At 39.8% G+C, this 133,757-nt stretch overlaps 37 protein-coding genes across 37 annotated transcripts; 21 read left to right on the top strand and 16 right to left on the bottom strand.

The window, feature by feature from the left end:
- Positions 1-626: 626 nt before the first annotated feature.
- Positions 627-791, bottom strand: BO72DRAFT_384799 (uncharacterized protein; the record flags this gene model as incomplete). Its single annotated transcript, XM_040941562.1, has 1 exon — positions 627-791. A coding segment is annotated over one exon (165 nt), but the record flags the coding sequence as incomplete, so codon positions are not given.
- Positions 792-22,323: 21,532 nt separating this feature from the next.
- BO72DRAFT_470898 (putative MFS monocarboxylate transporter) lies at positions 22,324-23,802 on the bottom strand (the record flags this gene model as incomplete). The annotated part of the gene is made up of 2 exons (XM_040947062.1): positions 22,324-23,723; positions 23,760-23,802. The coding sequence occupies 2 exons, from the start codon at positions 23,800-23,802 to the stop codon at positions 22,324-22,326; spliced, it is 1,443 nt and encodes a 480-aa protein (XP_040798404.1).
- An 806-nt stretch (positions 23,803-24,608) lies between these two features.
- Positions 24,609-27,605, bottom strand: orlA (putative alpha,alpha-trehalose-phosphate synthase subunit Tps2; the record flags this gene model as incomplete). Its single annotated transcript, XM_040948825.1, has 3 exons — positions 24,609-24,778; positions 24,852-27,096; positions 27,183-27,605. 3 exons carry the CDS (start codon positions 27,603-27,605, stop codon positions 24,609-24,611), a joined length of 2,838 nt encoding a protein of 945 aa, XP_040798403.1.
- A 1,181-nt stretch (positions 27,606-28,786) lies between these two features.
- Positions 28,787-29,740, top strand: BO72DRAFT_205610 (uncharacterized protein). Its single transcript, XM_040939617.1, has one exon. The coding sequence runs from the start codon at positions 28,968-28,970 to the stop codon at positions 29,451-29,453; it is 486 nt and encodes a 161-aa protein (XP_040798402.1). The 5' UTR covers positions 28,787-28,967; the 3' UTR covers positions 29,454-29,740.
- Positions 29,741-30,039: 299 nt separating this feature from the next.
- On the top strand, positions 30,040-31,880 carry BO72DRAFT_205588 (uncharacterized protein). The gene has a single exon (XM_040939616.1). The coding sequence runs from the start codon at positions 30,109-30,111 to the stop codon at positions 31,681-31,683; it is 1,575 nt and encodes a 524-aa protein (XP_040798401.1). The 5' UTR covers positions 30,040-30,108; the 3' UTR covers positions 31,684-31,880.
- Positions 31,881-32,144: 264 nt separating this feature from the next.
- On the bottom strand, positions 32,145-37,703 carry pld3 (phospholipase D; the record flags this gene model as incomplete). The annotated part of the gene is made up of 2 exons (XM_040948824.1): positions 32,145-32,214; positions 32,281-37,703. The coding sequence occupies 2 exons, from the start codon at positions 37,701-37,703 to the stop codon at positions 32,145-32,147; spliced, it is 5,493 nt and encodes a 1,830-aa protein (XP_040798400.1).
- Positions 37,704-38,680: 977 nt separating this feature from the next.
- Positions 38,681-40,148, top strand: BO72DRAFT_450778 (uncharacterized protein). The gene is made up of 2 exons (XM_040945334.1): positions 38,681-39,266; positions 39,323-40,148. The coding sequence occupies exons 1-2, from the start codon at positions 38,861-38,863 to the stop codon at positions 40,039-40,041; spliced, it is 1,125 nt and encodes a 374-aa protein (XP_040798399.1). The 5' UTR covers positions 38,681-38,860; the 3' UTR covers positions 40,042-40,148.
- Positions 40,149-40,607: 459 nt separating this feature from the next.
- On the bottom strand, positions 40,608-45,455 carry chl1 (DNA helicase; the record flags this gene model as incomplete). Its single annotated transcript, XM_040946517.1, has 16 exons — positions 40,608-40,826; positions 40,991-41,189; positions 41,349-41,451; positions 41,694-41,706; positions 41,759-41,775; positions 41,834-42,485; positions 42,570-42,740; positions 42,807-43,472; positions 43,525-44,157; positions 44,211-44,380; positions 44,439-44,529; positions 44,682-44,686; positions 44,748-44,968; positions 45,065-45,104; positions 45,204-45,215; positions 45,449-45,455. 16 exons carry the CDS (start codon positions 45,453-45,455, stop codon positions 40,608-40,610), a joined length of 3,219 nt encoding a protein of 1,072 aa, XP_040798398.1.
- Positions 45,456-48,528: 3,073 nt separating this feature from the next.
- On the top strand, positions 48,529-51,069 carry BO72DRAFT_470892 (putative chitin synthase activator (Chs3); the record flags this gene model as incomplete). Its single annotated transcript, XM_040947061.1, has 4 exons — positions 48,529-48,641; positions 48,750-49,485; positions 49,548-49,667; positions 49,726-51,069. The coding sequence occupies 4 exons, from the start codon at positions 48,529-48,531 to the stop codon at positions 51,067-51,069; spliced, it is 2,313 nt and encodes a 770-aa protein (XP_040798397.1).
- A 904-nt stretch (positions 51,070-51,973) lies between these two features.
- BO72DRAFT_410443 (putative TBP interacting domain protein) lies at positions 51,974-53,049 on the top strand. The gene is made up of 3 exons (XM_040942432.1): positions 51,974-52,094; positions 52,163-52,225; positions 52,302-53,049. Exons 1-3 carry the CDS (start codon positions 51,989-51,991, stop codon positions 52,814-52,816), a joined length of 684 nt encoding a protein of 227 aa, XP_040798396.1. The 5' UTR covers positions 51,974-51,988; the 3' UTR covers positions 52,817-53,049.
- An 877-nt stretch (positions 53,050-53,926) lies between these two features.
- On the top strand, positions 53,927-55,813 carry BO72DRAFT_384820 (putative spindle poison sensitivity protein Scp3; the record flags this gene model as incomplete). The annotated part of the gene is made up of 3 exons (XM_040941564.1): positions 53,927-54,041; positions 54,242-54,363; positions 54,449-55,813. The coding sequence occupies 3 exons, from the start codon at positions 53,927-53,929 to the stop codon at positions 55,811-55,813; spliced, it is 1,602 nt and encodes a 533-aa protein (XP_040798395.1).
- A 160-nt stretch (positions 55,814-55,973) lies between these two features.
- On the top strand, positions 55,974-56,521 carry BO72DRAFT_204822 (uncharacterized protein). Its single transcript, XM_040939615.1, has one exon. The coding sequence runs from the start codon at positions 56,135-56,137 to the stop codon at positions 56,447-56,449; it is 315 nt and encodes a 104-aa protein (XP_040798394.1). The 5' UTR covers positions 55,974-56,134; the 3' UTR covers positions 56,450-56,521.
- A 223-nt stretch (positions 56,522-56,744) lies between these two features.
- Positions 56,745-60,072, bottom strand: BO72DRAFT_450769 (putative RSC complex subunit (RSC1)). The gene is made up of 4 exons (XM_040945333.1): positions 59,773-60,072; positions 59,500-59,662; positions 58,060-59,400; positions 56,745-57,983 (listed from the first exon to the last, which is right to left on the bottom strand). The coding sequence occupies exons 1-4, from the start codon at positions 59,946-59,948 to the stop codon at positions 56,985-56,987; spliced, it is 2,679 nt and encodes an 892-aa protein (XP_040798393.1). The 5' UTR covers positions 59,949-60,072; the 3' UTR covers positions 56,745-56,984.
- A 280-nt stretch (positions 60,073-60,352) lies between these two features.
- BO72DRAFT_204770 (ubiquitin-specific protease OTU1) lies at positions 60,353-62,044 on the top strand. Its single transcript, XM_040939614.1, has one exon. It carries the CDS (start codon positions 60,848-60,850, stop codon positions 61,844-61,846), a length of 999 nt encoding a protein of 332 aa, XP_040798392.1. The 5' UTR covers positions 60,353-60,847; the 3' UTR covers positions 61,847-62,044.
- BO72DRAFT_450767 (serine/threonine protein kinase CDC7) lies at positions 62,015-64,160 on the bottom strand. Its single transcript, XM_040945332.1, has 4 exons — positions 63,693-64,160; positions 63,151-63,610; positions 63,007-63,067; positions 62,015-62,942 (listed from the first exon to the last, which is right to left on the bottom strand). The coding sequence occupies exons 1-4, from the start codon at positions 63,961-63,963 to the stop codon at positions 62,244-62,246; spliced, it is 1,491 nt and encodes a 496-aa protein (XP_040798391.1). The 5' UTR covers positions 63,964-64,160; the 3' UTR covers positions 62,015-62,243.
- Positions 64,161-64,667: 507 nt separating this feature from the next.
- Positions 64,668-68,565, top strand: BO72DRAFT_384833 (condensin subunit YCS4; the record flags this gene model as incomplete). Its single annotated transcript, XM_040941566.1, has 6 exons — positions 64,668-64,903; positions 64,997-65,508; positions 65,559-65,682; positions 65,734-65,875; positions 65,939-68,317; positions 68,392-68,565. 6 exons carry the CDS (start codon positions 64,668-64,670, stop codon positions 68,563-68,565), a joined length of 3,567 nt encoding a protein of 1,188 aa, XP_040798390.1.
- Positions 68,566-68,889: 324 nt separating this feature from the next.
- Positions 68,890-71,168, bottom strand: BO72DRAFT_450764 (putative oxysterol binding protein (Orp8)). The gene is made up of 6 exons (XM_040945331.1): positions 70,714-71,168; positions 70,577-70,653; positions 70,457-70,496; positions 70,331-70,400; positions 70,207-70,266; positions 68,890-70,145 (listed from the first exon to the last, which is right to left on the bottom strand). Exons 1-6 carry the CDS (start codon positions 70,794-70,796, stop codon positions 69,195-69,197), a joined length of 1,281 nt encoding a protein of 426 aa, XP_040798389.1. The 5' UTR covers positions 70,797-71,168; the 3' UTR covers positions 68,890-69,194.
- Positions 71,169-71,353: 185 nt separating this feature from the next.
- BO72DRAFT_435327 (ubiquitin C-terminal hydrolase 37) lies at positions 71,354-73,254 on the bottom strand. Its single transcript, XM_040943280.1, has 7 exons — positions 73,127-73,254; positions 72,743-73,066; positions 72,597-72,691; positions 72,439-72,538; positions 72,193-72,374; positions 71,959-72,134; positions 71,354-71,907 (listed from the first exon to the last, which is right to left on the bottom strand). Exons 2-7 carry the CDS (start codon positions 72,872-72,874, stop codon positions 71,381-71,383), a joined length of 1,212 nt encoding a protein of 403 aa, XP_040798388.1. The 5' UTR covers positions 72,875-73,066; positions 73,127-73,254; the 3' UTR covers positions 71,354-71,380.
- Positions 73,255-73,430: 176 nt separating this feature from the next.
- BO72DRAFT_450762 (putative nuclear envelope pore membrane protein) lies at positions 73,431-77,861 on the top strand. Its single transcript, XM_040945330.1, has 5 exons — positions 73,431-73,727; positions 73,797-74,270; positions 74,326-74,474; positions 74,528-77,509; positions 77,564-77,861. The coding sequence occupies exons 2-5, from the start codon at positions 73,827-73,829 to the stop codon at positions 77,763-77,765; spliced, it is 3,777 nt and encodes a 1,258-aa protein (XP_040798387.1). The 5' UTR covers positions 73,431-73,727; positions 73,797-73,826; the 3' UTR covers positions 77,766-77,861.
- Positions 77,486-81,506, bottom strand: BO72DRAFT_410419 (rRNA-processing protein UTP22). Its single transcript, XM_040942431.1, has one exon. It carries the CDS (start codon positions 81,326-81,328, stop codon positions 77,957-77,959), a length of 3,372 nt encoding a protein of 1,123 aa, XP_040798386.1. The 5' UTR covers positions 81,329-81,506; the 3' UTR covers positions 77,486-77,956.
- A 494-nt stretch (positions 81,507-82,000) lies between these two features.
- On the top strand, positions 82,001-84,325 carry BO72DRAFT_488255 (cystathionine gamma-synthase; the record flags this gene model as incomplete). Its single annotated transcript, XM_040948035.1, has 5 exons — positions 82,001-82,237; positions 82,343-83,750; positions 83,842-84,025; positions 84,086-84,128; positions 84,200-84,325. The coding sequence occupies exons 1-5, from the start codon at positions 82,193-82,195 to the stop codon at positions 84,323-84,325; spliced, it is 1,806 nt and encodes a 601-aa protein (XP_040798385.1). The 5' UTR covers positions 82,001-82,192.
- Positions 84,326-85,287: 962 nt separating this feature from the next.
- Positions 85,288-86,379, top strand: BO72DRAFT_450759 (mitochondrial 54S ribosomal protein mL58). The gene has a single exon (XM_040945329.1). The coding sequence runs from the start codon at positions 85,544-85,546 to the stop codon at positions 86,147-86,149; it is 606 nt and encodes a 201-aa protein (XP_040798384.1). The 5' UTR covers positions 85,288-85,543; the 3' UTR covers positions 86,150-86,379.
- A 182-nt stretch (positions 86,380-86,561) lies between these two features.
- On the top strand, positions 86,562-88,628 carry BO72DRAFT_450757 (M20 family dipeptidase). The gene is made up of 5 exons (XM_040945328.1): positions 86,562-86,787; positions 86,969-87,000; positions 87,059-87,126; positions 87,194-88,311; positions 88,372-88,628. The coding sequence occupies exons 1-5, from the start codon at positions 86,756-86,758 to the stop codon at positions 88,553-88,555; spliced, it is 1,434 nt and encodes a 477-aa protein (XP_040798383.1). The 5' UTR covers positions 86,562-86,755; the 3' UTR covers positions 88,556-88,628.
- Positions 88,629-89,825: 1,197 nt separating this feature from the next.
- BO72DRAFT_470879 (DNA repair protein SMC6) lies at positions 89,826-96,183 on the top strand (the record flags this gene model as incomplete). The annotated part of the gene is made up of 15 exons (XM_040947060.1): positions 89,826-89,998; positions 90,045-90,564; positions 90,620-90,847; positions 90,904-91,463; positions 91,541-91,601; positions 91,674-91,939; positions 91,992-92,648; positions 92,699-92,774; positions 92,854-92,928; positions 93,069-93,208; positions 93,265-93,313; positions 93,367-93,464; positions 94,597-94,669; positions 94,722-95,318; positions 95,509-96,183. 15 exons carry the CDS (start codon positions 89,826-89,828, stop codon positions 96,181-96,183), a joined length of 4,248 nt encoding a protein of 1,415 aa, XP_040798382.1.
- A 1,338-nt stretch (positions 96,184-97,521) lies between these two features.
- BO72DRAFT_450751 (putative mitochondrial tricarboxylate transporter (Ctp)) lies at positions 97,522-99,172 on the top strand. Its single transcript, XM_040945327.1, has 9 exons — positions 97,522-97,636; positions 97,696-97,750; positions 97,807-97,827; positions 97,884-98,015; positions 98,088-98,235; positions 98,328-98,585; positions 98,665-98,700; positions 98,754-98,903; positions 98,969-99,172. Exons 1-9 carry the CDS (start codon positions 97,604-97,606, stop codon positions 99,024-99,026), a joined length of 891 nt encoding a protein of 296 aa, XP_040798381.1. The 5' UTR covers positions 97,522-97,603; the 3' UTR covers positions 99,027-99,172.
- BO72DRAFT_530212 (putative mitochondrial translation release factor (RF-1)) lies at positions 99,035-100,639 on the bottom strand. Its single transcript, XM_040950287.1, has 3 exons — positions 100,472-100,639; positions 100,243-100,409; positions 99,035-100,189 (listed from the first exon to the last, which is right to left on the bottom strand). The coding sequence occupies exons 1-3, from the start codon at positions 100,569-100,571 to the stop codon at positions 99,179-99,181; spliced, it is 1,278 nt and encodes a 425-aa protein (XP_040798380.1). The 5' UTR covers positions 100,572-100,639; the 3' UTR covers positions 99,035-99,178.
- A 338-nt stretch (positions 100,640-100,977) lies between these two features.
- Positions 100,978-102,927, top strand: BO72DRAFT_203996 (DnaJ and TPR domain protein). Its single transcript, XM_040939613.1, has 2 exons — positions 100,978-102,076; positions 102,135-102,927. Exons 1-2 carry the CDS (start codon positions 101,099-101,101, stop codon positions 102,720-102,722), a joined length of 1,566 nt encoding a protein of 521 aa, XP_040798379.1. The 5' UTR covers positions 100,978-101,098; the 3' UTR covers positions 102,723-102,927.
- Positions 102,928-102,993: 66 nt separating this feature from the next.
- BO72DRAFT_384914 (protein-L-isoaspartate O-methyltransferase) lies at positions 102,994-103,886 on the bottom strand (the record flags this gene model as incomplete). The annotated part of the gene is made up of 2 exons (XM_040941570.1): positions 102,994-103,620; positions 103,785-103,886. The coding sequence occupies 2 exons, from the start codon at positions 103,884-103,886 to the stop codon at positions 102,994-102,996; spliced, it is 729 nt and encodes a 242-aa protein (XP_040798378.1).
- Positions 103,887-106,117: 2,231 nt separating this feature from the next.
- BO72DRAFT_488247 (uncharacterized protein) lies at positions 106,118-107,351 on the top strand. Its single transcript, XM_040948034.1, has 2 exons — positions 106,118-106,578; positions 106,643-107,351. The coding sequence occupies exons 1-2, from the start codon at positions 106,413-106,415 to the stop codon at positions 107,218-107,220; spliced, it is 744 nt and encodes a 247-aa protein (XP_040798377.1). The 5' UTR covers positions 106,118-106,412; the 3' UTR covers positions 107,221-107,351.
- Positions 107,282-109,538, bottom strand: BO72DRAFT_450745 (putative dihydrolipoamide succinyltransferase). Its single transcript, XM_040945326.1, has 11 exons — positions 109,272-109,538; positions 109,159-109,214; positions 109,034-109,105; positions 108,926-108,981; positions 108,505-108,852; positions 108,043-108,435; positions 107,929-107,988; positions 107,815-107,869; positions 107,692-107,759; positions 107,564-107,635; positions 107,282-107,505 (listed from the first exon to the last, which is right to left on the bottom strand). The coding sequence occupies exons 1-11, from the start codon at positions 109,430-109,432 to the stop codon at positions 107,461-107,463; spliced, it is 1,386 nt and encodes a 461-aa protein (XP_040798376.1). The 5' UTR covers positions 109,433-109,538; the 3' UTR covers positions 107,282-107,460.
- Positions 109,539-109,712: 174 nt separating this feature from the next.
- Positions 109,713-110,507, top strand: BO72DRAFT_479522 (NADH dehydrogenase [ubiquinone] 1 beta subcomplex subunit 9; the record flags this gene model as incomplete). The annotated part of the gene is made up of 5 exons (XM_040947586.1): positions 109,713-109,896; positions 109,949-110,081; positions 110,146-110,224; positions 110,281-110,322; positions 110,476-110,507. Exons 1-5 carry the CDS (start codon positions 109,877-109,879, stop codon positions 110,505-110,507), a joined length of 306 nt encoding a protein of 101 aa, XP_040798375.1. The 5' UTR covers positions 109,713-109,876.
- Positions 110,508-110,780: 273 nt separating this feature from the next.
- Positions 110,781-111,349, bottom strand: BO72DRAFT_461308 (histone H2A; the record flags this gene model as incomplete). The annotated part of the gene is made up of 4 exons (XM_040946516.1): positions 110,781-110,839; positions 110,894-111,097; positions 111,150-111,238; positions 111,297-111,349. 4 exons carry the CDS (start codon positions 111,347-111,349, stop codon positions 110,781-110,783), a joined length of 405 nt encoding a protein of 134 aa, XP_040798374.1.
- A 620-nt stretch (positions 111,350-111,969) lies between these two features.
- On the top strand, positions 111,970-112,546 carry BO72DRAFT_384902 (histone H2B family protein; the record flags this gene model as incomplete). Its single annotated transcript, XM_040941569.1, has 4 exons — positions 111,970-112,141; positions 112,191-112,262; positions 112,319-112,406; positions 112,456-112,546. 4 exons carry the CDS (start codon positions 111,970-111,972, stop codon positions 112,544-112,546), a joined length of 423 nt encoding a protein of 140 aa, XP_040798373.1.
- On the bottom strand, positions 112,502-114,440 carry BO72DRAFT_516035 (cysteine protease ATG4). Its single transcript, XM_040949567.1, has 5 exons — positions 114,254-114,440; positions 113,816-114,109; positions 113,586-113,754; positions 113,306-113,533; positions 112,502-113,252 (listed from the first exon to the last, which is right to left on the bottom strand). Exons 1-5 carry the CDS (start codon positions 114,408-114,410, stop codon positions 112,898-112,900), a joined length of 1,203 nt encoding a protein of 400 aa, XP_040798372.1. The 5' UTR covers positions 114,411-114,440; the 3' UTR covers positions 112,502-112,897.
- A 634-nt stretch (positions 114,441-115,074) lies between these two features.
- On the top strand, positions 115,075-117,748 carry BO72DRAFT_450740 (putative R3H and G-patch domain protein). Its single transcript, XM_040945325.1, has 4 exons — positions 115,075-115,222; positions 115,278-116,141; positions 116,191-116,776; positions 116,840-117,748. Exons 1-4 carry the CDS (start codon positions 115,159-115,161, stop codon positions 117,294-117,296), a joined length of 1,971 nt encoding a protein of 656 aa, XP_040798371.1. The 5' UTR covers positions 115,075-115,158; the 3' UTR covers positions 117,297-117,748.
- BO72DRAFT_384853 (putative C2H2 finger domain protein) lies at positions 117,492-119,234 on the bottom strand (the record flags this gene model as incomplete). The annotated part of the gene is made up of 3 exons (XM_040941568.1): positions 117,492-117,882; positions 117,979-119,010; positions 119,119-119,234. The coding sequence occupies 3 exons, from the start codon at positions 119,232-119,234 to the stop codon at positions 117,492-117,494; spliced, it is 1,539 nt and encodes a 512-aa protein (XP_040798370.1).
- Positions 119,235-119,344: 110 nt separating this feature from the next.
- On the top strand, positions 119,345-121,597 carry BO72DRAFT_530202 (YccV-like-domain-containing protein). The gene is made up of 4 exons (XM_040950286.1): positions 119,345-119,905; positions 119,973-120,126; positions 120,179-121,182; positions 121,238-121,597. Exons 1-4 carry the CDS (start codon positions 119,493-119,495, stop codon positions 121,410-121,412), a joined length of 1,746 nt encoding a protein of 581 aa, XP_040798369.1. The 5' UTR covers positions 119,345-119,492; the 3' UTR covers positions 121,413-121,597.
- Positions 121,598-133,757: the final 12,160 nt, after the last annotated feature.

Below are 133,757 nucleotides of genomic sequence, written 5' to 3'. Positions count from 1 at the left end.
AAACTAATTTAAAATTAAATCAGCTTAGAATTAAGCTTTATTATATATATCTTTTAATAAGCTTATATAGTTTAAAAAAATATTTTAGATTTTTATAATCAGTTATTACTATAAATTCTAATACTAAATATAACTTAATATTCTATATTTCTAAATATTATACAACTACTAATAATTTTTTATTATAAATCTTATAATTATACTTGGCTGGAGTATTCTATTTAAAAAAATAGATATAAAAATATAACTTTCTATTCTTATTTATTTATAAAAATATTTTTTTAGTATTATAATTAGAAGAATTAGTTTCTACTATTATTATATACTTAAAATTAAATAAACAGAAAATTAGCTTTATAATAAACTTTTTTTTAATATCCAAAAACTTATTTTATATTCTTAGATCTATTAAAAAAACTAGTTTTTTTTATTAGATTTATAAGCGGTTATATAATAGTTAAGAAATCCGAAATAAACCTATAATAAAAGTTTATAAATTTTAAAAAACTTTAGATTGCTTTTACTAATTTAGAACTTTTCTAAAAAAATAATTACTTTAACTTTTTTAAAATCTATTTTAATATCTTATTCTGTATAAATAATAAATTTAAGATATAAAGTTTTTTTTATTTAAATTTATACTTTTTAATATTTAAGAATAAACCGGCTTTTCTAAGTTTCTGTAGTATTTTTTGTATATATTTATAGTATTTATTAATATTTTTATTAATATAAATTAACATGTTGTTAATATAGATTAAATAAAATTTATTAAGATATTTATATAGGATTTAGTTAATATACTTCTAAAAAGTACTTAAAGTATTTATTAAGCCAAAAAATATTACTAGTTATTTATATAATCTATATTATATATAAAAGACTGTTATTTATTCTTAATCTTTTGTAATATAAATTTTATAAAAAATAAATAAGATATCTAGCTTTATAAACTATTTTACTTTTTTAATTTAATTTAGAATTTTATAAATTAAAAAAAGCAGATAGTAGTCTTTTTTTATAATAATATTAAATATTTAGTAGTCTATACAGAATTTTAATTCTTTTTTAAATTTTTATATAAAAAGTACTAAAGCTGCTGTTAAAAAATAATTAACTTATATAAAATTTTTTTCTAATAGTTTAATTAGCTTAGAATATAGAATTGTTAGCTTTTTTTAGAATATATTATATATTGTTAAGGGAAAAGAGGTCAGTTAAGTATAGAATAGCAGCAGTCTATTAGAATTAAAACTAATCCTTACTTTTCTATAATCTAGCAAGATAAAAGAAAGTTAAGTATATAAAAGAATTTAAAATAGTTAACATTATAACTATTATATAGAAAAGACGTAAAAAACTTGTAAATAACCAACTAAATTATTAAAATTTATCTGTAATAATTAGGCTTCTTTTTTTATACAGCTGTTTTTAGTAGTATTTAAATAGTATAATACTACTATTTTATCGGTTATTCTAACCAGTTTAGTATAAACAGTAACAGCAGACAGTACTATTATAAAATTAAACTAAGTTTAAATTAATATTTTATAAATTAGTATTATTTTGCTTTAAAAATATAATATTTTTTTATATATAATAATAATAATATAATTATATCTTACCAACTTTTTTACTATTATTTAATCTTATTCTTGTAACTTTATAATACTTTTATTTTATCTGTATTTTAGTGTTGTTATAAATTATTTTTTATATTATTTATATTATCGGAAGAATAAGTATAAATCTATATTTAATATTACTAAAATACTAACAAATAGCTGTAGTTTTATTAATAAATTAAAATATCTTTAAGATCTATTTACTATTTTTTAATAAAAACTTTATTTTATTTTACTATTATATTTTGTTTAAAATATTTAAGAACTTTAGTTAAAAACTATATTATTAAATCTAGTATACAGTTTAAGTCTAGCTGTTATTTTAATACTATTTTTTTAATAAAATATTAGTAGTATACTACGCAGAAGTCTAATTATATTTTAATATATTCTTTATTTTACTATTATAATATAGCTAATTGTTGATTTAATTATAATAAATATACTAAAAAATATATCTAATTTTATAAAAATTTTATATTAAATTATATATTTTTAGAATATTAAGTATAAAAATATTTAGAATCCGGTATTCTGCTAGTCTATCAGCAATTTTATTATTATACTTATAGTAAAGTTTACTAATATAAAAAAGATTTATAAAATTAAGTATTATATCTTTACTATAACTAAAAAAATAATAATAATAAATAATTATTTTATTTTATTAGAAAATTATTAATAAATTAGTAGAAATATACTGCGGTGTACTATAAGTTTATTATTAAATATTATATTCTTACTGTATATATAAATAAGAATTTTAAATATTTTTATTTTTTTTTTGATAATATAAATTATTTACTTTTATAACTTACAATTTTAATATTTTTAAACAATATTATTTAGAAAATAATATATTTATATACTAATAAGCAGAAAAATAAGAAGTATTTTATTTAAAAACTTTATAATATTTTTTTAGTTATTATTATTTATAGCTTATAATATAATTATTTTACTAGTATTTATAATATATCTTAATATTTTTATACTATTATAATACTATTTATTTTTATCCTGTTAAATACAGTCCGGGTCTGATCTTTTTTTTTTTTTATAATTATTAGATTTAGATTTGTAAATATAAATAATACTAATATATTATATAATTTTACTATATTTACTTTATTATAATTTTAGTAACTATTGTATATATATTTATATCTGGAGTATTTTATTATTATTTTATTTATATACCGATTTTAAGTTTTATAATATTAAATTCTATTTTTTAAACTTATAAACTTTTTTCTAAATATTTGCTAAATTTTCTGTAGATAGTTATTAGTTGTATTTAAAAAACTATTCTTACTATTTAATTAAATAGAACTATTTTTTATAGTAATATAAACTATTTAATATTTTTTCTATCTTCTATTTTTTATTATTATCTAAATCTAATATTAGTAGTATTTTAATATTATTTCTTTTAGTTTTTTATAGTTTTAATAAAAATATATAAAATATATTATATAATTATATATACTATTTAAAAAGATACAAACAAAATACTTATTTTTTTATTATTTTTAGGATTCTAAAAAATTTTATAAATTTTAAAACTAATTTCTGAGCTGTTTTTTTAAACTTAATATTTATAGTAAATAGTTTAACTAGATCTTTTTATTTAAAAATATAGACTATTTTATTTTTTTTTTTAAATAATAGGATTTCCTAATCTTTATTATAGTAAGTTGAATATTTTTTGCTTATTTTTTACCAGTTTTTTTATAGCTTTTTTTATAAGATATATAACTTCTCTAATTTTTTTAGAATTAATAAGATTTTTACTTTTCTAGGATTATTTTTAATTCTAAGTCTAAATTTAAAAAAAATATTTTATTAATACTTTAAAAAGAATAGTTTCTGTTAAAATATTTAAATAACTATTATATATAAATTCTATTTTATTAAACAGATTTATCTAATAGTTCTAATATTTAATTATAAAATATTATAAATATTATTCAAGTACTTAATTAGTTCTTTTTATTTAGCTATTAGTTTGTAAATAAAATACTATTAATAACTGTTTTTTAATTTTAGTTTAATAATAGAGATCTAACTAGAATTAACTAATAAATAAAAAACCTCTATTTATAATAATTCCGTCGAATAATCTAAATTTTAATTTAATTTTATAGTAAAAAAGCTCAGCTAATTTTTTTATATAAATTATATATAATACTGTTATAAAACAATTTATTTTTATAAAATAATTTATAATTATAAAAATAAAATCTATTTAATTACTATTAAGATATAGCTCGGATAGTCTGATAATAAAATCTATAATTATTTTACTTTATAATCTTAACAGAATTAGTAGATTTTTTAATCTTTTATAAAAATAATATCTAGGTATAGTCTAATATTAGCAGATAAAACAAATTACTATATAGTTTTTTATATTATTTTAAAAATTAATCTAGTAGAATTTTTTATAAAGAAGTTACTCGGTTCTATTTTAATTAAAATATTCTACTAGTAGATTATTATAATATTACTATAATAGCTTTTAATATAAACTATCTGCTCTTAGTATATAAAATCTATTTTTAAAATATAATAATTTATTATAAATAATTCTTTAATTTTTAGATAGCTAAGTTTTTCTTTTTTTAGTTTTAGAATTCTTATTTTATAATTTCTTAATTAATTTTTTTAAATTATTATTATAATAAGATTTATAAATCTTTTTATTTTTTTCTATATTTTTCGCAGCTGTAATACTAGCGGAACTTAAATAATTTAGTAAATAAATTATAGTCTAATTAGCTAATTTTATACCGGCTAAATCTATAGACTTATTTAATATTATATAAATACTAAGTCCAGAACTTTTCTATAAAAATATTTTATTATATCTAAACTAAAATTTTTTAATTTTAGATATTATTAAGGCGGGTACTAATTATCTATATAATATTTTTATAATATTATTATTATATAAATTTTTTACTGGCTCGAATAATCTAAATAAAATATTAGTAAGATTACTCTTATTTAATTTATATTTAATAATAAAATCGAAAGATACTAAACTTATATACTAATATACTTAATATTTATTAAGTTTAGATTAATTTATAAATATTTATAAGTTTATATAATTAGATATAACTTTAATTAGAAATTAAATCCTATCGAGATATTAATACTAATATTTAAAAAAATAAATAATAGTAAAAAATTTCTAATTCGGAATATTCTAGTTTAGTTTTATATCTAAGAATTTCTTAGACTATATAATAATAATATAATATTATCTAATTAATTTAGGCTGGATTAGAATACCGGCTATTTCTTTATTACAGATATTAGTTTCTATTTGAATAGATTAAGTTAGATTAAAAAAATATAATAAAAAAGCAGTCTAAAAAATATAAATAAGTTAATAAAATACTAGTCTTTCGACTAAAAATAAATAATAAATACTAGGCTTTTTTCTATTTTAGCTTTCTTTTATTAAATTAGTTAAAAATAAGACTAATGAGAAAAAATTATAAATAAATTAATAATAAAAATTACAAAATCCTAGAAAACTTTAAATATTATAATAAATAATAGATAATAGCTATAAAATAATAGTTTTAATCCGACCAGAATCTATTATAATATTTTTAAAAAAAATAAAATAATTTAAAAATTTAACTTACTTCTAAAAAAAAAATATTTTAAGATTTTGGTATATAAATTAGCTTACTATAATTATATTAATATTTGTTTAATATATTTAATATATTTATATTTAATTATTAAAAAAATAAAAATATTATCTAAATATGTGATATAAATAATATTAAGAATATTATAAAGTATTAAATAGATATAATTCTAAAAAAATATAAAAGTATTAGTTAAGCTGAATAGTATTATTATATACTTAAAATAATTATAATATATATAAAATATAGTTTTCTATTTATCTTTTTTTTTAATATAAATATAATAGTAAGTATTCTAAATATTAATCTTACTAAAGTATTTATATTCTATAAGATAATCTAGAATTTTAGAAATTAAAGAAAATAAATATTAGTTTTTAATAATAACTCTATTAAGTCCGCGGTAGTCTATATATAAATATAAACTTTTGTTTTTTTTAAATATAAAAAAAATAAAAGCTTCTATAAAATTTTTTAAAGATTATATTCTTTTATTAATAATATTTTATTAATATAGTTCTTAAAAACAGATAGCTCTCTTTTAGATAAAAAATAAATAGAACCGAACAGTAGTAATTTATTTTTAATAAAATTAATAATATAATTTTTATTATAATATTCCGGTAAGATTTTAAACTAGTTAGATAAAAAAACATCTGCAAATTCAGCTAAATCTAATAAAATAATATTATTTAAAAAATAGTTTAATAGTTTATTATTCCCGAAAAGCTATAGTTCTTCTAGAATTTTAACTAGAATATAAATATATATATAATTCCGGCAGGCCTTAGTAAATTTCTAAAAACTTAATTTTTAAATATTATTAAATTTAAACTACTATTATTTATTCTATAAAAATAAATAAATTTTATAATCTACTAGAATAGTTATAAATAATAGGACTGAAATATTTTAAATAATAGTAATATATAGTTTAATAAAACAGTACTATATTTCTTTTAAATTAATAATATCTAAGAAGATATTTTATATTCTATAACTAATAATTATAGTATAATTAATAGCTTCCAACTAAAAAGCATATTATATTAATTTAAAAAAAAAATATTAATATTAATATATAAAATTAATACTAATTAGATTATATATTATACTATTATTAATATTTATATAAATTTCTTTAATATATAATATTTATATAAGTTTTAATATTTTATTAGTTATTTTTATTTCTTAATTTAGAGCTAAAACGGGAAAATTAGTTTTAGTCTATTTTATTTTTCTATATTATTTTTTTTTAACTGCAACTCTTAAATTCGAGCTGACTTTTTTTTTTAAAAAATATTAATTAGCTAGATATTTAGTACTATTATATAGAAAATACCGAAGTAGTTTCTATATTAATTTAATATAGTTAGATTTAGAATTATAAAATTAAGTATTATTATAAAATTAAAATTATTTTTAAAAAATATTTAACAGTTCCAGCCCTTATTTCTGTTTCGGATATTAAAAATATAAATTCTAATAATAAATAATAAAAAATATTATCTTATCTTATTTTTTAAATAATTAATATATATATTCTTATATATAACAGCTAAAATTAAAAAATAGCTTAGTAAAAAAGATATAGCTTTATTTTTTTTTAGTAGCTTTAGAAAAATATTATTCTAAGATATTAAAATAAATATAAAAATTATATAGATTTTAATTATTTTTTATTAGGTTTTTTTCAACTGGCTTATAACATCAGATTTAAAAATAACAGTATTTTAAATTAAAAATAAAATCTATTTTAAAAAAGCGGGCTATAAATAGCTAATATTTTTTTTTTATTTAGACAGTAATTTATTAAGATATTAATATTATTTCTGCTGATAAATTATACTTATATAACTTACAGCTTTAAAAATTTTGTAATAATTAGTATTAAATTTAATAGATACTTTTTAAAAATTATAATCTAGATTATAAAACTATTCTTATTATTTCTAAATATTAAAAAAAAGTTTAAATTATAAAATATTCTTAATCTTAATATCTACTTTAAAATTATATAAAAAAGACGAAGATTTCCGCTGGTAATATAATATTAGTTTAATATTATTTTACTAAATTTTTTTTTATAATTCGGCAGCTTAATACTGTAAGTATTAATAGTTTTATAAACAGCTGATAGTATTTCTAATTATAGTAAGATTCTCTAAAAAAAATCTAAAAATATTAAGAATAAAGATTCTTTAAAAATAGTAAAATCTTCTGATTCCGAGTCGCTATTCTAATATAATTATAGAAATAATATACTATATTCTATAGGTAACTAAAAAAAAAATTAGAATTATTAAAAAAAAAAAGGTTAGTTAGATATAGAATAGCAGTAGTCTATTAAAATTAAAACTAATTCTTGCTTTCCTATAGTCTAGTAAGATAAAAGAAAGTTAAGTATATAAGAGGATTTAGAGTAGTTGATATTACAACTATTATATAGAAAAGACATAAAGAACTCGTAGGTGGCCAACTGGATTATTAGGATTTACCCGTGACAATATTATATAAAAAATCCTAAAAGACTTCTGGTTTTTTTCTATTTTAATATACAAGCTTAATCTTATAATTAATATTTTTTTCTTAGTATAGCAGTAGTTTCTCTATATTCTTTAATTAAAAAAAAAATAAAAAATCCTAATACTATTTAAAAAATATTATATAAAAATCGACTATTTTTTTAATTTAAAATACTTTCTAAATATCTGTAAGTAAAATAATAAATATTTTTATATTTCCGTTCTGTTTTTTCCGCAAATAATTCTTAAATTTTTTTCTTATAATTAGCTGAAGTTTTAACTTAGTATATTATAAATATATCAGATCTTTTATTCTTATTTTAATTATATATAAATAAAGTTATTTTTATTTTATATTTAAAATTTTTTTATAATAAAATAGCTAATTCTTTTCTAAGATTAGATTATAATTAAAATTATTTAATATTATATAAAAATATATTTTCTTTTTTATATAAAAGCTTATATCTATTCTTACTTATATAATAAATTAGATTAGTATTTTATTACCGGAAATTTTCTTTACCAGTCTTAAATTAATATTAATAGTTATTAGATTATTAATTTTAATAAATACTTTACTTATAATACTATATATTAGATATTCTAAATTAATAAAAATTCGGACTATTATAACAAAATCTAAAATAATCTTTATTAAAAAAAGATATTTATTTATATATTTTTTTTTAAAACTTTTCTATTTTCTTATAGTTTTATCCGGAGATTTCTGTTTAAATATATAATTTTATACTAGACTTCTTTTTTTCCCGAATCGGAGTCTTTATTTAATAAATTATACTATTTTTTTTACTATTAAAAGATAAAGATAGCCGCGGCTATACTTATTAATTATACAGCAGGTCTTAAAAAATATTAGCAGATAAGATATTTATTTTATCCGTAATAAAAACAGCAGTTTATCTTATATTTTTTTTATATTTTATTAGATATTACCCATCGGGCCTATTTTTAGGATTTATTAATAGTTATATAAAAATAATATTTACTTTATTATATAACAGCTACTTAAATAAATTTCTATTTTATTAATTTAAGACTTAGTTTACATCGTACTAATATAAACTTAATATAATTTTTTTAAAAAAAAATATTCTGTTAAAATTGTAATTTATATACTATAGTTAATTATAATAATCTTTATATATAAACTTTTATAAAATTTTAACTAAACTCTTAATAAGTCTTTAGTTTACTATAATATTTAGAATTACTTTTTTCTATTTATCCGACTAATTATATTCTTCAGCCTGTAGTAAAACTTTATTAAAATTATTAAAAAATTCTTCTAATTCTATTTTTTTTATTTTAGTATATTTACTCAGTTTAAAGTCTTTTATTATATATCTAGATCTCTAAATATCTTATTTATTATAATAAATATATTATCGAGTTGTATAGTCTTAATATTCTAAAATTTAATCTAAAAAAGTATTTATTATATTATTTTTTTATATAATCGGCTGTAAATATAAAAAACTTATTCTAAACTAATAAAATAGTAATTCTTATTAATTATAAATTTTGTTTATATATTTAATTTAAAAAATTTATAATTATACTTATCTTTTCTATTAAATAGTTCTATATTAAAATACTAAGAACAGGATCTATAGTTCGATTTATATAATTATTATAAAAAATTTTCTCCAGTTTTACTATTACTAATAAAAATTATATTATAATTTTATAGTTTATTTATCTATTTTTTTAAAACTAATTTTTATTTTACTATTTTTATACAGAGACTAATTAGCTTTTATAAAAAAAGCTATATATTATTATAAATAGTTATAGATACTATAGTCGGCTGTAGTTTTTTCTAATCTATTTATTCTATTATTTTTTTAATTCTGTTTTATTCTATTTATATATTTAATTAGATTCTGTTTAGGGCTTTTTATAAGCTATTTCTAATATTATAAAATAAATAAATTATACTAATTAAAACATATCTTTAAATAAAAAGAAATAGCTGAAAAGCTATTTTATCTGTTTATACAAATTTCTTTTATATATATTAGACTAGTATTAGTTAGTACGTGGTGTTGCAAGACCTTAGACACCAACTGGTGCCTAAGGCCGAGCTCTATACTAGGACCTTGATCCTATAACATTTATTTTTTTTAGATTTTAGATAATTATTATTTATAATATAATACTAAAGTCTATAACTACTTCTAAAAATCTTTTTTTAATTTTATATTTTATAATTCTAGAGACTAGTATAAATCTTAGAATAATAACTATATTAAAAAATCTGTTATTTTTAAATATAATTCTATAAATCTATTTATTATATACTATTAGTTCTTTTATTAGAAGACTAACTATTATAATTATAAAAAATATTTTTATTATAAATCAGACTATTATTTTATTAAAGATTATTCTAAGTCTAATATTAAAGTATTATAAATAGTATTTATATATTCTCTATTTCTAAACTTCTATATTTATTTATTATATTTATTATTTTTAAATTTTTGTATTTATTTATTCTCGAGATATTATTTATTTTTTTATTATTTTATAAAGTCTATTTTTAGTAATTAAATTTATTTATAGATTTTATAAACTTTTTAGTTTTATTTTTTACTACAGTCTGAATATCTATATTTACCCGATTTTAATAAGTAGTTAAAAAATAAATCTATTTTAAGCTGCTGATAGGCTGATCTTTTAATATAATTATATATTATTTTAAAAACCGCACTTAAAGAAATTTCTATTAAGAAAAAACTTCGAAAAACTAATCTAATAATTATTTTTATTATTCTAAATTCTAGAAATATAAAAGTTTTAATTTATATTATAATTAATACTAGATGCTTTATTTTAAGAATAATAAATTAAAACTAGGCTAAAGTCTACTAATTATTATTATACTTTTTAAAAATTTATAAAGTAATTATTGTTAAAGAAAAGGGGTTAGTTAGGTATAGAATAGTAGTAGTCTAGTAAATTTAAAACTAATCCTTACTCTCCTCTAATTTAGTAAAAAAAAAGAGAATTTTATATATAAAAAGAATTAGAGTTATTAATATTATAATTATTATATAAAAAAGATATAAAAGAATTATAAACAGCCTGCTAAAATATTAAAAATTATTTATAATAATTAGACTTTTTTTTATATACGGCTGTTTTTAATAATATATAAATAATATAATATTACTGTTTTATTTATTATTCTAACTAGTTTAATATAGATAATAATAGAAAACAGTATTATTATAAAATTAAACTAAATTTAAATTAATATTTTTTAAGTTAATACTATTCTATTTTAAAAATATAATATTTTTTATATATAATAATAATAATATAATTATATTTTATAAACTTTTTTATTATTATTTAATTTTATTATTATTATTTTACTTTATTTATATTTTACTTGTGTTTTGGTGTTATTATATATTAATTTCTATTTTATTTTAATTATTAGAATAATAAGTTTAAATTTATATTTAATACTGTTAAAATACTAATAAATAACTATAGTTTTATTAATAAATTAAAATATTTTTAAAATCTGTTTACTATTTTTTAATAGAGATTTTTTTCTATTCTATTATTATATTTTATCTGAAATATTTTAGAACTTTAGTTAAAAATTATATTATAAAGTTTAGTATATAATTTAAGTTTAATTATTATTTTAATATTATTTTTTCGGTAAAATACCAGCAGTATATTATATAAAAATCTAATTATATTCTAATAGATTTTTTATTCTACTATTTAAATACAGCTAATTATTAGTTAGATAGTAATAAAAATACTAAAAAATATATCTAATTTAGTAGAGATTTTATATTAAACTATATATTTTTAAAATATTAAATAGAAAATTATTTAAAATTTAATATTTTATATATTTATTAGTAACTTTACTACTATACTTATAATAAAGTTTATTAATATAAAAAAGATTTATAAAGTTAAATATTATATTTCTATTATAATTAAAAAAATAATAATAATAAATAGTTAGTTTATTCTAATAAAAATTTACTAATATTTTAATAAAAATATATTATTATATATTATAGCTTTATTATTAAGTATTATATTTTTATTATATATATAAATAAGAATTTTAAGTATTTTTATTTTTTTTTAATAATATAAGCTATTTATTCTAATAACTTATAATTTTAATATTTTTAAATAATATTATTTAAAAGATAATATATTTATATATTAATAAATAAAAAAATAAGAAATATTTTATTTAGAAATTTTATAATTTTTTTTAATAGCTGTTATTTATAGTTTATAATAGAATTATTTTATTAGTATTTTTAATATATCTTAATATTTTTATACTATTATAGTACTATTTATTTTTATTTTATTAAATATAGTCTGGGTTTAATATTTTATATCTATTAAGTTTAAACTTATAAATATAAATAATATTAATATATTATATAACTTTATTATATTTATTTTATTATAATTTTAGTAACTATTATATATATATTTATATTAAGAATATTTTATTATTATTTTATTTATATTTTAGTTTTAAATCTTATAATATTATAGTTTATTTTTTAAACTAATAAATCTTTTATGAAATATTTACTAAATTATCTATAAATAATTATTAGTTATATTCTAAAAACTATTCTTACTATTTAATTAAGTAGAACTATTTTTTATAATAATATAAATTATTTAATATTTATTTTATTTTTTATTTTTTATTATTATTTAGATCTAATATTAATAATATTTTAATAGTATTTTTTTTAGTTTTTTATAGTTCTAGCAGTAATATATAAAATATATTATATAATTATATATATTATTTAAAAAGATATAAATAAAATATTTATTTTTTATTATTTTTAGAATTCTAAAAGATTTTATAAATTTTAAAACTAATTTTCAAGCAGTTTTTTTAAATTTAATATTTATAATAAATAGTTTAACTAAATTTTTTTACTTAAAATATAAGCTATTTTGTTATTTCTCTTAAATAATAGGATTTTATAGTATTTATTATAATAAATTAAATACTTTTTACTTATTTTTTATTAGTTTTTTTATAATTTTTTATAAAATATATAATTTTTCGAGTTTTTTTAAGATTAACAATATTCTTACTTTTATAAAATTATTTTTAATTCTAAGTCTAAACTTAGAAAAATATTCTATTAATATTTTAAAAAAGCAGTTTCTATTAAAATATTTTAATAATTATTATATATAAATTCTATTTTGTTAAGCAGATTTACTTAATAATTTTAATATTTAATAATAAAATATTATAAATATTATTTAAGTATTTAATTAGTTTTTTTTATTTAATTATTAGTTTATAGATAAAATACTATTAATAACTATTTTTTAATTTTAGTTTAGTAATAAAAATCTAATTAGAATTAACTAATAAATAAGAATTCTTTATTTATAATAATTTTATTAAATAATTTATATTTTAATTTAATTTTATAATAAAAGATCTTAGCTAGTTCTTCTGTATAAATTATATATAATACTATTATAAAATAATTTATTTTTATAAAATAGTTTATAATTATAAAAATAGAATTTTATTTAATAATTTTAATAATATAGTTTAGATAATCTAATAATAAAATTTATAGTTATTTTATTTTATAAATATAATAGAATAAATAAGCTTTTTAGTTTTTTATAAAAACAATATCTAAATATAATCTAATACTAATAAATAAAATAAATTATTATATAATCTTTTATATTATTTTAAAAATTAATCTAATAAAACTTTTTATAAAAAAATTGTTTAGTTTTATTTTAATTAAAGTATTCTACTAGTAGATTATTATAATATTATTATAATAATTTCTAATATAAATCTTCTACTCTTAATATATAAAGCTTATTTTTAAAATATAATAATTTATTATAAATAGTTTTTTAATTTTTAAATAATTAAGTTTTTTTTTTAATTTTAGAATTATAATCTTATAAGATTTTAATTAATTTTTTTAAATTATTATTATAATTAGATTTATAAATCTATTTATTTTTTTTTATATTTTTTATAGCCGTAATACTGGTAGTTTTAAAAAAATTTATTATATAAATTATAGTTTAGTTAGTTGATTTTATATTAACTAAATCTATAAACTTATTTAATATTATATAAATATTAGATTTAGGTTTTTTCTATAAAAATATTTTATTATATTTAAATTAGGATTTTTTAATTTTAGATATTATTAAAACGGGTACTAACTGTTTATATAATATTTTTATAATATTATTATTATATAAATTTTTTATTAGCTCGAATAATTTAAATAAAATATTAGTAGAATTATTTTTATTTAATTTATATTTAATAATAAAATTAAAAAATACTATATTTATATACTAATATATTTAATATTTATTTAATTTAGATTAATCTATAAATAATTTTAGATTTATATAATTAGATAAAACTTTAATTAGAAATTAAGCCTTATTAAGATATTAATATTAATATTTAAATAAATAAATAATAATAAAAAGTTTTTAATTTAAAGTTTTTTAATTTAGTTTTATATCTAAGAATTTTCTGAACTATATAATAATAATATAATATTATTTAATTAGTCTAAATTAGATTAGAATACCGACTATTTCTTTATTATATATATTAGTTTTAATTCGGATTAGTTTGATTAGATTAAAAAAATATAATAAAAAAATAATTTAAAAAATATAAATAAGTCGGTAAAATACTAGTTTTTTAATTAATATTAAATAATAAGTATTAGACTTTTTTATTCTAACTTTTTTTTAACAAATTAGTTAAAAATAAGACTAGTAAAAAAAATTATAAATAAATTAATAATAAAAATTATAAAATTCTAAAAAATTTTAAATATTATAATAAATAATAGACAACAGCTATAAAATCATAGTTTTAATTTAGTTAGAATTTATTATAATATTATTAAAAAAATAATATAATTTAAAAATTTAATTTATTTTTAAAAAAAATATTTTAAGATTTTAGTATATAAATTAGTTTACTATAATTATAATAATACTTGTTTAATATATTTAATATATTTATATTTTATTATTAAAAAAATAAAAATATTATTTAAATATATAATATAAATAATATTAAGAATATTATCAAATATTAAATAAATATAGTTTTAAAAGAATATAAAAATATTAATTAAGCTAAATAATATTATTATATATTTAAAATAGCTATAATATATATAAAATATAGTTTTTTATTTATTTTTTTTAATATAAATATAATAGTAAGTATTTTAGATATTAATCTTATTAAAATATTTATATTCTATAAAATAATTAAAAATCTTAGAAATTAAAAAAAATAAATATTAGTTTTTAATAATAATCTTATTAAGTTTATAATAGTTTATATATAAATATAGACTTTTATTTTTTTTAGATATAAAAAAAATAAAGACTTCTGCAGAACTTTTAAAAAATTATATTCTTTTATTAATAATATTTTTATTAATATAGTTTTTAAGAATAGATAATTCTTTTTTAAATAAAAAATAAATAAAATTAAATAGTAGTAATTTATCTTTAATAAGATTAATAATATGGTTTTTATTATAATATTCTAATAGGATTTTAAATTAATTAGATAAAAAGATATCTACAAATTTAATTAATTCTAATAAAATAATATTATTTTAAAAATAATTTATTAGTTTTTTATTACTAAAAAGCTATAGTTTTTTTAGGGCTTTAATTAATATATAAATATAAGTATAATTCTAACAGGCTTTAATAAATTTCTAAGAATTAAGTTCTTAAATATTATTAAATTTAAACTACTATTATTTATTTTATAAAAATAAATAAATCTTATAATCTATAAATATAATTATAGATAATAATATTAGAATATCTTAATTTATAATAATCTATAATTTAATAAAATACTATTATATTTTTTTTAAATTAGTAATATTTAGAAGAATATTTTATATTTTATACCTAATAACTTTAGTATAATTAATAGCTTTCAGTTAAAAAAAAGATTATACTAATTTTAAAAATAAATATTATTATATAAAACTAATATTAATTAAATTATATATTATACTATTATTAATATCTATATAAACTTTTTTAATTTAAAATATTTATATAAATATTAATATTTTATTAATTATTTCTACTTCTTGGTTTAGGGCTAAAATAGAAAAATTATTCTAGTTTATTTTATTTTTTTATATTATTTTTTTTTAATTATAACTTTTAAATTTAAGCTAACTTTTTTTTTTAAAATATTAATTAGCTAGATATTTAGTACTATTATATAAAAAATATCGAAGAAGTTTTTTTATTAGATTTATATAATTAAATTTAGAATAATAAGATTAAATATTATTATAAAATTAGAACTATTTTTAAAAAATATTTAATAATTCTAATTCTTATTTTTATTTCGGATATTAAAAGTATAAATTCTAATAGTAAATAATAAAAAATATTATTTTATTTTATTTTTTAAATAATTAATATATATATTTTTATATATAGCAGCTAAAGTCAGAAAATAGCTTTATAAAAAAAATATAGTTTTATTTCTTTTTAATAACTCTAGAAAAGTATTATTTTAAAGTATTAAAATAAGTATAAAACTTATATAAATTTTAATTATTTTTTTATTAGATTTTTTCTAACTGGCTTATAATATCGGATTTAAAAATAATAATATTTTAAATTAAAAATAAAGTTTATTTTAAAAAAACGGATTATAAATAGCTAATATTTTACTTTTATTTAAGTAATAATTTATTTAAATAATAATACTATTTCTGCCGGTAAGTTATATTTATATAGCTTATAACTTTAAAAATTTTATAATAATTAATATTAAATTTAATAAATACTTCTTATAAATTATAATTCAGATTATAGAACTATTTTTATTATTTTTAAATATTAAAAGAAAATTTAAACTGTAGAATATTCTTAATTTTAATATCTATTTTAGTATTATTTAAAGAAGATAAAAATTTCTACTAATAATTTAATATTATTTTAATATTATTTTATTAAATTTTTTTTATAATTTAGTAGTTTAGTATTATAAATATTAATAATTTTATAAATAACTGATAGTATTTTTAACCGCAGTAAGATTTTCTAAAAAAAGATTTAAAATAATAAAAAATAAAGATTTTTTAAAAATAAAAAAGTTTTTCGGCTCCGAATTACTATTCTAATATAATTATTAAAATAATATACTATATTCTATAAATAACTAAAAAAAAGAATTAGAAAAAGCCTGCTGTTTAGTTTTTTATATAAAATATTTTAAGATAAATTACAAGTTTTAAAAAAAATAATTTTTAAAAAATCTAAAAAAAGAATTTATTTATTTAAGTTTATTATTAATTATTTTTTAGGTACTATTTATAAAAAAGTCTAAAAAAAACTTAAGATTTTATATTAATTATTATATTTTAAATATTATTTTTATAAAAAACAGATACCCGCTCCCGCTTATAAAAAAGATTTTAAATAATCTAAAAAAAATAAAATATTTTATAAAGATTAATATTATTAGTATCTTTAATAATATTAAGATTAAAAAAAACTAAAAATTTTTTATTATATTCTAAATTTACTTAGAATTATATAAAATATTTATAATATTATTTAGACTAACCGGAGCCTCTATTATATTCTAGTAATATATTAATAATATTCTAAAAGATTATTTTAATATATTTTATACTATTTATTTAAATAATATTTTAATTTATAGCTATATTTATAAAAAATATTTAGAATATATCTATTATATTCTAGAAAAGTTAAAAAAAAAGACTTTATATTAAGTTATTTAAATATAAATTTATTATATTTAAAATTAAGTTTCTAGACTTAATTATAGACTGTAATAGATTTTATATAAATCTAAAAAAAATTAAGACTATAGTTAAATAGTTTATTTTAATTTATATAATTAATATATAAGTTTTTTTAGACTTGAATAATTTTTATTATTAATTTATTTATAATTTTTTAAAACTAACTATTCTGCTTTTTTATTTAATAAAAAAAATATTCTATTTATATAGACTTTAGATTATTAGAAAATATTTATTATATTTAAAAATACTTTTATCAAAATACTAATTTTATAATTATTTAACTAAATCTATAATATTATATTAGAAACTAATATCTCTAATTATATATTAAAAAAAATCCTATTTTAGTATAATAATAATAGAATATTATATTTTATTATATATTTTTTTAAAAAATATACTTCTGCTGAATATAATTATAAGATTTATAATAAAAAATTATTTATTATTATCTGCTATTTTAAAAAATAATATTTTAAGTTAGAAGAAATATTATTTTTAATTAAAATTATTATTAACTATTATAATCTAAAATATTTTATATTTATTAAGCTTTTAAATTATTAATAGATCTAATAGTTTAAATTTTTATTATACTTTAATTTTAAAATTATTTATAAATTTAGAAAATATAGAATTAAGTCTAATAGTTTAATCAAAAAGTTAGATAATCTTTTAAAAAAAATAAATATTTATTATATTAAAACTAAGTAGTTTTAAAATAAGAAAATATTAATTTTATTTATTTATTAATACTATTCCCGACTCTACTAGAAAATAAAAATAATAAAAAAAATATTCTTAAAAAAAATATAAAAAATATACTAAAAATAAAACTAGTATCTATCTTGCATATCTAAAAAAATATAATATTTAAAGTTAAATAAGACTTATAATTTTTATTTAAAGTATAAAAATCTCTTTGTACTATATATAAAAAAAATAAATAAATTAAAAAAATATTAAAAGCTCTAATTACTAATAAAAACTATTTTTTAAATATATTACTAATATTATATAAAAAAAGAAAAAACTTTTTATTCTATAAAAACCAACTATAAATATTTAATAATAAATAAATTAAAGCTAATCTAACTAGACTAGTTTATAATAAATCTATTTCTAAATATTTTAAAAAAATTTATGTATATAAGCTATTAGTTTAAAAATATTACTAGTCTAATATCTACTAATATATAGAATAATAAATAAAAAACTACTATATCTACTAAAAAATAATCTTATTTAAAAAAATAAAATAAGAAATTCTAAAACCTTTATTAATATTTAAATAAATATAATAAAATATATTTATAAATTTTATTATATACTTATTTAAAAATTAAGACTATAATACTATTTTAATAATTATTAATTATTTAATAAAAGTAAAATATCTAATTTTTTATAACTTAATTATTAATATTATTATTATAATAATATATATCTAATATATATAAAAACTATATAGTTTATTTTAATTTATTTTTTTTAATAAAAAATTTTAGTTTGTTTTTAAATTTTAAAAATATCTAATATAATAACTAAATATTATTAATAAGCTTTTTATAGTATACTACTTTAAGACTAATAATTAAATTAAAAAAATTAATATAATATTTAAATAATATTTCTATATTTATATAAATTATTTATAAAATAATTAAAGCTAGTAGCTTTTTTTAGCTAAATTTATTTTAAATATAATTTATTTTAATATTATTAAAACTATTCTATTTTTTATAAATTATAAATTTTATTTTTATATAGATTTTAAATCTATTATTATTTTAAATAATCTAGCTGCTAGAAATATAAACTAGTTTATTATAAAAATATAAAATATTATTAAGTTTATTAAAGTAGAAATATTAACCGTCTAAATTTAATATATAAAATAAATAAACTAATAATATAAATTAGTAAAAAGATTTAGAAAAAATTAAAAAGTATAATTAGATATCTATTATATTAAGATTTTAAAATCTAGTAAAAAGCTTAATTAAAATATTCTAAAATTATATAAAATTAAGAAAGTTATTAGTTTATATATTTACTAATTAGCTTTATTTTTTAGTATAAAAATATATTCTATATTTAATACTAGTTTATTTATATTTATTAATAAAGAACTAGTTTTAGATTAATATTAATTTTTACTGTCTTATATAAAAATAATAAATTAAAAAATTAAAAAATTAAAAATATTTTTAATTTTATATAGAATTATAGAAGATATAGTTATTTTTAATTAATATATATTATAAAATAGATCGGATATTTAGATTTAATTATTAAATTAGTTTAGTATTTTAAAAATATTTATTAAATAATTAAGAATTTCTACTATTATTATTCTAATAAATTATAATCTATATTTTAATAAAGCTTAGTTTTAGAAAAAAAAATATACTATTATAATATAAATTTAATATATTTATTTTATTTATATTATCTATTTTATTTATTTAATCTGTTTAATCTATTTAATCTATTTTATTTTAATAATCCGGCTGTTTTTTTTAACTATTTTATATATAATTTATAAATTTTTTAACTGTCTGTTTATTTTTAATTTTATTTATAGTTCTTCGAGCTATATTTTATTTATAAATCTAAGAATAGTCTAATCTAGTAGCTAGTAAAGAATTTAGAAAACTAGTTATAGAAAGTTATTCAGCTAGAGCTGCTATTCCTACTACCCAGCCAGACTAAGAACCAGATGCCAGCCCGCTCCTTGACAAGTTTTAACTAGATATTTATTTATATTAATATTTTAAATAATAAACTAGTTAATAAATAGACTAAAAAAGCTATTAATTAAATATCAGATAATATCTATAATAATCTATAAATATTTTTATTAATTAATTTTAGATTTTTATAATTCTCTGTTAACCGGTAAATTAAATAATTAATAAAAATAAAATAATACTAAAACTAGTAGTATACAGACTATAAAATAGTTTTTTAAAAATATTAATAAATAAATATAATTTGGATTTATATAAAAATCTTATTTTTGTAAAATATAATATATTTTTTTAGGTTTGTACAGGCAAGATCGGACTAAACTGTTTTTTATTTTTAATAAAATAAATAGACTTTAGATAATATCTAAAGTATAATATTATTACTAAAATAGTATATTATATTTTATTTTCTTATTTTATATATAAAGACCTGTACCGGAAGATCTAAAATAATTTTTAGAGTTATTTTTAAAATATACAAAAAGTCTTAATAAAAATATAATATATTTTAAAAACTATAAGATTCTTATTTTAAATATAATATTTAGAATATCTGCTTTTTTACTATTTTCGGAAATAAAAAATATAGATATTAAATCTAACTAATTTTTATTAATTTAAAACTATAGTAATTTCTAAAAGCAGTTTAAAATAAAAAAACTAAATAATAAAAAAATAGATTATTTTAATATAGATAAATCAAGCAGCAGCTGTCTTATTTATCACTTTTTTATTTTTTATTTTAATTCTTATTATTTTTATAACAAAACTGTTTTAAGATAACTATAAATATAGATAAAAATAACTAGTAAGTAATTATATACAGAAAAATAATAAATTAATATATAAGATTTTTATAAACAGAATTTATAGTAAAAAAAATAGATTAACTAGCTAAGACTAAGAAGATACAAACTAACCAGTTAAAAATTTGATTAATCGGTAAAACCGGCTAGAAATAGGCTAACTGATAGAAAATCAGACTAACTAGTAAAAAAATTAATTAATCGGCGAATATCCGTATAGTTAAAAGAATCTTATTATATTAGAATAGCTAACTGGTTATATAAAAAACTAATTAGCTAAGCTGTTTAGTTAAGAAAATCTTATTATATCCGGCCTGTCAACCGGTTAAGAATGAGGTTAAATTATTTAATTAAGAGGATCTTATTACACCCGGCGGGCTAACCGGCAAGAAATTAAACCAATCGGCTAAAAAACCAGAAAAGTAAGATAAACTAGCTAAAAAGACAGTCCGAAGACGTTAAAATCTAATAGATTCTAAGAATTATAGAATAAAGACTAAAAATACTAAAAAATCAAGCTAACCAGTCATCTTTAAGAGACCAGTAGCATTATATACGGGAAAAAACAGACAACTAGCAAAGAGAAAAAGAAAAGAAACTATATATATAGCGTGTAGTCACGCCGGTTGGCCGTCGGCGACCCAAAAAGAGCCTTGTATAGAGGACTGTGTATTCGGGTATAAGGCTTCAATCAATCAATCAATCAATCAATCAATATATTAATACATTAATTCCAACCACCAACAGAATTGAGAACACGTTCCAAGCACCTCATCTCTGAGACCTCAAATTGCCGATATATAATATGCTTACATTATAGACGAGTCCAGTGTTTACTTTTGTATCGAACACTGTTTCCACCCCCTCCTCTTCAAAAAACCTCTTCACACATTGTAATCATCGTGGTATTTGGTAGCTAACTTGACTGGTTAGTTAGTTAACTATGTTGAGGCTCATCCAGCCCATATTGATGATTGATTGTTCTTCTCGGTTTATTTTCCTTCTCCCTCCTGCCTCCCGTTCTGATTACATGAATCATTTTCAAGCGCGTTGCCAGGACAGACCTAATTTGCTTGTGCGCGCTGCAATCAAAGTCAATGTGCCCGCCAGGATGGCACTTCCCATGAACATCTGTGCGTATAGATATTGTCCGCCGTCCCGATCTACCAGAGCTCCTGCGATAGGCGTGCCAATGAGGGCGGCCACTGCCACCACACTCAATACCATCCCCATGCGAACCCCTGTCTTCTTCAAGTCGGTCGTCAATGTACTTAATGTGGCGGGGAACAAGGATTGAATGCCGGCCGCTGCAAGCCCATAGAAGGCACTGAAAGCGTACAGGCCTCTATAGCTCCCTACCACCGCCCAGCAATAGGCCACGACCCCAGTTATCAGGCTGAAGGGGATGAGCATATTCAACGGACCTGTGTACCAGTCCGCCAGTAGGTTGGGGATCAAGCGACCCACCAGGCCCACCCCGTTCATCACCAGGAGCACATCAATCGAGGTAGACTCCGAGACGCCGACGATGTCTTGCGCAAAGCTGCTGATATAGAAGAATCCCACGTAGAGACCCCAAAAGTTCAGGAACATTCCCAGCGCAAAAAGCGCATAGGAAGTCTTCCGGAAGGCTTTCAATTCGATCAGTGGTCCACTACGACGGGGCGGCAGCCTTTGCTGAAGAAAGATCAAGCAAGGTGTCAACGTGGCTAGCGAGATGAAGCCCAACGTTCGTACCGTCCATCCGTACCCAATTTGGGGTAGAAGCCGCATGACTATTGCCGGAAAGACCAGCCCTCCTGTGGCCGATCCCGAGGCTGTTATGCCAATCGCGATGGCTCGTTTCTGGGTAAAGTACGTCGGAATCAAAGCAATAGTCGGGCAAAACATGAGCCCGCAGCCAATCCCTTGGCCGATCCCCTGTGCCAGAAACAGTTGCCAGTACTGAGTGCACAGGGAAGTCATGAAGATGCAAAATAGCTCGAGTATGGCCCCGAGAATCAGGATGACTTTGAAGTATCCGGCGTCGGTGGCACGTCCCGAGAAAGTCCCTATGAAGAACAGTAGAAAGATCTGAATACTGCCAACCCAGGATATATCAGAGGGCGGCCGCTTCAGGGTCTGAGTATAGTAGTCTTGAAAGACGCCAAAGCTGTTGATATAGCCCCAGGTATTGAAGATAACAAAATGGGCAAGGGCCACTTGGAACCATGCGCCGAAGCCGCCGTCCGGAGGGGGGCCCAAGTTCTTTCCTGATTCCCTCGTCCGAATGAGTGTCAAACCTCGAGTAGTCAAGGCCTCAAGATTGCTCACATTTGTTGGGGTCTTGGACAGCTCCTTCGGCCGTGGAGTGTCGATAGCATTTTCCTCATCTCCCACATGATCTCTATCTCTATAGAGAACAGATTGATTGGGAGATTGAGGAGCATTAGAGCTCGCCCCTGGCGGGATCCCCTTGCCGGCTCCATGCGCTGGACTGATTGGATCGACGCTGCACGGTAGTTGCGACGTTGTCTTCATAGCTGTTCTTTAAGTTACCGTGGGGGTGTTCTAAATCAGTAATATGTATGATTCAGGTCCACAATCTGTATCGAACCTCCTAGAAGGCTGGCGAAGCACACGACACCACGTCCGTGAGGGGCAGAAACATCATAAGAGGATGCGGACAGAACTAAGAGACATAAGTTACCCGTAGGAGGGGTAAACCGGTAAACCTCCAGTCAGTTCAGTGCGGACGGAGTATAGGCCGAGATCCCCGGATCGTGGAGAACAGTCGGAGGGCGTCTTTCCCTGCCGGGTCTTGTTCGCACAGAAGACCGAATCGGGCCAAGACAACAATATGATTCCTCGGCTATGCAGCGTCGACGAGTCGTGGGTTTTAAAACGGCGTTTTTGTGTTCTCTCTATATTCTTCGGAGCGCACGATACTTTTAGACAACGACGAACGACAACGACAACATAAGAAGTTTTATGAAGGGGCAGCGCGTCATCTTCGCTTCGGCCATCTATAAACCAGTTCAAGAGGAAAAGTATCAACGACTATTAGATTCGAAAGCGGAAAGAGAACGGGCCCTCGGTCCAGAGCTGCCGCAAAAGAAGAACTCGAGAAAGCCCCTCTCCATGGCCGACGAGCGCCCTCTTCCCAATCGCCTTGAGCTCTAACAAATCAATCACCATCGCTGCCCCGCATCGACGCCCCGGGAGGAGAAACATGGAGTTATATAAGCATGAAAGCGAAGCTAAAGTCTAGATGAAACGAAAAAGAAAAAGAGAGAGAGAAAAAAAAAAGGAGCTGCATCCCGGTCGTAAAAGGCGCGTGGATTGGTTTAGTACTCTTGAGAGCAAGAGCTATTGTTTAACATCGAGATCGTTTCAATCACATCCGCCGGTTCGAGAAGATGCCAGCTGGCGGCTGTTTGCTTTGAGCTTGCCCCAACAGTGACCGAGTAAACGTGATCTAGTGGCAAGTCGAATCCCTGCAGAGCACGAAACATGTCTGGGAACGAAGAGTGCAGTCAGCATCCGAGTATTTGCTGAGAAATAATGGCGCCAGGGGGCTGGGGACATACCTTCATCTGTAAAATCGTCTCCTGAGCAGAAGATAAACTCGGGTGCATCTCCAGGCTCATTTCCGTACTCATTGACCAAGCGGGCGGCAATAAAGCCCTTGTTCACAAAAGTCGGCCGGACCTCCAAGTTGGCCTTGCCTGACATAACTTCCACTTCCCACCGCTTGGCTACGGTATCTTCAAGCGCCTTTCGGCACTCGCGAGCTTGGAATGCACCATATTCAGGATCGGCGCGCCGGTAGTGCCACGTGAGAGCGACCCGCTTTCTCTCTATGAAGGAGCCTTGAGTTCGTTCAGTAAAGTGCTGGAATGTTTCCATGACCTCCTTCTGCCAACCCATGTTGCTTCGCTCGGCCAGATTTTCCCAGTCGTCGGAATGAGGCTTCCTAATAAAACATCCATGCTCGGCACTCAAGCCCAATTCAGGAATATGGCCCATCCACTCATCCAAGAAAGCCTGATCACGGCCACTGATGATCCATACTGCATTCCGTGGGTCCGCAGCGAGAGTCTTGAGAGTGCGGAGAACGCGATCAGATGGAATAGCTGCTTGCGGGTCCTTCACAATTGGAGTAAGGGTCCCATCATAATCGAACATGAACAACCTCTTACGAGCTCTGCGATACTGCTTCAATAGCTTGACTCTATCGAGAGCTGGCGTTGCCACGGACTGATCAAAGGAAGATAGATTCGTGAGCAGACGGGTGAGGAACTGCTTAGACCAGGCCGAGACAGTGTTGGCAGTGACATGCTTGTATAGTTTCTGCTGTTGCAACGCCTTCTCCTCAGGGGACATGCAGAGAGCTTTATTGATTGCGCCCGCGACTCCCACCGTATCCCATGGGTTAATATGAATTGCATTGGAGAGTGTTCCCGCAGTACCCGAGAATTCAGAGAGTATCAAAGGGCCATTGTTGTTCTGCTGGCAGATGATATATTCCAGACTGGTCGTATTCATCCCATCTCGAACCGTCGTGATCAGGCCCACGTCAGCCACCCGCAGCAATGCAAAATACTCGTGCGGGGAAAGGTACTGCGGATAATATTTGACGGGTGAAAAGCTTAGAGATCCGAAGCGCCCATTGATTGTAGAGACTAGATTCGAGATCTGGCTAGCAATCTTGTTTTCTTCCTTCTGCTCGTCGACGCTAGTGGGGCTGGTCACCTGGATCAGAACCACCTTATCACGCCATTCCGGGTACTTTTCGAGGAAGACTTCGAAGGATTGCAGCTTCTGTGCTACACCTCGGACACTGTCCAATCGATCGCGACCAACAATGATTTTTTTGCCGGCGTACAGCTTGCGAATTCCCGACACGGCTTGCTCTATCTCGGTGGATTCAAAGGCTGCTCGTTGAATAGCACTGGTGTCAATCCCAATGGGAAACACGTCAACCGCCACATGGGCGCCGTACGCGTCGACTCCAGCTGAATTAGAGTCGAATCCCAAGACGCGGGTACAGCAAGACGAAAAATGACGGGAATAGGAGAAGGTCTGGAAACCGATCATATTCGCACCGAGGACTCCAGTGAGCACCTCCTTCCTCTTGGCGAGACAGCGCATGAATTCGCTGCTAGGGAATGGTGCGTGTAAGAAGAATCCAATGTAGACGTTAGGGATGCGTTGGCGTAACATGCTCGGCAAAAGGAAAAGATGGTAGTCATGGATCCAGACAATGTCACCCTCCTTGTATTCCTTCAGGATACGATCCGCAAAAAGCCGGTTCATACGGACATAGTCGGCCCACCACGTGCGCTCTGATCTTCCATCCGTAGGACCATGCTGCTTGTAATGAAGTAGGGGGTATAATTCCCTTTCGGCATAACGTCTCCACCGTCCTTGATCCTCCAAGAGGATGGGTTCTTCGGGGGCATCCGACTCAGCCGACAGCCACACAGGGGCGATTTTCCCATAGCGCGTGGAGCTCATTTGCCTATCGAGTTGATCTCGATCGGCTTGCCTTACCCGGAGCCCTTCCAGGAGAGGGTGACTTGGCGGCCGTTGGTTAGCATCGACGGGCACTGGAGCTGCTGCTTTGTTCAAAGGTATGGTGGACCCGTTCACGGTCGTAGGGAATTTGGCACTGGTGTTGATGGGGATCTGCTGCAGAGGTACCGCCGTCTCTTGGGCTGGTTCTACCTCACCAGTCCAGCCAACAAGGGTGTGAGACCATTTCGAGTCCTGGGAGCCGAGATAGGCCAGAGAGTCAAACAGGGCAGATGTTCCGGGGCGCGGTTTCAATTCCTGAAGCCAAGTCAGCCGAGTTTCCGATTGTAGAGATAACGACCACCCAAAGGAGACAGCGAGTGAAGGTTGGAGGGCTGACATACCCAATCTGAACCGGATCGCATGTAGAGTTTGTACGGAACACAGAAGGCAGCACTAATAATCCGACCGGTGAGGTGCAAGCCCGGGTACTGCTCACGGGGATCCATGTCTGACAACGTGGGCGTGCCAACTAGACTTAACCGACGCAGTAATTCACGTCCTGATTTTGCTTCTCTAGCCGCCAGAGCAGGCGTGGAAGGGAAAACAACGGACGAAGTGGCGGCCGGTGAGTTGGTCGCGACGTCGGAGAAGTAAGAAGGACCATCGGAGACAACGGGCTGTTTCGATTCAACCGCCAGGTCTGGTGTGGCATTGGATGCTTGTAAGAAAGCGTCTTCGCCCAGAACACTCAGGCCCGACCCAATGGGACCCGGATTGGGCTGGCCATCGGGTAAGTTGGTGGAAGCCCGGTGTTCGGAGGCCATGATGACGGAAGCGGACAAGAACGGGGGACACGACGGGGATGCTGGAATGATTTCCCGGATTAGTGCCCGCTCAATGCGTTTTTCTTCTACTTTGGGGAAAAACGAGGGAGGGGATGAAAATGAGCTCTGCTATTTTCACCCATGTGTGGGAATAAATATAAAATGAAGCAAAAGCAGAAGGGAGGAGGACGGGGGGGAATACGATGAGTTAAGTTTGTAGGAGGAAGAGGGGTCGAGTTACCCTGGGAGGGGAAAAGATAAGCTAAAAGTAGTAACGGTGGGTTGTTGGTGTTGTTGGGTGTGGGGGAGACCGGCGATAAAGTTGCGAATTAGGCCATGAAAGCTGGCGGGAGAGCGAAATCAACAGGAAATATGAACAGCAAGCAACGATCTAATCGAATTCACTGAGAAAAAGTAGGAGAGAGATTGAGAATGAAGAAGAAGAAGAGGAGGAGGGGGAGGAGGAGGAAAGGAAACTATGAAATGGAAGGAGAGAAAGCAGAGTTCACTTTGAAGAGACCGGCGCGAAGGCAGCCTGAGGCGGTGAAGTGCGCGGGGGTTACGTATCGGGAGTTGGGATCTTTCCTAGACTACGTACCCCACTGGGTACTCGCTCGATGAATGAAGATGACGATGAATGACCGACTTTCTTGCCAAATAAATCACCGGGGGAAGGTAGGGGAAAGGGGAGACGAAGCAAGAGTCATATTAATCTTATAGCCAGCATCTTCATAGTCCCACACACCCCCCCCCTTCTCCCAATCTCCCAATCAGGCTCTTGGAAGCGAATCAACTGAACCCATCCAGACTCCCAATTCAAGAAAAAGAGCCTGCCGCAATTGTACAGCAGTTACTGAATAAAACTGAGTGAAAACATTAAAAAAAGGGAGATTTATCGGATTGCTTCCACTACACCTGCAAATGTGGAAGCGCTCAAGCAAAGCCAACAAGCAATCAGCTGGCCCGGTGACTATCGGAAGGTGGTTTGCTACCACCGGCATCTAACCTCCAATCCTTCCTGCACGAGTGAGGTAGAAAGACGGAGAAGGGTAAAGAGACTAAGGGAAGAATAGGAGGCATGGGATGGGCCGAAAAGGTTCCAGCCTCCGCGGGGCTGGCGACTCGAAAGGGAAAGAAACCATATAACGGGTGGAGAATATAGAGAAGAAGAACAAACGGGGAAAGGGCAGAGAGAGTGAGAGAGCGCACGCGCCAAAAGAAAGAAAGAAAGAGGGAGAGAGAGAAACCGGTTCAGTCTCCGAAGCCTGCTGGGAAAGATGAGGGATTGGTGATGCATTCGAGACATGCGAGACATCGCGGCCGGGAAATTGGCCCGACGCACAGAACATTCCCCCTACCAGGATGGTTGGTCGGGAAAAAAAGAGTCAGAGGACAAGAGGAGACTGGACTCGACCTTCGAGCCCTCGAGACAGCCTGAGCACGAAACCACCCCACTCTGAAAAACCGCCCACTTTCCTTCTTCCCCCCTTACGTCATGATCCGAAGCTGCAGGTAGACCTGAGGGTAAATCGGTACGTAGGTCTGATTGGATTGATAACTCGAGGAGATGGGTGCCAGACCGGAGCGCTGGTGCCGGATTTCATCTACCAACGGACACTCTCTCAACTGCGACCCAAGCACAGTCACTCGACGGCAGGCGTTAGGTACCATGGCCGCGTTGTTGTCTCATGTCCCTTGGTCCCTGAAGGAGCCCATTGTCGATGCACATCGAGAATGGTCGGGCATGCTGTGCAGGGTCTCGTGTCCCGTGTAGGAACCCGACGATCGATCCCTGTTGTTTTCCATGGATTTAGCCTCATTAACCCGACTTGCAGGAGTGACCAGTGAATCTCAGAACCCCACTGGAAAGGGAGGTAGGTGTTCGTCGGCTTCTGACTATGAGTAGGTATGTACACAAAACGGGAATGACGATGGAAGACGGAAGTGCATCATTACTATTATTATTGACTGGGGGCTTGGGCCTGGGAAGGGGAGCCCTTACCCGATCTGGAACGGGTGAGTGGGTTAGTACTGTAGGTACCTAGCCTGGAGAGTAGGTACCTTATAGTGCAGTGCCAGCCAGTGAATGCAGTGCAGTCACCGTCTGCCCCAGTGACATGTGAACCTGGAAAACCTAGAGTTGATTCGCCTAAGATTGGTTGACTTACTCATCAATAACTACCTTATTAGTAAATAAGTTACATAGTGCAGTACTGACTCAGCTATGCAAGATGCACTGGTAGTTAAGTTATGTTAATTAAACTGACTAGTTAACTAACTAATCCCTTATGACTAACTAAGTAACTCAACTTTACGGAGTAGTTAAGTCAGGTTAACTACTGCACAATATGGGTCTAGTCACGTGGTGATAGCTTGATCTAAGGTCACCTGATCATCGTGGTCTTCAGTATGTCCACTAACGTTACAGATAAATTTCCATAATCATGGTTTCCCCGTAATAGTGCTTTGCACGACTCGTACCTATTGCCATTGACGCTTGACCATGACAAGCTTCCCGCAACGAAGAATATTTCTCTCACGCAACTATGTGTCTTGGTACACCTCTCCGCTGACAATTCCCTGTCGACGCTTGCATCGGACTGTCGACTGCAGCAGCGACAATGGTGCGATTGTTCCGGAAAGCCTGGAGAAAACTCTGGATGCGCACCGCGACGCCAACCGCGCACGTTTGATTCGCAGAGTCTATACCTCGGATTCAAGTCCGCTTCGCAACGTCCCAAGCACCGTCAAAAGCGGATCTCGGCCCAGTCGTCCACCAAGTCATACTACCAGTTATGGGGAATCCTCGAAACCATTACCTTCTAGCGCTGAATCGATCGCAGCAGCCTCAATAACCTCCTCTCCTATCCAGAGCACGACTCTCTACTTTGGCGGGTCACGCACTGAACCAAAGCGTGCCGTATGGTTAAAGAATCTGAATGAAACACAAATCTTTCAAGATGGTGGCTCGCAACTCAATGCGGAGATTCGAGCGTTAGGGGACTACATTTCGCCGACTGTCGTCGAGGAGGAACAGGCTCAGCAGATTCTTGCAGAAATCTCTCAGTTGCTCGAAGGGGTCGTGTCCCATCCGCTACAGTGGTCAGGGGCTCGGAGCCTCGGACTCGGGACGACTATGTCTGCTATGTCTATTCGTCTGCTTGTTCCTGACCCCAGTCGCTCAGGGCAAGTACGGGAACCGAGTCCCACCCGGCCATATATGGTCAGCCAGTACGCAGACCTCCTGAGAAAGGTCGAGAGTAAACTTCAGGGCCATCCGTCCTATGTAATACTGCGCCACACCTCGGCCAACATTAAGTCAAATCACACTGGCATCCTCGACGTACGCCACCGTGAAACACGTCTCAGGCTGTCGTTCCACTGTGGTGACAATTACCACGGCCTGTATGAACATATAAGGAATTGGCAGGCTGAATATCCATCATTCCGGTATTTGTTTGTGGCAAGTCGCCTTGTCTTGCAAAACAATATCTTGTATGGTAAAACTGGTGCAGGGATCACCCACCCTGCGCTCGCCGTTCTACTTGCAAACTTCTTGAAGATGAGCCATGGCCAATTTCTCGGAAACGATGACTTGGGTGAGCAACTTCTCGCATTCTTGCACAAGTTCGGACTAGAGGTCAACCTCCAGAAGTCCGGGGTCGCCGCTGACCCTCCTGGCCTCTTCGACCAGCGCTCGATGAGAAGAGTCTACCAAGAGTATGGTGAAAAAGTCAATTGGCCCGTCCACCTTCGTGGCCAAGCTTCCCTCCTGCGTCGAAGGAAAACTGCCCTGGAGAGGGGCAACTATGCTTTGGCACAGCGACTATGTGTTCAGGACCCCACAAATTACATGGTGGACATAGGCGTGCCTTGTCTGCACACGGCGTTCGTACAGATGACTTTCAGGGACGCATACCAAGTGCTCCGCACCTGCCTTGCGGAATGGTCCGGGGGGCGCGTCACTCCGACCACGAGTCTTTTGGGCTCCATCATCCGAACACCTTTTAACAAGACTGAACAGATGCGCGAACTTCTCGCATCTAGGAAAGAGCTCTCACCGCATCGCAGCAACTAGACTTTCACTTCACTTGTGTACCTTGTACGCAGGGCTGGAGCCCAGGGGGTTCTATTCTTCATCGTTTACAATACTCATCTTCGCTGTTATTTGTGTCTAAACATGAACAACTCCCGATGCATCTGCTTTGTTACCCATCAAATCAGTATGGGACAAGCTATCACAGGTGAATTGAAAAAGTATTATTGTAGAAGAAGGCCCGCTTGCTTAGGTATGCATAGGAGTGCATATCACCCAACCCAATGGTCCGTCTTGGTATCGTGAAGGGCATATATACATGTCAAAGAGAGCATCTGCAAAAAGTACCGGATGGTAGCGGAGGTTCATCAAGGCCCAGGGAGATGGAAAGCGGTCGAGAACCGAAGAAGGAAGCAGGAAGCGGCAAGGAATCATGCTAGTTGCTGTTTGACAGTTAGAGGATAACCATAGCCGTAAGTCGAGAGGAGAGAAAGGGACACGCACTAGATTTCCAGTGGGGATATTTGGTCTAATGTATATAGCCAGTTTCCGCCTTGTTCTTCTTTTTCAAGCCTAAGTTGAATTAATAAGGTCAGCGAATTTGGAAGATGACTGTTTTGGGGATCGTGAAGGACTAACCAGTCGTAAGGCCAGAGAATAAGATGACCCTGAACCTGATTCAACAAGTCTTCCGCTCGCTGTTTGTCCATCACTTCTTCCGCATGGAAGTCACGCTTCGACCCGAGTGTTGTTGCTCGTCGTCTCCGCCGCCGCGACTGACCGGTAGCGTTTCTGTTCAATGCGTCAGAATACTCGATGGCAGGGCGATCTGACCGGTGTTTCTCGACGTCCTCTCCAGAGGAGCCGCTATCCTCGGTCCGTCCATTCTGCACCCGCCGGCATGCTGAGCCGTCGGCTGCTTTTAGGGCAGACTTTTCATCTATAGGCGACAGTCCTTCATGATTCGCCGTCTCATGTTCTTGCTCGTTCGAGCCCTGTATTGATCCACTCTCGCAATTTCCTGGTTTCTCGACGGTGGTTTTCTCTTTGCGTTCCACCTTATGGGCCTCGGTACCGTGGCTGTGTGATGCCAGACTGTGCTTGATTCCGGCAGCTGCTCCAGGGAAGCCGGCAGCTGTGCCTGGGGGTCCGGTTTGTCGCTGACTCGAAGGCTGCGGAACCTTGGCACCGTGTTGGTTCTGCATTTCAGCAAATCGATCCCCATAAGCGGTGTACTCTTTATATTCCTTCCAGGATTTCACCTCGCTATCAGGCATGCAGCGGAAAACACTACGAAAGACCTTGGTGTTCTTTTCGGCGACGGCAGACCAGGTATCCAAGTAAAAGAGATCAAGTATAGGGTCCCTCATACAATCTTTGTCGATGAATATATGCTTCACCTCAGGAGCGTACAGGTAAGACTTGGCGTTGTCACCAATGTCTCGTGAAGCCGTCAGATTGCCGCTGTTGCTGGTTTCTGTCTCGTGCTCCGGAGCTAGCGCTGGGTGTCGAATATTTGGCGCGCCTTCAACAACGTGTGCACATTCATTGCCCTGTGCGACTAGATTAGAATGTGCCTGTCTGGCATCGTTCGTGCCATGAGGGTTGGTATGCCGCACAGTGCGTTGTGAAGGACGTTTGGGTTTAGGTTGTTGCAGCGTGCCTTTACCCTCCGATGCAATAGGCGAAATCAGAACCTCGGCCTTGTCCTCCAGGATCTCGGAATCTCGACCCTTTTCGAGGCCTGCCTCCTGAGCCACTTGCAAATGGTCTGGCCCGAGACCATCCACATCTTTCTTGTGTTCTGGGTTAGAGGTTACCCTCGGGTCTGCAGTGAGCTTCCTATTCGACTTGAGATTGGGGTTGTTCCCCTGCTCCCAGTCTACGTCATGGTTGAAACTGTGCATGTCTTCCGAACGAGAGAGAAACTCATCCTGAATGCGGTGGCGGCGTTCAATCATGTCTCTCTCGTCCCTCTTCTCCAGCATGAGAGACTCGGAGTCAGGCGCCTCGTTGATATCAGATGGCTTGGACCCCTCTTCGGCAATTTGAATCCTTAGTAGCTCTTCCTCGGTCGCCAAAGAATGTTCCATCAGCTCATCGACATCGACACCAAGATGCTCTCTCATAAGGCGCATGCGAAGGGTGTGCGGGAAACGGCCCACAAGGTAGGGACGGCCGTTCATGCTAGACCATATCATGTCCGTATCACGAACAACCGCCGCAACTTCAGAGTCGCGTGATCCGAGCATCGACCGTTCGTTGATATTCGCGGAACCGATGATAGCCGCGCGATCATCAACGACCATACATTTAGCATGAATGTACAGCTGCTCAGTCACGAGCTGTTTTTGCGGACCGATTTTTCCCCATGACCGGAGGCTGAAGAATTGAATATAATCCTCAGGCTCGATTCCCAATGCTCGTAACCGTCCAAAGATTGACGTCTCACCACGACAGATACTTCGATATTGGCACATCATGATAAGGCGGACGCTAGTTCCACCCTCGCTATCAACCGTGTTCTGGAAACCAGGCATCAATGGAATGACAATCACGGCACGCCATGCTTCTTTGTTCTTTGCAGCCCGCGTGATGCGCTCTACCAATGCGTCCCCGATCAGATTCTCGATTTTTCTACCGTCAATCTCGCAGGTGCTGATGAAAAACTGGTTCTCAATATATACGAAATGATCGGATTCCTCAATCAGTTTCACGTAGGCGTTCATGATGCTGTGTTCGGTTGTGTCCGGTGTGCCTGTCGACCACATGCTACTAGAACGTAAAATCTGGACCTCGCAGGTCCCATCAAGACCGAGAGCTTCCAGATCAGCCGCATCGAAATCAGGAGGCGGGAGTAAGAAAGGCGTTGGACGGGTTGGTTTTCGCTGGCGCAAGATGTAATTCCACCTTTGGACAAAATGGCGCGTGAGGTCTCGAGCCGGCTGACCCACTACATGCATTGAGATATCATGCCAAGGCATCCTGGGAATGATATTCCGATCATACATCTCTTCGTACGGTTTGTCGAGATCGTAGAAATCTTGTATCCGAGGGTTCGAGTAGTCCTTGCCGGGCCAGAGCTGGCAATGATCCGCGTCCTTTGGTCCCTCCCGTGTCTCGAAGCCCGTTGGCTTATCATCCGTCAAGAGATGTTGAGGCGTGTCCCATCTTCCGAAACACAAATCAATACCCCCAACAAAGGCCAGAGTGTGGTCGATAATGCATAGCTTCTCATGGTGTGCCCAGAAGAAGGTGTTCTGCCGGAATTGATTGGGCGAACGTTGAACAAAGACATTCGGGTGTAGATCGAGTAGAGAGAACTTGGAGTACTCCGAATCGATTGGAATGGCGGAGTTGATGTTTCGATACATGATCACAAAAATCTTCACACCTTCACGCGCCTTACGCTGTAGCAGACGGTCTAAGCGCCATTTCTGGCTGATAGCGGCCGGTCGACGCATGTAGAGCTCAGGGCTGAGCCACCAGTCATGAATATAGATGACATCTTTAGCCTGGTTGATCGCGCGGGACACAACCCACATGTGATCACGCGCATCCACCAACCATTGCGCGAAGCACTTCTGCCGTACAGGAGCAAAGCTCTCAAATCGGTTCGGTCTCGCCCAGGGGGTGTTATTGACCATGAACCGTATTGAGTCCTCGAATTGGTGGAGTTGCCGCTCATTCCTGGCCAGCAGTCTGAGCTTTCGCTCCGAGTTCTCGAGTCTTAGAGTGTGATGCTGCGGGTGTCGAGCTGACTCCGTTGCAGACTTGGCAAAGTCCTTTGCCTTCTGGTTGCGCAAGCTAACCTTCTGAGTCTGGAGTTTGAAAAAGGGATCTACCAAGAACACATCATAAATATTCATCTCCTCCGGCGAATCGACGCATACGACGTAGCTGTGCCTCACAAGAAACCATTTGGGGGAGTGGCGTTTTTTTACCATGCCTGGAGTCAGGGCTCTCCGGAAATCAAGGCCTTTGGACGACTGGATAACAAGATATCCTTCCTTGCCATGATAACTCCCTTCAGCGGCAAGACGGACACCTAGTGCCGAAAGCTCGAGGAATTTGCACAGGCGGTTGCTATCTGGCTTAAAGATAAGAAACCGGATTAGCTTCTGTAGGTACGATTCCAGCTTCTTTCGTTGCCTCTCCGGGTAAGTCTCTCTCTTGTTAGCGAACCCAGCTTCTACCGGCCCGGATGAGCCTGCAGGATTCTCTCCATCTGGGATTGTCGCACTCGACTGTCTTCGAGACATGGCACCAGATGGGCGCCGCGGTAATTGCTGATGCTGCTTCTTACCGCCCCTTTCGTTGCCGCTTGTTACCTCTGCCGCCGTCTCATATCCACCATCGTCCTCCTCATCTTCCATGTCACTTTCTAAGCCGCGCACACCTCGAAGATAAGGAAACGCACTGCGCGGAAAGCGCGGGAGGTTGTGTCCACCTTCAGTGTTCCGTAATTGAATGTACTTCTGCGTTCCAAAGTGCAGCTTGTACTTCAGATGGATATTGGCAAAGTCTCTTAGGGTACGGTGTATAATCCACTTCATCCGTGTCATTCCACTTCCGTACTCAAGCTCGATACGAAAAACCAGATGGCGGTCGCCGGAGTGTGAATCAATCTTGCTATCGGTGACCCGCACCTTGAGCTGTTCGAGTAAAATTGGAATGCGCTTGCTTCCATGCTCGTCCCTCTGGAACATGCTGGCTAGAATGAGGGCGGCCGGCACCCCGGACGTAAGTTCTGCCAGAAGTTCTGCTGATTTTGCATGATCGACAGTATTATCCACTTTGCGTCTCTGCCCAATCAACTTGAGTCCAGCTTTGATCTGACGCCATTTTTGAGCGCTCAGGCTAGAACCCCGATCAGCCCGGTGGCGCCGCCAAGGTGGCGCGGTACCCTCGGCGTTGTCAGATGGGCCAGCCAGCCCGGTCAGTCTTCTGAGGTTGCTCGGTCTTCTCTCGTCGGGGTTTGTTGGAGTGTCCAGCTGACGTCCGCCATAAGTAAGTCCTCTCGCATTCGCAAGCCAGACACTTCTTCGCCTCCATGCCGTATCCCTGTTCAACCGGTCACGACCCTCATCTTCCGAAACTCCCTCCCGCTGCTGCGGGATAAAATTACCAGTGCTCCCCCGGCGCGGGAAGAAATTCGACCGGTAATTCTCAAAGGGTGCAAATGAGCTGGGCAAGTGAAACGACGGACGAGTAGTAGCCTTTGGTGTATTTGGCTGCGTTTGCGAGGCCGACTCATCTTTTTGACGCCGGCGTTGTTTCTTCTTCTTCTTTGGCTGGTGGGCACGATTCTCCCCTGCGCTCTCCTCCGCATCGGCATCAATGTCGCTTCCCTCTTCTTCCAAGGTGTTTGGGAAACGAAACTCGCCCCGTTCCGAACCCGGGGTTGCTAGATCATTGTTGGTGGCTCTGAAATCGCTCAGGGTTGCGCCACTAGCTGAGCGCGAGTGCGAAACGAACGAGGGTGAGGCTGCGAATGATTTCAACTTCGTGAGTAGAGACTGTTTTCCTCTCAAACCCAGATCTGCGTCATCCCCCTTTACTGATGGCGGCCTGGAACTGGGTAGCTCAGTGAGAGGGTCGACTTCGGGAAGGTCTCGAGTAAATTGAACGCTCGGACGGCGGCTCGCGGCTGGCAGTGGCGGTTGCGGCTTCCTACTTCCGGATGTTTGCGGTCCCTCGGTCGTCTCAGTTATTCTTCGAGGCATCAGCAAGCCAGGATTATCACCAGAGATAGCATCCCCGGATGTCGTCCGATCCTCCGGGTAGCCGCTAGCTTGTCCTGCACGCGCTTTGGATTTATTTTTTGTGATGGTTTCCCCGGTGTCCTGCAGAGGTGGCAGGTCATTCACCTGATCGTGTTCCTCTTCCTCCGCTTTATGCTGCGTGTCTGTTTTCGGAATCATCAAGGGAGACGCAGGATTTGGCGAAGAGAGCTTAGTTCCATCTGATAGCGACATAGGCTCGGGTCTTCTCCAATAATGGCGAGCTTGGGTGTTCTCCGAGCTCCTTGGCTCGGAGGGCTCAGTTGTGGGGTCTGTCATGCTGGCAGTAAAGCACCAACTTCAGCAAGCGGAGATCGACAAGAGAGGGAAGTGGGTGCAGAGTAGACAGAGACGTACATGCGGATCAGAGTGATCCCGTCGGAAGCGGCCACGGAGCTCAATATGTGCTACTCATTCTAGATCTAAGGATCAATGTCAAGGTTGAAGGTATTGAACGATGTGAACGATGTTGCTCGTTCAAATAAGGACTGACGAGACAAGAGAAGGATAGTAAAAAAGAGGAAAGGAACGAGAGAAAGGGGAGGGGAGGGAGCGTGGTGGTGGTGAAGAGGGAGATTAGATTGCGAAAGGGGAGGATGATGGGCGATGTTTGGAAAGAAGGAAAGTTAGACTAGGTAGGTTAGAACCTCCCGTGGGTGTGCAGTGCAGCACACTGCAGTGCAGTGGGTGGAGTGTTTGCCCCGTACGGAGACAGTACCTACTCCGTACTACGAGTAGATACGAATTGTGGATAGAACGATGGAAACCTTGAATGACGACAAAAGACCCGCTTTGGTTAATAGGACTAGGACTGTACAGCTTAAAAAGCTTCAGTCTGCATACAATCCGCATATTTACCATCCAGAATGGATTATATGTCTCCACGAGACAGTTGCCCGATTATCAATGAGCAGTTTGGAACAATCCTATGTTGCTCAAAGCTACGCCGTACTCGCTCCCCAGAAATCAGGCAGTCAGTCTCAGTACCATACGGTATGATACGCTACATACGGTGCATACAGATAGATCTCATACCACTCCTACCAACTACCAGCAGAGATAACGGGTAGTCGTCACGCAGATAACAAGTGGTGTTACTGTACTCGAAGGTATTTACTTATCCTCGGCTATTGTCTACTGTACAGTACATACCCAAGGCTTAAACTGCTATATGGAGAGTGAGTGATATATGTACAGGTGTATTTATATATCACTTCCTCATTCCCTGGACAGATTTAATCTCTCCACCCTTCCACCTTCTCTTTTCCTCCCCCTCGCCCTCTCCACCCCCTTCCCCCCCCCGCTAAAACAGACAGAGACGAACCACAAAGGAGAAGACCCCAAATCCTTCATTAGACCGCAACTCGCCCACACGTCAACAAGAAAGATATATATATGAGAATTGTTCTATCAGGAACATCGACTCATTCGAGAATATGACGGACCCCATGAAGCCTCTGGATGCTGCGCCGCGTTCTGACCTTGAGAACACCAGCGCGCCGTCGCCTGTGTCTCATCGGCGATTTGCCATTGCGGGAATTCTCACGACGGTATTCGGTCTCGAAGAATTACCATCAGAAGCGGCTGAGGTTGCCTGTCTTTGGTTACTACACCCAAGACTAGCTACCCAAGAACGAATGACTAGTATCGCGACGGCAGTCATCGCCGACTGGAATTCCAAGATCCAGGGCGCTTGCTCCGATTCAAGTCGCCCTGCCAAAGGCCTAATTGCCGTAGCGTTCGACCAAAGAAACCATGGGACAAGGCTGGTTGATCCCTTAGCCAATGAAGCTTGGAAACAAGGAAACCCTCGTCATGCCCAAGACATGTTCTCGATCTTCCGTGAGTGCTGTGTATGCCGATCCAGACGAATCATAGCTCTAATCTCTGTCCTGCAGAAGGCACTGCCCGTGATGTGTCTCTCTTGATCGACTATATCCCATCTTTTGTCTTCCCCAGATCAGAACGCAAGATATCTGATAACTTGGTTCTGGGTGTTTCTCTAGGCGGACACGCTGCCTGGAGCTGCATCCTGCACGAGCCCCGCATAAGTGCGGGCGTTGTCATCATTGGTTGCCCTGATTATGTGAATCTCATGGCCGATCGCGCAAGACTGTCCAGGCTGCCGTCCTGGACCGATAGCGAAGCTCCTGGCTCCGATTTCTTAGGCTCTGAGGATTTTCCGAACTCATTGCTCGATGCCGTTCGAAAATACGACCCCGCGGGCTTGTTCTTGAGCCAAATGGACTCAACATCGATACCTAGTGCTCTCCGCAGCGAATCCTTGCCGGCTCCCACAGAAAGTGAGAAGGTCTCCCTACGCCCTTTACTCGATCGTTGTTTAGCAGGGAAGAGAATCCTTAACCTATCGGGCGGGATGGATAAATTGGTACCCTACCATCGAGGAAGCGCATTTTTGACTTGGTTGAAACAAGCAATCTCATCCAGTGGGTGGTTTGCTGATGGGTTGGTCACCCTGGAAGACATTGTCGATGAGCACGCTGGACACGAGGTAACTCCCCAAATGGTCAACGAAGCGGTCCGGTTCATTCGTGAGACACTCGAGACCAATAGTGCGTGTCTCAGGACGGGTTCCGTTCGAGAGGCTAAGATGTAGACATGCCACAAGATGATCGAATACAACTATTTATATTGCTATTGCATGTAAAAAAGCACACTACGTGTCCTACAATTCAATTATGAAGGCGCACATGATAGTCAAGCAACCGAGCAGACTCATGTTACTCGAATACATTCAGCGATAATGGAAGGCAATATTCACTGGACTATTCGGTCCGGTGCGGATAATGACAACACATCGGTGAGTGGCGATAGGAATCGACGGCGAGAAGCGATATAGCCCATGGCATCAAGTCGGAGCGAGCATTTGCAACAGCAGTCGAGGGATGAGTCCGGGAGAAAAAAAAAGTGAAAAAATTCAATTCCCCTTTATGGTATTGTTCGATAAATCTGATCGTGAAGTTGTCTGGCGGCCATTTTAAAGCTAGCCACCAACTAGACACCCTTTATTTTGTAGATACACGGACCAAGGTGCCCGATCCGCGGCTCCCATTTGAAGTATTCATCACCAGGGGAGATAATTGACCCTCTTTGCCCTGAGCCGTAGCCAGCGCAGCACCTATCCCAGTCTAATCCTTCAAGCAGAAACGTCAGTTTCCACATTTAAGCAACAAGCTCAACAACACCACCAGCCTCCTTGATCTTCTTCTCGGCGTCACGGCTGAAGTAGCGGGCGCGAACGACAATGGGAACCTCGGGGAGACGGCCCTTGCCCAAGACCTTGGAGTAACCGAGGGAAAGGAGGTCGATGACAGGGGCGGTGTCGGTCTTCTGGCCGCTCACATAGGCATCGCGCTGCTCGGCAGGAACGAGGGACCACAGCTGCAATACAAACAAATTAGCGTTTATTCTTGGCCGCCCCGGTCTTCCTTCACAAACGGATGCGGACATGTCTCAATCCACGTTTGCTTCATCGATATCCGACCAATTCGACCACCGTTCACTGAGAGATTTCCGATCCTCTCTCTCAAGCGGATGCAACGTACCTTGTCAAGGTTGATGGTGGGCTTCCAGAACTGCTGCTGGGTCTTGTGGAAGTATCTCATTCCGACCTTACCGAAGTAACCAGGGTGGTACTTGTCAAGGTTGGTCCGGTGGTGGTGCTGACCACCGGCCATACCACGACCACCGGGATGCTTACGGTGCTTGCCAATGCGACCGTAACCGGCGGATACATGACCGCGACTAGAAAACAGAAATGTCAGTCTGATGTCCTTCCTTTAAGTGTTCGGCACCTCTCCGGAGAGCGCCGGACAAAGCATCTGCCTGTCGCATTCCACCACGAAAACCGCGAGATCACGATCGAGGGCATCGAGGCGAAGGGAAAAAGCTTTTTCGACTCACGCTTTCCTTGTCTTCGAGAAACGGGTAGGCATCTTGTCGACGGTGCTGAGCTCGACAAGACCGGTCTGAGAGTTTGGCGATGGGGGGGATGCGGTCGTGGGTGCTGGGCTCAGATGTTGAAATCAAGGCTGGGGGGGGGGGGGGGGGCTAGAATGTGCGCTAATTTGCTTGCCCTAACTTAGGGCCCTGCCCTTCAGATGAGCCTTGGCGCGCCCCCGGAGCGTATCGATCACGTGGCTTTATTGTGGTCGGGCATCGGATCTGCCTGTGCCAGTTGGCGATCTCGGCCAGTAACGTAGTTGGAAGTAGTTAGTGTTGCTAAAGTCACGGGTAACTATCACGTACTGTAGCCACTCAACTACGTGACTGCTAAGAGAGGCTTATCATTGCTTTGGTCTTCAATTGCTCACATAATCACTAGGCTCTGCTGTTGACACATTGCTTATCATCTCTGAAAAAATCAGACAGGCTCTGAATCGTCCTACCTGCGGGTTGATTGACAGAAGCAGTGGCCATGCTCTGCTTGATCCAGGCCGGAAGCTTTCCTCTAATATTGGTTCGATCATACCGTTTATCCATCAACACGATAGCGGCATAGTCGTTGCGATGCCTGATAGCTCGTCCGATGCACTGGTTCACTGCCCGCATACAAGCGTTTTCGTAGTATTCTCTCCCTGCAGCTTTGGCGGTCGACCGCCGACTGGCTGCGGAACCAACTGCTTGATCAAACGCTTTCTGCTCGACATACTCAATTTTTGCTTGCCAGACGGCACTTTGAATGTTCGGAAACGGCAGTCCGATGATGACTACGCCACGTCCGAGTCGATCGGAAAAATTGATCCCTTCGGACAGCTTCCCACCCACCACGGACAATAGAAGCGCACCGCTACTAGAGTCAATGAGCTCGGCGTACTTCTGAAGCAATTCTTCCGTCGACTCAGCCATTTCTCGTGATTCAGAGAGGACTGGCTTCGTTCTATAGATTAGCTCGTATACGCTCTGGCCCCGCTCGCCTTGTATCGGCTTTTTCCACATGTTCAACACTTGGCCCAGGTAATCGTAACTGGGGAAGAAGGCAACGACGCCATCAGGAATCGCGTTGCAGATGGACGCTATTGTTCGGCCAAGGTCAAGTATCTGAGCGATCGCCCAGAAGCATCAGAGAGGTGCGCCGGTTAGTCGAGACACGTTCTCCCATCAGCTTTTGTACGAATCACTTACCATTGCCTCTACGTTTCGAGACTCATACGTGAACTCGAGATTCATGCCTTGTACTCCACGCCCTAACGTGTGTACAGTCAAGTTCCCCGACGGAATTACATGACCGTAACTGAAGGTATCGATTCGTTCAGAGGGGACATAGGAGAACAAATGATTCATGTAGTCTGCCATCTACGAAATCTGTTAGACGGACAAATCCGAAAGACAATTCACTAGACACTTGCAGCGGGATCTTACCGGTGACATCGTTCCACCAGCCAGTATGACGGCTCTGGCATCTTCAACGAGGTCACGGAATTGGTTTGTGGGATCAAGAAGCATGTATTTCAACTGAACTTCATCCTTGTCTTTCAGATAAAACAATCGCCCCTCAGCGGACGGGTTCATCAATGAGAGCAGGAATCCCTGTATGTGGAAAAGTATAGGTGTCGTGGATCTCCCAGAAGCCCTGGCTCTTGTTGCTTCTTTCGTGAATTCGACGTACCCATCGACTTTTCTTGCGAGCTTACTCTCCTGAAGATATCGGCTTAGTTTGTAAGGGTTAATTTGGTCGACGCCCTTCCCAGACATGAGCTCCGAAGGCAGGACACGTCCTTCAGGCGGCCCATTGCCGGTCAGCACAGAGCGAAGGTGATGTGTAATTGAGCCGAGGAGCCGGATGATCTGAGCAATATAGCTCCTGTTTTGTCCTTTCAAACGGGTCTTAAACTTGCGGGCATAGGCCGTTAGTTGTGAGATAGACAACTCAAATTGGGAAAGTGTCACAGTCGCGGAATGAATGCTAGATATCGCATCCATCAGATTATGTGCTTCATCAATGATGATGATATGGCCCTTGATTGACAACCCAAGTGCTTCCCTGGCTGATCGCTGAAGCAAGAGAGGATATGGAAGAGTGACAATCTGTTCAATTTCAGTCGTGTGTTTAGAACAAAAGGTTCAAAGGAAGACCCACCTCGCTATGCTTGATAACCGATCGAGAAGCATAATAAGGACATATTCCGATCTCCTTTCCGACGTTCCCTAAGTCTTCTATATCTTTCACCGTCGCAAGTGCATGGTCGCGGAACCGAATAGCACGTGTCTCGTCTTCTTTTGCCGGTAGATAGGGGCATTTGTGTTCTGTGGCTACTCCAGGTTGCTGCAATTCGAGACAACGTTCATTAATTGCTGTTGGATTCTCAAGTGAAGATACCCGTGTATTGATGCAAAGATTCTTCCGGGATCCGAGGGAGAGGTGTCTAATGCGTTCTTCCAAGGCCTTGCTTCCATCACTGGGTATCATATCTTCTGGGATACTCGATGGCATGGCAATGCGTCGTAATTCACCTGCAAATTGGGATAGCTGAGAGTGTGTCCGAGAACAAAAGAAAATCTTAATCTCATCGTCTTGGTCACTGTCTGCATCGTATTTAGCAGTCGATTGCCCTCTGAACCTTTTCAGCAGTTCAAGTGTGCTGAAAGAGAGCCCACTGTCGGGTTGCAAGCTTTTGGCTGAAAGACCTGGTTGACCATCGTCGCTATCATATTCATCCACAAGGAATAGATCTTCGTGCAAGGGCGGCCCCGTGGATGCCTTGCTTAGTTTCTGATGGTCTTCAATTTCATTATTCTGCGGTTAGGACTCGACAGTGAACCTACCTGCTTTTTTCGGGGGAGTTCTGGATTCTCCACCACAATCCTTTGTTTCTCTTCTTTGAGTTTTGTCCTCTCTAACCGCTCCTCGAGCTCCCTCCTTTTCTCGAGCATTGAGCGACTCAACTCACTCTTGGCGAATTCCAACATCCAGTCCGGCTCACTCTCGTCATTGTCTATCGCTAAGGTCAGAGGCAATAGCAATGCATATTAATTTAGATCCATAATCCTCACTAAGTGTGTGATCGATGGTATCTTGGAAAGCAGAACGCTTGTGGTCGCGCAGCCAAGTCAAGGAGCCACATATTAAACTTAAAGATTTACCCTACGGAATATGTTAGTCATCAGTCATTTTCATGGTTCCTCATCACCTTCAAATCAAGTAAGAAGCAGATTTCGCGTCGAGCCTCTCAGAGTTTTTAGGCTATGGTCCCCTTCAATGGGCCGAGCTACGTAGGGTGACTTGAATTCACTCACAGTGCCTAGCAACACCAAGTTAGCAGGGGTCGCAATGCCTTTGCCTAGTCATGTAGTCCAACCTACCCGTTGGGGACTCGAAGATTGCTACTTTGCCATCCTCGAGACATGTGTAAAGCGCTCTCATGAACTGAATTTGAATATTATAGGGCGAATAAGGGTGGTGGAAGTCCTTGGTCTGCAGCTCCATTACTTCCAGGTGGTTAATGCTGCATTCATAGGCTGATTCCACAGGAGGTATTTCGACAATTCCAAATAGAGAGACGACAATGGGTGAATCCGACAGACTAGACAGTTTACAAGAGAAATAGAGACTTAAAGCTGTCAACTTTGATGCGAGGATGGAGTGTGTAGTCCTTTCTGAGTTACCACGAAGAACATACAAAGAACTTTCCACGGAAGATCGGAGGCCCCACACATATACTAGTCAGAACTAGTCGCGCCCCAAATCTTTTTGGTAGCTCACCTAGAACCTAGAACCTAATAACGCTCGACTCGCACTCTTAAGGCTGAGGAACGTACAGTACTGAATTTCTAGGTACGCAATGAGTAGTAGCAAGTAGAAATCTGTTCGATCCTTATACCTTAGTGCTTAATGCTCAACTGCATATCAGGGTGGTTACTGGTAAATCAGAACAATCTAGTGATTGGTTTTGCAGGTATTGACCTAAGTTGGTTACGTAACTACTAGATCCCGGTAAGTTCACTAGTTACTGTGAACACAGGTCATCTGAACTTTTTTTTGGGCTCATGTGGAACGTTCCCACGGCACATGATGCCAAGCCGTTTACATAAGCAGGAATATTCCACGCGATCTTATATATTACTGTAAGGGAAGTATAAAAAAAGAGATTGTTCCTATTATTAAAACTATACAGATCCTTCTAAGTACAGATAGATATCTAGCTAATATTTATATAATAGAGTCCTTTCTTCTTGAAAAAGAATATTCTATCTATTTTAGAGTTATAAAAGTATAGAGTTATAAATATTATAAAAATATAAAGTTATAAAATTGTTAAAATTGTAAAATTACTAGTCCGAGTTTTTTCTATTATTCTTATAATTTTTCTTAAAGTTATTTATATCGGCTTCAGCCCCGTCGGTATTAGTATTAGAGATATTCTTATTATTATTATTTTTAGATTTATTCTTATTAGTCTTGTTATTATCTTTAATATTATTCTTATTCTTATTTTTTTTTAGAAATGTCCGGAATTTTCTCGGTGTTATTCTTATTCTTGCCGTTTTTCTAAAAATGTCCGGAATTTTCTCAGTATTATTTTTATTCTTGCTGTTTTCTTTAGAAGTATCCGGAACTATTATTATAGTTAGTATTATTATATTATCTAAAACCTTCTTGTTTATAATAATACTATATTTATTTATTTTTATTACTATATTTTTAGTAGTTTCTAAGAACTATCTAAGTTAATTAGAACATTAACATACTATTGAAAAAAAATTTTATTCTAGAAACTTTTGCTCTGTTTTATATATATATATTTTTTTATTAAAGAGGATCTTTACTTTTTTCGGTTTTTTTTTATTTCTTTCTCAACGGACTGCTTGATTGTTGACATAAAGTTAAGAAGAAGCTGTATTCTTACAGTATCTCCGTAGCTGGGGTATACACATAAAGTATGTTATGTAGAAAGATTATCTCGCTATTTTAGACGATTTTGGACCTCTTTCTAACAATGTTTGTATAGGCTACCTTTATCTGAATTCTGATTATAATTAAAATCCGACTAGCAAGGTTGTTCTGGATGGAGAATCGGTATAACACGCATTGTTACAATGAGGTTTTACTTTTAAACTTAGATAAGCTGTCAACTACTATAGCTACATATGTTAGCTAATAAAACTGGAGTACTAGTAATGTTGAAGACTGTATACTCTGTACTTGGACCATCAAGCAGAACCAAGGCCTTGCCCCATCTGACAGATGAGGTGGTCTGGGCGAAGGAGTCAACATCCGTAGTGTGATCCAAGGAAGAGTACATTTAGGGGGTGGAAGAGAAAGGGGCAAGTGTCGCCAGTTATACTATTAAATTACTACTATACACTCCGTAGGTACGCAGTCGGTGTATATAACTAAGTGATACGGAGTAGTGCTGAGTACTTAGTATGCTTGCGAGTGCTATTAATAGCCATGAGTTCTGAGAATTATGTGGTACTGTACTATACACTAGTATTACTCCGCAGGTAACTTACCTAATTAAGTATACAGAAGGTACGTAGAGTCGTGGACTTGTTCCATGCCCCGCTCCTGGCCAAGTATAAGCGCTATTGACACCGGTCGAATTTCTATTGCCATCGGCATGTATTCAAAAATACAAGTCCTTATAATAAGAATCTTCTTATATTAGGAATTACGTTAGGGATTCTTAGGGTATTTAGGAGCAGAAGATATTGCTGTTAGAGTTCTTTATTAGAAAGTCTTTTTTTTTTCTTTCTATTAGAATTATTAGAGTCTATATCATTATTAGAGTATATTATTCTGGATTAAAGTAACGTTATGCAGAGTATAAAGAGTATATAACAATTACCGTCTACTTTATAAGGTTTAGCTGCGGTAGCTTTACCATTACAGCCGGCCATTATCCTGGCCAAGTTACTTTCGATCAGGATTACATGTGCCTGCCTATTTAGAGCTTCATGCTTGCTCCTACTTGACAAATGGCCAGCATCTTGCACTAGATAGTAGCTTCAGCGATATGTTGGATATGTATGATGATGGGAAGGTGGATTGACCTTAGGTAGAGTATATTGTAACTACTGTACATATAAGTATGTAGTATAGTTTCTCCGTAGTACTCTGATTGTGCATCTGATATTTCGGTCATGAAGAAAAGATATATATTATGTAAGGGAGCTTCTCGAACAGTACAGTCCTTGTAATTTTGATACTGTATCTACTGAGTATGTGTAATCTGTATTTCGTACTGTACTGTACCTCTAAGCCAACCGACTACCTATGTATTTAGTCAGATACCAAATTTATTAACATGCCAGATGAAACCCCACTTCTCGAAATTGCCCCTGGCCCCTGTCAGAGAGACTACTTCACTTGTTTGATGTTCAGCAGATTCGGGCCCTGAAAATCAGTTGACATGTACTTGGACGTTGGGTATGAATATATTCCGTACAGTATAGTACATTACTTCTTAAGTATATAGCGTACAGTACTTAACCATAACCACATCAAACAACTACTACCTTCAATGTAGTAAATCATCCAGGGTGACGAAGCCTTTGCTGGCTTGCTGGCTTGCTGGCTTTGTAGTTTGTGCAGTACCCCCCTTCTGTCCCCACCTTCTCTCTTGTACTGTTTGTTGCTCAGCAGTAACATAACCTACTCGGTGGATTATTATCGATGATTGTTCCCTACCCCCCAATGTTTTTTCCCGGCCCCTCGTCGCCCTCCCCTCCCTAAGTCTAAGTAGGTAAAGTAGATTAATAAGTAGTTAGTGAGTCTAGCAGGAGTAGGTAACTAAACTACGCACTGTGTACTAGTCCCAAAGGTGAGCGTACATTGTAATAATCATCGTTACTACTCGGTAACCTCCATTCCGCTTTCTGTTTACGCTCAGCCCGAGTCTTCTTTCTTCCTTTCCTCCCTACTCCCTTAACCACCCCTCTCCCTCCCCCCGCCCCCCATCACCCTTAGCTTTCGACTTATTAACATCTTCTGGATCATCAGACCCGAAGTCTTTGCCACATAGTAAGGGCTTTTAGTCTGAAACCATTTGATTGTCAGGGGCAGAGAAGAAACAATCACAATCAGCCAAACCAAGAAAAGAAAAAGCAATAGTTCCAAGACCGGAGAAACACACTGGCCGCGATGAATAGGCCACCACCCCAAGGTCGTGGTCAGCCACGGCTGGGTGCGACATGGTATCCAGGGGGTCAGGATGATTTCTACATGCCAGAAGTCATATCTCCATCTCCTCAAAGGTACGAACTGCCCGCGACTCTTTGAACAAACAGTTGATCATCCCTTCCTAGTGTCCCTTTCATTTGGTTGTGTTGCTAATCGATCCTATCATATCCTTGTTCTAGTAGAGTCATGCCCGAGGTACCGGAGAATATGCAAGACAACATAGCTCATCTTGAGCACGAAGCTCGACACCCCCACCACAACCAGCACGCTCCAGTGCAGTATGACCGCTCTCGCTTCCCCGAGCGCACTTCGTCCGCCTTCTCACAAGACCAGCCTTACCCATCAGCCTACGAACCTGCCTCCCAGTACGAGCAGCAGGATACGGCTCACGATGCCATGGATACTCCCAACGTCTCTCCCTTTCCTGTTCTGCGAAATCCCCCGCCAAACGTCCCTCCAACCGATGAGCAGCGGGAAGCCAACCTGGAAAGAGCACGTATGGCGGTGCTCTCCTCTAATGATCCGGAGATGCAGCTGGCCTGGGCTCAAGACGCGCTCGCTTTCGTCGAGGTTGCCATGCAGAACGAGGCACGTCTGTCTTTGATCCAGCCTCCGCGACCACAAACCCCCCCGGTAGAGCGTCAACTCAAACTCGACGCAATGAACATTGTGAACTTCCTCGCAGAACAACATCATCCCAAGGCTGAGTTTATCAAGGGCATGTGGCTCGAGTTCGGGAAATTTGGATATCGCGTCGATAAGAAGGAAGCTTTCCGATCCTACTCGAGAGCCGCGGACAAAGGATATGCCAGAGCCGAGTACCGGATTGGCATGCAATTTGAAAGCTCTGGAGAGCCCGAGAAAGCCATCAGGCATTATGAGAAGGGTGTTGCTCTTACAGACTCTGCTTCCTTCTACGTATGTCTCCCCGCGTTATCAGACCGGCTCGTACCCCGCGCTAATGATATATACAACGGTAGCGCTTGGGAATGATGATCCTACTAGGCCAGCATGGTCAGCGTCAGGACTATCAGATGGGGCTTGAATACATTAGCCTTGCAGCGCAGTCCTGCGATGAGAATGCCCCTCAGGGAGCCTATGTTCGTCCGGATTCACCCATCAATTCTGCGGCTGGGAAGCTAACCTCTTCATGCCCAGGTCTATGGCATGCTGCTAGCGCGAGAGTTACCGCAGGTCAATGTTCCGGAGAGCTACCTTCCTCTTGATCTCAATGCCTCCCGTGTCAACATCGAAAAGGCTGCCTATCACGGCTTCGCAAAGGCACAGGTCAAGATGGGTGCGGCCTATGAGCTGTGCCAACTCGGCTGCGACTTCAACCCCGCCTTGTCTCTGCATTATAACGCATTGGCTGCACGACAAGGGGAACCGGAAGCAGAGATGGCAATTAGCAAATGGTTCCTTTGTGGTCACGAAGGTGTCTTCGACAAGAATGACGAGTTGGCATTCACCTACGCTCAACGTGCCGCTCAAAGCGGATTCCCTACTGCCGAATTTGCCTTGGGATACTTCTACGAGGTCGGAATCTTTGTTCCCGTGGACATCAAAGAAGCTAGAAGCTGGTATGCCAAAGCAGCCGCCAACGGAAACAAAGATGCGACAGGCCGCATCGATAGCATTTCTCGCTCCAAGACTTTGTCCAGAAAGGATCACGAGCAAGTAGCAATCGCTCGGATCAAGTCGCGTTATGGATCTGGTCAACGAGGGGGTCCGATGAAACCTACCCCTGAGAACATCGAAATGCCTGATCCGTCCCGAATGACTCTCTCAGACAATCCATTGGCCGCTGCTCCCTATCCCGACAGGCCTTCGTCCCGGGCCCGACCTGTATATCCACCCGGATATGGCATGCCTGACCCACGTCCTAGTTCCGCGTTTGGGATCAATCCCAACATCCGCAATACCGCTCCCACCTACAACCGCGCGGCGTCTTATGGACCAGGCCCTATGGGCTACCGGACCCCAGGGCCCAGTACCCCCTCCACTGCCAGTCCCACAAGCCCAGCACCTACAACTCCTAAGCTTGATATTGGCTACTCGGCACCGCTCGAAAAGTCCAACGCGGACGCTTGGAGACGCCCTCAGCGGCTTGACAACATGCCTTCTGACCGCAGACCTGTAAGAGGCCCTGCCTCTCATACGCAAGTTGGTCCGGTGAGCTCCCCTCGACCAGCTGCTTCGCCTTCAACCACGTCATTCCCCCCACGGACGGAGTCTATGCCGTCTTCGAATGCTCAATCCATGTCTAAGCCTCCGCCATCTTCATCCACACCCAAACCCTCCTCAGCCGCGTCCACCCCTAAGCCCGCCCCACCGACGACAAGCGCTGCCGGCCAGAAACCTCCAGCAACAACGCCAGCCAAGTCGCAATCTGGTCTTCCGGGTAAAGGCCCCAAGACGTTTGAGGAAATGGGGGTTCCAGCTGTACAGAAAGACAGTGATTGCGTATGTGCCTACTTTGTTGCAGCCGCATACTCGTCATGATAGCAGCTAACATTGTCTAGATTGTCATGTGATACCCCGACGCCATCTATCTCGTGATATTTATTCGCTTGTGCTGTATCTGGGAAGTCTTATGAAGCGCGATACCATCTCTCCTTGCCTCGAGCCATGTGGCCAGGGTCGAGTAGCTTGAAATTGAGGGTCATGAAGAGGCAGCTTACGACTTAAGTTTGAAACCTGAACATTCAATGTTTCTTTGGGATGGTTATGTTTCTTGCACTTCATAGGTTTTTCTCAGGGGTGTCAAGAACACCGCAGTAAAATGAACTATTTTCCTACCGGGCATAATTATGTATGAGAAGAGTGTGGCAATCTCCTTCTTGCTCTGAAGTGACCATTCTGTTGCCCTCTACAATGTTCCGAGCTTCTTGTGTCTCCCTTCACTTCCCCTGGAGAAGGAAGGCAATCGTTTATGGTGGGTGCTGAATGCAAGTCATCTTCGCTCTAAAAACACGTGACACGTCGGTCCAATTGTATTTAATCCTCTTTCTGCCGCCGGGAAATCTGTAACTCTCTCTCCTCTTCCCTCCCCCCCCAGCTCGGTGTGTGCCATGCTGCATCGGCAGCTCAACCGGTGCACCAGAGTCATGACGCAGAACAAAGCAAATTGTCCTAAGACTATTCGCCGCGAAGGTGAGAAAATGATCATCGTGCGAGAGGCACGGGTGGCTAATATCTTTCGTGGGAGGAGCTACTAACGACGGCGCTGAGGTCATTCTTGATTACCTTCGTGCGTATTCACCCCAGCCTCAGTATCTTGTTTCTCCCTCGGCCTTTGACAAATTGTCTAGAAAGACATAAGTACGGCCAGTCATTCCCAGTACACATCTGCTCTTATCGCTTTGCAAAGTAACAGCTAACTGTTACTTGTGATTCATGGACACAGTCGCCCGTATTCGGTATGTTAGTAGATGGGAACACTAATCCCGAAGTGGCCAGACTTGCTCCTGCTGAAATGAAGCAGGCTATCGAGATATCAGCCAACCTACACACAGCGGTTACCAAGGGTAAGTCCTAAACTAGATTCTGTTGGGTGTAGTTGAGCTCATTTCTCGCGCCATGGCATCTTCCACAGCGTATGCCGCCAGAGCATTACGAGACTTGTGGCACGACAAGCAGATTGGAGGACAGACAGCGGGTAAGTGTAGATCATCTTGATCTCGTGTCGATGAGTTTTGAACAGCACTGAACTTGAGGGCTCTCTTCATCTATAGGAAAACAAGTCGTGTATCACGCTTTACAAGAAGCTCCCAACGAGGTCACATCGGAAACCTTCGTAACCCTGGATGAGCACATTGAGAAAGCTCAGGGCAAGCTTTCCAGTCTTCAGATCCACAAGAAAAAGGTACGCATGGAGCTCGCAGCCCTCCATGCGAAACCTTTACTGTCTGAGCTTTGTCGAGATGTGGATCGACTTGGTCGAGATCAAGCAACAACCCGGACAATCTGGCTCACAATGGAGGGGAATGCTTCGATGCCCGTGCCCGTGCATATGACAAGAGCACGTGCCGAAGAAGATTGGAAGCACTGGAAAAAGCACGCTAGCAGTCGTGCTCGGATCTGCCGTGACCTATGGCGAAGGTGCTTGGATGCGTTGCCAGGCGACACAGCTTGGGAAGAGCTCTGGGTATGGGGGATCATGGTCTCATTTCCAGCCTTGAGGGTTCTAATTGGTGACTACGCAGGAATCTCTAGGATTAGAAGGGCCCCCGTTACGCCGATCACTTGATCACTCGAGCTCGTGAAGAAAGTCAGTGAAGAGGCAGGGTGGAAGGGCGGCGGTCGATCCCTGGTCTTGAGAAAGCACATGTGTGCAAACTGACTTACGGGTTCGTGGCAGTTTAATACTGCACTTTATCAGTATCGTTTTGTTTTTCGATAACTTGATATGTACAGTACCTTGTAAGTCTGAGTCTCCGCTAATTCTGAAGGACGTTCATTCGTCAGTATAATATATTGAAGTCATCTGAAAATGTTGGATTCTTGACTGTATTCTGTCTGTAGCACCGACAGGCAAGTATAGGCCAGGCTACTTAAGGAGAACTTGCATACATTAAGAAGAAGAAGAGAAAGAGGAGGAGGAGGAGGAGGAGGAGGAGGAAAAGGAAGAGGAGATTCTCGTGATACATAGTTATTATATGGTACTGGTACAGTATTAAGTCCAATCTGGCATTGTGTCTGGTAGATTCATTTGCCCGCTTTTCTAAGGGTTTCCCTTTTTCTTGTACTGTATGAAGTATACCATACTGTACATACATGCTGTACGAGTCATCAAGACTAGTAGTCTACGAAGTACTCTCTATCTAGTAGTTACTTTTTACTTAGTTTTTTCAATTTCACCTTTTTTTTTTTTTTTTTTTCGGCGGCTCACCGCCCACGGATTTCCCCCTCCTTTGATCATCCCGAGGATGGACTTCATCCGCTCGCTCAGACTGAAGTACGAGCGAGTACTGTAGGACCGTTCAACCTAGTTGTTTTTTCCTTCCTTCCCTAGTCATTTCCACCGCCCTTCCCTCACCAACTTCCTATCTTTGTCCGATAATCCTCCGGCGGTTTTTCGGATCTCCTTGCGTGTGTTGCTGCGCTGCCATCACCTTTGCCCATCTTGGCGATGCAGCTGTCGGCATCCCGCAGCCCTTCTCCGCCTATTCAACCTTCTTCCCCTCCTTCCAACACCACCAACACCACCACCACAACCACCACTCCAATTCACCCTACCACCACCGCTTCCTCCTCCACCTTCGCCCCCTCTCCGTCCTCTATCTGTCCTTCTTTCACCGCCGCCGTCGTTCCGGTTTCCCACTCTTCGACTCGCACCTCAAATTACTTTTTGAGTGGCATGAAAGGTCGCGCGCCTCTCCCGGTCCCCTCCGGTCCTCAATCACTCCAGAACGGTCATTCCCGCAATCCCTCCGGCTTCGACATGGCTGCCCGCAGTCCTCCCAATCAAAGCAGTAAGTCATATATGTCTCGTTCCCATCCCCGCAAACCGATCTGCTCCCTTTGCCTCCCCGCACTTCTTCATATACGGCATAATTGAGGGCATTGCATTCGGCTTGTTGCCTTTCACTTGTGCTTCTCTGTCATCAATTTCATTACACTTCCCCCCCATGGATGATCAATCGCTAATGCTTTTACAACTGCCCCTACTCAGATACCAAGCATGTGCCTTGCAAATTCTTCCGCCAGGGTGCTTGCCAGGCCGGGCCTGCATGTCCCTTCCTTCACTCCACTGATGCAGCAATAGACTATGCGCCTTGTAAATATTTCACCAAGGTATTAGATAGCTAGGCCGCCTATCATGAGCCTTGTGTGTTCCAGAATTTCCTCCCACGGCTGACAGCTTGTGCTTTGGATATAGGGTAACTGCAAATTCGGAGCGAAGTGTGCGCTGGCGCATATTCTGCCCGACGGCCGACGTGTCAACCGCCCCAACCCAGGAATGGGACTGGGTGGTGGTCACCTAAATTTGGGTGGTCGTGTTAATCCGCAAGCCTACGTGAATCAGGATTCTGCCTTGACCAACTCTGTTTTGTCGCAGCAGCGGATGAACGGCCATGATCCAAGATATGCCCCTCAGCTTCCGCCCCAGTCACCACCACCGCAACCGTTGCCCTATGATGCGATTCCTACTATCGATACTGGACTGACATCCGACACTAATTCCAAGTACGGGTCGCCTGTCGACGATGTACGATATCCCATGTCACCAAATCACCGCCATCTGACTGCACTGGATGCTCCCCTTCCCGCGTCGTTTGACAGCCAAGGCATTTCGCACGCGGCTCGGTATGGCCCGGTTGCGGCTTCCATGCCTTCGAAATTCGGGTTAGAACTGTCGCCTCCAGCACAACGAATGGGCGCACCATCAGATGCCCTTCGAACCCTTCGGGACACGGCTTACGGATCCGATCTCAGGAAATCATCTTTCATTGGGTCATCGCCCCCTACCCTACCAGAAGATGGAATGGGTCCCCGCTTCCTTCATTCCCAACGCCCCATCAAGACACGAATGCTCTCGGCAAGTGTGCCACGACCCACCGCTCTGGATGACTGGGACGATAGCAATTTTCCAATGGAAGAAGACTATCTGCCGATCAACTTACACGACGATGTTCTTACCCCGCAGGAGCGACTTCGGCGCCTCTCGCGCACCGATCATGATCTGAGTTCGAGCCATCGCGAGCTCAGCGGACTGGGCATGACTGGCACCAGTTTTTCCAAAGTGGGCTCTCCCTTGGCTTCCAGCCCATCCCGATTCGGGGCTTTGTTTGCCAAGCAGCGGCAGAAGCGAGAGGAAGACGCCCATGGTAGTGCGTCTCTGACACACATTGGCTCACCTTTGCGGGAGTCTTCGTTGAATCTAGGCACCAGCCCGAGCCTGGGCCCAATCGGCAGCCGGCAGATCTCTGGAGACATCTCTCCGTTCGTGTCGAGTGCCCCTCGCCAACCGTCGATGTCCATGATCTCTCAACAGCTCAGTGGCATGTCTCTACACCCCGGTCCCCCTCGCCATTCGGCATCTGCAGGCCCTAGCAGCCGTCTGGATCGTACCATCTCATCGCCGGTCAGTACCAGCAAGATTGACGAAGAGCAAAGTGACTTGGTTTTCTCCATGGAAGAAGAAGAGAACAACAAGCGAAACAGCAGTTCTTGGGATTCTCACAAGGCGGATTCAAATGACGATGAGCCGACTTCCACGAACAACCCAGAGTTCCAGCCTTAACTCGCTGAAACATTATCGCAGTCCAATCTACTGCCGATGCCTAATAATCGATTCTATGCCCCATCAATCCTTCCGTGGAAAGAATGGAATCGAACTTGTATTTGGAAGCCTGAATTCAGCAAGCCCTTTCGCACAGAAGAACGAGCTAGCATCACAGGTGGGTACCAGTTCATGCCCCGGTCCATTTATGACGTGTTTCAAGACTACACAGAAATGTTGGAGGGAATTTTTCATAGAAGTGTTGAACTTTTTCTGGAGTTATACTGCATCTGCCTCTAAGATTCGCCATTGCGCCGCATTATATGATCTGTTAGACAAGGGATGTTTTGTAACGAGGCCAGGTTGTTGCCAATTCTGCTTGTGACTCCCCGCTTGATCTTTCCCCCTATCATTCTTCTCTATCCTGGCCTTTTGGTCTCTCCCATTGTTCATTACGCCATATCACTACATTACATGGCACTTCTAAATTCCGACAAAATGCAATATGCACAAGGTTCATTGGGTGATCTTTCGGGGCAGCAGCATTATCATTATTCTCTTCACCTAGTGTACATTCTACTGGCATATATCATTTTCCTCTTCGAAGCATGCTTGTCTCTCACGATCTGTGCTTGTCTTCTAATTCTAGTCTACTAGCCTGCAGCCAACAGTCAATATGGTGTTGGGGGTTACGCTCCTAGCTCGTTTGCCATATTTATAGGTTTGTGTTTTCTATTATCATTTTGATAATTCTTCTCGTTTGTTCCTTTGCTTGCGAATCCAATGCTGATATATCGACCACTTAAGTATGTAAATGTGGGTGATCAATAAATGTACTACATCTGTCTGTCCCTTCTGCTGGTTTCTCCAGTGGAATTGGTTCTGTCGAGATGCCATGAGTTGTTGATGTAGCAAAGTGGGGTGGGGATGGGTGTGGAAGAAGCAGACATAATTTTACTATATAATCACTATTTGGGACGAGGTAAGCATGACCATGACGACCCTGGTCATAATTAATTAGACTTATGAACGTATACATCAATAGCTCATAATACTTATCAACGCCCAATTCAGAAATTCACCTATTTAGCCACAATTTTCTCGACAAGAACACTTTGGTTTGTTTTCGGTCCACCATTCCGAATGTATGCCGAGTAGTCAACAGTGGCTCATAAGGGAGCGTTTCTTTTCGTCAGCTTTTCGTGTCAACGTCAGACATATACATGGCACTACCTTTAAGGCTAACAAACAGTGCGTTCTGTGAGTGAGATTGGATATGCGCTGTCTTCTCGTGCGAGACTCGATCGGCTATTCTCCGCTGTTCGTGTGCCTTGATATCTGCTCGCCTAACACTTTCTCCTTCATTTTGATACACAATTTCATAGAGCTTGTCCGTGCCTGCCACAATTTGACTTGTCATGGTGTCCCAAGCCTTGACTGTGAGCATCTCCACTTGAGTTTCAAGAGCAACTTTCTCATCTGCTCGGGGGCGCTTGACAATTAATGCCTGTCCCGCTTGATCCTGCGTCCCTTTGCGTTTCTTGGTCTCCACTAGTCTGCGCCGCTCCTCCTTTGCGGCCAGATACTTGAGAGAATGTCCCAGTTTCTGCTGATAGGATGAAATGATGTCTAGAGGTGGGGTCGAGAAGAAGAGGATATGACCTTGGTCATCACAGTGGAACTGTTCGCGAACATTTGCGGGTATGGCGGCGTTTGCAGTATCACTCAGATGGAAGACTTCGATGGGACGAGGTGCATTAGGATTAAAGGTTGTCATCGTAGATCCATGTAGACGGTTTCCTTGATACGGCATGTAAGGGGTTGACTGGGCGGCCGAGAAATGATGGGACACAGCCGGAGCTTGGTAGGCGCTAGGGTGTGGGGTCTGCGGCACGAACCCGCTGGAGCTTCTCGGTAACCCATGCTGAGAAGGCTGAGTCGGAGGAATTTGGGGCTGAGAAAAAGCCATCGGAGCGCCCGGGGCTGGCGAGCTCTGAGTTGGAGGTATGGCTACAGCTGGCGAGCGAGCCGTAGCAGGCAATGCGCTCGCCGCGGCACCGGTGCCTTGATTCTCTACACTGGACCGTGGAGGGATTTGGCTAATCGATGACTGCCGAAGTGGAGCCGAGGGCAAAGCTGGCTGAGGTAATGACGGGGGTGGAGAAGGCGTGGGCTCCGGAGGTGGTGATTCCTAGGATCAAGATAATAGGGTCAGTAGTTTTTCCCCTCACAATTGACGCCAAGTGAGATGTTTGGAGGGGCCCTACGTTCTCATCACGCGGGCGGCGATGAACCGCGCCAACAACAGGCGGTGCATTCTCAGCTCCCCATGTTGGCTTTGGAAGATCATCGGTTTCCGTTGCATCAATCCTGAGCAAGTGTTTGATGGGGCTTGGGATCTTTTTGATCCGTCGGGGAGCTTCGAACAAGTCCATCTCGTAGTCCTTTTCCCTGACCTCATCAGGGAGACAACTAGCCCAAGTCTTGATCTTGTTCAGTTTATGCTTCTCTTCATTGTAGCGGGCTTCGCAAACGTAGACATCTTTGTTGGGAGGTAGGCCTCGAGGCCGTCCGCGATTGTAACGGGTGAAGAACATGACAAAGCATCTATCGACAATCTCTTCAACCCGATGATCGCGGTATTGTCCTGTTTTCACCACCTCGTTGGGGTAGAAGTGCTTCTCCACATGATGGACCGTTTGTTCGGGGCGATAGTACCAACAAGCATTGACCCATTTCTCTCCCTCTGAATCCTGCCATGTGCGATATATTTGCGCCACAATAGGCTTCGTCACGTCATTAAGGTTCTGGATATGGACCCAATCGCCGACCCTCCATAATTCCGACTTGTGAAGAATCCCTTCCGGCAACGGCAGACGTCCATCCTCCATCAGGTACTCGCTGTCTGGCTTCTTTTTCTCAAGGTCGGCAAGCTTTCGTGCTTCCAATTGCAAATCAACGGCATCCTTGTAAATCTGACTGTCAGGTTGATTATAGGCCTTCGCGTTGTTGAACATGAGTTCCATGTCTCTCATGAAATGGTCTACCGAATTGTATTTCTTTCTTTTCGACTTGCGCTTGATGATATCGATGGCAATCGGTTCCTTGGTTTCAACATAATAATCCGGATACATGGCCTTGTCGGGTAAGCGTTCGAAGTGTCGCACTTTGAGTTGATTGTTAGGCCCTTTTAGCTTTCGGATGCCCTTTAGAACAGCTTTGATCCTTGCCTCCATAGGGGTATCGACACGCGGTGGTCTGCCTCTCTTCTTCCTTACTTCTGGCTCATTGGACTTTTGGCCATCATCTTTCCCCGTATCACGTTTGCTGCCTGCACGAGGTCCCCTTTTCTTTTTGCGCCGACTTTCTTCGTCAGAATCCTCTTCCTCGTCGTCGTCGTCATCGTCATCATCTTCCTCCTCATCCTCTTCAGGGAGAGGGTCTGCTTCAGGTATCTCCCCGAGGTCGGGGAGTTCGGCATCCTCTGCAGAAATAATGCCTTGTTTCACCAACTTCTCAAACTCGGCAACGAAGACATCCTTGATGACGAGGGCATCTTCGTAAGCCTGAGACTTAGGGCGGTTATAAGTCTGTGCATTGTGGGGGATCTAGTGCCAAAGCCATGTCAGTTCCCGCCAAACATTACTCCTCGTGGAAGAGGCACAGGATTGATGCATGAATCACAAGATAACAATAGTACTACATACCAGTGCGCAGTCGCGCACAAAGTCAGCGAATTCCTTATATTCACGTTTGTTGATCTTCTGCTTCAGAATGCTGAGTGCCATCGGCTCCTTAATAATGTCATAATAGTCAGGAACAAGGCGTTTATTGACGCTGCGTTGGAACAACTTGGACGGATCATGGCCACTGCGTTGATTGTGAATTAGTCAGTTAGCTAGCTGAAATGCTGGGGGATAATATGCGATACACAGCGCACAAATGGTGGAATGAAGCTGTAACAAGAAGACCGGACTCACTCCTCTTCTCTGAATTCATAAATCGCCATGACAACATCCATCATAGATCTCAATTGTTCGTCAGAAACAGTGCTAGTTGCGACCGAGCCATCGCGTTTGCCATCGCCTTCGATGGACTTCACCGGCTCCTCAGCAGCAGGTTGCGCTTGCGACGGCTCGGAGATGTTTGGCTCCATCTATCGAGATAGCCGAGGCCACGGAGAGAAGAACCGCAAGTCAGGACCAAGCCGAATGGAATATACTACCACCAGCGTGAAAAAAGGGGTTTTTTTGGATTCAGCAAATGAGGGTGATATGAAGAGGAAGCGATCATAGAACAAGGAGAGAAAGAAGCAGGAAGGGCGAGATTCATTCACCAACTATGCTGAGTCAGCCAATGTGTATCATACAGCTTAAATACTGTAATACACCTGTGAAAGATAGAACGACACTGTCCCCTATAGTAAGATACCGTTTCACAAGTATGCAAACTGATCAAAACACATAGCCAGCGAGCGATATATCCTGCCCTCTAGGAGATCTTGGGGGAAATCCGATCGGTTAATAGATTATCTTGTATCCTTGCCTCCCGCTGGTTGTACTGTAGTCTACCTCTCAAACCAAATAAGAGTACTGATACAGTTTAGGATTTAGCTGCACAATTTTGGCTCCAAGCCTCCGCGCTGCTTAATTGGTAGCTGGAAGTTCAGGCTTCATGGCTGGCATCTCCTCTTGAAATTGCCCAGGTCCTCCTGCATACGCCCAGCAAGAAAGCTTTGCGGTTGAATCGAAATCAAGTATACTATTGACTAGCGCTCAAGTGATAGGAAAAAAACCCTAGGGCCGAGTTTGATCGTGCAACTTGCCGCCAGCGACTTCAGCAGATGCGCACCCGCCAGCCATGCCCCACCTTCCAGTCAACCAGGGATAAATTACCTGACCTACCTCAACCTACTTATATAAATGCTTATCCATAAAACTCATAGCAACATCTGATCAACTCAGACTAGTGCTACAAGACTACTTTGCCCAGCTAGTGGTCAAATGCCATCTAGATATACACATACTTGTTCTTCTGTCTTCGCTTCGAGCCACCATGAGAATCCGAATACGCGGTCCGACTGGACAGTCGACCGTTTCTCTAGATGACGAAGCAAATGTCGATGTACTCCGCAGACAAATCACAGAGTCAACCGGACTATCAGACTACGACGTGAAATATGGGTATCCACAAATCAAGCCTCTTTCGTTAGAGGGCTTCCCACCTAACCAGAAACTATCCGACCTGGGGATGACTCTGAATGGGGAACAGTTAATTGTCACGAGCAAAGAAGGCAGCCTACCCTCTGACCTGAGCCGCGATCAACACGAGACTACTACTAATCGGCAACAACCGTTGAACGGGCTGCTCGCTGACAAGACTCCGAATGAGGGCTCCGATGACCCGCCGGAGATTCCATCACCGGAACATCATGGTACCTTCGTCCTCCGGATCATGCCTGACGATAACTCGTGCCTATTCCGCGCCATCAGTAGCGCGACCATGGCTGGGGTGGATGTGATGACTGAGTTACGATCTGTTGTTGCGCAGACTATACAGGCAAACCCGGACCTATATACCGAGGCGGTGCTGGAAAAAACGCCGGACGACTACTGTCAATGGATCCAGAATGAGGACTCTTGGGGCGGGGGCATCGAGCTCAGCATATTGAGTAAACATTTTGACATTGAGATTTGCTCGATTGATGTGCAAACCCTGCGGGTCGATTCGTTTAACGAGGGCCCCTCAATGCGGTGCATCGTGGTCTATTCGGGCATTCACTACGATACTATTGCCCTGTCGCCTTCAAGTCCGCCGTATACCCATGCAGACGTCCCCGCCGATTTCGATACCAAAGTTTTTGACGCCAACGACCCTTTGGTCCTGAAAAAGTCCCTGGCCTTGTGCAAGGTTTTGCAAGAGCGGCATTATTACACGGATACTGCCGGGTTTCGTCTGCGCTGCAATACGTGCGGTAGAACTTTTGTGGGCGAAAGAGGCGCTACACAGCATGCAGAACAGACTGGGCATGTCGATTTCGGAGAAGCTGACTGAAAGCGACGAGAATCCTCGCCGAGTATCGACTTACGTATGCTTCGCTGAAACCTAGATTCAAAGTAGCTTGGCACTTATTCTCATGACTTCCCCTTACTCGTCACTTGTGGGCAAGTAGACACCCTACCACCCTTGAGATCGTTTGCTTCAGACCTCGAACTCTTTTAAGCGTTAAGCGTTGTCCGGAGTTAATTGTCACGAGTCGTGGGGTTGTTTTCGCCTCTTGTCATTCCTGTTTACCCCCGAATTGCTCATTCTGATTCTGATTACGGACTCGAAAGGTTTATGGGAAATCTGAGTGGCCCGGTAGCTGGTGATCTCTTTGTGGTGGAGCGGGGGTGCTTCATGAAAATTCATTGCCATTACCGTACATCTGCCCCTCCCCCCTTGGAGGATATCATATCATTGCTACCTCATCTGCTGCATCATCTGCCTCATCATCCTCCCTATAACCCTCCTCGCCGGTATCTCCGCTATCATCCGGATTTCCACCCCACTCCACGTCGTGATCTATGGGATCAGTGAAAAACTCGTGTTGCAAGGCCTCTTTAGCACTGAAACGCTTGTTAGGGTCCAGCTCCATGAGTCCAGCCAAGAGACGGGTGGCTTGTTTTTCGCTCTCAGTCAGCTCCTCCACGCAACTCGCCCATTTCACCAGCTTCTCCCAGCTATAACCCTTTTCTCCTATAGTTGGGATGTTGGTTTCGAAAATCTGCCCATGCATGGCTGCCGCAATTTTCATGCGGCGTGTGCCAAAAATGCTTGCCATCTCGATCATAGCGTCGACATCATCAGCTGAGTTGAAAAACGGAAATCGACGACCGAGTAACGTCAAAAGAATGACGCCAGCTGACCACATATCAATTTTGGTAGTTTGTGAAGTGCATTTGAAAAGAACTTCGGGTGCGCGGAAACCCCTGGTTCCTGCTCGATTGGCGCGCCTCGAAGGCCGGGAGTCGTTCTTTGGGTACCCCACAGATGTATTATTCAGAGACGAGGCGCAATTAGTATAGTAATAGCTCTGAAAGAATCGACTGCGACGTATCTGGCTAGAATTCGCACACAAGCAGGTACCAGTGTACTCCGAGCCCTCGCGCTGCGAAAGTGCATCAGCAATTGAAGCACGTGCCATGGGCGACTGTGAGGGCGCCTGTACTTACTTCTGCAAGACCGAAGTCCACTAGTACACCCTCGCGGAGTTCAGGATTGTAAAGAAAGTTACTGAAAACGTGATGATCAGTACCTTATCAAAGCACCGAAAGGTCCAAGGCAATGGGGCTGGGCATCGGAACGCAAGTTCTTACGTCGGCTTTATGTCACGATGGAGAATGTTATGCTTGTGGACTGAATGTAAAGCGGTGAACAGGGATCGGAAGTAATGTCGCATGTCGGCAACCATGAATGTACGATATTGGATACGGAAATCGGTGTGCGGAAAGAAGGGCAAGACTGCTACGACTTGATCCTGATAGCGGAACGCAGTGATTAATGGACATACTGAACGGCAACCCCGAAGATCATGCAGTAATTCAAGTTCGTTCTGAATGCGTAGCGGACTGCTTGTGACATAAATCTTCTTCAAAGCAACGTATCGCGGTCTTCGTCGCTTCACAGAGAATATGCGATTGCTTTCTCCTTCGACCCGGCGTCGCTTCGTTGGAAGGTTGGTCAAGTTGTCATCTCGGATGTGCTGGAATGTGTCCCAGTCATTTTGATAGTGGTCGTAAAGAAGATCCTCCGCTTTGTAGACAGTCGAAAACGTCCCTAGTTGAGGTTCGTACCGAGTCAGAGGGTTCTCAGACACCACCGGAAACATCGTAGGATAGCCAGTTAATTCACACCATACCTTCACCTATTCGATTGACCAGCCGAAAGCGATCAGATATGCCTGGGAATGTGTCTTCCAATCGCTTCATATCCTCTTTTACGGAATCGTCAACGTCTTCCTCATCATGGGGGTCAAATTCTTCCAAGCCATTCTCATCTGGCATATTCTCCAGGGACGACTCGCTATTTGTCACGATCCTATCCCGGTGTTCATAAACGTAGACTGAGCCAGATGGTTCTGGCCGCTGAACACCAAAAAATTCAGTCGGCGCTGCGTGTAAGGCGGACATTGCACCAAAGCGCGCGCGGCAATAGTTGGCGCGACTGCGAAGTCTGGGCCAAGGCTTAGTCGGGATAGCAGGTTCAACTCCGGGAAAGAGATAAGTGATGACGAAAGAGCACACAGCTTCTCGTGTTGAGGATTGATCTATGTTTCGTCGCGGATTAGTACTGTACTTACCAGTAGTCAGAGATCGGGGGGGGGGAGGGTTTGGTCCGAGATGCTCCATCAGGGCTGCTCAATCCACCGTCTCAGCGGTACAGAATAAATACCCGTTCCGGTATGGTGAGTTGTTTGTATATACGTACTTGTAACGGGAGAAGTGTGCCCGGTGTCCCGATCGTACCATACCGCCTACCCAAAGAGGCACAAATGGTACGTGTCACCGGTAACTCATCGCGTTGGAAGGCCCCATTCAACCTGATATTGTAACTTATCGAGTACTCCGACAGGGCGCAGTGCAGTGTGTGCCCGTGCCCTTATCAACACCCCCAACTGGGAAAAATACAAACAAACTACGGGTTCACGCCCGCCTGTCGCCGCCTGGTTTCTCGGGCTCGCCTTTCCTCTTTCCCCTCCCCCCCCTCTCTGTCCTTCCATTTCCCCACCTGAAGTATCACCATTCTTCGCAATAAGGATATCTCATTCACCTTGCCCTCTTTTGTCCACTGAAGTCGCGTGTCCTGCGAGGACCTCCCTCGCTTGTCACTCAATATGGAATATCGCATTCAGTTCGACATTAATGACTCGCTTAAATTTTATTTGAGCGATCCCGCCTCCGTGCCTACGCTCGATGCCGATCCCGACCTGCTCGACTGCGAAACCGACCCAGATCAATTGTCGCCCGTCGTTATCGATAATGTTCTTAATCCGATCGTGGATGCCATTGCTGAGCATCCGGAAGGTCTCGCTAGGGGATCTTTCTATGATTCATTGCAATTCCTATTGAAGTAAGTCCTGAACGACCGAGCCAACACCTTCCCTCCCCATTTCAAAGTTGTCATTGCCCATGGGTCTGGACCTGATCCTTTATATTCCCATAGATACTCCGTCTTTTTCCCCACCCGAACTCTAAGCAAACTCCTCGATCTTGTCGTTTCCGGCCTCTCGGTAGAAGCAGATATTATCCATGGCGATCTCGAATCTGACGAGCAGGACGCAATCCAGCAGCATAAAACCTTATTGGAGATGTACGGGTTCCTACTGCAGTGGGCTTTTTCGGCTGTTGAGCTCAAAGCCGCTGAAAAGCCAACGGAGGCTGCTCCTGCCAGGAGAGGCGCAGGCAAATCTACCAAATCTAAGGCCAATACCAAGGATGGAAATTGGGATTGGACAGCACAGATTCAAGCTGCAATGGAAACCATGTGCAAAGTGATGAAACTGAAACTGGGCAGGATTTTCTTGACAACTTCAGACCGCGATACGTTCATCAACCTGTTCACCCGCTCAATCTATCTGATCCTGGAGAGTGAGCAGCGCGTTAAGAGCATGAGCATTCGGATGCATGCCTTCAAGGTCCTCTGCATCGCGGTGAAACACCACGGACATGCATTTGGTGGGCTTTTCGACTTGAAGCTCATAGCTACCGCTAATACGAACGTCTAGGGGCCCAGACATCTATTGTACAAAGCCTAACATATTTTGAGCACTTGTCCGAACCGATGGCAGAATTCTTGCACATTCTCGCGGAACAATATGACTACCCTCAGCTCTCGGATGAGATATTGAAGTAGATGTTTTGCTGTCTTGCCCATCTTGTGCATTTGCTGACGGAAGCTAGGGAGCTTGGGAACAAAGAGTTCAATTCCAATGACACCCGCGGACCGAAATCTGTCTCCTCTTTCATCATTAAACTCTCAGAGCTAGCACCTCGGTTGATCATCAAGCAGATGACTCTCTTAGCTAAACAGCTAGACAGCGAGGTTCGGCCTCTCATCAATCCGACGAGGACGCTAATTTTCTAACACTTTCATGTTACTATGTAGGCCTACACCTTGAGATGCGCAGTGATTGAAGTCTGCGGAAACCTGATATCCGACCTCAGTCGGCAAGAAGAACGGGGCGATAATTACAAAACCCAGATAAACGCTTTCTTCGACGTTCTAGAGGAACGCTTTCTTGACATTAATCCTTACTGCAGATGCCGGGCCATTCAGGTATATATGAGAATTTGCGATTTGGAGCAAAAATTTCCGAAAAGACGGCATGCCGTTGCAGAGCTGGCGGCGAGAAGTCTGGAAGACAAAAGCAGCAATGTACGACGGAACGCTATTAAACTACTCGCCAAATTGGTCTCAACCCATCCATTCGGTGTCATGCATGGAGGGCAGCTTTCACTTAAAGAGTGGGCAGCACGGCTCGATGGAGTAGATGCTGAGCTGAATGCGCTGAGACCCCCTGAAACACAGGGCTTTGAAGGTGGTGATGCATCCCATGTTGATAGTGTATTATTGGATGATGCAACTCAGTTGCCAGAAGAGTCTCCAGCCAAAACAACACGTCTGACTGAGGAAGAGAAAGCAGCAGCAATCAAACATGCCGCGGAACAGGCAGCAACATCAGAACTGCTCACACGACTCCAGTTAACAAGAAAATATTACAACGAGGCCATCCGCTTCATTGAAGTCCTTCACGAGGCCTCCGCTACAGTTGCTCAGCTCTTATCGTCAAGGAACAAAAGTGAGGCTATTGAAGCCATGGACTTCTTCGTCGTACTTGATGCCTACAAGGTTGAGACTTCCCGTAGTGGGATTCGCCGAATGCTGCGACTTATCTGGACAAAAGGTAACAGTGATGAAGGCAAGGGAGTCCAAACCCACCTGATCGACTGCTACAAGGGGCTTTTCTTCGAAGCACCGGACTCGTTCAGTCCAAATGATGCTGCAAATTACATTGCACGGAATATGATCAGCTTGACCTTTGGCGCAACACCTGCTGAGCTCACTTGCCTAGAACAGTTATTGAGCACCATGATGAAGGCAGGCCACATATCTGAAGTCGTCATTTCGAAGTTGTGGCAAGTATACGGCGTGCAAAAGAAGGAAATCTCGAAGACACAACGTCGAGGAGCCATCATTGTCCTTGGCATGCTGGCTTTGGCGGACCCTGAGGTTGTCATTAAGGAGCTCGAGACGATGCTACGGATTGGTCTTGGAACTTTCGGAAGATCCGACCTTGTGCTTGCAAAATATACATGCACTGCTCTACGTCGGATGGTGCCAGGCCGTCAGGCAAAGTCAAAAGATATTGGCATACCTAAGTTGGCGAATGATCACCCAGTCCTTTCCAACCTCGCGGCTATCATAGAGATTGTATCAATGAGCAAAGAGTGGTACGGAGTGGCGGAGCAAGCTATTAGCGCCATCTATACACTATCGAAGCATCCAGATGTGCTGTGTTCTGACATTCTCAAACGGAAGACTAGATTTGTCTTCCAGACTCATGCTCAAAGGTCTTGTTCTCAAGCACCTGGTGAAGGACAGGAACAACAGCTTGGCATCACTCCCACCGAGAGCCAAGCAGCAGGGCCAAAGACATCCCCCGCCGGTTTGTCACAGCTGCTCTTTGTTGTCGGCCATATCGCGATCAAGCAAATCGTTCACCTGGAATTGTGTGAGCTTGACTTTAAGCGCCGCAAGGCAGAACAGGAAAAGAACAAACCTGCGCAACCATCAGTACACAAAGATTCCAAAGAGGGGGAGGATGAATTAGATCTTATCGGCGGGACAACGGAGGACGACTTCACAGACGCCATGGCTCATATTCGTGAGAGGGAGTTGCTCTACGGGGATAAGTCGCTGCTTTCCAATTTTGGCCCCTTGGTCACGGAGATCTGCGCCAACAGCAACATATATTCTGACCGAGACCTTCAAGCAGCGGCAACTCTTTGCATGGCTAAGCTCATGTGTGTTTCGGCGGAGTACTGCGAGAAAAATCTCCCACTTTTAATCACCATCATGGAGCGTTCAGATGACCCCATAGTTCGCAGTAATGTCGTTATCGCTCTTGGAGACATGGCAGTCTGTTTCAACCACCTGATTGATGAGAACACTGATTTTCTCTATCGTCGCTTGAATGACGACGATGTCTCGGTAAAGCGCACGTGCCTCATGACTCTCACGTTCCTGATCTTGGCGGGCCAGGTCAAAGTCAAGGGGCAGTTGGGCGAAATGGCCAAGTGCCTCGAAGATGAGGATAAGAGAATTGCCGACTTGGCACGTATGTTCTTCACGGAATTGGCCACCAAGGACAACGCTGTTTATAATCACTTTGTGGACATGTTCAGCCTGCTGAGCGCGGAACGCAACCTGGAGGAGACTTCATTGAAACGCATCGTTAAATTCCTGGTTGGTTTCGTCGAAAAGGTACAGCTCCAAGCATCATGTCTCTTTTTCATCACTTTGCCGTGGAAAAATGCTAATAATGCCTCGTGAACCAGGAGAAACATGCACGACAACTTGCCGAGAAACTAGCTGCTCGACTGCCAAGATGCGAGACTGAACGCCAATGGAACGACGTTGCTTATGCCCTGTCTCTACTTCCCCACAAGAATGAGGACATTACCAGGACAGTGACTGCAGGCTTCAATAAGGTTGTTACTGCAAATGCCTGAGATGCCTGTGCTATCTTTCGCAGCAATGCCGCTCCGATGCCGCTTCATTTTTCCATCCTCTCTTCCTCATTCTTGGATTGTTCTCCCATGTAATCGGTCCGGTTCGGATGGAGTTCTAAATGGTCAGGTACACTCGATCTTGGAACCAGGTACTTTTGAAAGGCGTCTCCCTTATTTTCGTTTCCAGAACGGGTTTGATTTTAGTGTCTTCTCGGTGTCGAACTTCTCAGCAACAACCTACCGCGGTTTTACGCTCTCAGTTCTCAGTGAAGATTAGATTGAGTTTTAATGATTAATCTTCGCTCAGCGAAAAGAGCTCCACGGGAGACAGTTGTGGTCCAGCCCTACCATCTTTCACTCGCTGCGCCACATGGTGATATTAGAAATGTCTATCTACCTGGAATAATCTTATACTATATATATGACACCCGCCGAACTCAGCATCCCTCCAGTGGACAACCCGATCGATGGACAGCCCCTACCTATGCTTTGTCTTCGTTTCCCAAAGGACGTGAAGGCACACATACGACATATAACACGGCGTCGATGTTGAAGCGGCATGGCGAATGCATCCACAGTGTCCAGTTGTCCAAACTGTGGTCATTGGGCAGTCCATGGTGTTCTAGCGATCATGCACCTTTTGTTTCACCCTCTTGTAACTTGTAATCATGATTATATAATCCTTCAAGTACCCTCATTCCTTCATCGGTTAATTCAGGCTTACCGAGAGGCGTTACGGCGCCAGTGAAGAACCGCGGCTGCCATGTGTCGTTCATCTTCTGACGTTCAGCGGCCCTTTGTCGCTGGCGTTCCTCTATATCCTGCTTGAGCTTGGTTGCCTGGTTATATCTTTTGTCCAAGATAGCCTCAGTGACCGCCGACCAGAACTTTCGAGATTCGTTGGAGAGCTGCTCCTCATCAGGCGGTAAGGTCTTTGCAACCGGAAAGAGAGGAGCGATGTCAATTAATAAATTCGCATCGTTCGAGCCACTCAAAGTGTAGAAAAGTTTCCCGTGCCACGAACCGCTGATCTTGGCAAGGATATCCCCATGAGGTACGTCTTTGATCCTTGTAATAGTATCGCTGCCAGGGTCATACCGAAAGATGACGCCCTCAACTCTGTTCTGAGCACGGCCAATCCAACCCTCTTCCAGATACTGTAAAATGACTTTGATGCGCGTGTCAGCGCAAGTGATATAGCACGTATCCGAGACTGTAACGGCCAGAGCTCCTCTTAACAATCCACCTAAATGTGCAGCGGGATGAGTTAACTGATACTCCTCGTTGTTCCTGCTCTGAATATTGATGAATATTCCCAAGTTGTGTTGGCCCGGAGTGACTCGTATGCTGGTCCCTGTAAACTTGGCACTAATTTGATCAAAACCACGAGCCGTCACTCCTCGCACTGAACAGTCGATGTAGAATGCTGATACTGGAGGATGATGAGATGTCTGCTCTGTCAAGTAGCATACCTTGACGGGTTTGCCATCGCTTTCCTTCGAGCTGGGAGTCGTATCTATGATACTAGAAGTGGAAGCCGGTGTAACTTCTGGAAGTGTACTTTGCACGTCCCAGGTACACTGAGCAGGATTTTAGGTTAACATGAAAGCGAGAGCTCAAATTGCGTCGGATCGGGCTCACCCTGAAGAATTCTCCGAGTGTGGAATTATAGGGTTTGCAGGGCTTGCCCTTGATGTATTTCTGTAATCAAACTTAGTGATACGGTTTGACACCAAGCTGAGCAGCAACCGAGAATGACACATACCAAGTCCTTGGTGAACCAAAACCTCAAAACCTCAAGCATCCGTCCCAGAGGATCATCCGACTGCCCAATGCTGTTCATGATCTGTCAGAAAACAAGCCCCATTGATGGGCAACCCAATCCGCTGACCTTGCAAAAGCCTCCGGTCTATCCAAGTAATTCCAGTACTCTGCAGTCATTCGTAATAAATTAATGGAGTGCTCAGCCGCGAGGGGGGCATTTAGCCGTCTGGCTAGGATAACGACCTACCCAAGTTGGGCGTCGGCTCTAGGAGATGTGCAGGCAAGGAGAAGCGGACGGAGGCGATGTCAGCCACTCCGACAAACCTAGAGGACGAGGTCACTAGTCAGTACGATCAGATTTAGGGGTTAAAATGGCCTGAATACTTTCGGAGAATGGACAAGAACGTCTTCAGCTTGGATGAATCATCTGGTGTCTTTTCAGATGTAAGGGAGGATGTGGCGGACATGTTGAAGGGGAGGTCGCGCTGAACTGCGAAATTCGAGATATAATGAGAAAGTTTATAGTATATGCGTGATTCGATAGGCGAGGATTAGACAGAGAGAGAGAAAGTAGGCGTGTATAAAGCAAGTGGGAAAGAGGTGATGGAAGCTGGTTTGTCCCTTTGTCGACTCACCCCCAAAAGTGCTGCGACCAGGTCCCGAAAACTCGAGATTATTTGGAAGAAAGGAAGAGGACCGCAGAGCCAGGGGCAAGAGCTTCTTGTGAGCAGGATAAGCACAAAAGGACCAGCCAGGAGGACACAAAAAGAGAGAGTCGATGCCAGCACGGTCTAATGACAATAACCCCTTTGTACCGGGATTTCTTAGGACAATCACCGACGGCGGGCGCGCACTGGACTCCAGGCGGTGACGTTCTTATACCAGGAGGGCGGGGGGCAACCTCCGGCGGTCAGTCCGTACGTCACTGTTAAGAATTTCGATGATAGCCTACTATTCTTATATAATCAAAAAGGATATAGCCTTGCTTGGTCTACGATAATGTACGCACTGCAATTGAAATGATCAACTTCGAAATTTGATTCCCGAGAGTTCACAACAGCTTTTCAATGACTTGCTTGCGGGCTAGGAGTCGGAGCCATGTGCGGATGGCAGGACTATAGTCAAAGCGCCGACCTTCCGCGTAGTCATCATCAGCCTGCCTAGACTGTTGTTCTTCCCGAATGGACGCTTGTAGTGTGCGCTGATTGCCAGTGAGCTTGTGCCATAGGGTTTCGAGGTCCGCCACTGCACAAGTCCGGTACTCCTGCTCCTGTGGTGCAGGAATGATTGCTCGATCGATCATGTCTCTGGAGAGTGTATAGGACTCATCAGGTCCCAAGAGGATATTCCCGAGTTTGATAGAATCGAATGGCAATGCACCAGCCGATGATGTCAAGCGTTGGTTGATCACTTCGAGAGACTTCACATTCATTGCTAATTTGTCAAGCAGCCCAGGAAGCGGATCCTGGCCAAGACTCAGCATCGAAAACTCGATTTGACCTTCTTCGTATTCTTTCATTCTTGCGAGAATGCTGGGCTTGGCTAAGGTTAACCAGTCATCGTCGGGTTGACAGGATCCTATACGTGGATACCGTTAGAATGTGCTGCTATGGGCCACAGAGACCATACCAAGCACTTGCGGTTGACGTTCCAATCCGTCGAACTTCCAGACTCTCCCTAACGCAGTGACATAGGCGATGAAGTGGAAAGCCATGTCGGCTTCCTCCTGCTCGCATTGGGTGCGAGATCGCTTTGATGTTGTCTCGGACTTGAGCTGGTGATCAGCATTGAGGATATCCATTCGCCTTTTTCCAAATGTTAGAACTACCATTGTAAGGAAGGCAGGCTACGAAACATGGTTACCTCGCAAACGAATTGTGTATCCGTTTAATGAATCCATAGTTACTGACTGCATCACCTCGGAGCGCCGGCGTGAAGGGCATAGTGAATTCTTTGAAGTGTTGCAGATTCTCCCCGAGGTCAATATCTCCGACATTGTTGACAATATTCAGAAGAGCAACAGTGGCACAGGCGTTACTCGCCGTCTATGTCTATGGTCAGTGATGATAAATCCGGCTACTGGCATCAAACAGGTTGGAACAAGCAGACCTGATTTGCGAACCAGAGCCCTTCTGGACAACTTGCTTCTTGTTTGTCGGGGTCGTCCTCCCGCCAGCGGGACAAGAATATCAATCCGTAGACCGGCTTGCTAACAAACTAGTTAACCGCCCGTAGATTATGCAATGCATAGATCACAGAACTCTCACTTTAGCAACGCCATCATTTCCTCATCCAAGGATATTACCTCCTGGACCTTCACCCCCTTAACGCCGAATTCGCGAAGCATGACGTTGAAGAGCGCCTAAAAAGGTTGTTCAGTATAACCCCTGAAGAATTGTGTCCCAGAACTTACAGGTTCGGATTCTAGTTCGCAGAAACCATTCCAGTCATCTTTTTCGACCCGGGAGGTAAGCACACAGAGCTCGGGGCTAGGGTCACTGCACTCTTTGCCTGAAGATTGCGATCTCCGGCCGCAATGGGCCATGGTTGCTCCAAAGGCCGTACTGTACTTGAGAAAAATGCCAATCGATCAACAATGCTAAACTATGAGAACGGTTCCCTTGGCTGCTGCTTGAGTTGCTATGGAGAAGTTGTCTCGCCCCATGAAGTACATTGAATAACAGCTCAGGTGCGGTGGTCGCTGGTGTCTTTCGCAGAAGATAGGATTCATGAGCGGCTGAGCAAACCCTCAATATGGATTCTGCACAGTACTGTACATACAGCTCGGCCAACTTACAATGATCGTGCCAATTAGGCTCTCTCCAGGTAGCCAAGATAGAAAGAGATGACTGTAATCTCAATAATGCAGAATCATGCGGCTAACTGCCGTGTATCTCTTGGTGAAGGTGTAATGGGCAGTGCTTGTTAACTATTCATTGCTGCTATCTATGTTGCAGTGAGGGCACCGGTGACGACTTCATGCCCAGGCAGATCGTGGTATGTAGTGTACTATTACCGTTACAATACATATCCACTGGCGTGGAGCGAATTACGTACTGTGCTGTTGACCGCCAACCCATTGTTGCTTTCAAGCCCTGCAACAAGCGCAAAGGCATTCATTCCATCGACTCGAGCTCACCTCTCGCCCTGGCTCAGTATCTTGCGCTGCAACTCAATCCCTTCGCTCAATTTCCTCAATCTCTATTTCGGGTGAGGAAAAATATTACGAGGTGAGCGACATCTCTCTTCGTCCTGCCTGACATCACGTTCAGCCATCGTCTTCACCCACCCATTTCTTCAGTCGACCCGACCCCTACCTCAACTTTTCTATCTTAGGCTTGCATCAGGGCGTGCGCGGGCTTCACAGGACGAGGCATCTTCCACACCCACACACGGAGGTATCTCTATACTCGGAATCCTACCAGCCAATAATGCTGAAGCTAACTCCAAAGTCCCTCTGGGTGCAGCTCCCGCATGCTCTATGATTGCAGCATGCCATGAACGGCACTCCCCGGCTCCGGTCTGCTTTTCCGCAGACACCACAAACCGCTCCGAGATTTAGCAACCACAGTAGTCATGCCCTTTCTAGGCCCAGGTTGCACAATGGGGTAGTCCAGAAGTCGTCTGCGAAATTCGCTACGAGCCCATCTGCTGCAAACCCGCCCCTCATACCGGCTAATGTCATCGACGCCCCGTCGCAGCGACTTTACGTTGCGGCTTTCTACCTGGCCCTCAATACTTGGCGCGTGTACGAGTCCTGGACTGCATCTGACGATCTAGATTCGACCTGGCTGTTTCTCAAATGGGCAGCCGTCGATGGCGTCTTCCTTTTCGGCTTGCAGGCGCTACGAATTCCCTGGTTAGAATGGGCTTTCCCTACAACACTAGCGATCTTCTTGATTCATGTTGCTGGAAACATTTTTCTCATGTTTCAAATCCCTGTATGCTTTTGACCTCACGCCCCGCACAACAGGGCCTTTACTGACATTCTTGTAGATTCCTGTGGGTGCTTGGGTTTCGGGGGCAATCAAACTAGCTTATGATAGGGAATTGTCTATATCAGAACGGAGTGTCAAACCCGGCGACATTATCCACAACGCGTCTCTTATATTGGGCAAGCAAATCGTTCATATACTACCGGAGGGGTGAGTCTCTGAATCTGAGGTGACTTCGAGCTCTACTAACCGCACTATGCCAGCTCTGCAATCTTAAATCCTGATCACATACCTCTCTGTATCGATAATCACAAAACTGCTATCGATCTACCTATACGTATTAACCAGACCGATCCAATCTTGATAGAGCTGTTACGCCTGGATTATGACACCGGTGGCAATGAAACCATCTCAATATCAGCAAAGCAGCTGAAACAGATGAAGCGCCAAGCAGAAAAATTTGTGCCGAAAACGGGGTCCAATCTTCATCGTGATCTCATGTTCTCTGTCAAGCGACCCGGAATATATCGGCTGCAAAGAGTAGTAGATGAGTCAAATCTGGACGTTCATATGAGATCATCTGACGCTCTCGTTGCCTCGTGCCCTCGGGCAACAATCAAGGATTCCCCGATTCACAAATGTCGAGGAGAGCTTTCGAACCTGCTTTTGGTGGTGGAGGGCACTCCTCCCCTCAAAATCAAATACAGCAGGCAGGTCAACAGTCATGACCGGGGCTTCTCTTTCCAGAACATTCAGCCCGATCATCTGCGTTCGCCATTATTAGGCCAGCGGACAAGCGGCACTCTCTTCAACACGAAAGACTTCGACGTGACTTGGGCCCGCAGCCAAACCATTGAGGTCCCTCTGAACGAGTCTCTTAACGTTGGCGGCGAATGGACATATACGATCGAGGAAGTCCATGACGGTTCTGGGAACATCGCGAATTATTCAATGCTTTTGGATATCGCCGACCGACTATCTACAAATTTCCCATCGCAGTGGCATGAATTCTCTGTTCATGAAAGGCCTCGACTTTCCTTGTCCGGCTGCAATGATCAAAGTTTTCTTGAAGTCGCACATGGGGCAAGCGTGGACCTTCCCCTTAAATATCATCAGTCAGGACAAGGATACGAGAACGACGGGCCCTTCTCTCTGGTCTACACATTCAATGGTGAGACTCAGTTGGGTCACGGAGAGTCTCCAAGCAAAATACGCCAGGCATCTCTGAGGAATCTTGACCAGAAGCCTCAGATCAAGGACCCGGGTTGGTACAGGCTGAATTCACTTTCCAGTCAATATTGTACCGGAGAAGTGCTTGAGCCTTCATCTTGTTACCTACGCAATCCACCGGAGCCTGACATGACCGTCAAGTATGAAAGAGTTTTCGACAAATGTGCTAATAATCCTGTCGGTCTACTTGTTGACTTGGATTTGACTGGATCTCCGCCGTTCCGGCTTAGGTACGTCATCGAACATGCGAAAGGTGTTGAAAACAGAGCACATACCATTGATGGTCTTCGCGCTCAACTTGACTTCACACCCTCCGAAGCCGGTCTGTATCGTTACCGCTTTCTAGACATTGCAGACACAGTCTATGGCCCCCAATCCCTTCAGGACAAGGTCCCTGTTCTCGAGCAAGATGTGAAACCACCAGCCTCTGCACACTTTTTGGGGTCTAAGGCTGTGCGTAAAGCTTGTTTCGGCGAACCAGTATCTCTTGATGTTGTTTTCTTAGGCGAGGCCCCCTGGACACTGCAATATGAGGTGGTCCACAATGGCAAGAAGACAAAGTACTCATTGGAATCTGACAATGAAATATCCACCATTGTGACGGAAAGGCTCGTCAGCGGTGGAGAGTATTTGGTTCTGCTCACCAGTGTCAAAGATCGCTCGAATTGCAAGCGAACGCTCAAGGACAGCATCAGGATTGACGCACGTTCCAAACCTCCTCATGTGTCATTTGGCGAGATAGAGAGAAGCAGAACATACTCGGCATTGCAGCGCTCCAGCGTCGATATTCCGATTAGGTTAAGCGGAGAACGTCCCTGGAACGTGAAGTACAGAAACTTGAACGCCAGCTCTGCTATCCTCGAAAAGACTTTCTGGCACGAGAATAGCTTCCTGACCGTGGCACAGGATGGAAGGTACGAACTTCTTAGTGTGGCCGACAGCTCGTGTCCTGGTTTTGTCGACAAGGGGGGCAGCACATTCGAGGTTTCTTGGATACCTCGTCCTCGAATCACAACCGTGGATGGCTCCCCTGTCGGATCAGACGGTTTGATCACGAAACGAGATGTTTGCCAGGGAGACGACGACAGCCTCGAAATTCGACTCTCCGGAAATGCCCCGTATAGCATCCAATACGAGCAACAACGAAAGCCTGCACGCGGTTCATCCTCTGTTCGCGTCCAACATATACGAACTGCCCTTCATGCCGCTTCGGTGGAAATGGATACCTTGGAAGCCGGTTTGTATACTTATAAATTCACGGAGGTCGGCGACAACCTCTACGATCAAGATCCCGGGGTCAAACCCGTGGTAGTAACCCAAAAAGTGAATTCTCTCCCTTCCGCACGTTTTGATTCGCCAGGCCGTATCTACGGGTTCTGCAAGGAAGATATCAGCGGCGAGGAATTGATTCCAATCACCCTCGAGGGCGTCGCACCTTTCTCCCTTGAGATTTCTATCAAGCATCACACGAAAGCAAAACCGGAAATAGTATCGATTTCCAACATTAATGCCAACAGACACCATCTCCCATTACCACGACGTCACCTGGACCTTGGCCAACATGTTGTCAGCATTCGCAAAGTGACCGATGCACGTGGCTGCCAGCAAACCACCGAGTACGATGCCTCTTCGGTCAGAATTTCAGTGTCAGATGTCCCAACCATAATACCACTGGAATCAAAATCAGACTACTGCGTGGGCGAGCGACTCTCCTTTTCATTATCTGGCCATGCCCCGTTCGATGTGTTCTATACATTCGATGGCGCTTCGAGAAAGGCTACCTCGAAGACCACAAATTTCCGTCGCATCGCAGAGAAACCCGGCGTTTTCAGTATCACCGCTGTAAGTGATGGTGCCAGTGGGAAGTGTAAAGCTCACAAGAGTATTACCAAAACAATTCACGAGATGCCAAGTGTGAGGATCAGCAAAGGGCAAGTGTCTGTCGTTGACATACACGAGGGAGGAGAGGCTGAACTCCAATTCGAGTTCTGGGGCACCCCACCGTTCGAGTTCACGTATGTCTCTCCATTACTCAATCCACGTGATGCATTCAACTAATAGCCACCTAGATATGTACGAAGCTCAAATGCTCGGAAAGGGAAAAAATCTGAGATACTTGATGTCAAACATGATATCTCCCACGAGCATACGAAAATAATCAAAACATCAGACGAGGGCACGTATGAGGTGGTGGCGATCAAAGACAAGCATTGTTCTTTTTCATCCCAGATACCAGTTGGAAAACCGGAAAAGGTGACAGCCGGTGCATGAGGTGATGGATGGGTGGATGGGTGGATGGACGGAATGACATGTAGTCCATAGACCAAGATTATACAATGAACCAACACATTACCTTCAGTGCTGTCATTAGCATGGCGTCAACTCTCCGGATCACTTGAGTCTAGGTACTGAGATGCAACTCATATATATAACACAAAAGGCATGATCACGATCGAACATGACTACGTCAGGTTCTTGTCTGTGCCATGTAATTCGATGCTGTCTATCATGAAGCTGCCCAACCTCGAAATTTCGTTCAAAATAGCCGGGCGGTTAATAACCACTTGATCGCTGTCTTCTGCATCTTCCAACTTGGTGAGAGAAGTAGAGTAGGCCATTTTCAACGTCCAGCCTTTGGCTCGAACAGCTTGAGGGTTCCATAACCCTGCAATAACCCCAGGATTCATCTCGCTGTGAAAGAAAAGAATATTCGGGCTGTAACACGCTCGCAAGTCATGAGCAAAGGACTGGACGACTGCATGTCCACTAGCCTGGAGCTTCTCCCGTCTATCAGCAAGTTTGAAGGTGGTTGGCGATGTAGTGATTTCATACAGCAGCTCGGAACGAAGCTTGATGATGAAGTCGTAAGGGGCTAGGGATGTGCGGAACAATTCTGTTGTATCAAATCCATACCCATGATCTCGTAGCATTGCCATGGAAGCCTTGGCCAAGGTGCACATGCGAGCCGCCACTACCTTAGAAGGCTGTTCGTATTGAGTCCATGTCACCCCATCGGGATCAAGATCAGAAGCCACAAACAGGCTGACCGTGTTCATAGCCGGATCTATTTTCCGCCAGGCAGAAAAGCGAGTCTGTATAACCTCCACTGTAGCCTTGTCTAAGGTTCCAAAATCGACCATTAAAGCCTCCTGCTGCCAGTCCCACCGCGCAATAAGCTGAAGAGTCCTCAAAAACCCAGTCATGATACTGGAAGGAGTGCCCCATGGATACGGCTGCGTGAAGACTCGAACAACCAGTAGTTCCACAGTTTCTTCTCGAATTTGCCCGGTAAGAAGGTGTTGACTGAACCAATGCTTCACAAGACGAATCGTGGGCGACAGAAGCGGGAAACGCGTGCATAGTGTACGAATTGCTTGTGTAAGCCGAGGGGCTTGCACAAATTGTCGCTTGTATTCAGACAGAGCGTATGCGAGCTCTTGTCTCATGGAAGGATGGCCATCTCTGTCCTTCAAATGACGTTCCAAGAGCAACTGCTCTCTGTCGTGGTGAATTCTGAGGCGGAAGAGGACATTGGACGAATGAGTGATGTCAAGGAACGCAGTGTTCAAGATTCTGCTTGAGACATCTTCAAGCCCTGTTTTACATGCGTGCGCAGCCCCAGATGACTGTAAATAATCGCCTATTTTCACAAGAAAGGCTAGCTTTGTCATCTGTATGGCCACGAGGTCATCCGGCCAACGAGCGGAGCTCTCAAATTGGAGAACAATGTCCACGGGACCACAAGGCACATTAGGTGCACTCTTTAGACGAAGGGCGGTATATCGAAGAAGCGGATCAGCAGGTGCAAGATGCCTGGTCGTCAAAGGTACTCCATCCATGTCCTGGACAGACCGCTGCAAAGAATTGAAAGCGTCGTGTATTTTCTGGAAAGGGGGGCTGGAGTATGAGACAACACCGTCTCCGTTGTTGCGAAGTGTCTCGTCGAATTCATCACCAACAATTTTGATATCGAAATCAGTGTAATTGAAATGGCGTTTCAAGATATACGACAATATCTGATTTATGATCGAGGGCGCCGTCGCTAGATCCAACCAGACCAAGCTCTCCCTGATGCTGCCATCTTTGAAACGCCTTAGCTCAGCCTTCTCTCCCCAGAAGGACCTAAAAGATGCAGCTTCATCCTTATGTTCTGCAGCTGGGCCATGATCCACAACACGTGTAGCATTCTCTGCATCTAGCGCCAAGCCCACAATAAGGTGTCCAGGCGCCGTTTTGCAATTTTGCCTTGTGTCTACTGGCCAAGGCTCCGTGACGCAACCACGCAGATAAACGAGCCCGGCTCTGTCGCCGAGTGCCCTAACCAACACTTCGTGAATCATGTTTTGGCTTTGAAGATCTTGGAGACTGCTTCCGCTTGATAAGGCTGGTAGCTCAATGAGCCGATCAAATCTCAGCAGTGGTTCGTTCGCTTTGAGAATAAATACTTTGTCAAAATTGTCATCGCGAGACTCGTTTAGCATTCTCACTGTCACATCTGCTTCCCGGCGGAGGAGAGCGTAAGACCAAAGAGTCATTTTATAAAGGATATTCAATCCTCGCTTGCCATCGTATAAAACAGGAGAGCCGCCAGGGAATGATAAGTCGGCTATGAACAACGCTAGTGGATTTGTCAGGTCTCTTCCGGCAAGAAATTGCAGTGTTGCCTTGAATAGCTGATAGCTGCTGTAAGACTTCAGAAGTACTGGCTTGCCATTTGGGCCGCCACCCTCAAGCAGTAATGACATTAAAGCCGTCCACTCAAAGCCACCAAGCCCGCCAGATTGATATGATGACCCAAATCCGCGCTGTTGAAGCCACGCCCGACCCAAAATACACGCATCTTTGAATGATTCGCATTTGCGGATATTGGAGTGGATGTATTTGTGGTAGAGTGCCACCGTGGCTTCTGATCGAAGAGACGCATTATAGACCGGAGTAGCGCGTTCAGAGATGGAGCTATCAGCTGCACCTTGACGTATATTGTTCCTTAGGGGTATAGTTCGTGAAGCAGGGAACAAAGTCTCTTCAATAGCAGTAATGACACGAATTCGTAGTTTAGAAGACATGTTTCCAGATTTAGTTGAACTGATCGGCTCGATAAGTATGACAGGTCGGAGGCTGTCTCCATCTTGAAGTGCGAACTTGACATGCAAATCCAGGCCAGCGGCCGCCTTGATTCCAGCGGCAATGGTGGCGATATAGTATGCCCGCTTATGAAAAAATCGGTGATTGATATAGTCCTTTTCCTGAAAAATAGCGCTGGGCATTGTCACCGCCAAGTCTACCATTAATGGGATGGAGCTCTTGGCTCCGGTTTGGAGTGATAGACTGCCCACCACATTGACATTCGTGGGTTTGGCATAGGTAAAGGGATATTTCGTTTCCCTGTCAGGCCGCGGCTCAGGAAAGGGCACCGTGATTCCATGTTTGCTACGCAGCTCTTTCTCTGCTTCCCATGCCGACTGGGGTGGTTTCTCTGGAATGTGTTCGATGATGCTCTTCAATTGATGAAGTGTACCCTGAAGTTTTGCGACATGCCTATCATAATTTGGCCGCAACTCAGACAATAGCTCGTCCATTTGCAGCTTGAAAAAGCTGGATTTATAGACGCCACTGGCGAGCGCAAACTCCGCCGTGACATTGTGCGTCCCTTGTCTCTTGGTGCTTACAGCGGGTACTTCGCTGTTTTGAGTGGCTTTCATAGGCATGCTTTCATGTGGTAATTCGAGGTGTAAGTTCATGGTAGAGCCATTATTCTCCGCAATTTGAGCACCTGGCACAGCGTTGTGAGTAGAATGGCTCAGTCGCCTGCGTTTAAATGAATGGGACGACATATTGAGCCGGAAGCCAGGACCGGGACTTGGGGTGTTGTTGGGTGGAATTGATGGGGAAAGATGGTTGTGAACAGAGAGCGAGTCCTTGGAGAGAAGATGCAGGTCAAATTATATCATAAGATGTACCATGCTGGGTGTAAGTCCTAGCTGTCCCACTATGGCTCTTATAGTGATGAAGAGCCTTCTTTATCTAAACGGGAAAAAAAAAAAAGATTTGGTCTTGTCAGCGGGATAAGCCACCGCGGCGTTTTCACCGCCTTCTAGTTCTGAGCCTCCGCCATGCGCATACTTGAACTCCGTACTCCGCATGCTGTTGTGGATCAAGCCTACAATTTGGATATGGACTGTACATAGACTAAGAGTTATTTGATACCGTCAGTATTATGATAGACTATTCTTGAATGCGTTACTATATGGGTCATATGAGTGCACAGATGTATAAGTTACAGATGTTCTGTATATATGTCCAGACTAACATATCAAGCACTGGACATGCATTGGACTGTAGCGATATCAATGATTGAGTATATATACTCCGTAAGTGGACACCATATGGCTCGGAAGGCAGTAAGAAGTTACCGCTTGCAGTAGAATCAGGCTTTTGCCGCTAACTTCGTGCGCTTTAAAGTTCATTGGTCAGCCGCCCTCAACAACGCCGACATCGCTTCCGAGTCAGTGGCTGGTACTGCCGCGATGACTCCTTCCAATTCGTCGTCATTTAAGAATTTCTTCTCCTATCTATAACTGTGTTCGTTCGTCATTGAAGAGTTATTTATTTTTGCCGGCAGCTTCCTTACTCCCCTCCATACTCACTGCACTCAGTCTCCCTTGAGCTTTATTTCAGCACCTGATCATATCATCACAATGCTTCAAATTATCGGAGGCCCAGTCCCTCCGAATACCGACCATGTAAGTTCAGGACCCGCGTACTCCGCTATCCTTTCTCAGGGGATTTTGTCTCCCGAATCGGTACAAGATATAGTCATTCATGAATGGTCACTCACCTTTGATCAGGCAGTCAGTGTGTCACTTCCCACCTGGAGTGCAAATGTGGCCTATGAGGAGGGGGAGTCATGGGTGACAAACAGCATGCAATGCGGCTATCCGCGGTTTTTCATACATCCAATTATACAAGAGCTTGCGGTTGAGATAGTGCGTCGTTTTGGCTCCCCAAACTCGGATACTGCCATGTTATTCCCATCCCCAACCACCGCAGAATTATGTCGTTCTTTCATGAAATCGAGATTGCCCGTCGAACACCACGGCAGGATCCGGATTACGAGTTTTAGTCCCTCCCATGAAACAGATGCCGGATTTCCCACCACAACATTGTTGTTATCATCTGTGATATATCCGAAGGAATTCGCGCCCATTGCCAAGCAGGTGTGGCAACACACCGGGAACGGCATATCGAGTCGGCGGGGCGAATTCTGTCTGGGTGCACTGAAAAGTGGCTTTCTCGTCGAGAGAAAATCCCAAGCGGCAGATGTAGCGTTACGGAGAATCTGTAAGGGCCCTCGGAGATACCAGGGGCGTGATTCCATTAGTGGAACAGCACGAACGAATGGGAACCACAATCAGTCTCGGGACTTGTCCTCCATAGGGGAAGCGCAGGATGGCAAAGAATATGTGCAATTCATTGAAGAGAGGTTTGGACGCAACTTGAACGTCTCGCTTGCTGATCAGGCACGATCGGCTGTACGTCGAAGAATAGCAGGAGTTCTGACCGCTGATGTAGATCTGAGTGAGGCTCTTCAAGAAACATCAGGGGAAGGCCGTGTGGCGGGGCTTACGGAAGCAGATGTTTTCCTTTACCCAACGGGTATGAGCTCTATCTTCAGTACGCACCAAATGTTGCTGGCCAGCAGAGGCCAACTGAAAAGCATATGTTTCGGGTTCCCTTATATTGATTCACTGAAAATTCTTCAGAAATGGGGTCCAGGATGCTTGTTCTATGGCAATGGTTCTTCGGAGGATCTCGACGATTTGGAATCACGGCTGCAAGCCGGTGAGCGATTTCTGGCTTTGTTTACAGAGTTTCCAGGCAATCCTTTACTGAAGTCTCCGGACCTGAGAAGAATCCGCCAACTCGCTGATAAGTATGACTTTGCGGTCGTGGTAGACGAGACCGTGGGGAACTTCCTGAATATCAATGTTCTCCCTTCTGCAGATATCGTGGTTAGCAGTTTGACCAAGATATTCAGTGGAGATAGCAATGTTATGGGAGGAAGCGCAGTTCTCAATCCTCATGGATGTTTTTACCATTCTTTGAGAGAGACTTTTGCTCATGAATATGAGGACAATGTCTGGGCCGAAGACGCCGTGTTCCTAGAGCGGAACAGTCGCGATTTTGCGTCTCGAATTGAGAAAATCAATAAAACCACAGAAATAATTGCAGACATGTTATTGGAGTCGCCACTGGGTAAGTCAGGCCTAACCCTCACTCCAGTGCGATGCATCTCCAATCGTTCAGAATGACCCAGCGGAAGTCCATCTCGTTCTAATTGATATAGTCAAACATGTTTACTATCCAAAACTCAACCCTTCCAAACCTCTCTATGACGCATTCCGCACCCAGAATGGGGGGTATGGCGGGCTCTTCTCTGTCACTTTCCATTCAACTGAGGAAGCAATCGCTTTCTTCGATCAACTCGAAGTGCATAAGGGCCCGAGTCTTGGAACGAATTTTACATTGAGGTTGGTTGAAGCTCCGATCAAGATCTCAAGCAGCGAAACCCATCTGACTGTGTACTGAAGCTGTCCATATACTTTGTTGGCCCACTATGGCGAATTAGATTGGGTGAGTAAAACTCTACAATTTACTCCACGACTTCGTATCCTTCGCTTCATCTATTTGTGGATTACTAACAGTGTCAGGCGCATTCTTTTGGTATCGAATTTGGTCTAGTCAGAATAAGTGTCGGCCTGGAAGAGGAGGCAGACCTGCGTGATCGGATAGAACGGGCTCTGAAAGCAGTGTCTGAGGTCGGAGCATGATATACCATGGGAATGATTTTACTGCATTATCTTGATGCCAGGGATTCCAGGTTCCAAAGATCGCTAGCCCGCCTCAAGCTTCAGTCATTTATTAGGACTACCTAAGTCATTGTTAGTTCGTGACCATATATGAGGCGCATTATGGAGACCTGCCTTCAGATATGCAGCCCTTCTATGGTGTATCTTATGCAGTCCTACAGATGGAAGAAAGCGATCTCATCAGCGAAGGATACTATAAATCATGTGCTGTACAAAGCCTTAAAGGGATCTTTCACAAGTCACAATTAGGCTACCCTACCGACATGACCCTTGTTTCCTTCGCAGGAACCAATCATGAAGCACTTCCACTATAGCAATAGATACTTGGGTCTTACGTGTTGGGTCTTACAACCTAGCCTAGCTGCTGATATGTGATTATACAGATTAATAGCGAGCTCATTTACGAAGTATACTACTCGGTATCCTATACAGGCTGAATACATACGAGGGCCTGTCTATACAGCCTTGCTTACGCACCTGCTCAAGGGCATGGATAAGGTACGCAACTATTTAAGGGCCTGTTTATAGGTTAAGGTACGGCTGTTTAAGCACCTTTCTAAGTACCTTGCTAAGCACCCTCTACTACTTTGCTTCTATACACTATATAATTATTGATTCAGACCTATAGTCTGAATATGCAGCTGGGGGGCCATGCCCGCCCTTCTGCCATTCTGTAAAGCGCAGCTCACGTGACCTATGACCTGAGTAGCCAATCTAATCCCTTCATGTGCGCACATAATCTCAGCCAATCATGGTTCGTAATTCTGTAAGGCCTGAGGCATATAAGTTGGTCTGGGAGGTTGCCCGCGGAGTACCCAATATTATGCACATGCTCAATGCAGTGTCTTATTATTAAGCTTATCACGGGACTTGCGGCCCAGAAAAGCTCAACCTTCTATTCACATCTGTAAATATCACTGCGACTCATACCACTGCGACTCAGACTTCCGCTACATACATCTCTAATCATGATCTAGCTATATCTTCATCAGTGTGTGCACCATGCATAATTATCCCGGGTGTGCTTCTGCTGAAGCTAACAACACAACACATGCGCTAATAATTTCGCCTTCACCTTAGATTTATCGAAAAGCAATCTTCGCCTCGCTCCTCACGCAATCCAGAGTTGATTGTATCTTGTTACTTTCACGGAGCGTGTTCCAGCAAATCGACCTAATAATGGCTAGCACTCTTGCAGTCAAGAGGCCTTTCCTCTCACTGCCCTTCCTTCTACCTTCGTCATGCGAACTCATGCCTCTCACGTCTCGGCGGAGCCAGTCCTCTTATAGACGTACAAAGCAACGCCTACGTTTGAAGCCCGATGCTTCATTTGGGTCGTCGTTGGGTCAGGTCAAAAGAGATCACATCGTCTATAACCCTCCTTCAAGCTCCCCATCGGTTTACCACACACCAGCGAAATTTCTTCCTAGCGACGACATCCGGAGATCTTTACTTAGTGATACTTCAATCAGCCAGCAGAACCCTGCCGAGCTTGCATCTTTGAACAAATCGCCTGATCCAAAGCGATATCACTTGAAACCCTCTGATGTACTAGAAATACGCAGGCTAAGAACCAGTGACCCGATGACGTGGAGTCGCTCGAAGTTGGCCAAGCGTTTTGATTGCTCACCACTCTTCATCTCGATGGTGTGCGGAGCCAGTCGGGAAAAGAAAGAAATGCAGAAGCAAGTCTTGGAGGCGGTGCAGTCAAGATGGGGCACCAAGCGCCGCATGGCTAGAGAGGACCGGACATTGCGGAAGGAATCGTGGGGAAGAGACTGTTGACGACAATCTTTCAAAACTGTTTGTGCCTGCATGCTCTCCTGTTCTGGGATATGTATGCCGAACCTCTTAAATGCTCTACCCCTTTTACTCAGGGCTTACTAAGTCCTTTAAATTGTTGCCCGTTGTTTCAATATATGTTCTATTAGAAGCCATTGATCGCTGTATAATTATGTATTTGCCATAAACCGTTATTTATGTATCATTTAGATGATCCCTGGAATTACTTTAGCTGAAGCCAAGCAAGTATTTGATGAAGGCATCATGATCTACAAAAGGTATTTTAGACACATGTTGATACCAGTTGAGTCTCGCCTAGCCGGGTAGCCGCTTATTCGCGGAAACTCTAGGCTTCCTGACCTGGTACTTGCTTTTACTGCCTGTCCCTAAGGTGGTAATTGTTAATAATAATAATCCTACTAGTCTTCGTCCACGGCCGAAATGCCCCTCCCCCTCCGTCGAATTGCAACGTCGCTTAGGGAGTACAGACCCTTCTTGTCACTTCCGTTCCACATCAAGGGCAATTTGACATCTCACACAATTTTTGATTCCACCGTACGCCGCTTATCTTCTCGTCACGCATTCTACGGACATATCAGCGATTCAAAGATGGCACCGCAACTTGAGCCGTTTTTCAAACAGTGAGCCCAACTTCCCTTGCCCCCAGCCTGCCCCTCCTTCTATCGTGCTTCACCATCTTGAAACGTTTTCGTCACTCCTGCTTCATCGGTCATCACCACATACCATGTGACGTGTGTCGCCTCCTGCTGTAATTCACATAAATGACCGGTTTTGACCAGGTCTAATGCCTCATTCATACAGGGTCGACGACCTATCCGGTTCCTTCATTGATAGTATGGGCCTATGTTCTCCATCGCCTGCCCATATGATGTGTATTGACCGAATAGCAAGGGCTACGAAAGGCTGTTGCCATTCCATCGATCTCTGCGCAGGATGAGAACAGAAAAGATGTCTTCAAGGTACTTTCTGCAGGTTCCACCCTACCTCAAGAGGACCGCAGCTAAAACACACGTGGGTTCACATCAGATGGCTCAGTTCCTCGCCTCCGAACTCGAAGCTTTGGGTGCTGAAGTGGAACAACGCCCGCTAGGCAAGCAGCCCGGCAAGGAGCACCTTGATCTACCTCCAGTTGTAGTCGCTCGGTATGGTAACGACAAGAATAAGCGCACTATTCTCGTCTACGGTCATTATGACGTTCAGCCTGCCTTGAAAGAAGACGGCTGGGCGACAGAACCGTTTGAGTTGACTGTCGATGATCAGGGAAGAATGTTTGGACGTGGAAGCACTGACGACAAAGGACCAGTCTTGGGATGGTTGAACGTGATCGAGGCTCACAAAAAGGCGGGTGTGGATTTCCCGGTCAATCTCCTTTGCTGCTTCGAAGGCATGGAAGAATACGGCTCGGAAGGCCTGGAGGAGTTCATTCAAACCGAAAGTAAGAAATTCTTCAAGGACGCAGATGCCGTTTGTATCTCGGACAACTACTGGCTGGGAACAGAGAAGCCTTGCCTGACTTATGGTCTTCGCGGTTGTAATTACTACTCCGTGAGTGTTTCAGGCCCTGCTCAGGATCTACACAGCGGAGTATTCGGAGGCTCTGCCCATGAGCCGATGACAGACCTGGTCAATGTTCTCTCCAAACTTGTCGATCCTAAGGGAAAAATCTTAATCCCTGGCATCATGGATCTGGTCGAACCCATGTCGGAGGACGAGAAGTCCTTGTATCCTAACATCAGTTACACCATGGAGAACCTTCATGAGTCTTTGGGCAGCGAGACAGGCATTCATCCTACCAAGGAAGAAACTCTCATGGCTAGGTGGCGATACCCTTCTTTGTCTATCCATGGCATCGAGGGTGCTTATTCCGCTCCCGGGGCTAAGACTGTGATTCCAGCCAAGGTAATTGGCAAGTTCTCTATCAGAACAGTGCCAAACATGGAAAGCGAGGATGTGAACAAACTTGTGTTTGATCATATCAAGTCAGAGTTCGCCAAACTCAACAGCAAGAACAAGCTAGACGTTTGGCTCCAACATGACGGGAAATGGTGGGTGGCCAGTCCGAAGCACTGGAATTTCACCGCTGCAAGCAAGGCTGTTCAACAGGTCTTTGGTGTCGAGCCCGACATGACCCGCGAAGGCGGCAGGTATGGAAAATGCTTATATCAAGGCTGCTTCTGATCTTCTCAAAGCTAATTCATTGACAGTATCCCGGTCACATTAAGTTTTGAGCAAGCTACCGGGAAGAACGTTTTGCTTCTCCCAATGGGCAGTTCAACTGATGCTGCCCATTCCGTGAACGAGAAGCTTGACAAGAGAAACTATATTGAAGGGACCAAGTTGCTGGGGGCTTATCTGCACTACGTTGCAGAGGAACCCATGAACCACTAGTCATATGCACCGCCCGATCGCATCTCAGCCTCAAGACTTAACTCAACTGCTTCAGTCTGTTGGGACCTTTGAGCCATTCAGGGGAATACATATGTTCCTTACTTCAGTCAAGCTCTTCCCTTCTGCCAGCAAAACATAGCCTCGTACTTCTCAATCAAACCCTCACCTGAGGGTGATCTCACTTCTGATTATCGTGTACCACTGTACCGTAACCCCATAATCTTGATGCCTGAAAGGTTTCAAGTCGCATATTGAGCCATAGACACAGAGATTAACGTCATAAAACTGGACTCCCCAAGCGTGTCCTTAGAAGTGGGTACAGCTGAGACGTATCATTAAAATACTAGCTAACTTACTCCGTACCCTAGACGATCTAAATAGCGTGCATCGCGTGCATTGATGTTTCATCTGCACAGTAGCTTTTGCTCCTCTAGGCAAGTCATGTTGTAATTCTCCCACCTCACATTACTTGGTGGGCACTTTCATAGTAGGTTAAAATCTGGCAAAGCCTTACGACGTTTGACGGCTTTTCTCGACCAGTAGACAATCAATCGTGTGCTTGGCAGTCAGGTAGCTGGGCTATTTATGTATGTCCTTTCACTGAGCGGGGATATTGGCCATTACCGAGAAGCGCGCCACGCGACCGCGCGCCTTATCAGCGGCCGACAAGCCTTAGAACACGAAACAAAGGAAATGTACTACTACTGTAATTAATTCCACACTTCGAAAGAAAAGAAAGAAAGAGCATCGGCGCTAGCTTTTCGACTTCTTTGTACTTTGCATCACCAACCATTCTCACCAAACCAGGCCACTTCTCCTTTAATAAGAGGGGGTCCCTGCGCACTCCAGTGGTCGAGTACTTCTCATACCAAACCATACCAAGTTTCTCATGCCCAAGTCAGATCATTCAAGTGTACTCAATGCCGTCAAGTAAGCGCCCCCAGGCGTTCTCTGTGGACCCAAATGAGGAGAGGCAATCAGACGCACCCCCATCGGTACGTTGAATATATCCGTCGTGATAAAGGCATATGACTGATTTAACCAGCGAAAACGCATGCGCGGAGCTAACTCTTCCGGATCCGATGAAGTCAACGACGATGACATCCAAGACACAACATCTCCATACATATCGGAACCGCCCGACGATGATGAGGATGAACTTGAGCTTCGTGCTACACAAGTGATCCAGGAGAAGTATTCATTCGCTGGTGATGAGCCGAACGTGCCTGCCGAGCATGGCATTCTGGAGCGCGTCGAGTGCTACAATTTCATGTGTCATGACCATTTTTACATCGAGCTCGGTCCGCTGATAAATTTTGTTGTTGGAAAAAATGGTTCTGGCAAGAGTGCAGTCCTCACGGCTATCACTCTATGTTTGGGTGGCAAAGCTTCGGCCACAAACCGTGGGCAAAGTCTGAAGAGTTTCATCAAGGAAGGCAAAGAGTAGGTTTCGAGTCCCTTATATGCATCCAATTCTGAACTTCCTCAGGAGCGCAACCATTGTAGTGCGGATCAAGAATCAGGGTGATGGCGCTTACATGCCAGATGATTATGGAAAATCAATCATTATCGAGCGCCACTTCTCCAAGATGGGCACCAGTGGGTTCAAGATCAAGTCTGATAGTGGGCGTATCGTCTCTACTAAAAAAGCGGAGCTTGATTCTATTATTGACTACTTTACCCTGCAGTTTGACAACCCGATGAACGTTCTTTCGCAGGATATGGCTCGTCAATTCCTTAGCTCGTCTAGCCCCAGTGATAAGTACAAATTTTTCGTGAAGGGTGTTCAATTGGAACAACTTGACCAGGACTACCGTCTAATTGAAGAGTCTGGAGATCAGATCGAGGCGAAGCTAAAAAGCAGAGTGCAAGATATCACAATTCTGAAAAGTCGTCAGGATGCAGCAAAGCGGAAATTAGATTTATCTGACCAGCATGAATCTCTGCGTAATCGCATTCGAAATCTTCGCAATCAAATGGCTTGGGCTCAAGTGGAGGAACAAGAGCGGGTAAGCACGCTCACGAAGCCGAAGCCCCTATGCTGCATAATCTAAACATGAGCAGATCCAGGATTCTTTGAAAACAGAGATGACGACAGCCGATGAGGATATAGCTGCTGCTGAAGCGGATCTCGGGAGCTATGAACGTCGCATACAGGAAGCAGAGAGAGAAACCGAACTTGCGGCCGAATTTGTCCAGCAGGCTACCTCCAAGCTTGAGACTTGTCAATCAAGTAGGGATGAGATCAAACATAAAATGGACGCTCAATTAAGTGAACGTCATGGTCTACAGGTAAGGCCACCTTACACGTGCTGTTCAGTGTTGAGATTTCTAACGCATGCACGCAGGCCCAGCAACGCCAGATCAGAGAGTATTTAAGGGCTGCGGAGACTAGAATAGCTGAAAGTCGGAAGAAGCTTGCGGATGAGCACCAGCGCTTGAGTGATATAAGTGGGGGAAGCTTTATCAGAAAACAAGAGGAACTCGAGCAGGCAAAAGCCGGCGCGGAAGATGCCCGTGCTCGATTCAAGGAGCATGAAGCCGAGAGAAACCGCTTGTATGAGATGATAGGTGAAGCTGAAAAGGAAGTGAAATTAGCCGCTGCCCCTGTCAATAAGGTTAAAGCCGACATTGAGCAAGCACAGTCGGTTCTACAAAACTTGAGCAGAGAGGGCGGGGCGAGAAATTCTGGCTTCCACGAAAGAATGCCAGCGCTTACCAAGGCCATTGAACAAGAAGGGTCCTTCCGCAGACGCCCCGTGGGCCCAATTGGGCACTATGTCAGTTTGCTGAAGCCAAAATGGTCCTCTATTCTGGAGAATTCGCTCGGTACGACTCTGAGCAGCTTTGTTGTGACCTCGAAAAGCGACATGAACATCTTGTCGAATATCATGCAGAGAGTCAATTGGTGAGCAATTCGAAACTCATCGCATGGCCTTTGGTTTTTGACAGCAGCGAAAGTGTATGCCCGATTTTCATAGGAAGCGATGGTCATCTTGATACGTCAAACCACGAACCAGATCCCACCTATGACACAGCCCTGCGGGTACTTCAAGCAAGTGAAAACTAACTGAAACATGTTAATTTGAGAGATTTGTTCTAACTCTGGGCTTTCTAGATTGACAATGAATTAGTCCGTCGACAGCTAATCATAAATCACGGAATCGAACAGATGCTGCTGATAGAGGACCTAGAAGAGGCGTCGTCGGTACTTTTCGATGGACAGAAACCCCGCAATGTGAAAAGGTGTTATTGCATCGACCCCACTAATCGGCGACGAGGATTTCACCTTTCTTATAGCAGAAATGGTGAACCAAGCCAGGCGCCTGTCCCAGCCTACAATGGGAGTCCCCGGATGAAATCCGACCTTGCGTATCAGATTAGGTAATCACAACTCCGCTTTCGGTGAATTGTCTAGCTACTGACATTCAAATAGCATGCAGAAAGACGTACTCGCAGACTTGCGTAGAAATCTCAGTGATCAAGAGCAGTCTCTTCGATCCGCTCGCTCTAGTCTCGAAGGCTGCAAACAAGCACGCGTGAGACATGACAGGAGAAGCAGCGAACTACGTATCGCAGTGCAGAAAGCAGAAGACCTTATTGATGAGATCACCGAGGCACTCGATAAAGAATCTGTGGAAGACGGACGCATTGATGTACTTCAGACTACCCTGGAAGAAGCAGAAGAAGAGAAACGCTTGAACGAAGGGTCCCTACAGGATGGTATTGAAGCTATGGATGCCATGATGGAGGGACTGAAAGCGATCAAACACGAGCTTTCGGCCAAAGAAGCAGAGGTTTATACAATGAATGAAGAGCTCAGGTTGGCTCAAAACGAAGCACAAATGAGCATGGAAAACCGCCGAAGATCAATCCGCGAGAAGAACGCAGTAATTGAGCGAATCAGTGACAGCAAAAAAGGTAGAACTCGAATTCAGCAGAGGCTGGAAGAGATAGCTGCACGTATCCTCGACTTCAGCGAGAAAGCGAGCTTGGTTTCACCGCGGGTTGCAATAGCTGAGGGTGAAACCGCCGCCAGCCTAGATAAGAAGCTCGATAGGCTTCATACGGATCTTAGGCGATATAACCAGGAGTAAGTATGGAAGCCCATGGTCTTGAACTCAGTTGCTGAAGACTTCCTAGATTGGGGGCAACCCGCGAGGGACTCGCTGCTCAGGCCTCCAGGGCAAAGGAAGCCTACGAACAGGCGCTGAAACAAGTCGATGAGTTTCAAACACTGGCCGAAGTAAGACGATCATACCAATATCCGAAGGGCCTGGCTAAACACGTCTGCTTAGGTACTTAAAACAACTCTCGACCATCGCAAGAAACGCTGGCGGATTTTCAGGTCGCATATCTCCTCACGCGCCAAGGCACAATTCACCTATCTACTCAGCGAAAGGAGCTTTCGAGGTCGACTTTTGACAGATCACGAGGGAAAACTACTGGATCTACAAGTATGTGATTTCAACTCGTTTCGTGGCCGATCTATCCTGATAATCATCCTCCACAGGTCGAGCCTGACATAACGAAAGACAGTGTGGGCCGTGGTGCAAAGACCCTTTCTGGCGGTGAGAAGTCTTTCTCCCAGGTATGCCTGCTTCTGGCATTGTGGGAGGCTATGGGATCCCCGATTCGATGCTTGGACGAGTTGTATGTGTCTTCAATCTCCACCGTGCAATCGGATACTAACTACGTTGATCTTGTAGTGATGTGTACATGGATCATATCAACAGAAAAATGGCGATTGACATGCTAGTATGATTGTCTTTCATGCGACTTCCTGCGAAGCTTGCTAACCGTGAACACAGATGCTCGCGGCAAGGCGGTCAATCGGTCGGCAGTTTATACTCATTACGCCCGGATCCAGGGCGGAGATAAGCTTGGCGCCAGATGTTCGCGTGAAGGAGTAAGTCTTTACCTCATTGCAAAAGTTGACCGACAGCAGCTTACTGGGCTCATATAGATTGGCAGAACCCGAACGGGGGCAGACAAGGCTGGCTTTCTAGACATACAGTACAAGGTCAATTACTCTGTAGATGTTATGGGGCCTTTATGAGCTCCTGTAATTCTTCGTTATCATTAGTACCTCCTTCCTATTCTCTGTGAATGTCATTACAATGAGGTAGAAAAAAAGGTGGGCGAGCATTTGAAACCACAGGTTATTCGAATGCCCAGTGGCAATATTGTCTTGAGCAATGTGAAATCCCGATACGTAATACTGTAATTCGCCAGGTAACCATAGGCTAGACGGAATTCCTGAACTTGACTGCCATTTATCGAAGTCATACCTAGTTCTTCATGCATCTCATTATTGAGCAGTTGTAGCCCTTCAAATTCAGCCCAGATCCTTTAGAACTAAGGGGCATTCGTTCCGGCTTTGCTTGGGTAAGTGCTTACGTCCTGAGTCGTTGTAAAAGTACATACCATACCTCCTCCCACCGCGTTGTGAGGCTCGGCCCGTTTTTGGACTACGCCCAAACCGGCCCACACGAAGAGCAGTGACTTCGTCTCCAGGCCCTTTCCAGTTCAACCCAACAATTCATTGGAATTGCTAAGACATCCCCGATTCCGAATTATCACCTCAACTCAACTTACGCTACCGCAGCGATACATTCGACTCGCCTGTTGAAATCCTTTCCTAGAGCTTATCACACCTTTGACTCACCGCAACAAAATCTCATCGCTATCAGTTCCTGTGTCGTTTCCCTCCTTCCGGCAGACCCATTAAACGCAGTCTCCCTGGCTTCGAACGATACAACGCCCTCGTCTATCGGCACCGGAGCGAGCCTGTTTCACGCGATAGTTTCCAAAATCAAATCATCTACTTCGAAGCTTTGAGCACACTCGATCACCATCCGGCATTCCTAGGCCACCTCTATACCGAGAAAGAAACGTGATCATACCAATCACAATCATCTTCGAACAACTAAGCAATATGGCCGACGCACTAGCCTCACAAATGAAAAGCACTACCTTAGGGTACTGTATTCGCCTCCCTATCAATGAAGCTTGAATTGACCATGTCTACATTCTGCCAGGGATACCAGCTCGGATGCGAAGTGGAAGGAACAATTAAATGTCCCCGCCAAGGATGCGAGACCACAGACTGAGGTTTGTTACTCGAAGACTAGCCCGGGCTCGTCGCCATCTGACTTGCGCCCAGGATGTTACTGCTACGAAAGGCCTTGAATTCGAAGATTTCTACATCAAACGTGAACTCATGATGGGAATCTTCGAAGCTGGATTCGAGAAACCATCACCTATCCAAGAAGAAACGATACCTGTCGCCCTCACCGGCCGAGATATCCTAGCGCGAGCCAAAAACGGCACGGGGAAAACAGCGGCTTTCGTCATCCCAACCTTAGAACGCATTAACCCCAAAAGCACCAAAACGCAGGCTCTCATTCTGGTTCCCACAAGGGAATTGGCTCTTCAGACTTCTCACGTCTGTAAAACTCTGGGGAAACATCTTGGCATCAACGTTATGGTTACTACAGGCGGGACAGGATTGATGGATGACATCATCCGCTTGAATGACGCCGTCCATATTCTTGTCGGAACGCCTGGACGAGTGTTGGACTTGGCGAGCAAAGGTGTCGCTGATCTTTCTGAATGCCCGACATTCGTCATGGATGAGGCCGACAAATTGCTATCGCCTGAATTCACCCCAGTCATTGAACAGCTGTTGTCATTTCATCCCAAGGATCGTCAAGTGATGCTCTTCAGTGCCACTTTCCCACTGATTGTGAAATCCTTCAAGGTAGGTTTATCATGAGATCTATCTATCCCAAAAAATGGCCCTTGACATATATTAGGATAAACACATGCGCAACCCTTATGAGATTAACCTCATGGACGAGCTCACCCTAAGAGGAATCACGCAGTACTATGCATTTGTGGAGGAGAAACAGAAAGTCCATTGTTTGAACACCCTGTTTTCCAAATTACAGATCAATCAATCAATCATCTTCTGTAATTCCACCAACCGGGTTGAGTTACTTGCAAAGAAGATCACTGAGCTGGGGTATTCCTGCTTCTATTCACACGCAAGGATGCTTCAACAACATCGAAACCGAGTATTCCACGACTTTCGCAACGGCGTTTGCCGTAATCTCGTCTGCTCCGACCTCTTGACCCGCGGCATTGACATTCAAGCTGTCAATGTCGTCATCAACTTTGACTTTCCTAAGAATGCTGAAACCTATCTTCATCGGATTGGTCGGTCAGGTCGCTTCGGACATCTCGGACTTGCTATCAATCTTATCAACTGGGATGACCGTTTCAACTTGTATAAAATTGAACAGGAACTGGGGACGGAAATCCAGCCCATTCCTCAGAACATCGACAAAAAGCTCTATGTTTACGATTCACCTGACACAATCCCACGCCCTATCGCGAACCCATCACAACCTAATATCAATACCACAGTCACAAATGCAACTGCCGCAGATCGTCGTCCTACTCACCATGCGAATGGCGGGCATTATCAGTTCCATCGGGGCCGAGGCTCATACCGCGGAGGCCGGGGCCAGGGCCAACGTCGCAGCATTCATAACGATGCGAAGCAATTTAGCGCCTCTCAAGGTCAGACAGGTGGCAAGACTCACACTACACCAGTGTCGTAAACGACCAGCTACCGCATTAATGAGTGCTACGCCCACGTCTTCCCTTTCTGAGCTCCTTTGCCTTTTGTGCTTTTCACTCTTGCCATGCCCTTTCTATTTCTGTTCTCTCTCATTATTGGTTGTGGTCTGCTCATTTTGCGATGATTGTTGGCTACATGAACTTATAGGCCCAACACTGTGGCACCTTCCTGGTGTCTTGTTTTGCTGTGAATTTTGTCTCCTACATGATAGTTTTTGCACCTCGGATTCGAAGATGCAGGAACATCTATGTCTGTATCATACCTAATCTGCTCGGTTTCTTTCAGTGTGTATTTGTTTCCGGTCATTACCTGTCCCTTACTCACCTTTTGATGATGAGTCAGGCTCTTGCCATTGCTCTGATCGCTTGTACATATATCTTTCTCTGGGACTGCATTGGGATCAGGTGAAATGATCAAGGCGTTCGCGGACACGTTGCAAGGTATATGTTTTTGGCGTTTCTGGCGAACTTCGGCTAACATACAGAAACGAGGCGATTGGGTTTACCCCCAGCTATGCCGGTTTTCACCATCATATCCTGAGCTCATTTGCCAGGCTCGCCATACGCCACGGCACTGGGCTATATTTTCCTCTCGGCACAGCATGAGTATGGCTACAACACCGGCATTTGCATCCCTGGCGCTAACGGCGAAGTCTTCACGACTCTTTATGCATTTTCGTCTCTTTACACTCGCTTTGGGTCACGTCGTTTGCCAGTATATCTCGTGACCGTCCTTGTGCTCGTCGTTGACATTGATAAACTCTAACACTGAAATCGTGGGAACATTCAGACAGAAAATGAAATAAGATCGGGGAGAGGCGGACCAAAAAAACCCCGGTGAGGGAGGAAAAAGGCAAAGGGGCCGGAAGAGCGAGGCAGGAGGAAAAGAGGAAAGAGGAAAGAGGAAGGTGAGGAGCGAGGAAATCAAGCGGAATGAATGTTGGGGGAGCTGAAGGCTATTGAAGAAGGCAGAGAAGGTGGAACGAGTGTCTTGTGGAAATTGAAAGGCAAGAACAATCGAAAGACGAGGAAGATACCAAAAAGGAAAAGAGAGCAAAAAAAAGCGAGAAAAGAGAAAAGGACGGAAAAAAAGTAGCCTGGGGTATACTAGATGCTACTGACTGTCAAGAGATGTGCAGTATCTAGTCAAATGTCAATTCAATTCCCTAGGTGGACGTCATCTAAATGAGTAATATTGTAGAGCGAAATTCGGCATTTCGGCAGACGCAAGAGTCCTGCGCGTTCTGCCCTTGCGGAATCCCGTACTAATAAGGTTACCGGGGAACTAGTGAGTTAGACCTTAACTATAGTCCGCCATAGTTGAGTTCTGACTCAAGTCCCGACAAATACACCTTGACACGATAGATCTTTAGGATTGCACCTGGTGAAACACATTCGCCAATGGCCACCGTCGAAAAAGATCACCGGCCGAAGGTCTGTTTAGTCTGAAGAGGAATGCTCATGAGAATGTTACTTCTAAACTGTGGACGCAGCCCAGTAGTTTGCGATCGATTATCGCGGGCTCAACCGCCGGTGCCGTCGAGATCGGTAATACCTCGCTATGCTCACTTGGCCTCCGTTTACAAAAAGCTAAACAGTATTAGCAATCACTTATCCAGCCGAATGTACGGAACAGACAGATCCTGGTTGGTCTATTCTCAATGGCTAATTAATCCTCCAGTTGCAAAGACCCGTACCCAACTCAACCGCAGACTCCCCGATGCAAAGAAACTTCCATGGCCACCATTTGGCTCACAATGGTATGCTGGGTGCACAACCCTGATCATTGGAAATTCGCTTAAGGCAGGAATCCGTGAGTGGTTCTGTTTGTGGTGCTGAGTCTTTGACGCATATTCTGAGACTGATGCGTTGGTTTCGTGGGTAGGGTTCGTCGCCTTCGACTGGTTGAAGTCACTCCTGCAAGACGAGAACGGCAAGATCTCGGGGTCCCGAACAGTTGTCGCGGGCTTCGGTGCAGGCTTCACTGAGTCATTGTTGGCAGTGACACCATTTGAGAGTATTAAAACACAACTGTTCGTTAGACCCTGGTCGCCAGCTACTTTATGAGCTTAGGTCACTACTCCTCGTTCAGGCGGACAGAACTGACACCCTGTGGCACTGTTAGAATTGATGATCGAAAGTCGCAGAAGCCCCGGATGCGTGGGTTCCTGCATGGGAGCAAGATCATTTACCAAGAAAGGGGCCTTCGAGGTTTTTTCCAAGGATTCGTTCCTACAACCGCACGCCAGGCTGCCAACTCGGCGACACGATTCTCGAGTTATACAATGCTGAAACAGATGGCCCAAGGCCAGGTCGCTCCTGGAGAGAAGTTGGGGACTGTGAGCACTTTTGCCATCGGTGGAATAGCCGGCCTTATCACGGTGTAAGCCTGCTGTGGCCCTACTCTCGTCAATGTGGCCGATATCTCTGTCCAGAAGAGTTGCTAATCCGTCCCTATCTAGTTACGTTACGCAACCCCTTGATACTGTGAAGACCAGGTTTGTGTTCAAGTCAAACATCTCCTCAGAGACGCGTACTGACACGGTGTTAGGATGCAATCCCTAGAAGCCAGTAAGACTTATAGGAATAGTTTCGTCTGCGCAGCACGCATCTTCAAGGACGAGGGCATTCTGACCTTCTGGTCGGGAGCCGTTCCACGCCTAGCGAGGCTCATCATGAGTGGCGGCATAGTATTCACCATGTATGTGCTCTTATCGATTCGTGCATGATATGATCCAATTGCGTAGCCGGCTAATGATAAAACAGGTACGAGAAGACGATGGAGGCATTGGACACATTTGATCCAGAGAGGCGTTATATCTAAGTCGTTATGAAGCTGGTTGGTGTATAGAAACATTACGGGCTGTGTGTGCGCGATTGAGATCGAATTGTAGTCGAATGGGCTTGGTAAAAACCTGCTTAACAGCGTAATTATTATGGCAATATTTGGCACCATCATCTATACACCCATGCCTGCTAAGCACGTCGCTGTACCTCGTGCTTGATCGATGCTTCTGCCGCCATGACTGCGATTTCGCGATCACCAAACCATGTCCGTACACTATCCATTACGGACTCTAACCCCTGCCCACCAGCTAGGACGTCGTCTAGATTGTGCACAGTGAGCCCGCTACGGTGGTCTGTGCAGCGACTTTGCCCATAATTGTACGTGCGGATTTTATCGCCTCGGCCCATTCGGGCAATGCCACCCATAGCTCCTCTCCTGAGCTCAACAAGTTCCTGTTCTCTCGCCTCTCGCCTCTGTTCGGCCAATTTCGCACGCAAAACTTGCCATGCCTTCTTTCGATTAGAATGCTGGGACCGTGAATCTTGCATCGAGACTACGATACCAGTCGGTACATGCGTCAAGCGAATCGCAGATTCAGTCTTGTTCACATGCTGTCCGCCAGCACCACTAGCTCGCATCTTCTCCGTGCGAACTTCCTGTGGGTCAATGTAATAGTCGCTGTTGGGATCATCGAAACCATGCGCTCCATCGGTGCCACTTCCTGTTTCAGGGAAGCTAGGGAGGACCATTACACTCACAGCACTAGTGTGAGTACGGCCCTTGGCTTCCGTAGCCGGGACTCTCTGAACCCTGTGCACGCCTGACTCTGTTCTCATGGTATCGTACGCACCATCCGTTTCTATCTCCAGAACTGCTTCGCTAAGGCGGTCCTCGGCCGACCCTTCTCCGCCTTCTTTCTTGATGATGGTACAACGAAAACCTCGGCGAGAGCAGAAGGCGATATACATCTTCATCAACTCGAAAGCAAACAGGCCCGCTTCATCCCCACCTGCGCCAGGTCGGATCTCGAGCAGGCATGAGAGCTCTGCAAAAGGATGGCGAGGAATGAGCGCTTTTTTAAGACTCTCTGATATGCTGGGCAATGTAAGCTTGCTACTTTCTAGGTCTTCAATAGCCAAAGACTTCAATTCGGCTTCCGTTCTTGGATCATCTAGTAAGGACTGTAACTCGGATATGGACTGTGCATTGGTCAGCGCCAGCAGATTGACGTGAGGTACTAAGAAACACATGCTTCGTTTGCATTATCCCACTCCTTTAGAGTGTATGCAACCTGTGCTAGCTCTCCAATCCTTTTTGCGATCTTGGCGTCGAAGGAATCAGCTAGTTGAGTACTTAGAGTAGCATGCTCGACAGCCAGAGTGCGTGCGTGTGTGAGGAGTGCTGGAGAGAGATCCGATCCTGTTCGTTTGCGCATGAGCCATGGCCGTCGAAAGTACCACACAAGCGTGGAACAAACTGACCTGTTTTGTACGTCCGACGTTGTAGCAGCGACCGTCGATATAGAGAGGCTCTGGCTGGCCGAACCAAACACCGAGAGCAGACCCAGGGCACTCCGAGCATTGTCTATTTCCCGAGTTAACAGACGATACTGGTGACAACATCTAGTGCCATGTACATGCGATTGTAGAGTCTGTTGCTCTCGAAACTTGAACAGCGGCCAATTTTCCACGTGTAATGCTGTCACGTGATATGCACAATCAGGGACTGTAACCATACTGTACGGCATGAAACAATAACCGGACGGTAACCAGCCGTTGCTTCGGGGCAAGACAAAGCGCAAATTACTGTATGTACGTACAGTACAGTGTTGTAAAGGCCAGACTGGAAGATTGCGACTTGCTGCATCCCGCAACAAACATCTCCAATAATAAATCACCACGGTCAGCGCTGGCTGTTATCAACAATCTTGAAAATATGTAACCTGCTCTCCGACCATCAAAAAGGTCATTCTTACCCGCGTTGCTCCCTATCACTGGCCGCTTCTTGTCTACGACATCTTATATTGCATACTAATATGAAACCACTTCCATAACATCCTACATTTCCACCGTCCTATACTCATCGATTGGCGTCTCTCCTTTTACAAGATGTTTGTCTCTCCGGGACTCCTTGCGGTCTTTCTGGCCTTCCTATCGGTTGTAAAAGGCTGGCAACCCTCTCCAATATCTCACGACACTCCACTTTCATCTTTGATCGCATCTGCAAAAACGCATCTTGCCGGTGGCTCGCCCAGGGACGCTCTGCAGTACTTCGATGCGGCCATCTCAAGAGACCCTGCGAACTACCTGGTTCTCTTCCAGAGAGGGGCTGCTTACCTTTCATTAGGCAAGAACTCTCAGGCTTTAGCCGACTTCGATCGCGTTCTGCAATTGAAGCCAGGTTTTGAGAGCGCCCTTCTGCAGCGATCTCGTCTCAGGGCTAAGTCTGCCGATTGGGCAGGAGCTTTTGAGGATCTCGGCGAGGCTGGTAAGGGTTCGTCTCCAGAATTCAACGAGCTTCAGGAAGCGCACGACTCTGCGCTGCTTGCACAAGAGGCAGAAAAGCTTGGTTCCTGGGATGCCTGCGTTAGCCACGCGAACGTAGCCCTCAGCAAAGCAAGCATGTCTCTGAGCCTTCGACAAACCCGAGCTCATTGTCGGTTTGAGCGGGGGGAGATAGAGGAGGGTCTTAGCGACCTCGCACATGTCTCCCAAATATCTCCCGGCTCCTTAGAACCCCATTTGCAGATTTCATCGATGCTATTCTACTCCCTTGGTGACTTTGATCGCGGCATTTTTCAGATTCGCAAATGCCTGCATTCAGACCCCGACTCGAAAATCTGCAATCGTCTCTACCGCAGAGAAAAGAAGCTTCTTAAAAGAATTCAGACGATGGAAAGCGCTGCAACTTCTAGAAAATTCAACAATGTTGTCAATCTGCTGGTGGGAGTCGGTGACGATAGTGGTTTAATAGTCGATGTACAGAACGATGTAAGGCAGGCAAGGGAAGCTGGATATATCCACCCAGCCGCTCCCAATCGGCTCTATGCCTCGCTGGTTGAGAAAACCTGCGAGGCCTACCAGGAGGTTCGTCAATGTCTGTTTTCCGTAATTGTCTGGCTTATCACTAACACTTTTGACCCAGATACAGATCCGTAAACTAGCGGCCTCCTATTGTTCTCAGGCGCTAGATCTGAACCCATCGTCCTTGGCAGGTCTTCTGTATAAAGGCCAAGTGGCCATCGATGAGGATCGCTTTGAAGATGCAATAAGCGTGCTGAATGACGCCAAGGAGCATCATCCCAATTCTAAGAAAATCCAGGATCTGTTACAGAAAGCTCACGTTCTTCAAAAGCGCTCTAGACAAAAGGACTACTATAAGGTTCTGGGTGTCACACGTGATGCTGATGAGCGTACCATCAAACGTGCATATCGGCAGCTAACAAAACAACATCATCCCGACAAGGTCATATCTCGTGGAGTATCCAAGGAGGAGGCTGAGAAGAAGATGGCTGCCATCAATGAGGCCTACGAAGTCTTATCAGATCCTGAACTAAGAGGACGCTATGACAACGGCGACGATCCCAATGATCCCGAGTCCCAGAGGGGTAATCCATTTCAGTCCGGGCCGTTTGGTAGCGGTCAACAATTCTTTTTTCAACAAGGGGGGCCCCAATTCAAATTCTCCGGGCAGGGTTTCAATTTTCCCGGCGGTGGCTTCCCTTTTCGTTGACAACGGAAGGTTGTATTTGATGTCGATGGACCTACTCGTCTCGCTATCTTCCATCACTGTCTCTCGGGGAATTACGTAGCTGTTTTTCCCTTGTATCATATATATCTCGCACCTTGTGATCTGGAGATAGTTTTTCCTTTGAAAATTCCAGGCATACATTCAAGGTAATTTTCATACATCCCAGTCGCGAACTTCCAGTAGATTTCGTCCCGACGTGCGAACTTGTGCATCCAATCAAATATGGCAAGAGATATGGGCAGGTTAATCATGATCATTTCTTCGGGCGGTCTGTCAGGGGAACATAGCTGACTTGGAAGATTTTCTCTTTGCTGACGGACCCGTCTGCCTTCTTGTCGACAACCCATATGTACTGTCCGCCGCTTGGCCCAAGACTTCCTGCTTCTCCATCGTCACTGCCCATGTCCACGGGGATGAACAACCGCCCGGGGGTGCGAAGCTGCTCAATCAATACAGGATGTAGCCGTTCAGCAGCCGCGCCGACATGGATGGCGTCATACGGCGCCCCTTGGGACCATCCCAGCCGCCCATCGGAAGCAATGAACTTCACTCTTTCGGACTTGAGGTACTTACGGCCCTGCTCTGACTTGCTCATATTCTCGCAGGCCAATTTGACAAGCTCTGGTATGTGGTCGATACCAATAACTTGGCCGTTTGCTTGATTTGCAGCCGATGGATCAGTGACAAGGTTGGCAAGGACATGGGTCAAGTAGCCTGAACCGGAGCCGATGTCCAAGACATGCGAGCCGGGCTTGAGAAAGTCGATAAGATATTCACATGCATGGCCGTGCATATGCGGTGCAGAGATCGTCGCGGCGTGTCCAATTGGCTGCGGTGAATCTGAGTACGGCCTTGACGGCGCATAGTGGGCCCGGTCAACCTTGCATACCTATCTGTCAGACTTCCAACTATAAGATTCACCTCATCCGGATACCGTTGGTTTTTTATCTCGTGGCTGATTCTCGCAGAGATAGTGATCTCCAGGGAGAAGAAAACGAGATTTCTTGGTTGGTGGGTGAGAAGGGAAAGAAGGGGGTTGCTCACGCCTTTCATGGCATCTCTCACCCTCTCACTTTTTATAAGACCGGTCCTGTAGAGGTTCTCAACCAGTTCGCTGTTGGTTGAACCAGAACAGTACCACGCCATTGAGTATAGCGTCCGGGCGGATTGCGTGCAGGGTGTAGTTGTGGCGAAAGTCCCAGCAAGCATATATTCCAGAGTATGCACCCCTGCAGCAGCAGAATGATTACCAGAGACGTAGATCGGTAATACTCGATAGGTGTATATTAGACCAGTATAAATATCATTCGTTGGTAGACTAATTCAAAAACAACAGGACATTTGAGGAGGGGATTTCAGAGTGATCCGGACAGCCTGTGACGTCATTTATCGTAACGTACTAGGTCTCGTGATTGCGCAAGTAATTAACTTAACAACCGCTTTACATGCATTACTTACTGCAGTTCCCCGCTACAACGAATTTCGTCATATTACATAAATGTCAGCGATTTGAGAACTCAGGGTTGGGGCTATTCCGAACATTTTCGTATGATTCTTGATGGTTCTTAGTTGTTGTTACCAGCTAGGTTCTCCGCGTGTGAACAAGAGGTACAGCAAAGGCCTTCGGATCACGTGGCCAGATTACCCAGAAACGCCGACAGAAAGTAACGAAATTTGTATAGGGGCAGAAAAACTAAGTAAAGTATTTTCACTATAGCGGGACTCGTTAGAGCGGGAAACTGCAGCACATGTAGTAACTTACTTGGGTAGCCGAGCTTCTGATATGCTTGGACCTTCTGTGATAGGCTGGATGTCTTGGTAGTATGGTGTGGATTCTCGCTTCATCCCCAATTGCGCGTGGTGCTTATGGGACCTTGTTATTACGGTGTACAGTACTATATATACTGGGAGTTCAGAGGGGCAAGCAGAGGAGGTGGATATATATAAATCAAGCAATAATCTCCCCCGCATGTTGCCAAAATGGGATAACCTTTAAGCTTAGATATTGATGCGCCGTACAATAAAACATCAGCCAGGCAAGAGTGAATACATACATATTTACTGGCCAGGCCACTTAGTACTAATATCTGTCCCATAAAGCACCGACGCCATCGAGGACTCCAAATACTCCATAGAGGGCTGTGAATTGACTATCTGCTGACCTAAGCTGGACTGCTAACTAGTTAGTTAACTAACTCATTAAGTTATTAAGTTAACTAGACCAGGTAGCAGAATAAAACTTCTTGAATACATTAGAACCCCGATTAAAGAACCCTACCATCAAAGAATAGTAATACTATTCCACGGATAATATTAAATGTAAAGTAACCCTGAGGACTCCCAACATAGATATCAACAACTATATGAACCTCAATGCCAAGGCTAAATGTAAATTTAAGTACTCATTGCTATCGTTAGCCCACCCTTATCAGGGGTTGGTCGCCTCTACCTCATTAATAATTCCACCTTAAGAATAACTGTTATGGAATAGACGAATTTCATGAATAAGTTGATTGATTTAGGAAGAGGAGAAGAAAGTCCGAAGAATCGGCGAGGCCGGTGACTAAGGCGGTGTTAAACGAACAGCAGAATATCGAGATAGCCGATATACGCTACAATAACGAAAAATATATACTAATCCTATTTTTTTAATTATATATAACTTTATTAATTTAAAAGATTAGGCTTTACTAATTTTAAAAAAAGATAGAAGTAATAATATGTAAGAAATTAATCTTTAAGAAAACAGATGCTTTCTAAATATATCTTTTGTAATAATGAGAAAACTAAAAATATCTAAAATTTTAGGTATCTTTTTAGCTCTTTCTTTAATATACAATATTTTCAAAAATGAAAAAGATAGATATATAATTCTAGATATAAAAGATATAATATTTTAATCTTAAAATCTAATCTCTTATGGCAGTTCCGATAAACATGGATAAGACGAAGATTGATATGATTGATTGTGTAGAAAGTACGGAAGTCGGTGGAACCGAAGAATAGCCGTAGGCGGTGTGGGGGGCGGCAACCGAACACACGGCAGAACTTCGGTAAGCACGAAAATGCCACATCTCTTAAGTTAATAAAGTTATATATAATCAAAAAGTAGGACTAGTATATGTTTTTTTGGTATTTTTGAGGTAGAATTACTTGTAAGGTAAAGGCGACCCTCCACCGCAGGTGAAGGAGCGCCGCAGCGACGAGTAGTTGGTAAGTTATTAGTTAGTCCCTTCCAGTGTAGGCAATGAGGTTTTGTACAGTTTACAGCCTTACCGCCTGCCATATTTGGCTGTTATGCCGCCCTTTGCACAGACTCCCGCACCCCAACTGTACAAAACCCCATTGCCTAAGGGAAAGGGAAAGAGTACTCCGTACTCCATACTTTACAGTGAAAAGGTGACTTGGCTTTAAAAAGTAGGTGAAAAGTCACCTGATGTGTATGGGCGGTGAGTGGTTTTCGTGCCACAGCACTGAAATAACGAGGGTTGGCTGAGCTGCTTTCTGAATCACTTCACGACTGTCAGTAAGGGCTCACCTGTACCCTGGTTTATCGCTAGCCTTGACACATTTGGTCATGATAGTCATGTATGTGACTGGCAAAAATCCCCATAGTGGACATGCGACCAACGGACACGTACCGTACTAGTCAATTGCTCTTGACATGTAATCATGGAAAGTGAAGCAGACTCCACCGTTCAAGCAGAGGTCGATATCCTCATGTTCGATTATCTTCTCTGCACAACAATTGACCAACTCCTATGCCACGGAAGAGCGAAGGCGGAAGGGCAGAAGCGAGAAGACCATAATATCGAGTGGTACCTGAGAACAATTGAAAGTATGTATGGCTGAGCTATTGTCTCCATCATCAAAGCACTGACTGTTTCCAATTGCCAAACTAGCAACCAGAGCAGTGTTGTTAGACCCAAGTAGTCTTTCGGATGACATAAGTACCAAAGACCGACTGTTGAATTTTGCCGTGATATTTTGTCACCGGTATGCTTTACTACAGAACAGTGCTCCGGTGGTAACTGCTTTGTTCCTACTGGCCAACTTTCTCGCGCTCTGCGAAGGCGAAGGACCAGGGGAGAGCTGGCCAGAGCTGAAGGATGCCATTTCAGCTCACCTGATTATGGCGGCCGCACAAGAGGAGCTCGCGGCGGCCGGCATTCAATCAACCTCGGACTACGACGAGTGTATTCACCGCGTGCACGAGGCCATAGAAGAACAATCGCCAGCGAAAGGACGACAAGGGTATCTGAAATACTTCCAGCCACCTAGCGGTTTGTCGCTAGAGGTTCACCTAAGGGATATATCGAACGAACTACCCGCAACTCAGCTTGCACGTGCTGTGGTTGATTACCTGACCAACTTAATGCAATCGCTAGATCCACCCATACTGCTGCAGTTAGAGAGAGGGAAACTCGGTGGACTCACCCGTGAAGAGACCAGGCGGCTTAAAGAAAGAGTAGGACTATGAAAGCCCATAATTCGGTCATCTGTACAGTTTATAGTCGGACATCGGGGAGACAAATCACAAGACTAGCTGCAATGGTGGGCCTCTCTACATGGATTGAACAGTAACCAATGTCGATAAATGATTTCTAAAACGGACCCATGCAAAACAATATTCTACACGCCAGGATATCAGGAACGCGCGGAGATGGTAATGGTCCCTGGGCCTCCGCTGCCGATCGGTAAACAAGTCGTGGCAAACAGCTTAGCCCAGAAGCATGCGACGGGGGTCTTCAATGTATTCCTTGACCTGGAGTAAGTGATAAGGTTAGTTTCTGTGTTAGCATGCTTCAGGTTCGGTGCCTGACCTTGACAAGGAAAGTGACAGCCTCCCGGCCATCCAAAAGGCGGTGATCGTAAGTCAGAGCAAGATACATCATCTGGTTCAAACTTCAGCATAAGCTAAGAGGACGGTAAGGATGCAGGGAGGACTTACAGGGCGAATTTCGACTTTACCGTTGACGGCAACAGGCTTGTCCTTGATGGCATGAAGTCCAAGAACGGCTTGACCAAGTTAGTCAGTTGTCTACTATGTACTAGCCTAAGGCGTGGGGCCTACCCGTCTGTGGAAGATTAATGATCGGCGTGCCCATGAGAGAGCCGAAAACACCGCCCTGTGAAGTTAGCATTGTCAATGGAGTTCGATGTCAAGTATGGGCAAAACACAACTTACATTGCTGATGGTGAAAGAACCTCCGGCCATGTCCTCGATCGTCAACTTGTTGTCACGGGCCTGGAATAAGAACTTAGATTAAGTTGCGAGTTCCAATGAGCTTGTGCGACTGACCTTCTTGCCGAGGTCTGCAATGGACTTCTCAATGCCGACAAGGTCCATGGTCTCCGCGTTACGGACCACCGGTGTCACAAGACCCTTTTCAGTGGCGACGGCTACACTGATATCGACATAGTCTCGATAGACAATGGTGTCACCGCCATTCGGCCCTTCAATGGATGCATTGACTGCAGGGACATCTTTCATAGCTAGAACGCATGCACGAGAGAAAGCGCTCATGAATCCCAGCTTGACACCGGTCTTCTTCAGCACATCGTCCTTGTAGAGCTTCCTGAACTCCATGAGTGACGACATGTCCACCTCGTTAAAAGTGGTGAGGGAGGCTGCCGTGTTCTGAGACTGCTTCAAGCGCTCGGCGATTCTCAATCTCATTCTGTTCATCTTCACCTGAACGTGGCATGTCGTGTTAGCGAATTCAAACTAGGCCATGAGACAAAGATTATGATAGCAACGAACCCTCCGCTCTTCACGGCCCCCAATGCTGGGTTTGCTGTCCTCGGGGGCCTGCGACTTAGGTGCCGCGGGCTGCGATTTCTCGGGTTCATTTGCCTTGGCGGCGGGCTTCTCGGGAGTGGGCGCTTTTGGTGCCTCAGACGTCTTTGCTTGCTCTGGCTCCGAAGCCGTGGGTTGCTTGGGACTAGCTGGTTCTGCAGACTGTTGAGATGCCTCCTCTTCTTTCTTCGCTTCCGGGGCACCTCCGAGCTCCAGTCTAACAAGGTCCTGACCAACCGTAACGGTGTCCTCCTCGCTCACCAGGAACTCCTTGATCGTGCCAGACTCTGGGGCATTGACGGAGACGTCAATCTAGAACGGGTAAGTGGCTGCTGGGCGTGGAGTATCTCAAAGTCCACGTTTCATGGTCATTAAGCGTTCGTACCTTGTCAGTTTCAATTGTCGCAATCTCCTCATCTCGTTCAACGTAATCTCCGACCTCTGATGATACCGTCAGTGAATTTTAGCAATGTGGACGCCTATAGAGCCTCACGTTTCGAAAACTGCTTCAGGGTGCCTTCGGTGATAGACTCGGCCATCTGTGGGACCTTGACAACAGTGTCCGCTATGGGTCGTCAAGTTAGTGCAGCCGGCAAATATATGGGGTGCTTGATGTACCATAGGTTCTAACTTGGTGGGCTCCGAAGGGAGTAGCAGTAGGGTTGGTGAAGCTTCTGAGCCTTTCTAAGCCGTCTGTTGCTACCCAAGCCGTTTAATCGCGAAGGACTTACCCCAAACCCGTAAACCGTTGCAGAGCCGGGTTCAGCCGACAGGCCACTTTAGCATTTCTTTGAAGCGCATTCGAGGCGAAGTTTCTGGGGCGACCGAAAGAAACAGTGCGGAAAGCCTGGGTGCTCCGGGCCAGACGGTGAAAGGGGAGTCGAGAAGCCATGATGACCTAGGTAAAGAAACAAAAAAGAACAATGATGATTATCAACAGCAACGTCCGAGAAAGACAAGATACAATCCTAAGCCGCTGTATAATCTCTGGGAAGTAGGCGAAGCGAAGACAGTGGAGTTGTGATCCAACTTGGAATGCAGGTTCAATTATTGGAAGTAAGTTAAGAGGGAGTGACGAAACTTATGTCGGGGTACGTGAGCTTGAGCCCGGGCCGAGACAACCGGGATTTCCCTCAAGAGCAGCTCATTTTCCCTGCGACCGGCAAATGAACGGAGTATAATTATTACGCTATTTCGGCTGCCTAGAACTGCCAACTTGGCACTTTTCAGCGCCCGCCAAGGACCGCCGCAGGCCTAATTGTCAAATGAGGTTGAACTCGAAGCCGAGGGCACATTACCGTCATTCCTTTCTTCAACACTGACTTCCCCAGACACAATGCCTCTTAGCGCCGCTGCGTAAGTCAGTCGACTGAACTCCTTCTAGAGACACTCTGACTCTGAATCACAGTTCCCTTTATCGACGGTCCCTCAAACTTGCCCTGGATTGGGCTGTTCACCGTCAGGTTTGGCGAGGACAGGCAGTCTACATTCGCTCACTGTTCGACGCAAATAAAGACGTTCGCGATCCTCGGCAACAGAAGGTATCCTTGAATTGGAGCTGCAATGTACAGTGGTACCAGACTTAGTCTAATAGCGATTCAACAGGTGCTGTTACAGGAAACCGAGAAACTACTTGAGACATGGAAGCACCCGGACCCCTATCGCGCGCCTACTGCTCCAGGAGGTATTTGATTGCTAGTCCAAGCTTGCCGCAAGGATCAGGTGCTAACTTTCTATAAGGCAGTAAATGGGAGAGAAACCTTCCTGCCCCCCAGTTGCCTCGTAAGTTCATGCGTTTTGTCCTTGATAACAGACTCTTACATGTTGTCCGGCACGTCGTACTGACACCCATCAGTCGCTGCCCAGCCTGCGGGCCACTGATCGCCGTCTTCAAAGTACTTTAGCTTATCTGTTACAAAAATACAATTTGAATAGCACACTTGCAGGAAGGCTTGTCAAGGCAGTAAACCATAGATATTGAAAAGCAATAAGTATCACTCGCTGTCGTGACAACAAGAGTCAACACGCCGACGTCTAGAATGCAGCATATTGAAAAATTGTATCCATAATTCTCGGTATCATTCCATGTCCGTGGACATAATGTACAACCATGAAACTAAAAGCTAAAAGGAAGAAAACAACGCAGAGCCATTAACGTGCCCAGACCAGAACCCCGTTATCACATCAATAAGAGAACCAATCCACGCCGAATCAGAAAACCCAAACCAAAGAAAAATTGTTCACAGCTCCTGGCTACCCGAGCCCTTGCCACTCTTAGGGGTCTTCTTGGGCAAAAGGTCTAAATCGTGTTAGCACTATGTCAGTCAACTTAGATCGAGAACTTGAAACATACTCTGGTGAATGTTGGGAAGGACACCACCCTGAGCAATGGTGACGTGGCCCAGAAGCTTGTTCAACTCCTCATCGTTTCTGATGGCAAGCTGGAGATGGCGGGGAATAATACGGGTCTTCTTGTTGTCACGGGCAGCGTTGCCTGCCAATTCAAGAATTTCGGCGGCGAGATATTCAAGAACGGCGGCAAGGTAAACAGGGGCACCTGCTATCGTGTTAGGGAAATAGAGGTGAATGGGACGATTCCAGGAGCTTACCAGCACCGACACGCTGAGCGTAGTTGCCCTTGCGGAGAAGACGGTGAACACGACCAACAGGGAATGCAAGACCGGCCTTGGACGAGCGGCTAGAAGACATGATTGGGTTAGCTTCAGTTGTTGCGGGTGGTGGATGGTGGCTCTCACGATTGGGCGTTCTTGCTGCCGCTGGCCTTGCCTCCAGACTTTCCTCCGGTCATTTTGATGATTGTTGTTTTTGTTTGTGAGGGTCGTGAGAAGAAGGTATACGATAGGGTCAGGACGTCGACACGGCGAAAAGGTTAGTTTATGGGGTTAAGGGTTGACGGCGAACGCGAGGGAGCGGAGGACATATATAACAACGCGACAAGGGTGACGTTAGGCTAATGGGGAGCCTTTCAGATCACCCTCTCGCTTAGCGGGGCTAACCAATCAAAGAAGAGATCATATCACCTGGCGCGCATGGCTTGGCGGAGATGGAATTGGCATGATTCCGGGTAGGGGCTACCTTATGGGGTATAGCTCTGTAATGATGGGGATGCGTTTCAATACAGTCATGCTAGCGTGATCTGCGGCGTTCTGTGGCGGTAGGTGACGCGTTCCCCACCCTTTAATCATACAGATCATACGTATTTGATACGGTATTGAAATTCTGCTTCTTTCGCGGACCTCAGGATCAACTAGGCATTTGCGAGCTGGTATAAGTAGCGCGCCTCTCTCGTCACCGCGTCTCCCTCATTTCAGTTTTCCTCATCATCCTGCTCTCCGTTCTTCTCCACGCTACAACTCAACGCAATCCGCCTTCACCTCCACCCTTTACGTTTTAAACACAAAATTCAAGATGCCTCCTAAAGCTGCCGAGAAGAAGCCCAGCACCGGTGGCAAGGCCCCAGCTGGAAAGGCCCCCGCCGAGAAGAAGGAAGCCGGCAAGAAGACTGCCTCTGCCAGCACCGGTGACAAGAAGAAGCGTGGAAAGACCAGGAAGGAGACCTATTCCTCCTACATTTACAAGGGTACGGCCGGTTTACGTGTTTCCATGCACAAAGCTAATTCTCGTTCTAGTCTTGAAGCAAGTCCACCCCGACACTGGTATCTCCACTCGTGCCATGTCCATCCTGAACTCTTTCGTCAACGGTATGTCTAGGCCCTGGCCGTATAATGATCTGATCACGGATGCTGACTTTCTTTAGACATCTTCGAGCGAGTTGCTACCGAGGCTTCGAAGCTCGCTGCTTACAACAAGAAATCCACTATCTCGTCGCGGGAGATCCAGACCTCGTAAGTCACTAATTCAATAAAACATGGGGCGCCGGCTGACGAAAAGTAGTGTGAGGCTCATCCTCCCTGGCGAATTGGCAAAGCACGCGGTGTCCGAGGGCACTAAGGCTGTCACAAAGTACTCTTCTTCTGCCAAATAAGCTTCTTGTTTTGTTTGTTTGTTTCTGCGGGATTGTTTTTATGCTACCTCGTCATCAGCAACGGTTCTGAGGTGGTGGGTTACAGGGTGTTCGCGGGATTTTTCTAATGTGTCATGGGATGGCTTTATTTTTTCCCCTTGGGCCAGATGTTTTTTATGGTTTTCGTGACATGAATGCGGTGTAACATAACACGGATCTGGGGTTGGTCGCGCAATTTTGCCTTCCCTAGCAGAATTCGATTTCTGAATTGCTTTCCATATCCATTCTTTCCATCCACGCAGCTCTACCGGATCGACATGCATTGTCAGGAAAGTCTTTCTGGACTAAGAGCCACGCATTCGTTCCGGGTGTCTATTCTGTATCGTCCAATACCTCAACTTCGTCCAGAGCATCTCGCCCCATGTTTGATGTATCCATCTCATTGATGATATGGATGATCGCTCTGCCTTCTACCGATTTCAACCGACTCTCCCAGTCCTGCCAGTCTTCTTCATTTCGGATGAGAAACCCTATAAGCATACTTGGGTCCATATCCCGCATGTGAATCCTCCGCAGTCGTCGCGTGTGGTAAGTGTCGATCTCATCTTTCGAGTATGACTGCCCTGTGTCACGGTCTGGAAGCGCTGAGCGTGTGAAGTGGGGGTCGAGATAGAATAAATGCGAACCCTGGTGGCCTACAAAATAATGCGAGGCCGAAGGACGTCCCCTAATGTGTTCGTCGCGTCAGTTTGGTTTGATGATAGCTACTCGGGGGCATACCCTGCTATTCCGACCGACTGGGGGAGTTGTAACGCGGCCTTAAGGCCATTCCAGTATGCCGGTGTCACGCGATCGATGCCCAGTCTTATTCCGACAAGTATGAGCGTTGGTTGAATCACGCCTGTCCCGCTACGTGCGATTTCCAGGAATCTGTCTCGATAAACCTCCCCTGTATCATTTGTGACATATACGTTGAGTGCTGGTTCTTGCCACGAAGTGGAGAGCGCCCTAGCTTGATCTTCAATTCCAGTCGATACCTTAATGTGTGGGGTTTACATACTCAATACATCTGGCGGTTGCGGATGGCCCAAACCACTCTCCTGGGAATTTGCCACATGACTGTGCACCATGCTGTACAAAACGGTGGATCGAGAAGGGGGCACTGGGAGTGTCTGCAAAGAGTGATAGCAAGCTAGCTTCATCATTCTGTCTCTGTCCGCGACGCCAGTCTATCAAGATGTTAGCAAGGTAAAGTGGCCGTCTTTAATGGTCTGAGACCATGTTTCTCACCCCGCCCCAGTAGCAGAAAGGCCATCGCATTGATCAGTAGGCTTTGGCCTGATCTTATCATACAGCCCCATCCGGTATCTGATGTAAAACCTTGCGTATCCAACAACTGACTTCGTAGTCGGACGCTTAGTGTCATGGATGCATTGGCGTCGTGGCCATCGGTTCTGGGTATTGGTGTGAAGTTCGATCGATAAGTCATCCAGATCCTTGACTCAAAGTCTGAGATGAAGGTCTCTGGCCAAGAATGCTCTGATGTGCCTTGTGTCTTTGAGACCGCTGATGCAACCTCATTGCCTCCGTCACACTCCTCTTGGCCATCATCGGCTAGGTGATATGCAGGTATTAGTTGATCTGTTCAACTCGCTGGGGCATTCTTCCTTTGTGTCTCTTCTATCTTGTTTTGTTTATTCGGGACCATGTGGTTGCGGGTGGGCTTACGGGTCTTAGTCTGCGAGGCTTCTGGCCCCTCGGCAGGAAGGTACTTTACCCCCAAACACCAGATAGGTTCGTGTGGTTCTCTGTCGTTCCTGGGCTCGGGATCCCAGATATACTGCACGATGCGTTTGCTGCAGCGGCCGATATCCGCGGCATTCATGGTTGCTGTGTCTCTTTGAGTTCGCACGGTGCTCAGTTCTGGTCACTCAAGAGGATGGAAGGTTGTCGCCGGTTCGGTTGCTACGTCAGTGTCCGGCGGGTGTGGGTCCAAGACATCGCCGGCCCGCTTGGGTCATGCGGAATGGGCCATATGAGCACCGGTGCTGCACCATTTGGCTGAAAAGGCTCTCGTTAGGTGGGGTTACAGGATGGGCATGGCATTTATACTTTATGTTACTGGTTGCCCTAACAGGATCTTTGATGGGGCGTTCTTTTGTTCTTTACTTCACCGTATTTTCCAAGTCCCTCGTTTGGGGCGTAATGCTGGTTAAGTTTATACAACGGTAGAAGAATATATAAACACATGAGGCCGGACGACTATGATAGTGCCTCACAAAGAAATATCCTATACTTCAGAGACAAAGTATCTGAAGGACTAAATATGTGTCGTGGAAATACCTACTAAGGGCACATACCTATCTGAAGCAGGCAGTGCAGACATGCCTGGACTGGCAGCTTCAGTGATCTAATGTGTAGATAGTAGTAGATACCCACCCAGGTGGAGTGTGGACATCGGATCCCCCCCGCAGACATTCACTCACCGCCCGCCCGAGGAAGTGGAAAACCCAGAGCCGCCCCCTCGGGTAGGTTTTGAAAGTAACTACTGCAATTCTTACACATCGCTTACATCCTTCAGGTACATCCCTTACTGCCGCAAGCACTTACGCACACAAAAGGGCGGCTCCAGGATGCCACGGTCCAAGGTGAAGCCGAGGGTTAAGAAGCATAAAGGAACAGTATCCAGCCTTCAAGGTACTGGCACCCGTTTACCATGAATACTCACATGTTCATGCTGACGCCACAGAAGCCACAGGCAAAAACCATCTTACACTGCAACAAGAAGCACGCAACACAGAGGGCCGCAGCTCACGAAGGGTAGACACCTCTCTTCGCCACCACGTGATACAATTCGTCAGCGCAGGAAATACGCCATCAGATTTAGATCAAGAAAAAAGTCCACGGCCCCCAGAACCTCTTTACAAACCCCAGGATCTGTCAAATGTAGAGTCATCTGATGCTGTCACGATTTCAAGCCCATCATTTGCAGTTGACCATGACCAATGCCACTTCGAACTGCCTGAGGAAGATCTCACTCCTAGAGCCACATCGGACATAGCCACATCATTGTCTCCGAATACAGATGACTCCAGCGAGGACGAGGTGGTTTTCTCGGGGCGCCGAAACCAGGTCGCCGAGCACACTCATAGAGGATCAGTGTCGATATCCGTCGCCAAGTGTGCAGACATACCCAGCCCCGCCGACGACACAAGGCGCACACTCCTTCCTGATATATGCCCCGAAAGTGTCCCACCGTTCAGACCCGACATAGCTCCAGCAGAAGAGTCCTCGGTTGGACAGGGACCGGGTGAATGTCCAGATTATATCAGTCTCAAGGTCAAAAGGACACAGAAGAAGGAGAAGACGATTCGGAGGCATTCAACGACAGACGAAGACGCTGTCCTAGCTGATTATATCGCAAACATGGATGATGAATATTCTATCCTGCAGGGCGGACGCAGCCAGGATAGAGGTTCTGAAGCGTATACCATGGTGAAGATAGGTCATTCACCACGTTTCAACAGCAGCAGGGGACGTGCCGATAGAGCAACATCATCTCGTATTGAAGCCGCTCGCCGGGGTTCCTCAAAGGAGTGCGTCGACCGTGCAGGATGTATGTGGAAATATTCTTGCAATATATGTTCTCATGCTAACTGTACTAGGCAACGATTCGGAGGTGAGACTGACAACACAGGGCCTGTTGATTGCCCCAGGTACGGATGGATACACGGAAAGCAGTCAACTGATCGACAATGATCCCGAGCACGCGGAGGGGGGTGGATTGAACAGCACAGTGCTGCTGGACTCGTCCTCTGATATTGATTCTGCTCATGGAAACGAATGGGAGACTAGAGATCCCCCTTCAGATGTTCAACAAGAACACGACGAAGAGGAAAGCATGTTTGCATCGGCGAATGCGTTTGCTGACGCGCTAGATCTTGATCCTTACTACGGGTTTGATATCATGGACTTCAACCGACCTAGTCTGAAGCAAAAGCCCAAACGGACTGGTCGTGGATTCAATGCTTACTTGCCCGACAGTGACCTGGAGGCGGAACTCTTGAGTGCATGGGAAACCGACCGCGCTAAGAAAAAATCGAGAAAGCAGCAAAGAGAGCAACTTCGCTCTGAAGGGTTGCTTGGTCGACGAAATGCCGAGCCAGATCTCAGGGTGAAGTATGCGAAAGGAATGGACAGCACCGAACTGAAGATGGAAATACGACTTTTTCTGCTGTCAACAAAGCATAGGTACCTTCCGACACCTTCATTGTATGCTCTAGTATTTAGACTAACGCAATATGGCACCAACAGCTTGGTTCTCCCTCCAATGGCGAAGCAACAACGAAAGCTAGTGCATGAACTGGCAAACATGTTGTGTCTCACTTCGCAGTCACGGGGTAAAGGAACAAATCGATTTCCAATCATGAACAAGACGTCACGGACTCCAGGCTTTACCCAGCAAACCATCCCTCAATTGGAACGAATACTGTCGAATGGCAAGTACGTCCAACGAGGCTCCAAATCTTGGGACCACAAGGCGACAAAACCAGCCAAAGCTCGACGTGGCCGCCCCGACGCATCGGCAACGTACATGGATGGGGAAGTTGTTGGTGCTTCGGCACCAGAAATTGGCGCAGGAAACCGAGGGAGGGCTATGCTTGAAAAGATGGGTTGGAGCATTGGCACACCCTTGGGGGCTAGCAACAACAAGGGTATCCTACAGCCGGTGGCGCACGTTGTAAAGAACTCTAGGGCTGGCCTTGGCTAGATTGACGTCTTAGGAGACGCCTGCAGCAGGCCTCGCTAATCACGTTGATCAAAGTTCGTTTTGTAGAAGCAGCTTGCCAGTAGTACTTATGAAGTTTTCGAGATATAGCTACTGGTGGTTGCCCACGAGAATTTGCAACAAAGGAGGGCTTGATGCAGTCGAGATATCCACGCTATTTTGCTCAATGCGACAAAATCACCTCTTGGTTGCAAGTGCCTGCACCCTGAGCTGAGCATGGTTAGACTTTCTGATATGGGTAAAAAGCTGTGATCTAGAGGCAAAGTCGACACCACAGGTAGCACATCGGCGGTCTTGAGCCTCATTGTCGGCTTGTTGGGCTTTCTTCAGACGCTTTAGCTTGGCCTTTCCCAATTTTGCTGGAGTCACCGGTAGCTGCTCGTGTATCTGTGTTGCCGACAAATTTTCAGTTAGATCATTTATGGTGTCTGCCGGATTTTGTATATCATCGTCTATTAGCTGAAGTCGACCTTCCACACAATCTCGAGGCGCATAGTAAGTGTCACAATCTGAACTATCATTTGCCTCCTTAGAGGAACTGGAAGTAGCGATGATGCCAGTACATGGGCTATCATGTTTGTCGAGATGGTTGTCTTCACCCTCTGGTTCTGCATTTGAACTACTGCGATCCAGCGATTCGTGACTTGGTGAAGCTGAACGTGACTTCTTGTTCATGTCTAGAACAGATGTTGAGCTGTTACATGGCAAGGCGGTTGTTTTCTGCGCAGAGTTGAGGGTGGAGAAATCATCCACTAACCCCAGCTGCTTATTCTCAGCCCTCATTTCTCTTTGCAACTGTTTGACGGCCTTGATATGCTTCTTGCTTCGTTCGTGTGTCTCAAATTGTTTAGTACTCTTGAAGCTTTTATCACACACAACACAATCAAAATGCTCTACCGCGACATTTGAGATATTGTAGCTGCCATCGGAGTCAATCTCACTGTGATCTTGTGACATCGCCCACTCTGGTGCAACATATTCGCGAAACTTGGCTTGATTGACTGCTCGTGACCTGGCAGCTTGCGCAGCAGTGGAACGACGAAGAAATTCTTGTCGCTGAGATTCACTCTGAACATTGGACTTGTATCGAGGGTCACGCTTTTTAACAAACGCTACAAGCGACCGGACTGCATCATTGAATTCCCGAATTCCATCCTCACGTAGACGTTTGTTCTCTTTCTCCATCAGCCGCCTAACACGTCGGTCTGGGGCCTCTGAATAACGGTATTTATCTTTCCACGCGAATGTCTTTGTGGTTGAGAAGCCACTCCAGGCCACGTAAAAGGGACGCACAACTTCCTCATAGCCATCGTCACGATGACCAAAGGTTGGATACTTTGCTGTATTTGTTCCTTCGCCGGAGGTACTTAGCTCTTCCTCCAGAGCGAGACGTGAGAAAATCTCACGAAGACCACCATAGAATCCCTCAGGGGAATCAGAGAACTCCATTCGAGGACTGAATTGTGAAAACAGCCCGAATATGTCACCTGCAGTCGTGATTTTGGTATTGTTTGATAATCTGACATCTTCAAAATTTCCATCCTGCCCTAAAATGGCTTCTTGATGAGAATCATACCAGGCGCGCTCTTGGGGATCTGAGAGCACTTCGTAAGCAGCCTGAACCTCCGCAAATAGCTTCGTCGCGTTTTCCACATTTCCAAAGTTCTTGTCAGGATGTAACTCCAGAGCTTTTTTCCTGTATGCCTTTTTAATTCTTTTTAAGCAGCCGGCAGATGGTGTCAGTCTAAAGTAAGCCAGACAGAGAGGATAAGAAGGGAAGGGAGGGCCAAAAGAAATGGCTTACTCTTCTCCAGATGCGTCTCGAGCGACTTGCAAGAGTTCATAATACCCGATCCTCTTATTCTTATCAACAGAGGTACCGGGTTCTTCAGTGTTGGTTGTGGAGTAATATTGGCCCATTCCTGCGGTATTTGTTCCTCAATGCTAATAAGGAAGGATTGAAGGACATATGTGACGAATTATGGTTACTCTTACTACGTAGGTCAACAAAAAAAGTACCCGGGTATCCGCCTAACTCTGATTCGTGTTCACCAACCTCAGATGATACCGGTACATACAGGTGCTCACTAGTGTGGCGACTCATTGCGTTGCTCAGTCTAGTATTGGGGTCATTTTGTCATACTCTCACAAGTCATCCTTATATACTTGTTTAGCGGTATGGTTTTGTCTCTTGATTGTCTCCCTGAAGAGCTGCTACAACACGTCCTTCATTACTGTGAACCATTCTCCACGGCTGCATTAGAACGAACAGCTCGCAGATTTCGCGGAGTCACTAGTGAACCGACACTATGGCGCTATTATTGTGTGACACAGTTCAAATATTGGGCCCCTGGTCACGAACTGTCTAAGAGGTTGACAGCTCCCATATCAAGTACAGATTGGAAACAGCTCTATGTAACGAAGCATACAAGCTACCGCGCAACTACACGCCTGCTGAACAATATCCTCCGCAGTCAGGCTGGGAGGATCGAGCAGATCCAAGCCATAACTGACCTTGGATACGATGCTAAAGATGCTCTTTCACATAACATCTCTGTGGGGTCCGAGGCAGAAGACCATTTGGCACGGAGGTTGGTACCATTAACTTCATATTCTTTCTGCCAGCCATATTGTTTAACCATACGTCTACCATGAAAGATATTACGCCAGAGCGGTCTTGTCCTGTCTCCATCGAAACTTTGCCATCCGGGAATGGGAGAACCTTAGACGTGGAAAAGTTGTGTCTTTAACTAGGGCGCTTGGAGCGTTCGATCTATTCATCCCGGAGAGTGGGTTTGGCAGTCTGGAAGAGGTAGGCTATCATCTTCAGTTGGGAGTGTCACCATAACTGACTGGCTTTGAAGATCGTCATTAAATTGGATAATGTCACGTCGCTATTTATCGAAAACCACCCACAATTTCAACAGTTAACCTGTCGTAATAAGGCTAGAGCCATCGCAGGCTTCCTTCGAGCGAACAATTTCAATGGTATTGAACCAGGAAGGAGTTATCACCGCCTGGAGCATAATTTCTTAGGTGTTTCACTGAATGATCCTGCTCACAACTCACTTCCTCTAGTCTCGGCTGCTATTTACTGCCATGTTGCACAGAAACTAGGCCTCGACGCCAGGCCATGCGGATTTCCTTTTCACGTTCACGTAATTATCATGCCTGCGACCGGATATGATGTCGATGGTCATGCAGTCGAAGCTGGAATGCGAGGAGGTCCCATTTATATGGATCCGTTCAGATCAGACAAGGAGACACCAGTTACGGATCTACAGCATCAGTTGAACTTTCTGGGAGCCTCCGCTGCGGAGCAATCGACGTTCCTTGGGAAGTCTGAGGTGTCGGAGATCGTGCTTCGTTCCAGCAAGAACATATTAAACTCTATTCAGCGCGGTAGTGATTTTGACGACGTACATTCTGCATCAGTTGATTTGGCCAGTGCAAAATATGCCGCTGTCTGGTCATCTATGCTACTTTCGGATCCGGCTCGCTCTATCGAGTTGAGGCATAACCTTCCATGGTTAATGGAGCTTCTAGCCATGGAATTTCCATCAGATGTAAATCTGGTTGAGCACTTCATCACTCCTATTTTCAACGGTATGGCTGAGCATGACAACATCTTGGAAAGCCTTCATGTTATGCGGGCTGTGGACGGGATTCCGAGGGAGGTCAAAAAGCGCTCCGCTCAAGATGGTAGCGTCAGGTATCGAATTGGCCAGGTTTTCAGGCATCGCCGATACGCATACCGCGCCATTATTACTGGGTGGGATGTGGAGTGTGGTGCGGGTGAGCAGTGGATGAGACGTATGGGAGTGGACAATCTTCGAAATGGTCGACACCAGAGTTTCTATCATGTACTGTATGTGACTGTGTTTGATATGGTTACTAACCGACTGTGAGGCTAACAATTCCAGTGTTGAGGATAGAAGTGTTCGGTACGTGGCAGAAGAAAGCATTGAGCCTCTTGTCACAGAGATGGCAGATTTGCCACACAGTTTGGTCGCAATTGCAGGCAAACACTTCAAGAGATGGGATAATGATAGAAGGGTTTTTGTGAGTAATATTACCGACGAATATCCAGATGATTAATAAGTATGGTATCTTGGTGTTGACCACTATGTACTATATTATTCTATTTTATGATTAAATTTTTTTTTTAAAAAAAAAGCCTCTACTAGGACTATACATCTGATTATTTCTACTGGCGTGGTGTTTGTCGGTATTGTGGGGAGAAAAGCGCGCCGGGTGAAGGTGGAGGGAAAAGGAAGGGAAAGGGACTGGGCAACAAATGCTTGAATGCTTCCTTGCATACTGATTGGGGGATCGGCCTTTCCGGTAAAAAGGGTGGGTCGCTATCCGCGTATCAGTTGCAGTGCGGTTGTTCTGCCTATAGCTTCTGCCGTCGGGCTTCATCTTCTCAATCCTCAGTATCTAGCTGTTCTTTCAAGTTAGCAACAATGGTATATTCATATAGAAAATTAATATATAGTATGTCTGTGACAGCTCAAAGATGTGTATTAATGTGTATTGATTGATTGATTAATTGATTGATGATGATGGTGATGATGATGATGATGGTGATGATGATGATGATGATGATGATGATGATGATGATGATGATGATGATGATGATGATGATGATGATGATGATGATAATAATGATAATAATGATAATGATAATAATAAATTCAATCTTGCTTCTAGCAGGCTTAAGATTTGTATAACAGTGGTTATTATAATTAGCCGGTAACTAGTATACTAGGCTATATACATGATGAAACAGCTATATTATATTTTTTATATTAATTATATTATTTTATTTGTATATATTAGCTTGAAGTAAATAAAATAAGCAATAAACCATTTAATGTTATGGACGAAGTTTAATATGACTGATTAATATGATTATAATTATTCGAGATGATAAAAAACAGAAGAAATTAATAGTCTTAAAGTTCTACTACCAAACTAATAAAAAAACAGCTACATGAATAAAAAGCAGAATATTATTATAAATAAATAAATAAATAGTATTATATACCGGATATTAAAATAGAGATATCTTTGTTATTAATTATATATATAAAGAAATAAATATTTATATAAAAAATAATATGTAATAAAAAAAATTAAAAATAATAATATATAAAGAATAAATTATTAACTAGAATAAATATATAAAATAGTAATATATTTTAAAATAAAAGAAAGATAAAAAAACAAAATAAATAAATAAAAATAAAGAAATATATTATAAATATATTAACATAGCAACTATTTGAAATATTGGAATATATAAATAAAATTAAAACTATTAACATTAAATAAATATATTTATATATTATTTTTTAAATTATATTTCTTCCAGCAAATAAAATACTATAAGATAGAAATATAATATTTTCTATAAAAAATAATATACTTTATTAAAATAAACCTAATTTTTTAGAAATTTTTATAATAATTTTTAGTCTAGATTTTAAAAAGCTTGTTTAACACGCGGTTAAATAAATTAGAATTATTAATATTATATACAGGTTTAAATTAGATAATAAAAATAATAAAATATATATTTTATAAATTAAAAAATATAAGACAGTATATATAGCAGCTAATATATATAATAATAAAAAAACTAATATATTAATAATTTAATTTTTTCTTAATTATAAAGCTGGATAATATATATATTTTTAGTATAAATCTAAATATATTTAATTACTAGAAATAAAAAATATAAATTTTTAATAATAATTATATATATATTTTATATATATAATAATATATTTAAGAACTTTTTTTATATTAAACTAAAATAAAAAGTTTTAAATTTCTCCGATATAAATAACAGTATATTCTAAATATAAATAATTTCTTAAAAAATATTTATTTTTACGGATAGAATAATGATTTTAATATATAAAAATATATAGTTAAATAAATTATAACAGTTGCAGCCGATGAGTATAAATATAATAAAGTCAATATTATTAAGTTAGTTATTTCTTCGATGTATTAAAGCGGAAATCCCTATATATAAAAAACTACTAAAACAAAAAAACAAAATAAAATTAATATTACCGAAAATATTATCAACCGGTCTACTATATATACCGGTCTTTTCAAAAAGACGCCCACGTTAAAAATACTAAATATATAATAAATAAAATATACAAAAATATAAAAAATAATCTAAAAATAAAAAATAGTATATCAAAAATATAATATATAAGAAATAAAAAATATAAATATACTAGAAATTAATCTTATTAAAAGACAAAAATATAATAACTTTTAAGATATACTAAGATATTAAAATATTAAGACTGTTAAAAATAATTCTTATTATAAATAATAATATTTATATTTTTAAACTAACTTCTTAACAGTAATATTAATAGCTTTAATTTATTAATTATTTTTTAAACCATATCTGGACCAATAAATCAGATATTATAAAATAAATATATAGTATTAACTATAATATATTATTTATTTATTAATAATTATCTTAATTTTCTAACAGTTAATTTTACCGGAGAATCTTTTATTAATAATATAAAAAGATTTAGATAACTTTTAGCTAAAAAAATTAATATTTTTAAATACAGGCTTAAGCTAAGTAATTAATATTATTAAATAAATTAATTAAAATAACAGTAGTTCTAGATAATATATATAATAATTAATAATTTTAAAAATTTTAAATAAGCTGATATACTACTAAGTAAACTTCTACTTAATATTATAAATAAATAAAATAATATATTTATAGTATAACTAAAAATAAATAAAATTACTAATATAAAAATATATAAACTTATATCTAATATTATAATACTTTTTTATATATATAAATATAAATTTTAATATCTTTTTAATATTAAACTAATAGAAGAAATCCTAGATAAGATAATATATATATATTTAAAAATAATAATTTTAATATATAAATATATCTTTAGTTTTATTATAAACAGAATATTTAAAACAACAAAATATTAGATAAAAAATCTAAAAATAAAAAGATATTAAGACTATTAAATAAAATATTAAAAATAACTTTAGTTAGATTAGAATATTTAATATATTATAAAATAAATTTTATAAAATATTAGAGTTAATATAATCAAATACTAAATATTAATTTATAAAAAATTTTATTTATAAATATATAAACCAAAAATTTATTATTAAAATAATTAATAAAAAAAATAAATTAAAATCTAACTTTTTAAGTATCTTAAACTTAAATAATATTATAATATATTATTATTTTAACAGTTTAAATTATTTATTTAGATTATTTATTAGTTTAAAAATAAACAGCAGTCGAATAAAACTATTTTAATTTTATCTTAAAAAAATCTTTTTAAAATACAGATATAAATTATATATTATAATCGAAAATAAAAAAATAGAAAATATTTAAATTATAAAATTATATATATTTAATAACAGTAAGTTTTTATTAATCTACTTTTTATATAAAAAAAATAAAGAATAAATTAATATATTTAGTAAATTTATTAACTATAATAAAAAGCTAGTTATAACCGGTAATAAATATTTTAAATAAATTTATAATAAAATCTATAATAATAATATAAAATAAAATAAAAATAAAAATTATAATATATTATACAGCTTATATTTATAAATTTTATTATATTAATAAATAGAATAATATAAAATATACTTTTTAAATAGTTTTTAATTTTTATTAATAACTAAATTATTTAGTTTTAGAAGATATTTCTTAATACCGATATAATTATATTTATTATATATAATATAAAAAATTTTAAATATAATAGTTTATAGTATATATATTTACGGTTTTTCTACTATTTTAAATTTATTATTTTTAATAATATAATTAAAATTAGAAATAGTCTCGGAATTAGAATAAATAATACATTTATTTATATATAACAAGCTGTTATAAAAAAATATAAATAAAATATATCAGGATTAAAATATAAAATATTAATAATTTCGCTTGCTTAAATATTTATAATATAACTATTAATAATCTACTTTTTAAAGTCTTTGTTTAACTAGATAATAAATATTTAAATAAAAAATATATTTTCTTAAGCAGAAAATATATTAACCGGAATATTTTTAAGATTATATTTAAATATATAAAAAATTTTTTTTTAAAAAAATAAAATAATATATCAGTAACAGTATTAGTATATTTAGTATAATAAAAAATAAGAATATTAAAATACTAGATATATTAATTTATATAAATAAAATATAGATTTAACTACTTAATAATAATAATATTAAAAAGTAACTATTTTAAAATATTAATAATACTAATATAGTCAGTATAGATAATAAAAAATATTAAAAATATTTAAATAAAATAATATAATTTATATAAGTTTTAAATAAAATAAAAAATCTTAAACTTAATAAACTAGTAGTTATACTTTGTAGAAATAAGTATTCTGCTTAAAAATAATACTAATTAAATCTATATAAAAGCGGATAACTTTAATAAATTAATATTTTAAAATAATTTATTTTTTAAGAATAATTAAGTCTTCGGACAGAATATCTTTAAAAATATTAGAATTAATATTTTTAATATTTTTATCTTTAATATAATTATCTTTAAAATAGTAGATTATAATTTTATAACTATTATATAAAGTATTAAAATTAACAAACAACTAAATATTTAGATTAAAATAAGTAAAAATATATAAATTTAAATTTTCTGCTTATAATATTCTATATACTTAATATTTCTTTTTAATTATACTAAAAATAATAGTATTAGATATATAGTTTCAATAAAATTAAAACAGCCAGATATATAATTAAATAAATATATTTTAAATATTTTAGTTTATAATTTTATAAAAAAACAGCTTTTTAAATAGAGTAATTAATATAATATTTTAACTATTTAGTTAAACTAAAATAATACTCAAACTTAGTAAGAATCTATAAAAATTAAAAAATATAAATAATTGTAAGCTTTTTTTAGATATAATAAGTTCTAATATATTAATATACTATTCTAATAATATAATAAATAAAAATATAATAAATATCTTAGTTAGCTTTAGCTTAATATTAATATTTTTAAACTTATTAAATAAAAAATATAAATATTTATAATATTTTTAAAAAAAATCTAGATATAGTAATTATATTATTAATATAAATATAAACAAATATATAATATTCTGCTAGAATTAAATCTATTTATCTTTATATATAAAAAACAAAGTTTATAAATTTTATAATTATAATATAAAAGATTTTTTAATTTTAAAAAAAATTATAAAATAATTTTAATAAAAAAAATAAATAAACTATTAATAAAAAAATTAAATTATATTTATAATAATAATATATTTACAGCCAGCTATTCTCTAAAGAATTTTATTTTATATTAAAACTAGATATATATCAGGTTTGGTTTCGCGATTTATATTATATAAATTTATAATAGTATAATCTTTAGATATATTATTAATTATTTTCTAAACTATAAAAATAAAATAAAATATAAATATATAATTTTTAGTAAAGAATATCTTATTTATTTTTTATAAAAAGTCGAATATAATATTAATTATTTTATAGTTATACTAAAAAATATAATAAATTCTAAAATAGTTTAAATATGTTTAATTTTATTATTTTTTTTAATAAAATATAAAGCTACTAGTCTTCAGATATATAAACTATTCTAATATTTAATTTATCGGGATTTATTTATATCTTAAAAAATTTAATTAAAAACTTAAAAATTTTTATCTTTTTTTTATTATATGTAAAAATAGTAATATTATTTAGTAGTTATATAATTTTACTGAAAGTATTAGTATTAATTTATATAAAAAATACCCGGTTAATAGTAGTAAATATAAAGTTTAATAATAAGTATTTTTTTTAAAAAAACTAAATTATTTAGAAAATCAATAAATAAAGTAGACTCTGAAATAAAAAATTCTAAAATAAAACTACAAATTAGAATATAAAATTCTAAAAAGTAAGATGATTCGGTAGTATAATTTTTAATAAAATATACAGTTATATAATTATTATTTTTAAAAATATTAAAATATAAATTATAACTAATAATTACTAAAAAAACATCTTATTAACAGCTTTAATAAAAAAAACAAAATATTTATTATATAAATATAGAAAAAGATACTAGAGTTATTTTTAGATTTAAAAATATAGTTAATATCTATTAAGCTGATATAAATCTTAACTAAAATATATATTTTAGTATAAAAAGATATTATAATTATTTATATTAAATAAATTAAAATCTTAATATAATCAGTTTTAATATATATAAAAACAAAAAAAATAAAATTATTATATAAGTAAATAGTTATAGTTTGATTTTTATAGTTAATAATTATATTTCTATATTTAATTATATTAATATTAATAAGTAAATTTAGACAGAGATCTTCGATAAGATATATTCTAATAATAATATGAATATATTTAAAAAGTAAAATATATAAAAACAAAATATCTAAAAATAGAAGTATCTTAGTATTACTAAATATAAAATAAGGATTTTCGGTATAAAAAATATTTTAAAATTAATATAAAAATCAGACTGGTAGATTAAACTAATATTAAAAATATAAAAAAAAGTCTGAGTAGAATATATAGTTAAAGCGGGAATATTTCTTATAAAAATAATATTAATAAAAATAGTAAAATATCTAGTATTAAAATAAATAAATATATAAATATTAATATAACTTAGGCCGGCTTTTATAGTTGCAGAATACTAAGTATATAAAAACTTAATATTATTAATAATCTACTATTTCTGAAAATAATAAAAAATATATTTATATAACTAGTTTTTAAATATTAAAAAAATATTACAGTTATAATATAAAATATACTATTTATTAATATTAAAAATCTTTTTAAAAACAGACTTAGACTTATTATTTTTAAATAAATTATTTTTAATAATAGTATATATGTTCTTATAATTATATAAAGATTTATTTATAAACTCTTTAATATAACTGGAATAGAGCTAATTAATATACTAAATATTTTAAAATAATCTAATATAATATAAATTAAAAAATAGTATATTTTAAATACTGTATACTTGTTTGTTCGGGTTGAAAAATAAAATATTATATATATAAATATATAAAAAAGCAGAAAATTAAAATTATATAAAAATATTAAAAAATAGCTGGGGTTAATTATATATATAAAAAAGATCTTAGATATATTAACTGTTACTATTAAAAAAAAGTAGAATTAGTTATAACTATATAACCTTTTTTAATATTTTTATAATTATTCTATTTATTATTTTTTTATTTTAATTATTATATTTTTAGATATTCTAATATTTTTAATTTTGGTATTCTTACTACTAATTCTAATTTTAATTATTCGGATATTTTAACTATTAGAAAAAATACTAATTCTAAGACTAATAATTATTTATTTATATATTTAAAAATATCTAGTTGTATTATTATTAACTATTTTAGTAGTTTTATTACTAATATAACTACTAGAACTAATTTTAGATATTTTACAGCTGCTATTAATATTATTATTAGAATAAATAAAAGTTTTTCTATTAATTAATTTAATTTAAATTAAACTATTTTAAATTATTATTAGTATTATTCTTATTATTTTAGTTAGTATAAGAATTATTTTAAAATTAGAATTAGGATTATTTTTTAAATTTTTAGAAAAAATTATTATATCTTTAGTTATTTTAGATAATATAAATAAAATCTTTTTAATTATACTATTATTAATTAAAAAAATCAAGAAATTTGTCAATATTAGTATTTTTAGTTAGTTAAACTAACTATATATAAAATCTAAAATTAATACAGTCTTAAATATATATAAGTGAGTTAAATAAATTATTTAATTAAATAGTATAAATATAATAAATAATTTCTTAAACAAATTATTCGATATAATAATCTAATTAGATATTAATTAAGATTATAATATAGATTATTAAGCTTATTTATAATAATATATAAATTAGATTTAAAATATTAAATTAATTTATTAAGCCAGCCAAGTTTTAAAAATATTTTAGTTATAAAATATTTTTTATATTTATTAAAACCGGTAGTATACCAGATAAAAATAATATTTTATATATATATTTAAAGATCAGATTTTATTAGAACTTTACTACAGTATTAAATAATATTTTTAATATAATTAATAAATATATTTATATTTTTATAAAATATATTTTTACTAATCTGCTTTATAATATTTTTATTAGATATATTAAAATAAAAAAAACTGATTTCTTCGGGTTTTATATTTTTAATATAGATAGTATAATTATTTTCTTAATTTTCTAAAGCAGTAAGATTAATATTCTCAGAATTAATATTTATAAAATTAATATTCGCAGGATTAATATTCTAAGAATTCAGATTATTTATTTATAGCTGATTTAATTATATTTATATTTATTTAAAATATTCTATAAATACTTAATATATAAGATTTTAATCTAAAAAAAAATTAGTATTATTAAATAAACCAGTACTATTAATACTAATTTTAAAAATATTATTAATACTAATATTAAAAATACCAGGATTTATTATAATATCTGTATATAATTCTTCGCTGGGACCGAAATACAGATTATTAAATATATTGAATTTTAGATTAAATATAAAAAAAATCAAAAATATTATATAAATTATAAATATCTTTAGAAGAATCGAGATATAAAAAATTAAAAAATTAAATATAATAATATTATTATTTAAGAGTAGTTGCTTTAGGCAGACTAAAAAATAAATAAATATTAGATAAAAATATAATATATAAAAAATTCTAAATTAGACTAAGAAATATAAATACTATAAATAGAGACAGTTAAAAAATAAAAAAAATAAAAAAAATAGTTAATATAGCAAACAGTTAAAAAAAGAATTTAATAAATAAAATAATAAAAAGATTCCTATAAAATTATTTAAATATTACTCAATTATTTTTTTTAGTTATTAGACTTGCAATAAAATATTTAGATATATATTTAGAATCGCCAGATATAAAAAACAGTTTAATTAGATTAAATATAATTTATTTTCAGTTAAATAATTAAATTAATAAAAAAAGTTAGTAAGATATTTATATAAAATAAAGCAGTTAATATTCTAAGACTTTAAATATAAATAATTTTTAAAAAATAAAAACTAAAAAGTAATATAAATAATATAATAAGTATAAAAGAGAATATTACTGTCTATACTATAAACAAAATATTTAAAAAAATTATAATAAAAATAAACTATTTAGTATATAAATTCTGATATATAGTTAATAATAATTTTATAATACTTTATTAAATACTACCGACAAGTTAATAAAATTAAAATATATAAATAAAAAAATAATACTACAAATAAAAAGTCCGGATAAATTATATTTATAATATAATTAGAGTATATTTAAAAAAACAAAATACTAAAAAATCGAGTATAATAATAAAATATAATAAAAATAATAAAAAATAAAAAATATAAAATAAAAAATACAAAAATAGTAGACAATAAATAGTAAAAAATTTAAAAAGTAAAATAAATATAATTTTCGAGTTTAGTATAAATATATATATATATATATAAAACTTAATTCGGCTAGCTAGTTATATAACTAAAATAAGAACTTAATATATTTAATAATCTATAAATAGAAAAATAGAAAAATAATCAACCAGTATAACTACAGTATAATTAAAAAACTCTAAGAATATAAAAGACAACTATAAAATATCCGAAAAATATAAAAATAAAAAATAAATATAGAAATAAAAAAAACAGTATAAAACTAGTATTTTTCTTAAAAATATATATAAAATATATTTAGATAACTAAATATACTACCAACTATAATAGTTACAGCCGATGAGTATAAATATAATAAAGTTAATATTATTAAGTTAGTTATTTTCTAATATATCAAGATAGAAATCTTTATATACAAAAAGCCGCTAAGGCGGAAAAGCAGGGCAGAATTAATATTACCGAAAATACTACCAACCGGTCTGCTACATAAATAAAGAACTTATAAATATATAAACTATTAAATAATTTATTTATAATAGTCGGAAGATATTTCTTAATAATAAAAATATATTTATTAAAAATAAGTTTAGAAGTATTTTTAGAAATAATAAAATTAAAAATAATAATATTAAAAATATTAAAAATAATATAAATAGTTTATTTTAAAATAACTTTTTAGTATTATTTTTATTGAGTATTAAAGTTAATATAATAAAATACTGAATATTAGCTTATAAAATATTTTTTTAATTATAACTAAAAAAAATAAATTAATAGTAAAAATAATAAATAATAATATTAAAAATTATAGATAATGTTATATAATTTTATATTTTAATATAATTTTAATAGTTTAGATTATTTATTCTGATTAATTATTTATTTAAAAATAGAATACAGTACTATAAACCTATTTAGTATTAAAATAAAAAAACAGTTTTTTTAAAATCTTAATATAAATTAAAAATTATAATTAGATATAAAAAATAAAATACTTTTTAATTATATTTTTATATATATTAAATTAACTCGACTTTCTAATACTTTACCTTTTATATTAATTTTCTAAAAATTAGATTAATATACTTAATAAATTTATTAATAATAATGAAAAGAAGTTAAATATATCGACAGTAAGAAAAATATAAAAAATTGGTTATAATAATATAAAATACACTAGTTAAAATAATTAGTTATAAAAAACTATATAACTTATAATAATAAAGCTTATTTTTATTATATTTAAAATATTAGTTAATATAGTTATATAATTATTTTTAATTTTATAAGTAGAAAGATTATTAAGTTTTAAAATATATATTATATAACTAATAATAATTATTATTATAAATAATTTTAAAAATATTTTAAATAATTAAATAGAATAGATATATTTATATTTTTTTAGAAGTAAAATAGTTACTATTTATAATAACTAATTTGGTATATTTATATTTATTTATTGAAGTATTTATTTTATTTAAGTATTTATTTTATTTAAAATTTTAAATATCTTATTTTTAACAGGATTAATGAAAGTTTTACTAGTATTTAGATTATAAAAAATATATTTAAATATACATAAAAGTTTATTTTATATAAAATATAATAAATAAATATCAGCGTTAGACTTAAAAATAGTTATAATTTTTTTTGCTTAAAGATTTTTAATATAATTATCTATAATTTAATATTTTATTTTTTATTAATTTTAATAATATATATAGAATAAATAAGTTTAATTTTAAATATATTAATCGAATATTTTTCAAATTATAAATAACAGTTTGTTATTTATTCGAGACAAAAAAAATAATATATAATATTTTTTTTATAATAATCTCAAAAAATATCTACTATAATATTTTATTTATTTAAATAATAAAAAAACTTAGAAATTATATTTTTAGATAAATTAAAATATATATATAAAATAAAAATTTGAATAGTTAAAATTAATATTACTAAATATAATCTATTTATTAACATTAATAGTACTAGTATAATTAATATATATAATAATAAAAAAATCTTAAAAAACTAATATAATAAAATAATATAATTTCTGAAATATTTATATTAGATATAAGATTTTAAATTTTATATACTAGTAGTTTTTTTTAATATAATTAAAATATGTAATAAAAGAGAATAGATCTTACTATAATTTATATAAAAACTTTTAAAATATTAATATAAATATATTCTAATTCGGACTTAATATAATATATTATAATATCTATTTTTTACAGCTAGTATTAAGATTAATATATATTTATTTATTTAAATAAAAATATACTAGATATTTAAAATTAAAAAATTTATTTTATAAAAAACAGAATACTTAGAGTTTTATAAATATAAGATTTATAATTAATTTTTTAATAAAAATTCTTACTAAATATAATTACTCTAACTAATTATTTTTAAATAAAGCTTAACTATTTATATTTTTTAGTTTAAAAAAGAAGCGGCTTTTTATATATATTAGTTAATATAATATTATAATCAGCTAGTAAAACTAAGAAAATATTCTAGTTTTATAACAATTAATAAAAATAAAACAATATAATTAATTTCGACTTTAGACTCGGGAATAATGAAACTAAAAAAATCAATATATTATTCTAAAGAAATAATAAATAAAAAGCCGGTATATATTTTTATAAATTTTAATTTAAGATTTATATCTTTAAAGTATTAAAAAATTAAATTAAAATATTTAAAATATTTTTCTAATATATAAAATATAATAATAATATTATTGATATATATTTATAAATAAATATATGAAATTTAATAATCATATTATTGATATATATATATCAATAAATAT

The sequence above is a fragment of the Aspergillus fijiensis genome (assembly GCF_003184825.1).
Source record: "Aspergillus fijiensis CBS 313.89 unplaced genomic scaffold BO72scaffold_49, whole genome shotgun sequence".
NCBI classification, from domain to species: domain Eukaryota; kingdom Fungi; phylum Ascomycota; class Eurotiomycetes; order Eurotiales; family Aspergillaceae; genus Aspergillus; species Aspergillus fijiensis.
Note: the sequence above shows the minus strand (reverse complement) of the source record. Positions and strands in the feature narration are given on the sequence as shown.

Bases quoted from the DNA above. Each gene is read 5' to 3' on its own strand.
- BO72DRAFT_205588 (XM_040939616.1), top strand. From the start codon at position 30,109: ATGACAAGCTTCCCGCAACGAAGAATATTTCTCTCACGCAACTATGTG.
- BO72DRAFT_530202 (XM_040950286.1), top strand. From the start codon at position 119,493: ATGGTTTTGTCTCTTGATTGTCTCCCTGAAGAGCTGCTACAACACGTC. The intron at 119,906-119,972 runs GTTGGTACCATT...CTACCATGAAAG, and splicing joins GAAGACCATTTGGCACGGAG to ATATTACGCCAGAGCGGTCT. The intron at 120,127-120,178 runs GTAGGCTATCAT...CTGGCTTTGAAG, and splicing joins GGTTTGGCAGTCTGGAAGAG to ATCGTCATTAAATTGGATAA.
- BO72DRAFT_450740 (XM_040945325.1), top strand. From the start codon at position 115,159: ATGCCACGGTCCAAGGTGAAGCCGAGGGTTAAGAAGCATAAAGGAACA. The intron at 115,223-115,277 runs GTACTGGCACCC...ACGCCACAGAAG, and splicing joins AACAGTATCCAGCCTTCAAG to CCACAGGCAAAAACCATCTT. The intron at 116,777-116,839 runs GTACCTTCCGAC...TGGCACCAACAG, and splicing joins CTGCTGTCAACAAAGCATAG to CTTGGTTCTCCCTCCAATGG.
- BO72DRAFT_488247 (XM_040948034.1), top strand. From the start codon at position 106,413: ATGGAAAGTGAAGCAGACTCCACCGTTCAAGCAGAGGTCGATATCCTC. The intron at 106,579-106,642 runs GTATGTATGGCT...TTGCCAAACTAG, and splicing joins GTACCTGAGAACAATTGAAA to CAACCAGAGCAGTGTTGTTA.
- BO72DRAFT_204770 (XM_040939614.1), top strand. From the start codon at position 60,848: ATGAGAATCCGAATACGCGGTCCGACTGGACAGTCGACCGTTTCTCTA.
- BO72DRAFT_435327 (XM_040943280.1), bottom strand. From the start codon at position 72,874: ATGGCCCATTGCGGCCGGAGATCGCAATCTTCAGGCAAAGAGTGCAGT. The intron at 72,135-72,192 runs GTAACCATGTTT...ATTTGGAAAAAG, and splicing joins ATACACAATTCGTTTGCGAG to GCGAATGGATATCCTCAATG. The intron at 71,908-71,958 runs GTATGGTCTCTG...ATCCACGTATAG, and splicing joins ACGTCAACCGCAAGTGCTTG to GATCCTGTCAACCCGACGAT.
- BO72DRAFT_450767 (XM_040945332.1), bottom strand. From the start codon at position 63,963: ATGTCCGCCTTACACGCAGCGCCGACTGAATTTTTTGGTGTTCAGCGG. The intron at 63,611-63,692 runs GTATGGTGTGAA...AACCTCAACTAG, and splicing joins GGTCAATCGAATAGGTGAAG to GGACGTTTTCGACTGTCTAC. The intron at 62,943-63,006 runs GTAAGTACAGGC...GCACTTTCGCAG, and splicing joins TGGACTTCGGTCTTGCAGAA to CGCGAGGGCTCGGAGTACAC.
- BO72DRAFT_450764 (XM_040945331.1), bottom strand. From the start codon at position 70,796: ATGTCCGCCACATCCTCCCTTACATCTGAAAAGACACCAGATGATTCA. The intron at 70,654-70,713 runs GTATTCAGGCCA...CTCGTCCTCTAG, and splicing joins TTCTTGTCCATTCTCCGAAA to GTTTGTCGGAGTGGCTGACA. The intron at 70,497-70,576 runs GTAGGTCGTTAT...GAATGACTGCAG, and splicing joins AGAGCCGACGCCCAACTTGG to AGTACTGGAATTACTTGGAT.
- BO72DRAFT_410419 (XM_040942431.1), bottom strand. From the start codon at position 81,328: ATGTCGTCCCATTCATTTAAACGCAGGCGACTGAGCCATTCTACTCAC.
- BO72DRAFT_516035 (XM_040949567.1), bottom strand. From the start codon at position 114,410: ATGAATGCCGCGGATATCGGCCGCTGCAGCAAACGCATCGTGCAGTAT. The intron at 114,110-114,253 runs GTAAGCCCACCC...AGTGTGACGGAG, and splicing joins AGCCTCGCAGACTAAGACCC to GCAATGAGGTTGCATCAGCG. The intron at 113,253-113,305 runs GTATGCCCCCGA...CGAACACATTAG, and splicing joins CAGTCGGTCGGAATAGCAGG to GGGACGTCCTTCGGCCTCGC.
- BO72DRAFT_450745 (XM_040945326.1), bottom strand. From the start codon at position 109,432: ATGGCTTCTCGACTCCCCTTTCACCGTCTGGCCCGGAGCACCCAGGCT. The intron at 109,106-109,158 runs GTACATCAAGCA...GACGACCCATAG, and splicing joins CCACCAAGTTAGAACCTATG to CGGACACTGTTGTCAAGGTC. The intron at 108,436-108,504 runs GTTCGTTGCTAT...TGCCACGTTCAG, and splicing joins GGGGCCGTGAAGAGCGGAGG to GTGAAGATGAACAGAATGAG.
- BO72DRAFT_450759 (XM_040945329.1), top strand. From the start codon at position 85,544: ATGGCTAGCACTCTTGCAGTCAAGAGGCCTTTCCTCTCACTGCCCTTC.
- BO72DRAFT_410443 (XM_040942432.1), top strand. From the start codon at position 51,989: ATGTTAGTAGATGGGAACACTAATCCCGAAGTGGCCAGACTTGCTCCT. The intron at 52,095-52,162 runs GTAAGTCCTAAA...CATCTTCCACAG, and splicing joins ACACACAGCGGTTACCAAGG to CGTATGCCGCCAGAGCATTA. The intron at 52,226-52,301 runs GTAAGTGTAGAT...CTTCATCTATAG, and splicing joins GATTGGAGGACAGACAGCGG to GAAAACAAGTCGTGTATCAC.
- BO72DRAFT_450769 (XM_040945333.1), bottom strand. From the start codon at position 59,948: ATGGAGCCAAACATCTCCGAGCCGTCGCAAGCGCAACCTGCTGCTGAG. The intron at 59,663-59,772 runs GTGAGTCCGGTC...CAATCAACGCAG, and splicing joins TATGAATTCAGAGAAGAGGA to TGGCCATGATCCGTCCAAGT. The intron at 59,401-59,499 runs GTATGTAGTACT...CTTTGGCACTAG, and splicing joins TTGTGCGCGACTGCGCACTG to ATCCCCCACAATGCACAGAC.
- BO72DRAFT_450762 (XM_040945330.1), top strand. From the start codon at position 73,827: ATGAACGGCACTCCCCGGCTCCGGTCTGCTTTTCCGCAGACACCACAA. The intron at 74,271-74,325 runs GTATGCTTTTGA...ACATTCTTGTAG, and splicing joins TTCTCATGTTTCAAATCCCT to ATTCCTGTGGGTGCTTGGGT. The intron at 77,510-77,563 runs GTATGTCTCTCC...ATAGCCACCTAG, and splicing joins ACCCCACCGTTCGAGTTCAC to ATATGTACGAAGCTCAAATG.
- BO72DRAFT_203996 (XM_040939613.1), top strand. From the start codon at position 101,099: ATGTTTGTCTCTCCGGGACTCCTTGCGGTCTTTCTGGCCTTCCTATCG. The intron at 102,077-102,134 runs GTTCGTCAATGT...CTTTTGACCCAG, and splicing joins CCTGCGAGGCCTACCAGGAG to ATACAGATCCGTAAACTAGC.
- BO72DRAFT_450778 (XM_040945334.1), top strand. From the start codon at position 38,861: ATGACGGACCCCATGAAGCCTCTGGATGCTGCGCCGCGTTCTGACCTT. The intron at 39,267-39,322 runs GTGAGTGCTGTG...TCTGTCCTGCAG, and splicing joins AGACATGTTCTCGATCTTCC to AAGGCACTGCCCGTGATGTG.
- BO72DRAFT_450751 (XM_040945327.1), top strand. From the start codon at position 97,604: ATGGCCACCGTCGAAAAAGATCACCGGCCGAAG. The intron at 97,637-97,695 runs GTCTGTTTAGTC...CTGTGGACGCAG, and splicing joins AAAAAGATCACCGGCCGAAG to CCCAGTAGTTTGCGATCGAT. The intron at 98,701-98,753 runs GTTTGTGTTCAA...ACACGGTGTTAG, and splicing joins CTTGATACTGTGAAGACCAG to GATGCAATCCCTAGAAGCCA.
- BO72DRAFT_205610 (XM_040939617.1), top strand. From the start codon at position 28,968: ATGGTTGGTCGGGAAAAAAAGAGTCAGAGGACAAGAGGAGACTGGACT.
- BO72DRAFT_450757 (XM_040945328.1), top strand. From the start codon at position 86,756: ATGGCACCGCAACTTGAGCCGTTTTTCAAACA. The intron at 87,001-87,058 runs GTATGGGCCTAT...CCGAATAGCAAG, and splicing joins ATCCGGTTCCTTCATTGATA to GGCTACGAAAGGCTGTTGCC. The intron at 87,127-87,193 runs GTACTTTCTGCA...GGTTCACATCAG, and splicing joins ACAGAAAAGATGTCTTCAAG to ATGGCTCAGTTCCTCGCCTC.
- BO72DRAFT_530212 (XM_040950287.1), bottom strand. From the start codon at position 100,571: ATGCTCGGAGTGCCCTGGGTCTGCTCTCGGTGTTTGGTTCGGCCAGCC. The intron at 100,410-100,471 runs GTCAGTTTGTTC...GCAAACGAACAG, and splicing joins ACGTCGGACGTACAAAACAG to GATCGGATCTCTCTCCAGCA. The intron at 100,190-100,242 runs GCATGTGTTTCT...ACCAATGCACAG, and splicing joins AGTGGGATAATGCAAACGAA to TCCATATCCGAGTTACAGTC.
- BO72DRAFT_204822 (XM_040939615.1), top strand. From the start codon at position 56,135: ATGTTTTGTAACGAGGCCAGGTTGTTGCCAATTCTGCTTGTGACTCCC.